This window comes from Salarias fasciatus, chromosome 4 (assembly GCF_902148845.1).
Source record: "Salarias fasciatus chromosome 4, fSalaFa1.1, whole genome shotgun sequence".
Taxonomy (NCBI): domain Eukaryota; kingdom Metazoa; phylum Chordata; class Actinopteri; order Blenniiformes; family Blenniidae; genus Salarias; species Salarias fasciatus.
The window spans coordinates 1-144,179 of NC_043748.1; the positions used below are offsets into that span (position 1 = coordinate 1).

General features: G+C 46.2%; 1 protein-coding gene and 2 pseudogenes across 1 annotated transcript; 1 reads left to right on the forward strand and 2 right to left on the reverse strand.

Moving 5' to 3' along the window:
• Positions 1 to 4,124: 4,124 nt before the first annotated feature.
• LOC115386633 (ornithine decarboxylase-like) lies at positions 4,125 to 11,661 on the reverse strand (annotated as a pseudogene).
• A 3,162-nt stretch (positions 11,662 to 14,823) lies between these two features.
• Positions 14,824 to 21,778, reverse strand: LOC115386634 (ornithine decarboxylase-like). Its single transcript, XM_030089034.1, has 8 exons — positions 21,695 to 21,778; positions 21,123 to 21,296; positions 20,865 to 21,037; positions 20,237 to 20,453; positions 20,008 to 20,088; positions 19,680 to 19,839; positions 19,232 to 19,353; positions 14,824 to 15,078 (listed from the first exon to the last, which is right to left on the reverse strand). The coding sequence occupies exons 1-8, from the start codon at positions 21,776 to 21,778 to the stop codon at positions 14,824 to 14,826; spliced, it is 1,266 nt and encodes a 421-aa protein (XP_029944894.1).
• A 6,301-nt stretch (positions 21,779 to 28,079) lies between these two features.
• LOC115387644 (protein TANC2-like) lies at positions 28,080 to 61,532 on the forward strand (annotated as a pseudogene).
• Positions 61,533 to 144,179: the final 82,647 nt, after the last annotated feature.

The following is a 144,179-nucleotide window of genomic DNA, read 5'->3' on the forward strand; positions in this document are numbered from 1 at the left end:
GTTGTTCCTGAAGCTTTGTGTGCAGACTTAAGATAACCTGGGAGGTGATGGGGCAGCTGGCACGGTGCTCCACCCAGGTCGTGGTCCTCAGACTGACATATCGAGGGAGATAGATCTATGTAAATCACTGGGAGGGAGAGGTTTGATTGCAAGTACATTATGTTGTTCTATTTATTTACAGTTCAGGTTCTGACTGAAAGGCTGTAAGACTTCACCAGGACATCGCCTGGTTTATTCTCATGTATTCCAAACTTTAGCAGAAAAAGTCTCTTCAACTGATTTTGAACATTTTTCCCTGCAGATCAGCTTCAGAAGTGTCTGTTCAAATGTGTAGTGCAGCCGTCTAACTTCAGGATGGATATTTCTCCTCCTAGCTCCCTCATCCATCGGAAAAAGGTTTTTATTCGTCAGATCTGAAGGTCTAAACACGTCATTTTGAACCTTTTACAAACAGAAGTTCACCCGTGAAAGACGACTGGATGTTCTCCCTTAAAGGTTCAGTGATTTTCTTGCTTCTCTGCACCGGACTTGTTACTTTCTTAAAAAAGTTCAATCATTTTGTTGAACTACTGGAAAAACTTCATTTGATCACAGGAGCCTGGAGCCTGGAGGCCATCGCCTGTAACTGGAGCTGAAACCGGTTGATAAGTGAGGAGTGATTGTGAGGTGCAGACCTGTCAATTCTTATTTTACAAAATTTGCAAAACTCCCAAACAGTTCACCCAGTAATGGTGACTAAATGACGTCTCATGAAGCACTTTCTTTATTTTCTGGCCCCACCAGAAGACACTGTTGGTTTTAAGAGAGAGGCTGAAGATCTGCTGATATAACATGCCTCAAAACACTGAACAGACTGCGTCATGGAGTGGCTTCAGAAAATAAAGACAGTGGTTCATGAGACTTTAAACTTCTCCTCACTGTCGCCTCGTGGTTAGCATATCTTAACGACGTTTTTAATACAAGTTGTGCAAATGAATCTTTTGGGGAAACAGCTGAGGTGGAAATCGTCATTTTTGTTAAATATTCGCCAATGTGTAAACATGGCCTTAGTGAACTGTTCACATTGTTGAAAATGTTCAACCATGGAAAAGAAATACAGCAATTTAAACAACAGAAGGCCATGCTGGGTCACCTGGGTATTTGACATATGGGGACAAACAGCAAACAGCGAAAAAAGTGAAGTTGAAAGGGCTAAACAGCAAGGAACCAGTCACAAACAGAGCTCAGATGTTGAGACGCTGTCTGGAAACACATGACTTCTCTCTAAATATCAGTGTTTTGATTTTCTTCTTGGCACATTTAGACTTTATCTTTTTCCCCAGATAGGGTTTTTTAAACTCCACAGTCTTGTACTGACCGGCTGTCTAATGGAGACTTCCAGCAGGAAAACACAGCTCAAACCACCTGGAGACAGTTTCTTTATCAGGACGATGTGGAGGAACAGGACATTCACATGGAATCTGTTTGTTATGAATCAAACATGAGAAACACTGGAGACGGTCGTCTTTCTGGACACTTCCTTCTTGCTCTGTCAGTTAAATCCAGCAGTAGTAGCATGTTTCTGTGCTGATGTATCAAGTGTTTGTTGTCAGACAGAGACATCTGGTGGTCACTGACAGCATGTACTGTATAGTTTCACCTGATAATGACATGAGCAACCCGAAAACTGCAGTAAAGACTGAGTGATAGTCTGAATATTTCAGACGATTTTTGTTTCTGAGTTTGAGAGAACACAGAAGACTCATCTCTCAGAGGGTTAATCATTAACAATGTTAATGATTGATTGACTGACAGACCAGAAAAAGTCTTGTTTGGTGAGTGAAGAATCTGTGTAAAATGTGACCTGGAGGTTATCTTGTGTTTCTTTATTAAAAATATGGTTATTGGTTGTAACTGGACCTGAATTTCCCTCTTTATCCATCCATCCACCCATTTTCTATACCGCCTGTACTTCTCATGGTTGTGGGTGGCTGGAGCCGATCCCAGCTGCTGTGGGCGAGGGCAAGGTTCGCCCTGGACAGGTCGCCAGTCTGTCGCAGGGCTGACACGTAGACACATACAATCATTCACACCTAGGGGCAATGTAAGCTGACCAATTAACCTGACATGCATGTGTAACCATAACCAGGCACTCTGGATGGTTCAGTCTCTACTCTGCGTTGGGTTTTTTTTAATCAATAAAGAGACAAATGGTCATGCTGGCTCCGGGTTTATTCTGGCAACAGAGAAGGAAAACACGCGATCAGCGGCGCAGGCGGCTTTCACATGGGACACTAACAGAGAACATAATACCTACATTACTCAACCTAAACAAAATGTCAATATAACAGTACAACTCAAAATAATATACATGTGTTAAGAAATAAACTGAAAGCGTACACAAATGTGATTTTGGCAGCCAGCGTGGTCTTGTGCGACCTACCTTGTGAGCGTCTCTCTGGAACTGACGACATGCAGCCAAAATGTTACCCCCCCCCCCCCCCCCCCCCCCCCCCCCCCCGGAGAGGGCGCCACTGAACCACACAAAAATAATTCCAATCATGGAAGTGGAATGCATTAAACCATATATTCCCTGTTACAAATGTTTTTGGACCGTGGGAGGAAGCCAGAGTACCCAGAGGGAACCCACACACACACACACACGGGTGAGAACATCAAACTCCACACAGAAAGGCCCAGAGTCCGGCCGGTACTTGAACCCAGGACCTCTTGTTGTGAAGCAAGAGCGCTAACCACTGCCCCTAATGGTGCGTTCACACCAGACGCGTTGCAAGCGTCTCGGGCGTCACTGACGCCTCAAAGTTGATGTGTGTAAAGTGTGGAATTCGACGCATGCTCAAATTACACACAACGCTTGCAACACTTGCGACGCCGCCGGCCAGCCATTGGCGGGAGTGGGAGGAGCTTCTGTGTCCTGTCTTCATGTTGACAATAGCGGATCCCATTGAGACACTAGCTTAGCTTTATTTAATAAAGAAAGCCAGAAACGGCGTCGTCAGGGACCTGTGCGACGTTTTTGGGTTCATCCCATCCTGCAGCGGCGTTCGCAATTTGTCGAATTTCAGCATTTGCTCCAGGAGCTGCGTGAGGATGAGGTTCGCATTCAGTGGTACTTCTGCCTCTCCCGGGCCCAGTTTGACGAGCTTCTCTGACAGCACTCTAGAGATGCGCGGATTGCGGTTGCACCCGCGGAGCCCGCAGATAACCGCGTATCGGGCGGGATGACGTGTCGAAAAATTAAAATTTTAATTACATTCAGGCGGGTTGTGGTTGAAGCACTCAAATAAAAAAAAAACTTCAACACACCTAAACACTATTCTGCGGATGCCGGGCGGGTTCAGTTTTGAAAATTGCTAAAAAAAAAAAAATCGTTAATATGGGCGGATGGAGATTTTAAGAAGCGGTTGCGGATGGAAAAATGAGCCATCCCTGCATCTCTACAGTGCTCAGAGTGCTCGTCTGTGACTGGATGACGCTCGGCGTTGACGCTTCCAAAGTTCAATTTTCCCAACCTCAGGCGTTGACGCCTGCAACACGCGACGCCAACGCTTGAAAGCGACGCTCAAAAAGCGCCTGACGCGCGTTAGGTCCGTTGAAGCTCGTCCACCATAGACTTTGAATGTGAAAGCAACGCCCGTGACGCTTGCAGCGCGTCTGGTGTGAACGCACCATTATTCAGATGGCAAAACAAAAACTGTTTGGGACATGAAGTGATGAAGGAACAAACTGACAATGTTTTATTGGTGATAGATCAGGCATACAGCTTAGAAAGTGATGAATCTTAAAAGAAATAATGGCAAAAGTTAAAATTCAACAGAAGGACACATCAAAATGAACCAAAATGTTGAGTCTCAAACAGGCAAAATAAGAATTCATTTGAAACAGACACAGTGTGAAACATTCACTACCTCAAAGCCAAGAAAATGTGGTACTTCAAAAGAATTCACACAATCTGAAGAGTTGATCATTATGACTCCCGCTGCAACAGCAGCATCTCTGCTCAAACCCGCTTACAATCACAGAGCCCAATATTTATATTATATTTTGCATTATTTTCATAATTTTTCACATTGTGTGCATAAAATCTCTCATTTGCTGGTTGATCCACACAAAGCTTCAGTGGATCAGGCCCTGTACTGGTTGTGTGAACGCATGAATCTGTTGTAAGTGTCAGCAGATGCTGAAATGTAAATGAGTGCTCTTTCAAGTTGTTGAAGTCGCTGCATATACTCAAAGTGTAAGCTCCAGCGTTGTCCATGAGAAGCCAGTCCCCCACACGGAGCTCAGGGATCCAGTAGTTCTCCAGGACTTTGTCAAGGCTGTCACAGGTCGGTCCCCAGATGACTGACTTGTACTTCAGCTCACTGCTCCCAACAGCCTGTAGGGAGAATAAATGAGGAAAATTCAATCCACATTTCCATCAAAAACCCTTTTTTCTGAAATGTGGGGCTAGCTAATTTTGGCTTCCCCTCTTGAGAACCCAATGAACCTTTCTTGGGCAGTTTTCCAAATGCAGAGAGAAAAGATTCTTCGATCTGTGAAAGACTGTTTTTGGTTGATCAGTCATTAATGGCCGAAGACAGAAAAGTAGAGGAAACGTTTGTTTTGTTTGGCATTTTGACATCAGTGAATTTATCATCCCTTATGGTGGACGGAGTTGCCATCCAGAGCACATGCTAGTAAGCCACCAAAGGCAGAGAGTTTTGGAGCGAAGGCCTTGACAAACATCTAACCTCACCAATGAAGACAGAACATAGAAGATGGTTGGCTCTGGGTACTCCAGATTCAGCAGGCAGGTATCTTCAGACTAAATGGACCATAGCTGTAGTGATGGTAGAAGCAAAATGTGTGACACGAGAGAAGTTCAGAGAGACCATGAAGAAGAACTTTTGGTCGTCTTATAATACGTTCTGGGGCACCATCCTGTGGCGAGTTCTCAAGGTATGCTCACAGAAAAGGAGACATTGTCTGACTGCAAATGAGGCAAATGACCTTCTGGAGGTAGAAGGAACACTTTGAGGATCTCCTGAACCTGGTTGACATACATTCTTTACAGAAGGCAGGATCAAGGCTTCTGGGATGGCATTGTCCATTTTCCTGGTGGAGGTCACCAGGGCAGTCAAAAAACACTCCCCAGGCATAGATGAGACATGGCTGTTGCTGCTCAAGAATCTGGATTTTGTGGAGCTCTCTTGATTGATATGCCTCTACAGCAACTCCAGGCCTTGTGGGCCAATGTCCTACATGTTTTAGCTCTTCCTCTGCTTCAATACACCTCATTTTAATGTTGACGTTGTGCTGCAACTGAGAGAGACCTAAAACGTGCAGGACGTCAGTCCACGAGGGCTGGGGTTGAGTAGTCCTGCTCTTGCAGTATCAACTGAATCCTGGGTACGGTACTTTAACACTGGCAGACCAGGGCGATGGTCCCCATTTCAAATTTCAGTTCACAAATTTTCTAATTAGTTCATAGTTCAAAAATTTGAACAAAGGTCACAGTTCCAAAAATAAACTACTTCCATCCATCCATCAATTTTCTACCGCTTATCCGGGACCGGGTTGCGGGGGCAGCAGTCTAATTAGGGATGCTCAGACTTCCCTGTCTTCAGACTTTTCCTCCATCTGCGATTGCCCTTTCAGTGATGATCCAAAGCTCACGACCATAGGTGAGGGTGAGGTCGTAGATTGACTGGTAAATTGAGAGCTTCGCCTTTTGGCTCAGCTCCCTCTTCACCATAATAGACCGATACTATGACTGCATCACTGCAGCCACCACACCACTCCGCCTGTCAATCTCTTGTTCCATCAGTATCCCATCTGTGAACAACACCCCAAGATAGTTAAACTCTTCCACTTGAGCAAGAGTCTCTCTGCCAACCTGGAGAGGGCAGACCACCTTATTTCGGTAGAGAACTATGACCTCGGATTTGGAGGTACTGATCTTCATCCCCATCATTTCACACTTAGCTGCAAACCGCTCCAGGGTATAGCTGTAGGTCCAGGTCTCATAAAGCCAACAGGACAACATCATCTGCAAAAAGCAGAGATGAAATCCAGTCGCTACCAAACCTAACCCCCTCTGGCTGTAGCTAGAAATTGTGTTCATAAAAATGATGAATATAAAAAGTGACAAAGGGCAGCCCAGCCAGAGTCCAACATGCACCGAGAACAGGTCCGACTACCTGCCGGCAATGCAGACCAATCTTCTGCTTTGGTTATACAGAGACCGGATGAGCCCCAGGCTCCGTACTTTCAAAGCAACCAACCCCCCCACCACACACAAGATGCCACAAGGGGCGCAGCCGAGTCCACCTCTGAGACCTCAGCCTCTGCTTCCTCCATGGAAGATGTGGATATGAGATTGAGGAGGTCCTAAAGGTATTCCTTCCACCGTCCAATGATATCCCCAGTTGAGGTCAGAAGCTCCCCACCTCCACTGGAAATAGTCTTGGTGGAGACCTGCTTTCCCCTCCTGAGGTGCCAGGCAGTTTGCCAGAATTTCTTCGAGGCTGACAGGTAGTCTTCCTCCATGGCCTTCCCGAACTCCTCCCAGACCCAAGTTTTTGCCTTCACAACCACTCCGGTTACAGTTCCCCAGCTGCTTCAGGAGTCCGATAAGCCAACAAGACTCGATAGGACTCCTTCTTCAGCTTGACAGCAGCCCTGAGTTTGGGTGTCCACCACCGGGTTTGAGGGTTACAACCAAAATAGGCACCACAGACCTTATGACCACAGCTCCGTTTGCCATGGTAGACCCTACCAGGGGCATAAAGCCCCCGACGACATAGCTCCTGGTATCATGTGGGCACTCAAACTCCACCGCCAGTAGGGTAAAGCTCACCTGTCTCATGACGGTCTAATGCCAGCTCACGTTTCCGATTAGTTTGTGAATAATCCAATGCTTGGTGAATTCTGCTTCACAATGATATGAAGAGCTGACACTCTCGACAAAAAATCATTGTCGCTATGAATGCTTGATCGCCACAAACTAGTTATCCCTGTAGTAACTTTTCTGACCCCACCTGCTTAAAACCCAAAAGTCAAAAGGATTGTGAAGGCCCACTTTCACAATCTATATTGTTATATATGTGTCGTATCTGGGTACCTTTTGTTTTTCTCAATTTATTTTTGTTAATTGAGATTTGAGTCTCAGGGTTCTGATTTTTTTTTTTCCTGAGAAATCTTTTGTTTGCTTTCCCCAGTTGTGAATGCATGCATCTCTCTTTACCCTGTGGAGGTATGGTTCAATCTTTACTTCAGGAAAATTGAGAACAGAACTGAGGGAGCCGAACACGCCATCGTTGATGTAGTACTCCATCGTTCTGTCCGGGCCACTTTCAGTGTTGTCTGCTAAAAACACAAGGGAAGAGTTAAAATTCATTAAATCAGTACAAACATGTTAAATTTAATTTTTCTTTAGTTCCTGAGACATGAGACCTGAGTGGTGATGGTCATTGTTTTAGACAGGACACTAACTTTGAACAAACCTGTTGGGATTCAGTTTGGAAAAAACTCCAGACCCGAGCTCATCAGGCAAATATTCATAATATTACAAGAGTTTTAAGAAAATACCGTATTGGCCCAAATATAAGACAATGTTTTTTTTCCAGAAATTGCATCCTCAAAAGTGGGGTCGTGTTATAATCGCGGACTTACGGTAGATGGTCAATACGCATCCGCGCCGCTAGATGGAGCCAAAGTATCACTGACCAGAGAGCGAGTGGAGTGATGAAATGAGATCAAATGATCTGATGAAAAATGGCGGATCATCTGGAACAAAGGGGCTGAACGCTGGACAACTGAGCAACAACAGAGGCGAAGTTATGATACCAACTTTAAACTGATGGTGATCAACGCAGCAGAGTCATCAAACAACTGCCAAGCCGCTTGGGGATATGGTGTAACAGAGTGCCTCGTTCGATATTGGAGAGCACAGAAAAAACGCCTCCAGAATGCTAACGCTATGAGAAAAGCTTTCTGTGGTCCCAAGAGCGCTTCAGAGAGATTGATAGAAGGGTGAGTGAATACGTCTCTGAAAAACGGAAAGACGGAATGCCCACCACCAGAGCCTGATTCAGCTGAAGGCACTGGGAAGTTATTTACATCATTTATGCAGTTTTGACCCCTTGAGGCTTCTTATTTGTTGCTTATTGTTTCTTATTTTGAGAAAGAGAATGTATTTTTTATTCAGTACTGTAGTAATATTTTTTCATTTCATATCTTGTGAAATGTTATCTCAGTTGTGAGTTTTTGAGTTTATAATTGCATAATAAAAAGTTGTTTTATGAGTGACTTTATTGTCTTCAGCTTTTTTTTTTTCACAAAATAATATTTGAAAAATAGGGGTCGTGTTATAATCGGAGTCGTCTTATATTCGGGCCAATACGGTAAATATGGATTTGAGAAACATCCATCTTCTGGGGGGATATTTACCACAGTCTTCTGTTTCATTCATCACAGTTCTTTTGGCAATGACGTTCACTGCCAGTGTGAACGCTGACTCCACAAAGTATCGACCTGGTTCTGCGATGATCCTCACCCCACTCTCAGACGGAAAGAATTCATCCAATGACTCATTAATAACTTCTGAAAACTAGCAAGAAGAAAAAGGAATGAGTAACATCATGTTTGAGTTTCTCTAGTATTCTATCCAGTCAATTTAACTGGAGCACTGTGACAGACGTTCCGAATAAGACGTCAGAGAGCTGCTACCTCGAGTCTTAGAAATGTTTTGACCCGCCTCTCATCGACACACTTTTACCTCATCAAAATTCACAAAGCAGTCTGTTCCACTGAACCCTCCGCCAATATCAAGGAGGCTCATCTTGAAGCCCAGCGATTTCTGAAACACATGTATGACAGAGATATTGATCAGAGGTGTGGGTGATTGCTAATTGATATATATTGTGCCTTTGTAGTAGGGGTGTCTTCAGATATTCAACGATTCGATGATCCGTTCGAAGGGGCCTGATTCGAAGGCCAATCATACAGTTGAAGCATTGCAAAATGTGGTTATTAAACGAGGACCATTCCATTACAGCTGTATGGGGGTGCTGAATGACTGATTTTACATAGGATTGCTTGTCTTTTCCAAATAAACATGATATAAAGCCTATCTGATATACATGTTAGGCTATCAAATACACTGTGGATAAATTTACTTGTACTTTTATTCAATATTCTATCTATTTAGTGTTTGTGAATGAACCACCATGGTGAGTGGCACAATCCGATTTTTCCCAGAGCTCCATCACCGAGCAGCATCTTGGTGGTGATTTAGTTTAAATCTAAAAGGCTCACAATGTCGAAAAAAAAAAAAACTTCAGAACAAATCAAAGATGATCCAACAAAAATCAAATGCAAGTTGTGTCAGCAGCTCCTTTCTTATCATTCCACAACAACTAACATGGCTTTCCACCTTAAACGGGTAAGTAGCCAGATAATTGGGCTAATAAAAGAAGTTTCTGTCACTCACTTCTCAATTTTAATGCTGACTTTTATTTTGTTTAATTGTAATACTTTAGGTTATTATATCATTTTTTTATTAATCTAAAAGGCTTATTTTATTTAATTTAGTGTTTGTTTTGCATGGATGTTGTGCTGCTAAACGGACCGACACAGCACAATTAAGCCTATTTCATTTAATTTGAGCAGATAATGTGAGAAATTGTTTAGCCAAAAAATGTGAGCTTATCTGCAGAGATTATAGATATAAATAAATTACATGCATTAGCCCGTTTGTTAGAAGTGGGTTTGGTTCTGGTCATTTGGACTACTTCATTTGTTTGGTGTTTAAAATTACGGACACTTTGTTCCAGTCTGTGTTTCAGCTGTGTGTAGGAGAAAAATAATGTTTTAGTTGCCTGTGCTGTTTTTTTTTTTTAATTACTGCAACATTCTGCTTTAGCCTATATTCAAATGATTCTCAAAGAAAACAAACAAAAAAAGGATGATAAATTCGACTACAATGTCGACGATCAGCAGGATCGGATGAATCAGATTCGACTATGTGAATTCTTAGTCGGGGACACCGCTACTTTGTAGACACAAATCCTTCCTGCCCTGTTTTCCCATCGACTTTCAGTTGACCGTTGTCTTTCTATGCTGATGACTCACCGCCATGTCGAAGACATGCCGAGAATCTGCTATGGCCCGTTTGAAGGTCAGACTGTCAGTGCACAGACACCCCACATGGAAGCTGACCCCGATGACCTGTAGACCCAGCTGAGCAGCTCGCTCCAGCAGTTTACCAGCTGACGACAGTGTGGCGCCGAACTTCAGATTGAGTTTCTTCAGTGACTTGGAGTGATCAACAGCAATGCGAAGAACTAATCTGGAAAGAAGCATTTCAAGTGTTAGTCTTTTTAAAAACTGCCCCAAATGTGGAATCAGAACCATACGGAGCTGCTTACTTACTTGGCTTGGGCGTGAAAAGAAGAAATTTTCAGCAGCTCTTCCTCGTTATCAAAAGTCATTGTATCCACTCCCTGAGAGGCGGCGTATTTGATGTGGTAAGATGGTTTGGTGGGATTTGCATAAATGATCTTATCTGGTGTCACTCCAAGAGACAAGGCCAGCTGGATCTCCCCCTGTGTGACAGTGAAGTGAGCTTCCAATGAGACATCTTCAAGGAAACTATGCTTGGTAAAATCTTGATAGTAATCCAATGAGTACCTTGCTGGCACAGTCAAAGCCTGTACCCAGAGCACTCAGCATTGAGACAACTGTCGGGGTATCGTTGCACTTGACTGCATAGAAAGGCTTGACCCGAGGTAAGTTTTTGGTCCACCTGAGGTGTGCCTTCAACACACAGTCAAGATTGGCCACAAAGAATGGCTGTTGATTCTCCTGAAGAGAAGAACACTTTATTTAGACAACTGCTACAATCTTTAGAATGAAAACTGGAGGATCAGAAAGAAAAGTGCTCAAGAAGAGCCTCTAAATATATCACAAATAAAGAATCTCTGTCAGTTAATGTGTCCATGATGAATGGCATGAATGTCTTCCTGATGTCAATGTTGGACAGTCCTTGTCCCACTGAAAACACTTTAAGACCTGTTCCACTGACTTCAAAGCCTGTTCTATGCACATGTATGGAAGCTGCTCTACGAACTACACAAACGGAGGATTTATTCTGAAAGACGCACTCTAAAAACGTAAGGTGCAATTAATAAAACAAAAAAACATGTATAACATGGCAATGACAAAGATAGGAGCATAGTCTCAAGCTGGGTTATAGGCCTAGGAATAAAAATGGGCTTTTATTATTAGTTTTGAAAGGAAAGGGGCTTGTCTGGTGTACAGTGATAACTCGCTCCATAACCGAGGAGCAACAGCAACAGAAAAGGCTCCGTCCCCTCTGAGCTTCTGTTTGGACCTCGGTACCTCCAGGAGCAGCTGACCAGCTGACCTGAGGCGCCGAGCAGGAGTGTCTCGGTGAAGCAGCTCAGACAAGTAAGGCTGGACAATTCAGAGACTTAAAAACAAAATAACTTCAAAAATAAATGTGTTGGTGAAAGAATTTTCCACCCTGACATTAACACCACGTCGAATACTCACCGCTGAATCCAGCTCCTTTATTTTACTGTCTATGACATCGCGGACGGTCTTCCCATTCTCTAAGATCTCAATATTTTGGTTTACAGGCAACGAGCCAGGCATCATGGGTGATTTTGGAGTCTCTGATAGTGTGAAGGACATCAGAGAATCAAATTATTGAATTGCTCAGTTTATATGGAGAACCAACAAAGAATAAAGTGATAATAGATATAGATAACCTCCCAAGGTCCGAAATTGAAAACGAGTAGAATAAAGGTGAAACAGACTCACCGTTATTCAGGTCCTCCTCCATATTCAAAGTCTCTGACGATGTTGAATAGTTTCAAACTGTGAGGCTAAACAGGAGATGATGAAGGCAGTTAAGAGTTTCATGTAAATATATACTGCTCACACTCTGTTTCACACTGTGGCCATTTTTGTATCGTTTGTGTGTTTCCTTCACTCCCCAGCAGGTGATGACAGCGGGAAAGTAACTCAGAAGGCAATTTGTGTATATTTCTGTTTGAAGTTAGAGAGAACCGCTGGTCATTCTTTAACATATTTACTTTAGTTTTTAGGTTTCCTGTTAAGAAAGAAACAGTGTCGTTCGTTGATAAGTTGTTCCTGAAGCTTTGTTGTGGAGAGTTTAGATAACCTGGGAGGTGATGGGGGCAGCTGGCACAGTGCTCCACTCAGCTGGTTCTCCTCAGACTGACATGTCGAGGGAGTTAGATCTATGTAAATCACTGGGAGGGAGAGGTTTGATTGTAAGTACATTATGTTGTTCTATTTATTTACAGTTCAGGTTCTGACTGAAAGGCTGTAAGACTTCACCAGGACATCGCCTGGTTTATTCTCATGTATTCCAAACTTTAGCAGAAAAAGTCTCTTCAACTGATTTTGAACATTTTTCCCAGCAGATCAGCTTCAGAAGTGTCTGTTCAAATGTGTAGTGCAGGCATCTAATTTCAGGATGGATATTTCTCCTCCTAGCTCCCTCATCCATCGGAAAAAGGTTTTTATTCGTCAGATCTGAAGGTCTAAACACGTCATTTTGAACCTTTTACAAACAGAAGTTCACCCGTGAAAAAGGACTGGATGTTCTCTCTTAAAGGTTCATTGATTTTCTTGCTTCTCTGCACCGGACTTGTTACTTTGTTCAAAAAGTTCAAACATTTTGTTGAACTACTGGAAAAACTTCATTGGAGTTTTGTACAGATCTGATTCATGAACCGGATCACAGGAGCCTGGAGGCCATCGCCTGTAACTGGAGCTGAAACCTGTTGATCAGTGAGGACTGTTTGTTTAGAGCAAACCAGTCAATTCTTCTTTTACAAAATTTGGCAAGCTCCCGTACAGTGTTGTCTGGCCCCACCAGAAGACACTGTTGGTTTTAAGAGAGAGGCTGAAGATCTGCTGATAAAACGTGCTTTAATACACAGAACAAACTGCGTCATCGAGTGGATTCAGAAAGTAAAGACAGTGGTTCGTGGGACTGCATGTCTGACTTTAAACTTCTCCTCACTGTCGCCTCGTGGTTAGCATATCTTAACGACGTTTTTAATACAAGTTGTACAAATGAATCTTTTGGGGAAACAGCTGAGGTGGAAATCGTCATTTTTGTTAAATATTCGCCAATGTGTAAACATGGCCTTAGTGAACTGTTCACATTGTTGAAAATGTTCAACCATGGAAAAGAAATACAGCAATTTAAACAACAGAAGGCCATGCTGGGTCACCTGGGTATTTGACATATGGGGACAAACAGCAAACAGCGAAAAAAGTGAAGTTGAAAGGGCTGAACAGCAAGGAACCATTCACTAACAGAGCTCAGATGTTTGAGACGCTGTCTGGAAAAACATGACTGCTCTCTAAATATCAGTGTTGTGATTTTCTTCTTGGCACAATTTAGACTTTCCTTTTTTTCCCCCAGAAGAGGGTTTTTTGAACTCCACAGTCTTGTTCTGACTTCTAATGGAGACTTCCAGCAGGAGAACACACCTCAAACCACCTCAAACCATCGTCTTTATCAGGACGATGTGGAGGAACAGGACATTCACATGGAATCTGTTGTTATGAACCAAACATGAGAAACACTGGAGACGGTCGTCTTTCTGGACACTTCCTTCTTGCTCTGTCAGTTAAATCCAGCAGTAGTAGCATGTTTCTGTGTTGCTGTATCAAGTGTTTGTTGTCAGACAGAGACAATTGGTGGTCACTGACAGCATGTACTGTATAGTTCCATATTATCGGCCCAAAAACTGCAGTAAAGAGTATTTTTGTTTGAGTGTGAGAAAACACAGAAGATTCATCTCTCAGAGGGTGTCATCCTGTTGATGTGTGACAATGTTAAAACGGACTGTTACTGGTTGACTGGCGGACCAGAGAAAGTCTTGTTTGGTGAGTGAACAATCTGTGTAAAATGTGACCTGGAGGTTATCTTGTGTAAAATCAGATCCATTTATGGTCGTAATTGGACCTGAATGTCCCTCTTTATTGGTTTGCAAATATTTACTTCCATCTGGTGAGCCAAACCTGAGAGTCCAGGTGGTTAACTTCAATATTGGAACATGTCTGTTTTGATGCATGGTTAAAATATTCTACCATTTAAAAAAGAAGTATTAAAACGTAATGGACTGACATTCTCCTGAAGTGTTTTCTTTGAGGTAATTTTCATTATTGTGATATTTCTTTGCGTCGTGTTCCTTTCTGTGATCATTTCATTTCCTTCAGTCTATTTCCTGTGGTTTCCCCTCTTTTAATGCTGAACTGATGTTATTAAATTCATGAGTACTGCAGAACTCTGGTTAAGGTCCTCATTCAGGTGTCAAAACGCAAACTGTTACAGTTTTGGGACATGAAGCAAGGAAGGTACAATCTAACAGTGTTTTATTGGTGATAGTTCAATCAGGCAGACAGTTTACAAAGTGAGACTCTCAAAAGAAAACATGATGAAAGTTAACATTTCAACAGAAAATACATCAAAATGAATCAAAAGGTTGAGTCTCGAAGAGAAAAAAAAATAATGAATCTGAAACAGACGCAGCGTGAAAAATCCATCCATCTTAAAGCCAAGAAAATGTAACATTTCAAAAGATTTCATTCAATCTGAAGAGCCGCTCATTATGACTCCTCACTGCAACAGCAGCATTTCTGCTCAAAGCTGAGCAGCTTAAATTGCATATTTAATATTTATCTTTATATTTTGCATTATTTTCATCATCTTTCACATTGTGTGCATAAAATCTCTCATTTGCTGGTTGATCCACACAAAGCTTCAGTGGATCAGGCCCTGTGCTGGTTGTGTGAACGCATGAATCTGTTGTAAGTGTCAGCAGACACTAAAGAGTAAATGAGTGGCCTTTCAAAGTTGTTGAAGTCGCTGCATATACTCAAAGTGTAAGCTCCAGCGTTGTCCATGAGAAGCCAGTCCCCCACACGGAGCTCAGGGATCCAGTAGTTCTCCAGGACTTTGTCAATGCTGTCACAGGTCGGTCCCCAGATGACTGACTTGTACTTCAGCTCACTGCTCCCAACAGCCTGTAGGGAGAATAAAATGAGGAAAATTCAATACACATTTCCATCAAAACCCTTTTTTACTTTATATTTGGGGCTAAATAATGCAGGTTTCCCCTCTTGAGAACACGATCTACATTTCTTGGGCAGTTTTTCAAATGCAGAGAAAAAAGATTCATTGATTTATTAAAAGACTCTTTTTGGATGATCAGTTGTTGATGGCCCAAGATAGAAAAGTACTGCAAAGGTTTTATCTATTTGCAATTTTGACTGAAATGATTTTTTCATCTCTCATGGTGAAAGGATTTACCATCCAGAGCACATGCTCCTGGTAGGTTACCAAAGGCAGACAGCTCTGGAGCGAAGGCCCAGACAAACAAGCCAAACCTCACCAATGAAGACACAACACAGAAGATCATAAACCTCGATGAGGGTCACTGAGACCCAGCCCTGGATCAGGAATCGATCCATTTTGTTGTAGTTTCGCCTGACCTGAGATGTTCTGAACACTCAGGGTGAAAAGATCAGTGCTTCAACTGATCAATGAATTGGATCAAGTAGTGGGGAAGACTGCAGGTCAGACCCAGCAGATCCCAAAACATAATGAAGGTTTGCTTGGAAAGACTAGCAGAAGACTCTATCCAAAATTATTTCAAGTTCTACCTCCATGGGAATTTCTCCTATGTACTGAAGGAGGATGGAGACATGGATGTTGAGTAGACCCTGTTCAAGACCTCCATTGTGAAACTGTAGCCAGAGGCTTGTTGGTGTCTGTCTTGGCTGCAAGTCAAGGACACACTGGTGGTGACCAGTGGTTTAGAAAGCTGACAAGTGGAAAGTGGAGGCTTTCAAAGCTTAGATGGCTCGGGGTACTCCAGATTCAGCAGGCAGGTATCTTAAGACTAGGTGGACCACAGCTGTAGTGATGGTAAAAGCAAAATGCGTGACATGAGAGGAGTTCAGAGAGACCATGAAGAAAGACTTTTGGTTGTCCTAAAAGAAGTTCTGGGGTGCCATCCCATGGCTCTTTCTCAAGCTATGCTCACAACAAAAGGAGACGTCCAGTGACTTCAAATGAGGATGTCCTCTGGAGGTAGAAGGAACACTTTGAGGATCTCCTGAACCTGGTGGACATGTCTTCCCTACAGAAGCCAGGGTCTGAGGCTTCTTGGATGTCATCGTCCAGTTTCCTGGTGGTCTACACACATAAACGTGTACACGGATAATAAATCATAACCATGTAGGAAAATTAATAACTGTGTACACGTCATTTTCCTCCTCCTCCTCTTTGATCTTTTTTTTTCACCTATAGGCTATATAATGTTTTTGGGGTCATGATGTTGCCTGAAATCTTCAGATAATAACATTAACTAAAAAAATGTTTCCATGTGGCGCAATGTTAACTAAATTTGAAAAATAAGTCAATGAAACCATAGCCACAGCCACTGTTGCGTTCAAGTTGACTCAGGGATGCGATGGCAGCTAACAACAAGCGGAGCGCGTTGTGGCAGCTTTTCGAACAAACTGGAAACACTGTTGGGTGTAGACCATGTCAGGCAACGCTGGTTTACAACAGCAGCACGGGATCCATGAGAGATCAGCTGCCATTGAAACACCCCAACAAGCTGGAGGAAGAGAACTGCTGCTAGCATCGGTGGTAACACTACAGAGGTAGCTACCACAAGCGGGCTAACTACCGCTAGCGGTTCAGAAGTTAGCATGAGGGATTTTATATACAACAAATCAAAGAAATGTAAAAAGAAAAAAATTAGTGAACATATCATTAACTTAACAGCTGAAATGGTGGCACTTTTGTCTAATAACTACTGGAATGGCTTTGATGTAATGGGATTACGAGGGACTGCATTTCAATCGAAACAGCTGGTGGTCATATAGTGCAGGCGCGAACACACAAATCTATGACATTACGTGTTATCGTTTATACGTCGGTTGGAAGTCCCGGTTACACGTGTAGAAAAATTGTAAACGTTGACACCCCTATTGCAAACCACTCCGCATGCTGTACAGCCAGTTTTGATGAAGGCAACAGGACAACATTGTCTGTAAAAAGCAGAGATGAAATCTTGTGGCTACCAAACTTGACCCCCTCCGGCCCCTGGCTGCACCTAGAAATTCTGTCCATAAAAATGACTGATAGAACTGGTGATAAAGGGCAGTCCTGCCAGAGTCCAACATGCACTCGAAAGGTCCGACTTACTGCCGGCAATGCGGACCAGGCTCCTGCTTCGGATATACAAAGACCGGATGGCTCTTAAAGGTTCCCCAGACTCCGTACTTCCAAAACACCCCCAAAACACATGTTGACTGGTTGGGCAAACTCCCGAAAGCCCTCAAGCACCCTATAGAGGGTATAGAGCTGGTCAAGTGTTCCATGACCAGGACAAAAACCACACTATTCCTCCTGGATCCACGGTTTGACTATCGGTCAAATCCTCCTCTCCAGTAACCTGGAATAGACTTTCCCGAGGAGGCCGAGGAATGTGATTCCCCCAATAGATGGAGGACACCCTCCGGTCTCCCTTTTTAAAAAGGGGAACACCACCCTGGTCTGCCTAATCAAGAGGCAATGTCCACGATTGCCATGCAATGTTGCAGAGATGCACATTCAGGGACTTAAGGCACTTAGGGCGAATCTCGTCGATCCCTGGTGCCTTGCCAGCTTACAAACCGCCTTGGTGACTTCAGCCAGGTGATGGGTGAGTCCACCTCCAAGACCTCGGCCTCTGCTTCCTCCACGGAAGATGTGGCAACAGGATTGAGGAGGTTCTCAATGTATTCCTTCTACCATCCAATAATATCCACAGTTGAGGTCAGCAGCTCCCCACCTCCAATGTAAACAGTGTTGGAGGTGGTGGAGACCTGTTATCCCCTCCTGAGGCCCTGGACAGTTTGCCAGAATTTCTTCGATGCTTACCAGTAGTCCTCCTCCATGGCGTCCCCGAACTCCTCCCAGACCCAAGGTTTTTTGCCTCCACAACCAATCAGACTGCAGTTCACTTGGCTGCCGATACCTGTCAGCTGCTTCAAGAGTCCCACGAGCCACAAAACTTGATAGGACTCTTTCTTCAACTTGACAGCAGCCCTTGCTTTGGGTGTCCACCACCGGCTTTGGGGGGTTGCCACCATGGCAGGCAAAGGAGATCTTACAACCACAGCTCCGTTTGCCATGGGAGACCCCCGACCATGAGCATAAAGCCCCTACCCCCTTACCAGGGGCGTCTGGCTGCAGCTTTCACCCTGACAGAACATTCTCAAAAAAATTTAAATAAAAAACTTCCCTATTAGTGGGTGAACAATCCAACTCTTGGTGAATTCTGCTTCACAATGATATGAAGAGCTGACATTGAAGGATCAAAAAGCGTTCACAATGAACACTTGGCTGCCACAAGCCAATTATCCCTGTGGTAACTTTTCTGACACTGCCTGCTTAAAACCCAGAAGTCAGAAGGATTGTGAGGGCCCACTTTCAGGGTCTATATTCTTACTGAAAATCAAGATAAAGCAAGCTTTTCCCCTTCTGCTCGAAGGGAGGTTTCTATCCTCCTTGAGCTCGCCGAAGCATACCTGTGTTCACATTTGACAGGTGTACCGCCCCAGTCAAACTCCCCACCTGCCACTGTCCCTGAAGCGGGCCACACATAGTTTGGGGCCATATATTGCTGGAGCAATTACTCTGAAAACACAAGCATTTCCCTATTGTTGCCACACATTCAGTTCACGTCAGTAGCTGGCTGCAGCTTTCACCCGAGCAGAACATTCTCAAAAATATGAAGAACAACTTGCTGTTGAATTTTTTTTTTCAAAGAGAAATAAATAAAACAAAACAGGATAAAAGTCCTTCAGGTGTAATTTTTCTTTCCATTTGAAGAAATTTCTACACCTGGAAACATACAATTTATACAAATATTCCTCTCTAAAACTCTTTCTCTTTACCCCTGATTGTTGTCAGCTGTGCCTTCTTTCTTTCTGTGTGTGATTTAGTTTGTGGTCTGTCAGTTCCTTCCTCATTGATCAATGTGTCTAATCTGGGTTCCTTTTGTTTTTCTCATTTTATTTTTTTTAACTGAGGTTTGAGTCTCGAAGATCTGATTTCTCTTTTTTCAGAGAAATCTTTTGTTTTCTTTCCCCAGTTGTGAATGCATGCATTGCTCTTTACCCTGTGGAGGTATGGTTCAATCGTTGCTTCAGGAAAATTGAGAACAGAACTTATGGAGCCGTACACGCCATCGTTGATGTAGTACTCCATCGTTCTGTCCGGGCCACTTTCAGCGTTGTCTGCTAAAAACACAAGGGAAGAGTTAAAATTCATTAAATCAGTAGGATAATGTTAAATTTAATTTTTCTTTGGTTCCTGAGACATGAGACCTGAGTGTTGATGGTCATTCTTTTAGACAGGACACTAACTTTGAACAAACGTGTTGGGATTCAGTTTCGAAAACAGCTCCAAACCCGAGCTCATACGGCAAATATTCAAGACATTAGAAGAGTATTAAGAAATTAAATACGTTCAGTAACAACAATTCAAATGACTAACTGCCCACACTCGATGGACAGAATTTATCTGGATTCGAGAAACATCCATCTTCTGGGGGGATATTTACCACAGTTTTCTTCTGTTTCATTCATGATGGTTCTTTTGGCAATGACGTTCACTGCCAGTGTGAACGCTGACTCCACAAAGTATCGACCTGGTTCTGCAATGATCCTCACCCCACTCTCAGAAGGAAAGAATTCATCCAGTGCTTCGTTAATAACTTCTGAAAACTAGCAAGAAGAAAAAAGAATGAGTAACATCATGTTTGAGTTTCTCTAGTGTTTTATCCAGTCAAGTTAGTCGGAGCACTATGACAGACGTTCAGAATAAGAAGTCAGAGAGCTGCTACCTCGAGTCTTAGAAATGTTTCGACCCGCCTCTCATCAACACACATTTACCTCATCAAAATTCACAAAGCGATCTGTTCCAGTGAACCCTCCGCCAATATCAAGGAGGCTCATCTTGAAACCCAGCGATTTCTGAAACACATGTATAACAGAGATACTGATCAGAGGTGTGGGTGATTGCTAACTGATATATATTCTGCTTTTGTAGACACAAATCCTTTCTGTCCTTTTTCCCCATCGACTTTCAGTTGACCGTTCTCTTTCTATGCCGATGACTCACCGCCATGTCGAAGACATGCCAAGAATCTGCTATGGCCCGTTTGAAGGTCAGACTGTCAGTGCACAGACACCCCACATGGAAGCTGACCCCGATGACCTGTAGACCCAGCTGAGCAGCTCGCTCCAGCAGTTTACCAGCTGACGACAGTGTGGCTCCGAACTTTGTACTGAGTTTTAATGTCGACTTAGAGTCATCAACAGCAATGCGAAGAACCAAACTGGAAAGAAGCATTTCAAGCGTTAGTCTTTTTAAAAACTGCCCCAAATAATAATGCATTGGTTTTATATAGCGCTTTTCAGGACACTGAAAGACGCTTTACATTATTCATTCACAACATACTGGGTGGTGGTAAGCTACTACTGTAGCCACAGCTGCCCTGGGGCAGACTGACGGAAGCAAGGCTGCCAATCTGCGCCATCGGCCCCTCCGACCACCACCAACCATTCACTCTCACAATTTTCATACCAGGCAACGTGGGTGAAGTGTCTTGCCCAAGGACACAACAACAGTTTTACGTCTGTGGGAGCGGGGATCGAACCGCCAACCTTCCGGTTATAAGACGATCTGCTCTACCAACTGAGCTACTGTCGCCCCAAACGTGGAATCAGAACCATACGCAGCTGCTTACTTGGCTTGGGCGTGAAAAGAAGAAATTTTCAGCAGCTCTTCCTCGTTATCAAAAGTCATTGTATCCACTCCCTGAGAGGCGGCGTATTTGATGTGGTAAGATGGTTTGGTGGGATTTGCATAAATGATCTTATCTGGTGTCACTCCAAGAGACAAGGCCAGCTGGATCTCCCCCTGTGTGACAGTGAAGTGAAATTCCAATGAGGCAACTTCAAGGAAACTATGCTTGGTAAAATCTTGATAGTAATCCAATGAGTACCTTGCTGGCACAGTCAAAGCCTGTACCCAGAGCACTCAGCATTGAGATAACTGTCGGGGTATAGTTGCACTTGACTGCATAGAAAGGCTTGACCCGAGGTAAGTTTTTGGTCCACCTGAGGTGTGCCTTCAACACACAGTCAAGATTGGCCACAAAGAATGGCTGTTGATTCTCCTGAAGAGAAGAACACTTTATTTAGACAACTGCTACAATCTTTAGAATGAAAACTGGAGAATCAGAAAGAAAAGTCCTCAAGAAGAGCCTCTAAATATATCACAAATAAAGAATCTCTGTCAGTTAATGTGTCCATGATGAATGGCATGAATGTCTTCCTGATGTCGATGTTGGACAGTCCTTGTCACACTGAAAACACTTTAACACCTGTTCTACTGACTTCAAAGCCTGTTCTATGCACATGTATGGAAGCTGATCTACGAACTGCACAGACTGAGGATTTATTTTGAAAGACACACTGGAAAACCCTGACAGGAATCAGGCTCCCTAGCAATGTGTCTCTGTGGAAGTCGAGGGAATTTACCCAACCGTACATTAACACCACATCTAATACTCACCACTGAATCCAGTTCCTTTATTTTACAGTCTATGAAGTCGCGTACGGTCTCCCCATTCTCTAAGATCTCAATGTCTTGGTCCATAGGGAACGAAACATGCATCAATGGTGATTTCGGAGTCACTGATGGTGTGATGGACATCAGAGAATCAAATTAATAAATCACTCAGATTACATGGAAGAATAAACTGATAATAAATGCAACAAAACCCCTCAAAGGTGCAGAATTCAAAAAACGTAGGATAAAGATAAAACAAACTCACCGTTAATCTGGCCCTTCTCCATTTTCAAGTCTCTGACGATGTTGAATCCTTTTAAAACTGTGAAGCTTAATAGGAGATGATGAACACAGTGAAGAATTTCAGGTGAATAATCCACTGTTTCCATCGGGACCTGCAGACTTTCTTTCCTGCACTCAAAGCAGGTCAAGACAGCGACGAGGCCAATCAGATGGTCGTTTGCGTGTATTTCTGGTTAAACTTAAAGAGAACAGCTTTTCTTGTTTAACTTATTCAAGTTAATGATTACGTTTCCTCTGGAGAAAGACACAGCGTCTTCAGCTGATGAGTGCCGCAGGAGACCCTGCTACTCCCTGAGTCTCCGGTTCTGGACTCCGTCTTCCTCTAGGGCCAGGCAGTTCCATTGTTCTACTCCCAAATCGGATTGAAATGGCTACATTTATTAATACTTTATGAGCATGAAAATCTAAAATTAAAACAAGGCTTTAAAACTCCAATCTATCCATGGAGACATATCTGAGCCCCAGATGTCAGAGGCTGCATGCTGCAGATGTTCAGAGATGATGTTATTCACCTGTTTGCATTTCAGAGGGCGGAGCATGTCAGAGAGTTTCAGATGGACTGGTTTCCCTGTTATCTGGTGACCAATTTACGCCAGCGTCTGCTGTTGCTGTCAGTAAATAATAACTGATTTAAATTGCCATTGCTTTGCCAAAATTGTACTTGAAGAAAAGTGATATGACCTGCTTCAAAAAGGTACAAATTACTCAAAAGAACTATGTAATGTTTTACTTTCCACCTCTGGTCACCAGTTAACAGAGAAAGCAGTTCATCCATTACACCGAAATGTCAAACCTGATGCCGATTTCTCTCCAGACTCTGACTACAGGATGAAAACACTTCAAAGTCACCCACCTGTGTTCACTGCATGCTGCACAAAGTCAGCTTTAGCTATTATTACCCTGGGTTGAGGGAGTGTAACTTTAAAAAAAAAAAAAAAAAATCTGTTTACCTTGTTGTGGAATTTTTGGTGAATCAGAGCCAAAGATGACGAGTCAAGGTGTTGACGCTGCACAAGGAGGATTTATTGAGGATTGCAGAGGAAGCACACACAAATCAGCTGATTGAGAGCGAGGCTGTCGCTCCGACGAGAAACCAACCCGACTCTGGCATGACTTCCGGCCACGCCATGTCATACAGCCAGATCTCACGAGACTAGCAGACGCTGTTTCCAAATGACTTCAGACAAAACAGAGCGGCCTTCACACTGTGTTCCTGAGAACTTGGAAACAAAGCATTATTCCATATCAATCCCTCCTGTTGTTAAATTTCAATTTACACAAAACCAGACACAAAATAAATTCGAATTTTAACAATAATCTAACTCACAATCGGAGAGAGTAAAGCCAAAATAAAACCACTTTTCATTTGCATCACACGTCAATATTAATGTTTTCCATAAACATCAATAAGATCAGTTCCTCCAAGTGCATCGTCATTTTTTATTTCATATGTCCTAAGTTACCTATATTTCAATGACCATTTCCAACTGATCCACTGTCACAAAAACACCAAGCAGCACTCAGTCATGGATGCACAATTTAAACAAATCAGCAACCCATAGGACAGTGACAGCTGGAAATACCTTCATGCCAAACAATCAATCCTGGTCCAGGCCGATCAACCAGGAAGGCAAAAGACAATCAGTGGCCGCGATGTGTCCAATCAAGCTAAACTAAGAAAAGAAAGAAAAACCATGAAAATCAGCAAAACATTGAACACAACAATAAAACACTGAACGTCTGGTCGTTCTCAAAGTCAGTCATCAATGTCAATGTTAGTTTGTTAGTAAGTTAGTTTGCCAGTCACACAGTCACATTCACCCATATTCAGTTGAGCAGATACGAGGGGGGGCCCAAAAGAAACCGGAATTTGGTCATAAAATACTAATAATAATGGGTTTTGGCTTTTGGCCGTCAGATGTGCTACAGGTAAGCCTCATGCATATCTGTGAAAAATCTGAGCTCCCAGAGTGACACTGACGTCTGTCACGCACTATTTATAGTAACAGAGTGCTGCGCCCCTCTGCGATTTCTCTACAATGGCGACATTGACTGGAAAGCTAGAGCAGCGCAAACATTAAATTTTGCTTTTTGCTGAGAAAAACAGCAGCAGAAACACTCACCTTGTTATAGCAAGCCTACAAGGATGATGCTCTGGGGAAGCCGCAGGTCTGTGAGTGGTCCGGGCAGTCCGGGCACAATTATGCACGAGTTTGCCGATGCATTTGTGAAGTGAGAAACATGGCTAGAGCGTTGTATTAATGCGAATGGAGATTATTTTGAAATGTAAGAAATAAAAAGTTGCAACCAAATTCCGGTTTCTTTTGGGTCCCCCCTCGTATTTCCAAGGTAAAAGTAAAACCACAGATTGATGGCTTCACACCCCGACCCCCTGCTGACAGGCACTCTGTGCTTTATTCAACAGCAGCAGAATGTGACACATGTACCACGCATCCGCCGTCCCAAACCAAAACCCGCTGCAGTGATAATCTCTGCTGGAGCATCAGCTGCTCACAGACTATTTAGGAGCCCAGGATCACAGTCAGGAGTCTGCAAGAGAAAAAAGCATCAGGGTGAAAACGTGATTCATGTGTCCAAACCAGAATACCTGTAGAGAACTGTCCTTTCTCTTGGAATAGAGCTGACAGGGCAGTCTGTAGCCAGGTAATCCCAGACCAGAGGCTGATGTTTGGTCTTCCTCCAGATGTTGACCCTCCTGTGACCTGGTCTCTGTTCACTCCAGTCCTGCAGAAACATCCTTGTGTGGTTGTTTCGAACACAGAGTCTCCAGCTGCAAACCAAACATCCAGTGACGACAGCATTCTGCCAGACCTAGAAAAGACAGCGTCTCTTCTTTTAGCCTGTAGTGGCTGATTAGACCACAGTTCAGGTCTTCCCGAAGACCAGGACCAGTTCGTCTCCTCCAGATCCTCTCCTCCAGAACGTGTCCAAGGAACGTCACTTTGAGCTGCAGCTGGGCTCAGGATGCTCGGCGGCCTCCCTCAGGAAGACGGTTCAGGAGTAGAACAGTGTCAGGCTCTTCAAGCTTCCTTCAACCCTACTCTGTTTCTCTCTCTGCCCTCTCTCTCTCTCTGTCTACCTGCTCTGTCTCTCTCTCTACCTCTCTGTCTGCCTGCGTCTCACTCTGTCTCTCTCTACCTGCTCTGTCTCTCTCTACCTCTCTCTCTCTCTCTCTCTCTCTGCCTCTCTCTCTGCCTGTCTCTCTCTCTCTTCAGCATTTCTATCCTCACACTTCTCTTCAACAACTGGTTTTGTGGCACCAGTGAGGAGCCACAATCAGTGTTTAACACAGAACCAGCAAATGCAAAACCACCATGCATTAAAGTGAACTTTAATTCTCTCGGAGTTCTCAGATCAGTCGGTTGTCTGCATAACCAGCCAGAAATCATCGCTCGGGCCGTAGATTGTGACTCTTCTAAACATTCCAATATCTTGGTCCTGCCGACCACCCCGACCGGTGTGAACTCATCAAATAGTTTCTGAAAACTTTCAACAGGATCAGCCCACGCTGCTCTGTTCTACTTCTTGCCTCTTCTTTTCCTGTTTAACACTTTGGTGTTCACCAAACGGATTAGCACAAACAATAACTGCACACAAGACAGCAACACAAACAGCAACACATGTCCTCTACAAACCTAAACAACCTCCCAGCATCATCACCTTCTTCTTTATTTACCCCTTTTTTTTTATCGTGAAAGAGAGAGTCAGAGTCGTGAGGTGACCTGCAGAATCACACTCACCCAGTTTTCAAAAAGTTTCACCAGTGGAAACTTCCACACGCGACGCCACCCACAGTTCAACAGTGCAGGTCAGCCCGTTAGGGAGATCATCAACCCTTCTGTTACATGCACCAGGCCCGCCCTGGTGAAGAGGCTATATTAAGATACCCCCCAAGATCTGCGGCGCGTCAATCTCGGATCCAATCCGAGTGAAAACAAAGTCGCTTCAGGGACTCAGCCCGGCAGCGCCGGTGGCCCCCAGGGCCGTCCAGACTCCAAGTCTAGAAAACTCTTCCTAAGCTCTCTCAGCCACAGTTCCAAGTTAGAATAAAATTTTTATTACAACCCAATTGTCACTAATCATTAGCAATTGATTGATAAGAATCAATCAAAAAATTTAGGGACATCTTTGGCTCTTTATATTTAGCAATTTGCTTTTACAATTCCAATCAACTATGAAATAGTTCTTTCATCTAGTCAAACATTCCCACAGGTAAGGCATTATTTCCTGAGTTAAATATTTAACAAAGGAAACATTTGCACTCACCTCGTTTATGTTGTATTTAGATCCCGGACGAGCCCCAAACTGTTGTGGAATTTTTGGTGAATCAGAGCCAAAGATGACGAGTCAAGGTCAAGATGTTGATGCTGCACAAGGAGGATTTATGGAGGATTGCAGAGGAAGCACACACAAATCAGCTGACTGAGAGCAAGGCTGTCGCTCCGGGGAGAATCCAGCCCGACTCTGGCAGGACTTCCGGCCATGCCATCTCATATAGCTAGATCTCACGAGACTAGCAGACGCTGTTTCCAAATGACTTCAGACAAAACAGAGCGGCCTTCACACTGTGTTCCTGAGAACTTGGAAACAAAGCATTATTCCATATCAATCCCTCCTGTTGTTAAATTTCAATTTTTGTTCCCCCCTCGTCAAACTCATCAAATACAGAATCCAACAACCCCAAAACACTTTGGTGGACACGTTATAATCGGCACATTCACTACGCTGTGGAACACCAACAAATAATATTGTAGCGTTACGACACTGAAGCAAATACTGGGAACTACTTTTTCTTTTGAGATCACTACGCCCAGACGCCATGTTTAGTAAGTAGTTTCGTCTTAGCAATCTTCGCATTAACAACTTGATCTCGTAATTTTGCATTAATATTTCACAGCGTAGTGAATGTGCGGATTATAACGTGTCCACCAAAGTGTTTTGGGGTTGTTGGATTCTGTATTTGATGAGTTTGACGAGGGGGAACAAAAATACCATTCACCTCCATTGTGTCCGTCCCGAAAACCTTCCCTGACTCACCTCTGAATAAACAACAGCTCGCCCTCACAAAAAAGTAAGTACGCTGTTCGAAATGACTAAGGAATTGCTCTAAATGGGCAAATTCACCAAAATGTTGAAGTATCGCTTTAATATGACTTAAATTATTGTTTTACTGGCTCTAAAGTGACCTAAATTGTTCAGTGTTTGTTTTGTTTGTTTGCTTTTTTTGTTTTTTTGCTGAAAATGAAGTACATATTTAGGATCTGATCCTACTTTTAACAGCTCGGTGCTACTGAGCAGAATCTTTTTACGAAACAGAAGAACGCATTCTAAGAAGTACACACACACACACACACACACACACACACACACACACACACACACACACACAGGGCCGGCTCTAGGCATAGGCGAACTAGACGGCCGCCTAGGGCGCCACGTCCGGAGGGGGGCGCCGCGGTCGTACAAGGGGCGCCACGACGCTCTGTGTTCCGTGTGGCCCGCTGTGCAGCGGTCCGACGCACTGCGCTCCTCGTCCTCGGCGCTGCCCGGCACTGATCGGTATTGTTCGGCATCGCTCCCCCCCCCCCCCCCCCCCCCCCCCCCCCCCCCCCCCCCCCCCCGCTCAACAAATGTCGGGACCGCTCGAAAAACACGCTCCCAAGGGGCGCTCGTCTCGGGCTCGCCTAGGGCGCCTCTGAAGCCCGGGCCGGCCCTGCACACACACACACACACACACACACACACACACACACACACACACACACACACACACACACACACACACACACACACACACACACACCCTGTCTGCCAGCTGCCTCTGTTTGCCTGATATTAAATTGAGCGGCTACATCCGGGTCAGCACGTGGCTTCTCTCCGCTGCTATGAGGGGACCGAGCCGCCAGATGTCGCTGTTCACGGCGGGACGGCTGGCCACGCCCCCTCTCATGAATAATTCATCAGCTCCCCGTCGACAGCGGCAGGCTCGTGCTCACCGGAGCTCACCGGACGTCAGCTCGTGCTCACCGGGAGGTGGCCGGGGAGGGACGGAGGATAATGACCGTCACATCAGCGCCCGTGTGCGGATAGAGGAGCCGGAGAGAGCCCGGGATGAATGGAGGAGTCACCGGGGAGGAGGGCTTGTACCGGGGCTTCACGGAGGAGGACGCACCGCGGGCTGGAGACTGACCCACCGACACAGACCCAGCACGGACCGACACAGAACCGGCACCGACCGACACGGACCCAGCAGCGACCGACACGGAACCAGCACGGACCGGCACGGACCCAGCACTGAGCCGCTCTCAGCACCGACACGGTAGGTGGGTTCACGGTGTCTTCTGTTTGTGTGTATGTGTATGTGTGTGTGTGTGTGTTTAGGTGTGTGAGGGACAGACATTGTAGTAAGGTGGCCCGCGCGCGCGCGCACATCCTGCTACTCCAGCCATATTATGGAGCAGATCAATAACTCGTGATCACACGCAGCCTGGCGCGGATGGAGCAGGATCACCGTCATCCTGAGAGCCGGATCCATGATGAATTCACCCCCACCCTCCCCACGATGCGCCCTGGTGACGAATTCACCCCTCATCATGATGAATTTACCCCCCCATCATCTGCCCTGCTGGTGAATTCACCCCCACATGATCCTGGAGTGTGTGTGTTTGTGTGTGTGTGTGTGTGTGTGTGTGTGTGTGTGTGTGTGTGTGTGTGTGTGTGTGTGTGTGTGTGTGTGTGTGTGTGTGTGTGTGTGTGTGTGTGTGTGTGTGTGTGTGTGTGTGGAATAGGTCCCTGAATGCCTCGCGAGCCCTTCACGGTCCTCCTGTCAGGGAACATCAACACTCCTCAGCAGGACTGACTTTTCCCACCCTCTTTTACTCCCACATTGGGGCAGATTCCACAGTCAGAGGCAGGTTGGGGGGGGGCAGATTCCACAGTCAGAGGCAGGTTGGGGGGGGGGGGGGGGCAGATTCTTCAGTCAGAAGCAGGTGGGGGCAGACTCCCATGTCAGAGGCAGATTTGTGTATCGGAGGCACTTGGAGGGGCAGATTCCAGAGTCAGAGGCTGTTGGGGGGCAGATTCGTGTGTCGGAGGCAGGGGGGGGGGGGGGGGGGGGGGATGGGGGGGGGTCACAGTTGTTTTGGCAGGACGGAGAAATCCTTTGTGTGTTGACATGACTGGATTATCTCTCACGCTGCGTTCATACTAATCTGCAGCACGTCCAGATTACCCTGACCCCCCCAGAATGTCCACAGATTACTCTGCCCCCCCCCCCCCCCACCTCCTCCTCAGTGCCCACAGACTTCTGCAGCCTCTTCCTAAAATCACATTTTCTGTTCGTAACGGGTTCGTCGGTCGGCGCTCCACAGGGATCGTTATCGGGTCTCAGTGTTTTTGGATGTTTTCACCTTATAGAGACAGAACTGGTGACGTGACTGGGTGTAAAATAAATAACAACAGATATATTATGTCTCAAATGTTGGAATCAGTTCCTTATTTTGTGGCACAGACGGAAGTCGATTTAAACGGCATCATGACAAAGGTCCTAAAGAAGGCCTGAAAATCGTTTGTGATGCGTTCAGGGTTCCGGGGAACAGCTCGGTCTTTATGAAACATTCTTTATGGAGCTCAGCGCCGGTGGCAGGAGCGACCGGGAGCCACGGCGTCAGTGTGGTGGAGATCCACACATCCTGGATGGGTCAGTTTTTACCCCTTCCTCCTGACTGTTGAGACCAAATATCCTTGAATCATGCTTTGAGGTTTCTGGGTCAGTAAATCGCACGCCTTCCTATAGTTTGTTATGTAACCATGGCGACGGTTTACACAGTCAGTTCGGGGCAAGAGACAGAGAACTGTTAACATTTGTGTTTAAGGAAATGATGTCGTTGTTGCTGCACTCAGCGATATCATAACTGATGTGCTGGGGCTGCAGTGGTGCAGTGGTTAGCTCCCTCATCTCACAGTGACGAGGGCGTGGACTCGAGCCTGGGCTGGTCCTTCCTGTGTGTACTGGCGTGCAGAAACATGTGGGGGTAACTGGTGGCTTTAAGCGGCGTGATGTACCCCGCCGTCGGCTGCTGTTGGCAGCCCATCAAACTGGCTCAGGTTCGCTCGCAGCGTCGACTCTGACTAAATGAAGGGTGAGGCGCCGTCCTCGGCCTTCGGCACACCAACCAGCCTGCAGGGGAAGCACGGCGGCGGCAGCATCAGGTCAGAAAGGCTGCTCCACCGCGGCTCGACCAACGATTTACCTTCCAGCGGGGCGACGACGGAACAAAGCCGCAGACCCCGGCAGAGTGCTTCCCTTCTGATCTGGAGAGAACTCGGCACGGTTAACGAGAACAGTAATCAATAAACCAGAGGGACTGGACGGAAACTGTCAGCGTTTTCAGTTCCCATGTTCCACGGCGGCGGCGTCTCCATCGAGCTTCACTGTGTCACATTTTGTCTCCTCCGAGCCTCTTTTCGGTCTTCCTAGACAGTGGCGGTGCAGATGGGTGTAATCCCATGTTAATCTGCCGAGCCCCGTACGGTAGTCTGGATTTAACGCTGCTCTGATTAAATCCCCCCCCAACCCCCCCCTCCCCCCCAACCCCCCGCCACGGCAGTCATTAGTTTAATTAGATCACTTCCTCAACATCTCCGACGCTAATTAAAGGAATACAGAAACACAAGTGCTGTCGTTTCACTCCGGGTTTCTCAGCTTCTGAATTCACCTGAGCTTTTTTATTGGTAGCGAGGAGCTCTGGTTGAAGAGGCGTCCTGGACCGGCTGATTGAACGCCGCCGGGTCGTTTTCCAGAGGGCAGGAGAGCGAGCGGCGGGCGCGCACCACCTGACCGCCGTCCTCGGTGATATTCCAGTGAGTAACGCCCGGACCGGCCGCGCCGTATTTCATATTCCGGTCTCGGGCCGGGTTTCCGTGAAGCGGAGCGTCGCTGCCGGTGATGGAGTGTCAGCGCGGCGGTTACCCCGCTGTGGAGGAAATGATGTTTTTCATAGCCCCGATCATTTATCTCCACCCTGTCAGGGCCCGTTCTACTGCCGAGCCTCGGCTGCCGGCCGGGAGCCGCTTCCTCACTTCTCCTCATGCTCATGTGGACAATCGGCGTTGGGCCGACAGCACAGCTACTTTTCTTTTTCAAAAACTAGGAAGGATTTCCTATTTCCTGTTAAAACAGGAAGCGGACTCGACCAGCCAACTGGAAACGACATTGTTTTGTTTTGGTTTTTCTTAACGTCTCAGAAAAGATTGAGGCGCTGACGTCTCGATAACGATCGCAGGATTTCAGAAGAGCTGCGTCGTTCAGTCCTTTGGAAGCGGTGTGGTCTGGAAGTCGATTTAGAAACGTGACGAATAAACTCCGTCGTTCATTCGTTCATTCCGCCGGCTCCACAGACCTGCTGTTAACCGACTTCACACTGAGTGTGTCAAACTTTGCAGCATGGAGTGAGGGCAAAAGGTAAACGCATCAGTCAGGCCTTTGTTTGTTTATCTGCAGGAAGCTGTTTTAAGAACGCACACACACACACACACACACACACACACACACACACACACACACACACACACACACACACACACACACACACACACACACACACTGTACCACGCTCTTATCTCTCTTCCCCAGAGAAGCCAGTCCTGACTTCCTGCAGGACTCCGTCACACTCTGCCCACATGCAGGAAGAGTGTGTGTGTGTGTGTGTGTGTGTGTGAGAGAGTGTTCAGCCATCTGCGCTCAGCTGCCGTTAACGATAAACACACCTACAGACGCGCAGCCGAGCCCGGACAAACAAACCTGTGTGTGTGTGTGTGTTGTGGATGAAGATGTGTTTGAAGGTGTGTTTCTGAGTTTCTTCAGCATCTGTGTGTGAACACGGGGGGAGATTTCCTCTGGCGGGGCGGCGGGCTCAAAGGGAAATCCTCCTGACGTAGCCTGTCGGGGAAGTGAGGCGGACAGGCGGGCCACATCACATGACACACACACACACACACACACACACACACACACACACCAGGAACAGGCAGGACAGGTGGAGGTATTTGAATAACATTAGCATGTCCTGTGGATTCAGCTCGTCGTCTGGAAGACCTGGAACATCCACGCTCATGGAGGGGGAGGGACTGAAACCGTCTGGTGTCAAGAGAAAGAGCACTGTTTTGAGAACAATAATGGAGTCCATGTGCTCATACTCATTAAACACACGGATTCTTCTGATTTGTCTATGTTCAAACTGTCCAGGCTTCCCTCACGTGTCTCCTGCGTGATTCTGAGTCCGAGCTGCCAGTGATCGACTGACGGCATCTCCGAGTTTCAGATTTCCGCAGCACGCTCCAGTCACCTGAACGCAGCATTTAACTAGCAGAGGAAGAGTGTCTGGACACGGGAGCAGAGCCGGGGTCTCGGACTAATTAGTCTCCCCATTATTAGTGACTGACTTTATTTCACTTCCGTTGTTGCCGGTAGACGTTAAAAACCAGACAGAGAGCCGAGTCGGAGCTTTAATGAGTCTGATTCAAACACTGACTGCTACAAGCAGCAGCAGCAGGAAATGCTAAAGGAAGTCGGTCACCAGTTAACAAGGAAACCAGTTTATTTGAAACACCGTATTGACCAGTTCATCAGAGATTTTAGCAACAGAAAACACACACTCACACACACCATAAAATGTGCCTTTTCAGGACACGGAGCAGCGTTTGGACGAACTTTTTCTGTGGACAACCTGCAAGGTAAAGCACAATGCAGTAGTTGTCAGTAAAATATCCTTTTCATATCTGAATCAACAAAAACCTGGAACACCACCACAGAATCGACTTTATTGATCTCATCACAGAGAGATTTACAGTTACAGAGGTTTGTACGACGCATGGGGGGGGGGGGGGGGGGGGGGTGCAAAAAAGTGATGACAGGTGCAAATAAACAATAAGAACAGTAGTGCAAATCTTAGTAGAACAATAGAAATCTAACAGAAGAGAAGATCTAACTTTATATACAACATAAGTCTTAAAAATACAACAGGAGCTATGATATATACAAATATGTACAAGTATGTTTTTAGTGCAGCAGAATGAGTGGTTTATAAAGTGTCCATGATTTCTTTTGGGGGTTATAAAGTGACAGTGATTGCAGGATATTGTCCAGGGTTATTGCACATGTTCTGTAGGGTAGAGTTGTACGGTCCGACAGCGGTGGGGATGAAGGACCTGGAAAACTCAGGACCCGACAGTGACGGTGTCAGATGTCGGAAAATAATGGACTCACTCCTGCACGAATGAGGTGACGTAACCGTGACGTCCGCATGACGTTCATCCAGGAGCCAGCCTTTTGAACGGCTGTTTCAGACGAGAGGCTCCTCATGAGGTGGCTCCCTTCACAGAGCCAGAAACCCTTTGAGAAGCTGCTCAAAGTGGCCGACAAGGGTCAAATAGACAGAAAATGTTCAAAACATCTACAGATGTCTGAAAATGTCTGTATTTAATATTTTGAAGGATAAATGGTAAATGGACTACACTTATATAGTGTTTTTACACTGCATTGACTGAGCCCAAAGCGCTTTACACTGCATTATCACATTCACCCATTCACACACACATTCACACACCAGTGGAGGCGGCTGCCATGCAAGGCGCTCAGTCCATCCACTGGATGATGAGATGTCTCCAGCGCTGCACCAGGTCGGGTCCCCATTGGGTCGGGCAGCTACGGGGTCGAGTCCGGTGCCCACCGGACCGCTACGGAAAATATAAATGTATTGATCCACTGGAAGTGGGCGGGCAGCGGATTAGAACACTGAAAACAGTGAATCATTAGACGCTGGAGAGGGGCTGGGTGGCAGGTCTGGCGTTCAGGTCGGGTTTCGTACTGAGCTTTACAGATGCGGGCTTGAAAAGCTGGACCAGTGCAGGACCGGTTCTGATGGTTTTAGTTCACAAAGAATCCCTGAAAACGCCGCCGTTTGCGTGTCGAGCTTCAGAAAAGTAGCATGAAGAGCGGCGTGTTTCAAAAACCTCCCCTCTGTCTTTTTCAGTGACTTGCGATGAGTTTTTTTTTTTTTTAGCAGCAAAAAAAACATGACTGTTTTTTGATCAGCAAGATATGATTGGATTCTAAATCCATGAGGGGACAAGGCTCCGCCCCCTCATGTCAGGATGAAGTCCAATAGGATGAATGAACGCCTGTGATGTCCGGACAGCTGTCGTCTCTTCAGCCAACGTGTCAGACGTTAAAATCAGGTCGTCCATCTGTGCTGCTTGGGAAGGAAACTCAACCTTTGTGTAAAATCTGCCAAACTGGCTCCAGCTTTTTTTATTTCTTTATTTATTTATTCCGGAGCGTTAAACAGGCAGCAGGAAGCTGAATAATGACGGGACTGACTGGACCGAGGCTCCCGCCGTGGAGCCCGAACGCTTTCTGTCCAATTAAACCCAGTTTATGTGGAAGACAGAAAAAGTTTTGGGAGGTCAGATGGAGCAGTAAGTGGTGACAGATGGTGTGTGTGTGTGTGTGTGTGTGTGTGTGTGTGTGTGTGTGTGTGTGTGTGTGTGTGTGTGTGTGTGTGTTTCACATGAATGAGCTGTTTTGCTGAGTCAGTGTTACCGGCTGCACACTGTCAGTGACTCATGTCACATTTCCCACACTGAGTCTGCTGCTCGGCGGTCTGGTTCCGGTTGCTGCTGGTCTGGTTCTGGTTCCGGTTGCTGCTGGTCCTGGTTCTGGTTCCGGTTGCTGCTGGTTCTGGTCCTGGTTCCGGTTGCTGCTGGTCTGGTTCTGGTTCCGGTTGCTGCTGGTCCTGGTCCTGGTTCCGGTTGCTGCTGGTCCTGGTCCTGGTTCCGGTTGCTGCTGGTCTGGTTCTGGTTCCGGTTGCTGCTGGTCCTGGTCCTGGTTCCGGTTGCTGCTGGTCCTGGTCCTGGTTCCGGTTGCTGCTGGTCTGGTCCTGGTTCCGGTTGCTGCTGGTCTGGTCCTGGTTCTGGTTGCTGCTGGTCCTGGTCCTGGTTCCGGTTGCTGCTGGTTCTGGTCCTGGTCCTGATTGCTCTGTTGATCTGATCCCAGTTGCTGGTCCAGTTGTCAGCTCTGTCCTCTGACAGGATGTGGGCAGAAACAAGTTTGGCTCCTTCTGGCGACTCATCAGCTGTGATTCGACCCTCCGTCTACAGATTACAGGACTTCTTCAGCATTTCTTTCTTTTCTGTGTGTTGAGCTGGACTGCTTCGTGGTACGGTTAGCATATTCGGCTAACACTGCAAAACATTTAAGAAATCTAAGTATATTTGTATTTTACTGAATTTAATTTAATTTTTAAAAGTATATTTTCATCTCCAAGTTTCCCACAGCTCAGTTTCATTTAATGATTTACGTTAGAAGTATGTAAACATGTATATTTTAAAATTTTATATCTTGTGAAATAGACAGAAGTCTGCCATATTTGTTTAGGACATATTTTCACTTTTGATAGCGACGTCCTGTTGATCAGGTATCGTCACCGTTCCGTGTTTGGACTGTTAGCTTGTATTTCATTGTTTTAGTATGTTGTCGCTTGTTCAGACACAAAAGACTCGCTCGTCTCTCCATTGTCTCATTCGTCTTTCTTTTCCCACACTGTCATGTTCATCTGTGTGCTGCTGTCCACTCATGCGTGTGTGTGTGTGCGTGTGTGTGTGTGTATGTGTGTGTGTATGTGTGTGTGTGTGCGTGTGTGTGTGTGTGTGTATGTGTGTGTGTGTGTGTGTGTGGGATTAGCACACTGACACACATTACACACTCCTGCGAGCCCGGGCTCATGGCAGAAGTGGTCTCTAAGATTCGTCGCGGCGGTTTCTCAGACGCGGATTATCTTCGGGTCCAGACCAGCCGGAGCAGATAGTCGAATTTACGTATAAACACTTACGCAGATGATGTTCATGTCTTTCTTTGAGATCCGGCTTTGAAGGCAGTCTGTTGACTTTCTTGGGGAGTTGTAGGAGGAGCAGTTTAACTGTCTCTTTGTGAAATGATGAATAGTTGGCTACGTATTGTAAGGCTAATATTTGTTTTGACCGTTTACAGAGCAGAAGTCTGACTGGACTGTGATCAGTTAGGTTTAAATTCACCATCCTACGCTGGCTCCGCAGATTCAACATGACAGGATTTTGATGGCCACAGGACGTAAATCAGATGCGAGATTTGTTAGACGTTCAAAAACGTGAGCATCATCTGCTGAAGTGTTTCTTTGGACGACTGTTGGGTTATAAAAAGTTAGCATCGCACCATTTTCCAATTCTATTTTTTTCCACTTCCTCTCAATTCTTTTGGAATTAAACATGTGCAATGTAGATAAAGCAACATGAACGTCACAGACGTGTTTATTGACCACAAATCAAATCTTTCTCACAGAACTCGACAACATCAATGCATCAGGCAGTGTTACTTTTAGAAAATTCACAATGTCTGTGCAGTGTGTCATTTACGTTTATCAGGTATGTGTTTGGTAGAATGATTAGTGGATCCATTCTCACGGCCCAGCTGACATGAAGCTGCCTCCCTTTGCTCTTTAGCTCTCTGGTTCTGTTGTATCTTCTGGAGCTGCTCAGCTGCTTCCTTTAGGAAACCGGCTTCTTTGAAGATGAAAACTCAGGACGTCACATGATGAGTGATGTGAAATGGAGCAGAATAAAGTGGGAACAGAAAACTGTTGCATTATGGGTGTCTGTTTACTTGACCATGGTGCTCAAAAACACTGAAAATGCAACTTTTTGAAAACACTCCAACTCTCTAGTTGGGTAAAGGAGGGAAACGAGACTTTTCCTGGTCCTCATAAAGACAAAAGCTGAACCTGAAGTCTTCTACAAACCTTATTGAACCGAGTCTGTTTTCATTTCTTTGGCGATGGGTTCACCTCATCCTGAGGTGCTTCTCTCGTCTGCAGGCTTGTGACTGTCCCGATAAAAAAAAAAAAACATGAAAAGATGGAAGGGATTGAAGTCTTTCTGAGGCAAATATATATAAAAAAAAAAACATTTGATTTCAGTGACTCCTTTTAAAATCACTCCTCAGTTCAGAGTAAAGTACAATAGAAATTGTTTTATTCTTTACAGCAGACAGTGATGATTTGTAGTAGTTCTGAAAATGATTAAATATTATTAATAAATTCACATATGGAGATGATAGAATACAATATTGAAACATAAATATCAGTCTTCACATTTGAAGGCCTTACAGTAAAGAAAATGCAATAGTTGATCTGTTCTTGAGTTCTGTTTCCAGCATGTGTCTTAAAGCTCCACCTTCAGTCTGAGATGTTTTTGTTCAAAGATTAATCCGAAGTCTTTGAACTGAAGGAAAAAGGATGAACGATACAAATGAACCAGTTCATATTGCTGTTGTTTGATGCTGGGAATTAAGTATTTTATTACCTTCAGACCATCAGCACATGTATTTCCGCACAAATTCATTTTAATTGTGACTTTTTATTATTTTAAGCACAGATATCAGATGTTGTTTTTTTTTTTTTTATTTTAAGTGTAAAATTCCATTTTGAAAAAATCATCACAAACAAAGACTAAGTCTGTGCGCTCAAATAATCAGTAACCAGGAAGACTCGGAGCCAAACAGTCAGGAGAGGCTCCGACACTGAAGGTGGAAAGAAAATCAACTTTGATTGGCAATAACAGAAAAACAAAGTCACCAGTGATGATTGAGCTTTCATGTCATGGGTTCCTGACGGCGTCCTGCTGCTGTGACCACTGCTGGTCAACAGGGGGCGACACAGGTAGAACCCTGCTGTTTCACAGAGCCGAGGGATGACAGCTTCCCCGTGTGTGTGTGTGTGTGTGTGTGTGTGTGTGTGTGTGTGTGTGTGTAGGGGGGAGAAGAAAATGATGACTATTTTAATCTGCCATCTGTTTTCCTCTTTGATCACTTTGTTCTCAGCACACACACACACACACACACACACACACACACACACACACACACACACACACACACACACACACACACAAACACACACACACACACAGGGTTTGTGTCACATCAGTTAGATGGAGGAAGATGCTCTATGATCTGGATGTCAGTGGTATCAGTGTTAGTATGTTTTTGCCATTCCACAAAATAACTGACATAACAAATAACTGAATAATAAATGTAAAGAGAAACTTTGATTTATATGAATAAATGTGTGATTAATATATAAAAAAAAATGAACAGAATGACAGAGAAATTGTTCATCTCTTGGTTATATATGAATGTGTGGAAATGTATGTACAGACATATCTTACACACACACACACACACACACACACACACACACACACACTGGTACAACAGTACCTGTGGTACCGCCCATTGACGGACTCCAACATCTCAGATTTGAAATGTGAGGACCACACGGAGGTAGAAAGACAAGAACACCCACACACACTCACACAGCCCTACATCTGACACGCATTCTCATTAACACGTCGCTTAGCAACGGAGGAGGGTTGCCTAGCAACAGTGTTACCAGCCAGCAGTTTGGGTGTGTTCAAAATTCACACTGTAGTAAAATAAGATGAGGAGGAGGGGTGTGTGTGTGTGTGCGTGTGTGCGTGTGTGCGTGTGTGCGTGTGTGCGTGCGTGCGTGCGTGCGTGCGTGCGTGCGTGCGTGCGTGCGTGCGTCTTTACTGAGACATATCGGACACTGATTTTATTTTCTGTGTTCAGATTGTGATGAGTTCAGGATCACTGACTAACTTTGTGTTTTGTGGGTCAGATCAGGTCACATCCTGGTTAGATCAGGTACTGGTTTAGGTACTGGTTAGATCAGGTACTGGGTCAGGTACTGGGTCAGGTACTGGTTAGATCAGGTACTGGGTTAGGTACTGGTTAGATCAGGTTCTGGTTAGATCAGGTACTGGGTTAGGTTCTGGGTCAGGTACTGGTTAGATCAGATACTGGTTTAGGTACTGCTTAGATCAGGTACTGGGTTAGGTGCTGGGTCAGGTGCTGGGTCAGGTACTGGGTCAGGTACTGGTTAGATCAGGTACTGGGTTAGGTTCTGGTTAGATCAGGTACTGGGTTAGGTTCTGGTTAGATCAGGTACTGGGTTAGTTCCTGGTTAGATCATGTACTGGTTCAGGTACTGGTTAGATCAGATACTGGTTTAGGTACTGGTACTGGGTTAGGTATGGGGTTAGATCAGGTACTGGGTTAGGTCTTGGTTAGATCATATTCTGTATCAGGTAGTGGTTTAGGTTCTGGTTAGATCAGGTACTGGGTTAGGTCCTGGTTGTTTGTATCAGGTACAGACAGATGCAGAGGGGTGTTGAGGCTGTTCCTGTGCTGAGCCGTGCTGAGCCGTGCCGTGTTACTTGCTGGTGGTCAGTCCCGGTCTCTGCTTCCTCCTCAGGGTGAGTCGACAGACGGACTCGTCTCTCCGCTGCGAGCCGTCATGTTCCGGAACAGTCTGAAGATGCTGCTGGGAGGCAAAAGTCGCAAGAACAACAGCAGCGGTCAGTTCTCTCCACGTGCGCTCTGAAGTGTAAATACAGTCACAGGAGCTGACCCTTCCCTTCTTTTCCACCAGGGGGCAGTAGCATCGAGTCAGACGGCTCGGACAACAGGATGATGGAGGGATTCACTCGTTCGCTGCCCTCGTCTCCCCTCCTCAACCTGCGCCTCACCAAGAGAGCTGGTAGGACTGGACTACGGTTTCCCCTCACATTAAACGCTCGCTCTCTGGAAATCCACATGATCTGAAGTCATCCAATCCCAAAGCTTCTTCCTCAAGCTAAAATTTACAGATGCCCCCTCAATGCCTCACGGACTGTTTGTACAACATGTTCCCTAAAAGATGCAGATTACTTTAAAAGTTCCCTCAAATGCTGCAGTGTCCAGTGGTTCCCAAACGCTACGTTCTGAAGGAGGTCCCTCAGCATAAACACTACAATTCAGATGTTCTGTGGAAGCGCTGAACAGGTCCCTGAATGCATCACATGCACTGAGATGCACAGATGTTCCCTCTTGTTCCCAGTGGTCCCTGAATGCATCACTTTCACTGTTATGCAGAAGTATTCTGTTGATGCTTGGTCGAGGTCCCTGAATGCAGCATGTGCACTGTGATGCACAGATATTCTATCATGGTTCCCATTGGTCCCTGAATGCATCACATTCACTGTGATGTACAGAGGTTCTCTCCTGTTCCCAGTTGTCCTTGAATGCATCACGTGCGCTGTGATGTACAGGTGTTAAATGGATGCTCTGAAGAGGTTCCTGAATGCATCACATGCATTGTATGCACTGTGATGCACAAATGGTCTCTCATTTTCCCAGTGGACTCTGAATGCATCGCATGCAGAAATGTTCTCATGTTCCCAGTGGTCCCTGAATGCATCACATGCAGTGTGATGTGCACATCTTCTCATTTTCCCAGTGGTCCCTGAATGCACCACATTCACTGTGATGTACAGAGGTTTTCTCCTGTTCCCAGTGGTCCCTGAATGCACCACATTCACTGTGATGTACAGAGGTTTTCTCCTGTTCCCAGTGGTCCCTGAATGCATCGCGTTCAGTCTGATGTGCAGATCTTCTCATGTTCCCATTGGTCCCTGAATGCATCACATGCACTGATGTCCAGATGTTCTCATATTCCAAGTGGTCCCTGAATGCATTGCGTGCAGTGTGATGTGCAGATCTTCTCCTGTTCCCAGTGGTCCCTGAATGCACCGCGTTCAGTGTGATGTGCAGATCTTCTCGTGTTCCCAGTGGTCCCTGAATGCACCACGTGCACTGTGATGTGCAGATGTTCTGTCTGCAGCCTGCAGGCTAATGGGAAGCAGCCGTGTTGTTGTGTTTACTCCTTCCTCCGCTCTGTGGGGTCTTTGCAGGGGAAATGTTCTGCAGTCGCTGGGTTTTATGGGAACAAAGAAAACCAGTGTGAGGAGGAGAGACGTTCACTTCAACGAGACAGAACAAAATGAAGCCAGTCTTCTCTCAGACGTCGGTCCCGGTTCTCATGATCCATGATCTGGTTTCACTCAGACCCGTCTGGATTTCCTCCTCATCTTTTGATCCATGTTGGAAACTCTTTGGTCCAACAGAATCAGAAGTGGGTCAAAGTGAGGAGCAGTCAGTTGTTCTTGAACAGTGCTCTTTCTCTTGTCGTCACTGGACGTTGTTCTTGTTTAGTTTACCACCAGCGGGATCTTAGAGACAGAGGAGCTTGTTGAATTAGCAGTTTCTTCACATTTTTCCTTTTTTTGTTGTGTTTTCAGACCGACACGTCGTGTCCTCTTCGCTCGTTAAGTGAAGAGACCCTAATGTTGAGTATTGTGACCTTGTTTGTCGTAAATCACAGTTTCTGTGGTCAGTAGATGATATTGATGGCTCTGCTCTGCTTCCTGCTTCACATGCCGTGTTTTTAATGCAAAAACAGCAACGGTTTGATCAATGAACTAATTAAATGCATTTGAATTGATTGGCGTTTCCTCGCTGGTGACCACTGGTCAGAAATGCAGCGATCCATGAATGACTTTTGGCATCAGGCGTCGTCGACCAGCTGATCGGCGGGCCGTCATTGATCCCACGCCGGTGTTCCTCGGCGGGCCGTCATTGATCCCACGCCGGTGTTCCTTAGTGGTGCTCCCAGAAGCCGCTGAAAAGCTTCCAGCTCGCTTCTTTTGTCTTCCGCCTCTCTGGCGCAGCTGTGACCTGTTACTCTGACAGCAGGAGGGGGGTTGACCTTTGAACCCTCATTTGATCGTCCCTGTGTGCATCGGACGGAGAGAGAAAGAGAAGCCGACTCCCCCTCCTGAAGCATGTAGGCTGCGTCAGCAAAGAAGTGACTTCTAATCCACTGGATTGATCTGGAACAACCACGCTGCTGTTGCTAGCCGCTAGCGAGCTGCTGTCTCTCCGCGCTAAGGCTAGTTTGACATCTTTTGATCTATCTTCTCTCCCGCTCCGAGATGTTGAAGACGATGTAAATGTTTGTTTTTTAGTTTAACCTGTTGATCGTTGATAGTAACCAACTCAGTCAGACTCACTGCACCACCTGGTGGTTGTAAGCGGTATTGCACGGCAGCAGCAGATCAGTCAGTTCAACAGACTCAAAGCTTCTTGGCTTCAGGCACCAAAACTAAACATGAGGAGGGTTTTCAGAGGGATGGTTGAACTCTGAGAGTCTGTTTGATTCTTCATTTACTGTCACATTTTTCACATTTTCTGGTCTGAAGTGGATTTCAAGCTTCCAGTTGCGCCGCGGTTTGCGGCCGGGCGCGCTCCTCTTCTGCTTAAAGGAGTTTCGCTTTAATTGCAGCATTTCTTCGCTCCGTCGACCCTCATTCATTCCTGCTGTCTTGCCGCTGCCTCCAGAAGCGAGCTGTGGTCGTAACGTGGAACAGATTCCGCTCTGGCTGCAGCTCCTCCTGCTCTCCTGCCCCTTCTCTCCTGGAGAGTGTTTTTTTCGGGTTGGAGGAGGGGAGAGCGCTGGATTTGTGGAGCGGCCGGAGACGAGGGAGGTCGTCTTTCAGTTGCAGATATGGAGGCTCCGCTGCTCGCTCACTTTCAGCTCTTCATTTCCCCGCTTCTGTTTTGGACCAGAGCGGGACTTTATTCACCGGGAGACGGGTTTTAGTGCTCTCCGCGCTTCACTGTTCTCTGGTTGCTTCTGCCAGTGGAGACTTTTATGTTGAAAGAGGACAAAAACCAGAGCAGGACGAGCTCCAGACGAGCTCCAGATGTGCGGCGGTCTGCCTGCAGAAGTTTGAGAAGTCGGATCGTTGTGCTTCTCGCGTCGGGGAGCGGCGACCTTCTCGCCCCGCTCCTCTCATCTCTCCATTCTTCATCGCTCTTTGTGTTCTCCGGAGGAGGTGGAGGAGGAGCTCCGAGAGAAGGAGACGGGTTTGGGATGTCACCAGCGTGGCGCACGACGGTCTGAGCCAATCGGAAGCCAGCTAGCTATGGACTGCACGGCGGCCGTTTTGAAAGCATGCGCCCGCTCCAGAGCCAAGTGGCGCCGCCGCCGCGGGCGGCCGTCCTCCGCCCGCTGCGTCTGCGGCGGCGTGGCGGCGGCGGCGCTCGTGGGCCCGGCGTCCTCTGTCCTGCAGCGTCTCCTGGCGTACGCCTGTTGCTGCCGGGCCCACGAGGACGGGCCGGAGCTCTGTCCAGGTCGGACCGATCATCAGGTTCAGAGAGCGGAGAGAGGTGAGAGAAGATCTACGAGTCAGAGCTTCTTCCTGCTCTCTAATGCGGCGACTCCGTCTTTATAGCTACGAATCAGAAGAATCACACATTTCCCAGCAGACGTCTGTCTGATTGGCCTCACCGGACGATTTCGGCCCAGTTTGTGACCTTCGGTCACCAAAGTTCATGACGCTGTTTTTACTAAAATGTTTCAGGAATTCACGTTTCAAGAGTTTTAACAAACTACAGTCTGTAGAATCCAGGTGGAGTCTGTAATCCGGGTCAGGTTTAAAGAGTCCAGGTCCAGCGTACAGAGTCTGGGTCTGTTTCTGTTTCCTCTCCGCTGCTAGCTGAACTGAAAGTCGATGAAAACTAGGAAGGTTTTCAGTTCATAGACCTACTATGAGACCAGATCTGGACCTTGATCACAGGTGCCCTCTGGCTGTGATCCAGGACTTGTTGGTGGTCCAGGACGGGTTCTGGACCCTTTTATAATGATGTGACTCACATGATAAGCACTCTAACAGCTAGCGAGCAGAGCTAACGGCCCATGTTCCTGCTCAGAGTCGTCTCAGCTCTTCATTCTTTGGAAGAAATCCAACTTCAATCAGCTTCATCGTCCAAAAGAGTTCTGCAGAGAGGAAACAGCAGCGAACACAGAGGTTTCCGGTCAGGGAGAAAGTCCAGAAAACCCTCTTTAGGTTTAGGAGGAGGAGAGAGGAGCACCTGGAAAGCTACTGAGCAGCGTTAGCAGCATTAGCATCTCACTTTCACTACAAAACCAAAATAACCAGCAGTGAAACGACAGTTTTCAGCGTTTCGGCCGTTCCTGTGTGAACGTGAAACTTCCCTGAAGGGAAAACGAGGCGTTTTCACTTCAAGTGCTGTCGTATAAACGTGGCCTGAAAGAGGCTTTTCTGTCTTTCGTGACGGGAAAGAATAAACAGAATGACAGAAACAGACGAGGAGACGACAGGAGGGAGCACACTGGGTCAAACAAAGGATGGAGGGATGATTAATGGACGTAGTGGAAGAGACAGACGGCGAGAAACACTAGGTACAAAAACAGAAGGATGGAATGAGTTCAACAGGAAGGAAGGAACGAGGAGAGGGAAGGAAAGTGGAAGATTAGAGAAAAAGAGGAAATGGAAGATAAGAAAGTGATGAATATTCAGAAAGAAATGTGAGAAACAGATGAATGAAGAAACAGGAAATCAAGAATCAACGCAGTGTGGAACAAATGAAAGAAAGACATTTTAAAGACAACATGGAGGGAGAGAGAGGAAGACGGATAAAGACCGAAACAAGTGATGATTAAATGAGAAAATGGAAAGAGAGATCAAAGCATAGAGTGGGAGAAAGTGAGATGAAAAGATGGAGACAATTAGAGGAAAGAAGGAAGAGAGAGAGGAGAGAGAGAGAGAGAGAGGAGAGAGAGAGAGAGAGAGAGAGAGAGAGAGAGAGAGGAGAGAGAGAGAGAGAGAGGAGAGAGAGAGAGAGGAGAGAGAGAGAGAGAGAGAGAGAGAGAGAGAGAGAGAGAGAGAGAGAGAGAGGAGAGAGAGAGAGAGAGAGGAGAGAGAGAGAGAGAGACCGGGATGGAGAGAAAGAAGTCTGATCTTTCCATTTTGTCTTTCTTCTAAAACGACATACACACCCTGTCATTGTCTGACCACACACACACACACACACACACGCATGCGTGTGTGTGTGTGTGTTTGCCGCTTCTCCAGCATTTTGTTCACTCGTCAGCAATTTCTGCCTGTAATTACAGACCTTCAGAGGGTTTGAGCTTCAGTGCTGTGGTTCACATTCTTCTGTGTGTGTGTGTGTGTGTGTGTGTGTGTGTGTGTGTGTGTATTTAGGTCACGATCTTGAATATATTAACAGATCAATCGCCGTCTGACGCGAGTCGCCGTCCCAGTCGTCTTCATGTGAACGGTTCCTTCAGTTTTCAGGACTTCTTCTGATCACTCGGCTCTATCGGTCGTTCATGCAGATTATTATGGGGTGCAGGAAGTTCAGGTCACCACGGCAACAGTGTCAAGGGGCGGATATTCAGAGGAACAGCTGCTTTTCTTCGTTCTGGGTCTCTGAACAGTACTGATGGTCATGTGATCTGTGTGTGCAGGTGAGGAGGAGGAGCTGGGCCCGCCCCCCTCGGTGGACGAGGCTGCGGACGCTCTGATGACCCGACTGGGCTTCCTGCTGGGGGACAAGGTCGTCGGCGGGGAGGCGGGGTCACCGTACCACGGCCAGGATGACGGACAGGTGATCGCTGTCGGAATCGTCCTTAGTGGTGCCGACGTCTGTCGATCAAGTCGGAGAAGATGATTTGTTTTTAATCGCATATTTAAACTGTGTTCATCTTGTTCAGTCACTTAAATATTCCAGTGTTCAACACTAGATGTCGCTCTCTTCAGAAATCGCTTCATGAAGATTCCATTTTGTAAAGAAAACCGATTTTTTAAAAATTTGTATGTGAAAATTCCAAATAATAGAATTAGATCTATAACAGTTTGCTGTGTATGACGTCGTCGATGCGCTGCAGAAGTGTTTTTTTGTGCCCACTGACTCGTGACACCACCTTGTGGTACGAAGTGGAACTGCAGCGCATCCTGAACTGAAGGTAGTTTTCACTGCAGAGCGTTGAGCTGTGCTGTGTCTCCCGCAGAGGATGTCCCCGTCCTCCAGCCTGGCCAGCAGCAACACGTCCCCCTGCTCCACGCTGCCCCCCGCTGGAGGGGAGGCCAACAACAACAACAACGGCAGCAAGCGCGCCTCCTCCAACCACGCCTCGGTGGCCTCGCCCACGTCCACGCTGGAGAGCAGGGACAGCGGGATCATAGGTGGGTCGTCTTCAGCAGACGTGAGATTAACGCGGGGAGGCTTCACACTGCTAACCCCCCCCTCCACCCCCCCTCCATCCCCCCCCACAGCCACTCTCACCAGCTACTCTGCCGACTCGGCGGCGGAGCGGGACGACGCCTCGAAGTACCCTGGGACTGTTACCACGGCAGCAGCCTCAACCTGTGGGCTCCTGGGGGCCGGCCCGTGGTGGCCTCCACCTCCTCGTCCTCCATGGTGGCCGCCGGCAGCGGGACCGACGCCTCCCTGTACGGCCCCGAGGACAACATGGCCGCCTCCACCTACAGCCTCAACAAGCTCCACCCAGACCGGGGCCCCGCCTCCGCACGCTCCTCGGGCTCCACCCACTCCATCCCGCTCTACCTCATGCCCCGGCCGAATTCAGTGGCTGGTAAGAGTGTGTGTGTCTGTATCGATGAGCCAACTGTTAGCTTTAGCATTAGCCACACCCGTCTCCGTAAATCTGATCAGCTCAGAGCTCAGGTCCCGCATTAGCATTAGCATGTAACTCATGTGATAGCAGTCGTAAGCGTTAGCTTCCCTCATGGTCTCCAGTGCTCTGCTGTTGACGGTTCACACTGTCGGCTCCAGAGGATCCGTGAGACGAGTCCCTGCGTCCACGTGTCGTCCTGCTTCCTCTCCTCCGCTCGCGGTGGCAGAGGAAGGAAGTGACATGTGGTTCCTCTCAGAGCGCAGCCGCTCGCCGTCCGGCGGAGCGACAGGGGGGGACGGACGCTCATGGCGGGACGGGACTCTCGCTAGGTTTCCGACTCGTTTGCTTGTTTGTGGAGGAACTCCAGAGAAAACGGCGTCGCTGTTCTTCAGTGAGGCGGCCGAGCAGGAAGACGGCGCCGCGTTCAGAGGCTTCCTGCTCGTTAACGGTGTGGAGATTCAACAAGATCCTGGAGACATTCCTCACAGATGTGGAACATCCCGTTGTCTCGGAGCAACAATGCTAATGCGGACGCAGCATCTCCGCCGTGTGACTGTCTGATCCGCTCTTTACAGCGAGGCGTTGTGGGACGGCTGTTCCTGAAACAGTGGTACTGTGACCCGTGTAGTTCAGTCTCCATTCACCTAAAATACTTCCTTTAAACTATATAACTTTTTATCCAGCTGATGTTTCTTTTTAAGGGGTTTTAATAGTTTTATCTGTTTTAGCTAATTTTGCTATTTTTACTTAATTCATCAAGATTCAGACTGGCAGAATGAAGAGAGTTGTTCTGAACGACAGTCCGCCGCGCAAACAGAATGAAAACACAGTAAAATCGGTGTTTCCATATCATTTAGTGGAAGCTCCATTTAGCCGCTGCAGACCGCTAAACGGACACATGAACTGACATGTTGAATAAAGTCAACACTGTGAAGTTCTCAATACGGATATTATCGTACGGGTTCAGACAACTTTTACATCGATTCCCTTTGTTTCCAGGATTCGTGTTGAGCTAATAGTCACTGCATGAAGCTTCACCTTTACCCAATCGGTAGAAAAGTGTACAGAACCTTTACTGGTGAGCAAGAACATTAACCAAACACTGTTAGCTTAGCATACAAGCTAATGTAGCTAAATAATAAAAAATAAAACAACTGAAGAGTTTGTTTCAATCGTTCCAGTGAGTCTGGAAACAGAGGAAACTCGATCCCCATCTGTTGGAGGAATAAAGTCTTTCACTGTGTTGTTCTCTCATGTTCTGATAAAACCACAGTTGCTCAAATCATTCCCGTCCGTCCAGATCGAAGCACATGTTGGTCTTTTGGATTTCCGTTTTCATGCCGTTTCTGGTTGAAGCAGACTCTCTGGCTCACCTGGTTCCTCCGTCCTCCTGCAGCCACCAGCTCCGCCCACCTGGAGGACCTGGCCTACCTGGACGAGCAGCAGCGTCACGTCCCGTCCAGGACGTCGCTCAGGATGCCCAGGCAGAACTCCGGAAGTCGCGGCCAAGCAGGAGCACAGAGGTGAATACGCGCCGCTAGAGGCCCCCGCACGACCCCCCCGACGGCCCCGCGGTGACCGCCGTCCCTTCTCCCGCAGTCCGCTTCACGCCGTCGCTCAACCTGAAGCCCCTCCTCTTCGAGATTCCCGGACTGTCGTCCGATTGGCTGTTCACCGGCAGGGAGTGGCTCTTCCAGGAGGTGGACGCCTGCCTGCGCGCCGACGACCCGGCGACCACGCGGGGCGTGGTCATCGTCGGCAACATGGGCTTCGGCAAGTCGGCCATCATCGCCCGTCTGGTGGCGCTCAGTTGTCATGGAAACCGCATGTGGCCAACCAACGCCAGCGTACCCAAACGTAAGCAAGAGAGCGGCTGGATAGAGGTGTTGAAGCGCTAAAAGCTAAAGCTAAAATCTAAAAGGTCTTTACGCTCCTTCGTTACTCGTTCCAGATGTAGAGCCCGTCACTTTCTCCCATGATTCCCTGGGAAGAGGAGGCGAGGAAGGCGGAGGAGGAGGAGGGAGCTGTCCTGGAACTCCGGAGATGAGGAGGAGACAGGAGGAGGCGCTGAGGAGGCTCGCGGGACAGGTAGCTAATAAAGACGCTAAGCTAAAACGCTAGCAATAAGTGAAATTATCCAGATCTTTTTGTAATGCTAAGCTAAGCAGCTAACTGAAATGTTTCAGGAGTCATTCAGTGCTAAGATAATTATGCCCAGGTTTTCTTGTGCAATGCTAAGCTAACCAGCTAGCAATTAGCTAAATGCTAACCCCTTCGACTTGGGTGTGGGGCTTGCAGGTGGTCTCCTATCACTTCTGTCAGGCCGATAACTGTCACACCTGCCTGGTTCCCGAGTTTGTGCACAACATGGCGGCGATGCTGAGCACCGCCCCCCAGCTGGCGGTCTACCGGGAGCTGCTGCATCGCTCCCCGCAGCTGCAGAGCGTGCTCAGCCTGCGCTCCTGCATCCAGGACCCGAGCGCCGCCCTGCACAGGGGGATCCTGGAACCGCTGGACATCCTCCACAGAGGTACCGCCCCGCCGCGCCGTTGGCGTCTCCCGTCACCGCCGGCCCGCCGTCATCCCGCTCGTCCTGTCTCGATCCAGAGAGGAAGCTGCATGTGGAGGGGGCGGGGCTTATTGTGCTGATCGACGGCTGAACGAGGCGGAGTTCCACCGGCCGGATTACGGAGACACCCTGACTTCGTTCCTGTCCAAAAACATCCAGAAGTTTCCGTCGTGGTTGAAGGTCATCACCACGGTCCGGACGGGTCAGCAGGTACGAGAGCCAGACCGACCAATCAGCACTGTCCTCAGTCCTGTACTTCTGGTCGAGATGATTCAAAACACAGAGTGTCGCCGGGACATCCGCCCTGAACTGGTTCTGTCATCCATCAGGAGATCACTCGCTCCCTGCCGTTCCACCGCATCTCTCTGGACAGGATGGAGGAGAACGGCGCCATCGACCAGGACCTGCAGGTAGACCTCGGCTCGCCCGACGCCGGCCGTTTGCTCCGCCACGTCTGAACTCCGCCCGGGTTTTCCTCAGGGCTACCTGATGCAGCGGATCCACAGCAGCGCCGAGATCCAGAGCAACGTGTCGCTCGGCAACGGTCGCCTGGACAACGCGGCGCTGGCCAAGCTGGTGGGCCACCTGAAGAGCCTGAGCCGCGGCTCGTACCTGTACCTGAAGCTGACCCTGGACCTGATCCAGGGAGGCTCTCTGGTGCTGAAGAGCTCCAGCTTCAAGGTGAGCGGCGGCGGCGGCGTCCCGACGCCTCGCAGGTGAGCGCAGCGGTCCGACTCTGAGCATTGTGGGTCCGCAGGTGGTTCCCGTCAGTCTGGCCGAGGTCTACCTGCTGCAGCTCAACATGCGCGTTCCCCACCCAGTCGTCCTTCCAGAGAGTCCTGCCCCTGCTGAACGTTAGCGTGGCGTCGCTGCAACCCGCTCACCGACCAGCAGGTAGCCGCCGCCGCCGCCCGTTAGTCTGCATGAATCCCGGAGGACGCCCCCGCTGACCCTGCCATTCCTCTGCCGCCGCAGCTGTTCGAGGCGGTGAACGCCGGCGCGCTGACCGGCGGGAGCGTGCAGTGGGGGGAGTTCGTGCAGCGGCTGGAACAGCTGTCCCCCTTCCTGCTGCGGCGCAGCGACGGCAGCAGGATGCTGAGCCACGCCTCCTTCAGGGAGTGGCTGGTCTGGAGGGAGGAGGGCCAGGACGACCGCTTCCTCTGCGACCCGCGGTACGGCCAGGGTGGAGGCGTGTAGTTAGCGTCTACAGTCTGTCTTAGTCTAAAGTCACCACGAATCAGAACCACAAAACAGAACGACCGCGATGAAGCAGTTAAACACTTAGAAACAAAATGTTTTTCTTCAAGTTACCAAACAGTCCACCGCAGTAAAGTTTGTAGCATGATGCTAGCTGCTAGCTGTGTGTGTCCACAGGAGCGGACACACCCTGCTGGCCTTCTGGCTGTGCCGGCAGGACGGGAAGCTGAACCGACAGCAGACGCTGGAGCTCGGACATCACATCCTCAAGGCTCACATCTACAAAGTCAGCACGCTTTAATCACTCACATCAAAAACACGTTTTTTAACGATTGTTGCTCAGCGACACGTTTCTCAGAAGCTAACCTGCTAGCAGATACAAACTCAAGTCTGTTATCTCAGCTAAAGCTGATGTAGTTTATGCCCTTTTAGCTACGTGCTAGCTAATGTGTCCTTTCTCCTCCTCCAGGGTCTGAGCAAGAAGCTCGGGTTTCCTCCTCAGTCCTGCAGGGCTGTGGCTGTCCTACAGCACAGAGGATCTGAGCCCCGTTCTGTCGTCGCTACGCAACCTTTACACTCCCAATATCAAGGTAACGCAACCTTTACGCATTATCAACAGGAATTTAGCAAACTTGCTTTTATTGACCTTAAAGTTTAGGACTTTTTTAAATTAGTTTTAATTTGTTTAAATGTTTAGCTCATTAACTCAGTTTGAGCTGTTTCTGGTAGTTTTAGGTAAACTTTCTGAATTTCTCAAAATAATTAAAGCTAGCTTTGTTCATGCTAGCTTACTTATAAGTTAACAAACACATGGCAAATTTTAATCTAGTTAGTACACACCACACACACACACACACACTGTACCTGTGCTGTGAACCTGTGCAGGTGAGCAGACTGCTGATCGTGGCCGGAGCGGACGTGGACCATTGCAGCGACGTGCTCAACAGCGCCCCCTTACTTGTGTTCACGCTCACCTGGGGCACGCCGACGCCGTGGCGCTGCTGCTGGACCACGGAGCTCAGGTCTCACACACACACACACACACACACACACACACACACACACTCTCTCTCGGTGGTGTACCTGGACCTGACCCCTGACCCCTGACCCCTCGGCTGTGTCCTCCAGGTGGACATACAGTCACGTGACGGTCTCACAGCGTTGGGATTCGCCGCCCGCCGCCGGACACCTGGACATCGTCAGCATGCTGAGTCGGCACGGAGCCAAGGTAAACAGTCCACACACACACACACACACACACACACACACACACTTTATCCTCACGCTGTCAGTCAGGTGTAATGCAGAACAGGAAAACCTTGGATTTCTGAGACAGAAATCAGAATTCAGAAAAAAAAAAAAAGTTAAAGTTCCTGTCCTGACAAAACATCGCAGCTCATCACAACAGCTTGATGCTAAATGCTAACGTCTTCCTTCGTCTCTCTGTGGTCCGTGCGCTCAGGCGGGTCACGTGGACGCCCAGGGCTGCTGCGTGCTCGTGCACGCCGCCCAGCGCGGCCACCTGGAGGTGCTGCGCTTCCTGCTGCGGCGCGCCGACTGGAGCTGCACTTCCTGCTGCGGCCAGCGGGGGGCGAGCAGGAGCCAGGCCGTGCAGCAGGCGCTGATCGCCGCGGCGAGCATGGGGCACACAGAGGTCCGACACACACACACACACACACCACACACACACCACACACCACACACACACACCACACACACACACACACACACACACACTAGCACATCTGCAGGTGGAGGTGTGTCTCATGGTGTGTGTGTGTGTGTGTGTGTGTGTGTGTGTGTGTGTGTGTGTGTGTGTGTGTGTGTGTGTGTGTGTGTGTGTGTGTAGATGGTGTCGTACTTGCTGGATCTGCCGGAGGAAGACGAGGATGACGAGGAGAGACCTGAGATCAACATATATGACAGCCTGTGGGGGGAAACAGGTACCACACACACACACACACACACACACACACACACACACACACGACTTCTACTAAATCCAAGCATCGTCTTGATTTCCTGAGACTTAAATCAAGCTTTACATTTAATTTAAATTTATAACTGAATGAATCATGAAACTGTTTCATTATTTTAATTGTTTTTGTCGTTTCATCAGTTTTATTTACAGTTTTAGTGATTTTAACTTTTAGCAGATTTAACAGATGTAAGTGTTTTGGCAGTTTTAGAAGGTTTGCTGTTTTGTCTGATTTTAACCTCCTTTGAGAACTTTACATTGTTTTAAACTTTTGCTAATTTTTTAAGAATTAAGTTATTTTATTATTTTAGTCATTATAAGGAGGGCTGTCATTATCACAGGTTGGTGAATTGACTCATGATGAATTCTATTTTTTTTAGTGCTGTCAATTTTAATCGCGATTAATCCATTGAGGTCTGCCAATTGGGTCAAAGAAAAGAACTAGAGGATAATAGTGTTTTTTCCTGACATCGGGACTGATTTATGAGGATTAGATTCTTCATTGCAATTAATCTCAACTTTAAAAAAGTTAATTGTTGACAGTTCTCCATGAATTATTTCACGATTAATTGCGATCAATGCGATTAAATTGCGATCAATGCGATTAAAACTGGCAGCACTAATTTTTTTTAAATTCTAATATAAATCCATTCCAGATAGAGACATGTTATCCTGAGAGGTTTTTCACTCAAACTTAGGGCTGGGCGATATGGCAAAAAAAATGATCACGATTTTTTCTTCATATCATTCGATCTCGATTAAAATCACAATATATTATATTGTTTTTTAAACCAGTTTTAAAGCATCTGCACTGAAAACTAGAACTATAGAATAGTTTAACATTTTATTAAGAAACCAAGCAAATAGCAATGCAATTAAATAATATAAACATAGAAAAATATAACAACAATCGCACTGAACAGTGCAGTAAATGGAAAAAAAAATCTAGCACCAAGATAATAAAATCCTGCGATGCACCGTTTTTACCGTAAAAGAGAAGAACTGACGATCGTTAGTTAAAGTGTGACAGTTTCCAGCCCTGAGGATTTTTGTTGCTATAAAAGATTAAAAAACTAAAGAAACCCTCTGGGGATAATGAAGGTGCTTTAGAATGTAAACATTATTTTCAAGTTCTGATGCTAAATATGCTGCTGCCATCATTAATGCTTGCACCAAATGTACAAAATTTAAATAATCTAGATTGGACAGATTAGACTTAAAATGTAACAGTACAAAACTACAATAATACAAAAAAAAATAGACAAAAGTAATTGTTTTTCTCCTCTTAGAATGTGCTCGTACGGTGCAGTGGCCTGAAAAGACGACACTGGAGTCAATATTCGACGTGCAGTCAATATTCGTGTTAAGATAATATTCTGGTTTCTGAAACATTTGGAGTAACCCCAGGAGATCCTCAGTCAGACCGCGGCCACAGGCGACGCCATGACTGCATTTGCACTTCCTGCCACTAGGTGTGCTGTTTGCATGTTCAAACCTTGTTTTACACAGACACCACAGAGGAAGAACGGCGCTGCAAGCCGCTGCAGCCTCTCTCTGCATGTTGATAGAAGAAGAGTTTTAGCGGCAAGAAGTGGTGATATGTTCAATGATGCGATGCACCGTCATTTTCAGTAAAGAGAAGAACTGAACGATCAGTTAGTTAAACTGTATCACCAGTAGTTCCTGGACTCAAAAGACCAGATTCCTTGCGGATCGGTGTGCTAGCAGCGGTGAGCTAGCAGCAGTGAGCTAGCAGTGGTTGCGGCGTGGAGCAGCCTTTCCTGTCAGCAGCATCACTTCAGAGGATAACGCTGAGGCATGGCTGACTTCCTCTGCTTCGCTGCCCTCGGCTCCACGTTCATCTCTGTTTACTTCTCATACAACTTACAGGCGGGAGTTGAGCAGGAAAAAGTCGACTGTGATTGGCTGTGTTATGCACATTTCTACCATGTCTGATCGAGTAAATGTGCTCTCAGCTGATCACCGTGATCGACTGGAAATTAATCGCGATCACCAATCACGATCATAATCGCCCAGGCCGACTCAAACTATTCAAAATGTAAACGTGCGTGGTCCAGCTGAGAGGGCAGTAGCTCGGGTGTCCCGGATGTGCCTGATTGTCAGTCCTGACCCGCCCTCTGGCTTCGCCTCAGCGCTGACGGCGGCGGCCGGGCGCGGCAGGATGTCGGTGTGCAGGCTGCTGCTGGACCAGGGCGCCGCAGTGCACCAGGGCAACAGGCAGGGGGCGGCGCCGCTCTTCAGCGCGGTCAAACGGGGCCACTGGCAGGTGGGAGGACTCTCTCTCTCACACACACACACACACACACACTCTGAGCCCTGCCACCTCCTTACACGCCGCCTCTCCTCCAGGTGGTGGAGCTGCTGCTGAATCACGGCGTGGAGGTGAACGGCGTGGACCAGCAGGGCCGCAGCGGCCTCATGATGGCGGCGTCGGAGGGCCACGGCAGCACGGCGCAGCTGCTGCTGGATCACGGTGACCGCCGCTCGTCCGCCTCTCCCGTGCTGTTAAAGGCGTTTTCTTGACGTGGCGTCGGCGTCGTTCCCCGCAGGAGCGTCTCTGGAGCAGACGGACCGGGAGGGGCTGACGGCGCTCAGCTGGGCTGCCTCAAGGGCCAGCTGCCGCTGGTCCGGCTGCTGGTGGAGCGGGGCGCCGACACCACGCACGCCGACCGCAGCGGGCGCACGCCGCTGGACCTGGCGGCTTTCTGCGGCGACCCGAAGTGGTGCGGGAAACTCAACCGGATCTCAATACCAGCGGTGACCACTAGGTGTCTCTGTTTGACCACACGTCATTGGATTTAATGTTCCGTCTGTCTCCGTCCTGCAGGTGCAGCACCTGGTGGAGCACGGCGCCTCGGTGGAGCACGTGGACTGCAGCGGCATGCGGCCGCTGGACCGAGCCGTGGGCTGCAGGAACACGTCGGCCGTCATCCCTGCTAAAGAAGGGGGCTCAGATCGGTACGCCGCCGGTGGGGTGTGTGTGTGTGTGTGTGTGTGTGTGTGTGTGTGTGTGTGTGTGTGTGTGGTGTGTGTGTGTGTGTGTGTGTGTGTGTGTGTGTGTGTGTGTGTGTGGTGTGTGTGTGTGTGTGAGGAGTGGGGTTGCAAAATTCTGGGAATTTTCCAAGTTGGAAACTTTCCATGGGAAGTAATGGGAATAAATTTAAAATTTACAAAATTGAAGGTTGGCCCTTAAAGGTCAACTCCGGTTTTTGACACCTGGACCTTATTTCTAGGTGTGTGCATGCTCTTACACTCACTCAGACAAACATGGTGCAGCTCGGAGTCCTTCAGAAGTTATTTAGATCCAACCGATTTAGCGGGGGCCACGGCAAGGGAGCTTCAGCGCGGGACATAATCGCTGCAAAATCACTCATTTCAGCTATTTCTTCATCCATCGCCAGTGTTATCATAAAGTCAGCTCGTCTACCGTCTTCAGGTGGGTCAGCTGACAGTTTTCGCTAACTTAGCCACAATTAGCTCGGATGGGAACGTTGCAGCTCCTCTCCCAGCAGAGAGGCACTCTGAGTCGGCCTGGCTGTCACGGCCCATCAGAGCAGAGCAGAGCAGAGCATAGCTTTGAGCATCCAACCCCCGCCTGGCACAGCGCCCAGCGCCGCCGCTGTTTCGGACAGTTCCCCCGACCCAGCGGCCTAGCTTTCAGGCCCGGCTCCGCAGCCAGGCGACCGGACACACGCGCGGCCGCCTCTGGCCGTCTGACCGTCTTCAGGTGGGTCAGCTGACCCACCTGAAGACAGTAGACGAGCTGACTTTATGCAGCCTCCCGGCGAGTCAGACGCCCGGGCGCCGTGACAGCCAGCCCGACTCAGAGTGCCTCTCTGCTGGAGAGAGGAGAGCTGCAACGTTCCCATCCGAGCTAATTGTGGCTAAGTTAGCGAAAACTGTCAGCTGACCCACCTGAAGACGGTAGGCGAGCTGACTTTATGATAACACTGGCGATGGATGAAGAAATATAGACGAAATGAGTGATTTTGCAGAGATGATGTCCCACGCTGAAGCTCCCCTGCCGTGGCCCCCACTAAATCGGTTGGATCTAAATAACTTCTGAAGGACTCCGAGCTGCACCATGTTTGTCTGAGTGAGTGTAAGAGCATGCACACACCTAGAAATAAGGTCCAGGTGTCAAAAAACCGGAGTTGACCTTTAACAGGGAACTTAAATGTAGATGGGGGGAAGATATTGTAACATAGTCTTGGGTAAAACAACCAGATTGAATGCAAGTACACTTCTCCATCACATCACAGCACACTGCTTATTGCAGGGCTATCGAGGCCACGCCCCCTACATGCACTGTGCATTCCTCCATCACTGCACAGCTGATTCTTGAAGCCTGGATTCCACACTTTTGAGCTCAAAGCGCAAGACTATTGAAGCCACAAATTTGAGCCCGTGCACTATCTACAGTCAAGGGGTAATACATTTAACAAACCCTGTTAACTCGCAAATATTAAATAAAAATGTATTAATACAGTTGCAGTTTTCATTTCATTGACCATTTAAGAGGCTAGCTGATTATGGTGGCAGCTACCTCAAATCTGATGCTGTTTCTTCTGCAGATTGGGTGGGGGGGGGGTGGGGGGGGGGGGAGTATTTACTCAACATTCCTGTTTTGGTTGTTTATTAAAATTCATACAAGAATAAAAACCAGTTCTACTGAAATGAATCTGTTGAAATGTCATGTTTCTGTATTATTTTGCATAGATGTCTGCTTATGCTTGGATATGATACAGTTTGTTTAAATTACCCACAATCCCCAGTTAATTCCAATAAATTCCCATAATTCCCATGTAAAGTTTCTAATTTGGAATATTTCCAGAATTCCCCGGCTTAACTTCAAATGGAAAGTTTCTGGAAATTTACCGGAAATTTTCCGCCCCTTTGCAACCCTAGTGAGGAGTGTTTCGCAGATGTGTGTGGTGTGTGTGTGTTCAGGACCGGCGACCTGGGCCATGGCCACCTCCAAGCCCGACATCCTCATGGTCCTGCTCAGCAAGCTGGTCCAGGAAGGAGACAAGCTGTACAAGGTTAGAGACCCGCCTCCCCGCAGACCCTGACCGCTGCCCCTCCCCCCGCCCACCCGTCGCTCTGTGCTCCTGCAGCAGGGGAAGGTGATGGAGGCGGCGCTGTCCTACCAGTCGGCGCTGCAGAAGTTCCCCGGAGACGAGCTGAAGACGTTCAAGCAGCTGCGCGTCTGCGTCCTGCTCAACCTGTCGCGCTGCCGCCGCAAGATGAACGTGAGTCCGGCAGCCGCCACCAGAGGGCGGCAGAGGCCACTCCCCCTCTCTCTCTCTCTCTCTCTCTCCACCTGCTACACCTCTCTCTGTCCTCTCAGGACTTCAGCCTGGCGGAGGAGTTCGCCACCAAAGCTCTGGAGCTGAAAGCCAAATCGTACGAAGCTTTTTACGCCCGAGCTCGAGCCAAACGCAGCCGCAGGTGAGGAGAGTCGTCCTCACACACTTTAGAGGCAGGCGCTCATGAGAAAGATTTAAACCTTCAGTTTGTAAGTTCTAATTTAAAGCAAAATGCATCTCAGTATGTGTCGGACCAGCTCGGTTGACGTGTTTCAGATTCCAGAGGAACGAGCAGCTCACTGCTTCTCACCGCAGGTCGGTTTCCACAGGAAGAAAACTGAAGTTCAAACGGCTTTACTTCTCCTGCCAGACGTTCACCTGCAGGTTTAGTTGATGGAGAAATGATGAAAAAACTGTTAAAAGAGCTCAGAGTAAGCAGAAACGGCGAAGAAGAAATTACAATGTGAAACGTTGACCTGCTGGAACGACTAAAATGGCGAAAATATAAATCAAACTAGTAAAAGAGACAAAGGTTTCAAATGAAAAACAAAGTGAACAAAATGTCTGAAGAGGAACAAAGAGCAAGAAAGAGTTTGTCGAACAGCTGAAATTAAAACGTAAAACACTAAAACTGTTAGAAAGTCAAGTCACTTCAGGTAAAACAGATCAAACTTGAAATAAAAGATCAAACTGCTAAATGTGTAAAATGCTAAAAGAAGCTAATTGGACTAAAACATGAAGTAAGAATGTTGAATTGAAGGATGTTTTTCAGCAGTTTATTTGGAAAATGGTTCAAACTGAAAGCGTGGGAGTCGTGGAGTAAAGAGGAGCGTCTGGCGGTTCAGGGGTTCGAGTCGCTGTGAATTCTGGGAGTCCGTCTGGTTTCAGGGGGACCGGGTCCCCTCCGGGGGTCTGGAGTCGTGACGTTGTGTCCGTCTCTGCGTTCAGGCAGTTCCACACCGCGCTGGAGGACCTGATGGAGGCCAGCCGCCTCTGCCCGTCCAACCGCGAGATCCAGCGCCTGCTGTCCCGGGTCCGGGAGGAGTGCCGGCAGCAGCAGGACGGCGCCCCCTGCAGGGACTCGGGTACCTGCCGGTGCCGGACCGCGAGGGGCTGACGGAGGAGGAGGAGGAGCAGGAGGCGGAGGAGGACTCCCTGCGCCCTCCTCCGCCACCCCGCTGCCGGTCTGGGGGTCCGTCGCCCGCCTCGCTGTCCCCGACCCACCTGTACCAGCAGCACCTCCCCGGCCCCGCCCACTCCGCCCCCCTGTCGCCGCCCCCGCCCCAGCACCGAGCCGGCTCCAGGTCTGAGGCCCCTCAGAGGCCCTTCCCGGTGCAGACCCAGTGGCTCCAGCCCGCCGTGGTCCAGGTGGTGCGGAGCGGCCAGCCCTCCGGCGTGGTTCTGGGAGGCTCCGCCTACTCCCCGTTCGCCCACCTGCCCCAGGAGCTGGCCGAGCTGGGGGAGGGCTTCTGCCCGGGCCGCCAGGTCCAGGCCGCGGCGCCGTACGAGCCGGAGGACCAGGACCAGGACTTGATCTGCCAGGTGAGACCTCCGCCTTCGTACGGCCGCGGGGCGGCGGCGGCGGGGGCGGAGCGCGGCGCCGTGAACCGCTTCGCGCCGACTCGTCAGTTCAGCCGGAACCAGTCCAAAGCGGCCCACTACCCCATGGAGGTCACCGAGGCGGCCCTGGGCCCGCCCGACCGGTTCCCGCCGTCACACGAGTACCAGTACCACCAGCAGGGCGGCCTGCGCCGGCCCGTCAGCGCCACCCGTCCTCCGCCGCCCCTCCCGAGGCCCCTCATCCACTCCCAGAGCGTCAGCGTTCGATTCCCCTCCGTGGCGGCGGCGGCCAGCCGGTGGCGCCCAGCTTCAGGAGCTCCGCCTCCGCCCAGCACATGGACCCGCCCTCCGAGCTGGGGGCCGTCCCCGGTTACCACGACGACCTCTTCCTCCTCTCCTCCCCGCCGTCGGACGCGTGCATGGCGGGGGGCGGGACTTACCCCGGGGAGGCGGCGCGCGCGCCAGGAACACGCCCTTCATGGGCGTGATGGACCGGACGGCGCGGCCGTACCAGCAGTACCCGGCTCCGCCCGGTCCGCCGTCCGGCCTCAGCCCCTCCCGGTCCTGGGCCGTGTCCTCGGTGGACACCGTCCTCACCTCGCCCAGCAAGAGCCCCTCGGCGCAGGGCGTCTTCGCCCCGTCCTCCATCGCCTACCACAACCGCAGCAACAACAACGCCCACAACGGCCACCATCTCCACGACAGCCGGCCGGACCCGTACGAGGCCGCGCCGGCCGCCGGCCCGCTGAAGGTCGCCGGTCAGAGTCCGTCCTACCTGGACGTCAAGGTGGCCCGGACGCTGCCGGTGACGCACAGCCGCTCCGAGCGCCCGGGGCCCGCCTCGCCCGTCAAGCCAAAACGGCCCTTCGTGGAGTCCAACGTGTAGAACCGGCGCGACTCACCCGAGGACGCCCGGTCCGACGTTCACCGACCGGCGCACTGAAACCGACTCTCAACCTGCAGAAGAAGAACTTCGAATCAAGACTCGGAACATGTTAGGTTCTGAGAATCGCCTCAGAAAGCTTTTGGAAAGTAGCACAAGAAGGATTCCGTTTCTCTCCGGTTGCGTTTGTCTGGCTTTGAGACGGACGTCACGGCCCGGAACGTGACCGGTCCGACCCTGTTCCCGACCCCAAGCCATAGTTTGAGAAACCAGCAGGATGAAACACTGACTCCTATGTGTACAAAACGATATTTATCTTTTTTAAGTTATGTCTGTATGAAACTGTTCCCGTCCTTTATTTTGGAAACATTCAAAGCTCAGTTTCTTTATTTTATTGTTTTTTGCTCTGTTAAAAAAAAAAGAAAAAACCTGAAAAGGGGCGTTGATCCCTTCTGGATGTCCTGTCGAGATGCCTTGTCAAAGTTGATTTTTTTTTTTTTTTTTTTTTTTCACTATTAAGTTTTTTTGTATTTCGCAGTCCAAATCTAGCTAATTTATGCAAACCGCCCTCAAAACCCCCACAACTCTTCTAACAGGGCTCTTCGCGGAATCTTTTAGCTCGCTGCTGGTTTGGATCCATCGTCGGTGTTTTAGTAAAAATGCTAATTGACTGTTAGCCAACCTCCTTCATTTAGCATCAACATCAGTCGTCACCTTCCAACAGTCGATGCATTTAAGCACGACACTTTCTCGTGGTTTGTTTTGAGCGGACAGACGTAGCGACACATTCTCCAAAAGCACAAGTTTTTAGAAACTTCCACCAGTTTGAAAAAAAAAAAAACATTGGCAGGAAATGATCCAGTTTGAAATGTAAGGCAGCGTTGGCGTTTGTCTGCTTGACTCAAGTCAACCAAGAAAACATTTTAGTGTAAGAATAAAATTTGCTGGAGTTCTGTTTTTAAGGAAGTACCACGTAGATCCATTATCCTGTGGTGCTGTCACATCCATTGATCGACATGTTTCCATCGTTAAGAGTTCCGAGTTCACGTTCTTTATCTGACATGATGCCAGCAGAGCGCAGTGATGCTAGCGGGGTTTTTTTCCACAGCGGACTAAACTTTGCTTTCTGAATTGTACTTTCTGCACACGGAGGCCTGTTTTTCTACGTTCCTTTTTCCCGGTGACTCGTTGGTCACTTTCAGTTTCTGCTGCTCAGGAGTTCCAGGCGAAGCCCGCAGGAGACGGAGAGTTGCATCTGTTTGGACATTGAACATTGATTTGAAGCGATAGGAAGCGTTGCATCATGGGAAGAGGTCGTCTCGGTGTATCTGTGTGTCTCCTGGATCCAGGTGAAAGACACGAAGCCTGCCAGTCCATTGTACTTTGAGTTGTTTTTGGGGATTCGGTCCCTCGGCGGGGTTTCGGGGTCGGTCGTCGGGCTTTTCCACTCTGTGTAACATAAGTTATTTAATTCCAGGAAGAAAGTCATTGTTGAACATTGAGAAGAAAGACGAATGTGTTCGGAAGCAGCTCAGAACGTTGGAAAGAGGAATAAAGCTGAATCAAAACGTCTTTTCTTCTCTGTGGTTCATTATTGATTTTTGGGATGACACCAAGTCCAGAATCTAGAAAACTAGATGATTCCATATTCAGAACTCTAGAAAACCAGGTGACAGCCAATCTGAAATCTAGCAAACCACACGACACCAAGACCGGAATCTAGAAAACCAGAAGACGTCCGGTCCAGAATCTGGAAAAAAAAAAACAGATTACACGAAATCCAGAACTCTAGAAAACCAGATGACACCCAATCCAGAATATAGAAAACCACGACACCAAATCCAGAACTCTAGAAAACCAGGTGACACCAAGTCTGCATCTCCAGAAAACCAGATTACAACAAATCCAGACTCTCGGAAACCAGATGACACCAAGTCCACATCTGTAGAGAACCAGATGACACCAAGTCTGGAATATAGAAAACCAGATGACGCCAATTTCAGAATTCTAGAAACCTGATTACACCCCATCCGGAATCTAGAAAAACCAGATTACACCAAGTCTGCATCTCCAGAAAACCAGATGACATCAAATCCAGAACTCTAGAAAACCGATGACACCAAGCCCAGAATCTGGAAAACCAGATTACACCAAATCCAGAACTCTAGAATACCAAATGACACCAAGTCCAGAATCTAGAAAAACCAGATGTCACCCCGTCTGGAATCTAGAAAACCGGATAATACCAGAACTCTAGGAAACCAGATGACACCAAGTCCACATCTGTAGAGGACCAGATGACACCAAGTCCAGAATGAGGCGACAGTAGCTCACATGGTAGAGCGGGTTGTCTCATAACTGGAAGGTTGGCGGTTCGATCCCCGCTCCTGCAGGTGTGAAATTGTCTTTTTGTCCTTGGGCAAGACACTTCACCTACCTTGCCTAAGTATGAAAGTAATGTGAGAGTGAATGGTTGGTGGTGGGAGGGGCCGATGGCGCAGACTGGCAGCCTCGCTTCCGTCAGTCTGCCCCAGGACAGCTGTGGCTACAGCAGTAGCTTACCACCACCCAGTATGGAGAGAATGAATAATGCAATGTAAAGCGTCTTTGAGTGTCCAACAAAGCGCTATACAAATCCAATGCATTATTAGGGGGCCAAGCCACGGATGGCCAGGGAGCGCGTATGCATCGCATACGCGTTCCCAGGCCAGCCAGGCTGGGAACCCTATTGTATTTGGTCTGGATTTTTATTATATTATTAGGGGGCCAAGCCATGGATGGCCAGGGAGCGCGTATGCATCGCATACGCGTTCCAGGTCCAGCATGGCTGGGAACCCTATTGTATTTGATCGGATTTTTATTAGGGGGCCAAGCCACGGATGGCCCGGGAGCGCGTATGCATCGCATACGCGTTCCCAGGCCAGCCAGGCTGGGAACCCTATTGTATTGATAGGATTTTATTTTTTTTTTTTTTTTTTTTTTTTTTTTTTTATTTTTCCGTATGTAAAAGTCCCGCTGCAGCCCAAACCGGTACATGGCAGGGCGGTGCAAGTTGGTGGCTTGGTCCCAAACCATGGTCCGACGGAGGACGCAAAAAATCAGACGAGTCCGCCACTAGGTGGCGCTATAGGCCACATAAACGTGTTTTGGTCTATAACTCCCACACCGTATGTCGCACGTTCAAAAACTTATATCCTCAGATTCCCTGGGAGGAACTGAATCACGTGGGCTAGGCCACGCCCATTTCCGCCTATGATTTTTTTTGCTAGATCGAAAAAATTAAAAAACATACTTTTACGAACTCCGTGTAGGGCTTTGTCCGATCCGCGTGAAAAGCAGCACCATAAAGTCTTCAGAAGGGTCTGACCTTAAGTTATCAAAAGAATTTTGCTACGTTAAAATATGCAGAAACTGTTCTTGACTAAACTTTAGTAGCTAGCTAGCTAAACATAAAGTTTTGCAGATCTTGGTCATAATAAATGCTAACGTGACCAAACTTGAGATCCTTGGTTGCCATGGACTGTGGGTGGATGAACCCAATAACGCGAGCACTGGCCACCTAGGTGGCGCTGTAAAGATGGGAAAATTATATCTCCTAAATGGCATGACAGATGCTACCGAAACTTGGTAGGTATGACCCTAATTCACTCCTGAGGTAATATCTTGAAGTTATTTGTGATGGGTCAAAGTGGCGTGGCCTATTAATTTTGTCCTGCTGCAGCCCCAACCGTACATGGTAGGAGGGTGCAATTGGGGTGGGATGGTCCAGAATGTTGATGTGAGGGACTACACAAAACATCAAATGAATCGGCCAGCAGGTGGCGCTATAAGCCACGCATATGCGTTTTTGGGCTATACTCCCACGCGTATGTCGCACATTCCAAAAACTTACATCCTCTAATTCCCTGAGTAGAACTGAATCATTTGGGCTAGGCCACGCCATTTATGTCTTTAGTTGTTTTCGCTAGATAGCAAAAACCAAAAACATACTTTCCGAACTCCGTCTGGGGGCTTTGTCCGATCTGCATGAAAAGCAGCAGATAAAGTCTTCAGTAGGGGCTGACATAAAGTTATCAAAAGAATTTTGCTACGTTAAAATTGCGCAAACTGTTCTTGACTAACGTTTGCCAGCTCGCTAGCTGAAGACACGGCTTCACAGATCTTGGTCATAATAAATGCTAACACCACCAGACTTGAGATGCTTGGTTGTCATGTGACTGTGGGTCTATCAGCCCATTTTGGTGAACATTGGCCACTAGGTGGCACTATAACTCATGAAAACGCATTTTGAGTAATTTTACATGTTAAATCACATCCTCTTAAACTTAATATCGACATGTTCCCTCAGCACAGTGGCATCATGGGACATAGGCCATGCCCACTTCTGCTACTAAATCACTAAAAAAAGGGGAATAAACAGACATAGTTCATGTTAGGGGTATAACCATAAGGTGTAGTAACCAACAGTCGCCACATGGTGGAGTTTATTGTTTGTGAGCAGTATCTGTGGTGAAAGCAGGCTTTGTCTGTGTGAACTGAGAGATTGCAAATGAACAACTTCATGAATCTTTGTGACAAAAAAAAGTATGTGATCCAATAGGCTCTTTTCACAAACTCAACCCATTCCTGAACTTCAGGAGGCTCCTGGTTTCCTGTCTTTCATGATAGGATGAGCTGATTGCTACAGGTGTGTCTGAAGTTGTTACAGAGGTCAGACACACCTGCATTAATCAGCTTGTCCTATCATGAAAGACAGGAAACAAGGAGCCTCCTGAAGTTCAGGAAGGGGTGAAGTTGTGCAGAGAGTCCATCACTCCATCAGAGGAAAATCAGAGTTGCAGAAATGACTGGAAAGTCAGGAGAGGCATGACATTATTATTCTTTACAAGGCATGTAACACTCTGCCCTTCAACTGTATTGTGTTACAATGTCATACTGTCTTTTTTCACTGACAATATTAAAACAACCTGTGTGTCTACTCAGTGACCTGACATGACTAAAAACCAAGCAGCAACTCATGGTTGGAACTTGGTGTCTGAAAGACGGACGGAAACGGCATGATCTCTGAGTAATTTACTCTTTTCAAAGCATGTATGGTTAAACATCAGAGTTCTCAACACTGAACTCAATTCACTTCTGTCTGATTCAGCCAGAGGCTGTGTGTTAACTTTGGTCAAAATTGGCGAAAGGGGGGCGCAGTAAACACAGACATCAAGTGACGTGAAAGTGATCAGAGTTGCACTGCGTATGGTGAGCGTGACGTGGGCCTTGCTGGTGGGGGGTGAGACGTCAGCTCGTGTCCCGACGCACGCCCGAGCCCGGGGTCCCTCGTGGCGAGATTCTGAGGGCTCCGCTGAGTCCGGGGTCCGAGTCGCGCCGGAGGCTTGGCCCCTATGAGCACTGCTTGCAGTTCTAGTTAGGGGGCCAAGCCACGGATGGCCCGGGAGCGCGTATGCATCGCATACGCGTTCCCAGGCCAGCCAGGCTGGGAACCCTATTGTATTTGGTCGGATTTTTATTATTATTATTATTATTATATTATTAGGGGGCCAAGCCACGGATAGGCCAGGGAGCGCGTATGCATCGCATACGCGTTCCCAGGCCAGCCAGGCTGGGAACCCGATTGTATTTGGTCGGATTTTTATTATTATTATTATTATTATTAGGGGGCCAAGCCGCGGATGGCCAGGGAGCGCGTATGCATCGCATACGCGTTCCCAGGCCAGCCAGGCTGGGAACCCTATTGTATTTGGCGGATTTTTATATTATTATTAGGGGGCCAAGCCACGGATGGCAGGGAGCGCGTATGCATCGCATACGCGTTCCCAGGCAGCCAGGCTGGGAACCCATTTGTAATGATAGGGTTTTTATTATTATTTTTATTTTTCCGTATGTAAAAGTCCCGCTGCAGCCCAAACCGTACATGGGAGGGCGGTGCAACTTGGTGGGTTGGTCCCAAACCATGGTCCGACGGAGGACGCAAAAAATCAAAATATCCACCACCAGGTGGCGCTATAGGCCACATAAATGGATTTTGGGCTATAACTCCCACACCGTATGTCGCACATTCAAAAAACTCATATCCTCAGATTCCCTGAGAAGAACTGAATCACCTGGGCTAGGCCACGCCCATTTCCGCCTATAATTTTTTTTCGCTAGATCGTTTAAAACTGAAAAACATACTTTTCCGAACTCTGTCTAGGGGCTTTGTCCGATCCACGTGAAAATCTGCACATAAAGTCTTCAGTATGGTCTGACACAAAGTTATCAAAAGAATTTTGCTACGTTGAAATATGCGCAACGTGGGCTTGACTAAACTTTGCCAGCGAGCTAGCTAACACAAAGTTTCACAGATCTTGGTCATAATAAATGCTAACACCACCAAACTTAAGATCCTTGGTTACAATGTGACTGTGGGTCTATCAGCCCATTTTGGTGAACATTGGCCACTAGGTGGCGCTATAACTCATGAAAACGCATTTTGACCCGTAATTTTTACATTTTAAATCACATCTTCTTAACTTGATATCGACATGTTCCCTGAGCACAGTGGCATCACGGGACATGCTACTAAATCACTAAAAAGAGGGGAATAACAGACATAGTTCATGTTAGGGGTAGTAACCAATAAAGGTGTAGTAACCAACAGATGCCACATGGTGGAGTTCACTGTTTGCAAGCAGTGTCTGTGGTGAAAGCAGGCTTTGTCTGTGTGAACTGAGAGATTGCAAATGAACAACTTCATGAATCTTTTTGTGACAAAGAAGTATCTGGTCCATAGACTCTATTCACAAATCAACCACTTCCTGAACTTCAGGAGGCTCCTTGTTTCCTGTCTTTCGTGACAGGATGAGCTGATTAATACAGGTGTGTCTGAAGTTGTTTACAGAGGTCAGACACACCAACATTAATCGGATTGTCCTATCATGAAAGAAAGGAAAGAAGGACAATCCTTAAGTTCAGGAAGGGGTGAAGTTGTGCATAGAGTACATCACTCTATCAGAGGAAAATCAGAGTGTAGAAATGACTGGAAAGTCAAGAGAGCCATGACATTATATTCTTTACAAGTGCATGTAACACTCTGACCTCAACTGTATTGTGTTTACAATGTCATACTGTCTTTTTTCACTGACAATATTAAAAACAACCTGTGTCTCTACTCAGTGACCTGACATGACTAAAACCAAGCAGCAACTCATGGTAGGCACTTTGGTCAAAATTGGCGAAAGGTGGGGGCAGTAAACAGAGGACAGCAAGTGACGTGAAGTTGATCAGAGTTTGCACTGCGTATGGTGAGCGTGACGTGGGCCTTGCTGGTGGGGGTGAGACGTCAGCTCGTTGTCCCGACGCCCCGCCCCGAGCCCGGGGTCCCTCGTGACGAGATTCTGAGGGCTCCGCTGAGGTCCGGGGTCCACGGAGGACGCAAAAAATCAAAATAATCCACCACCAGGTGGCGCTATAGGCCACATAAATGGATTTTGGGCTATAACTCCCACACCGTATGTCGCACATTCAAAAACTCTATCCTCAGATTCCCTGAGAAGAACTGGAATCACCTGGGCTAGGCCACGCCCATTTCCGCCTATAATTTTTTTTCGCTAGATCGTTTAAAACTGAAAAACATACTTTTCCGAACTCTGTCTAGGGGCTTTGTCCGATCCACGTGAAAATCTGCACATAAAGTCTTCAGTATGGTCTGACACAAAGTTATCAAAAGAATTTTGCTACGTTGAAATATGCGCAACGTGGGCTTGACTAAACTTTGCCAGCGAGCTAGCTAAACACAAAGTTTGACTTATCTTGGCATAATAAATGCTAACACCACCAAACTTAAGATCCTTGGTTACAATGTGACTGTGGGTCTATCAGCCCATTTTGGTGAAACATTGGCCACTAGGTGGCGCTATAACTCATGAAAACGCATTTTGACCGTAATTTTTACATTTTAAATCACATCTTCTTAAACTTGATATCGACATGTTCCCTGAGCACAGTGGCATCATGGGACATGCTACTAAATCACTAAAAAGAGGGGAATAAACAGACATAGTTCATGTTAGGGGTAGTAACCAATAAAGGTGTAGTACCCAACAGATGCCCCATGGTGGAGTTCACTGTTTGCGAGCAGTGTCTGTGGTGAAAGCAGGCTTTGTCTGTGGTGAACTGAGAGATTGCAAATGAACAACTTCATGAATCTTTTTGTGACAAAGAAGTATCTGGTCCAATAGACTCTATTCACAAATCAACCACTTCCTGAACTTCAGGAGGCTCCTTGTTTCCTGTCTTTCGTGACAGGATGAGCTGATTAATACCGGTGTGTCTGAAGTTGTTACAGAGGTCAGACACACCAACATTAATCGGATTGTCCTATCATGAAAGAAAGGAAAGAAGGAAAATCCTGAAGTTCAGGAAGGGGTGAAGTTGTGCATAGAGTCCATCACTCCATCAGAGGAAATCAGAGTTGTAGAAATGACTGGAAAGTCAAGAGAGCATGACATTATATTCTTTACAAGTGCATGTAACACTCTGACCTCAACTGTATTGTGTTTACAATGTCATACTGTCTTTTTTCACTGACAGTATTAAAAACAACCTGTGTGTCTACTCAGTGACCTGACATGACTAAAACCAAGCAGCAACTCATGGTAGGAACTTGGTGTCTGAAAGACGGACGGAAACGGCATGATCTCTGAGTAATTTACCTCTTTTCAAAGCAGTTTCTGTATGGTTTAAACATCAGAGTTCTCAACACTGAACTCAGCTTCACTTCTGTCTGATTCAGCCAGAGGCTGTGCGTTAACTTTGGTCAGAATTGGGGAAAAGGGGGCGCAGTAAACAGAGACATCAAGTGACGTGAAAGTTGATCAGAGTTGCACTGCGTATGGTGAGCGTGACGTGGGCCTTGTGGTGGGGGTTAGACGTCGGCTCCTGTCCGACGCACGCCCCGAGCCGGGGTCCCTCGTGGCGAGCTTCTGAGGGCTCCGCTGAGTCGGGGTCCGAGTAGCGACGGGAGGCTTGGCCCCCTATGAGCACTGCTTGCAGTTCTAGTTATTTTTTTTTTTATTTTTCCGTATGTAAAAGTCCCGCTGCAGCCCAAAACGTACATGGGAGGGCGGTGCAACTTCGGTGGCTTGGTCCCAAAGCATGGTCGACGGAATACGCAAACAAATCAAACTTAATCCACCAGTAGGTGGCGCTATAGGCCACATAAATGCGTTTGGGTCTATAACTCCCAAAATCGTGTGTCGCACATTCAAAAAACTGATATCCTCAGATTCCCTGGGAAGAACTGAATCACTTGGGCTAGGCCACGCCCATTTCCGCCTATAATTTTTTTTTCAGTAGATCGCAAAAACTGAAAACAATACTTTTGCGAACTCCGTCCGGGGCTTTGTCCGATCCGCGTGAAAATCAGCACATAATAAGTCTTCAGAAGGGTCTGACCTTAAGTTATCAAAAGAATTTTGCTATGTTAAATATGCGGAAACTGTTCTTGACTAAACTTAGTAGCTAGCTAGCTAAACACAAAGTTTCACAGATCTTGGTCATAATAAATGCAAACACCACCAAACTTGAGATCATTGATTGCCATTGGACTGTGGGTGGATATTAAACCCAATACCGCGAGTACAGGCCACTAGGTGGCGCTGTAAAGATGGAATTTATATCTCCTAAACGGCATGACCGATGCCTTACTAAACTTGGTAGGTATGATCCTAATTCACCTCTGAGGTAATATCTTGAAGTAATCTTGATTGGTCAAAGTGGGCGTGGCCTATTAATGTTGTCCTGCTGCAGCCCCAACCGTACATGGTAGGGCATTGCAATTGTGTGGGAAGGTTCAGAACCTTGACGCAACCCACTCCGCTAAAAATCAATTTAATCGTCCACTAGGTGGCGCTATAAGCCATGCAAACGCGTTTGGGCTATAACTCCCACGCCATATGTCGCACATTCCAAAAACTTACATGCTCTAATTCCCTGAGTAGAACTGAATCATTTGGGCTAGGCCACGCCCATTTATGTCTTTAGTGTTTTCGCTAGATAGCAAAAACCAAAAAACATACTTTTCCGAACTCCGTCTAGGGGCTTTGTCCAATCTGCATGAAAAGCAGCAGATAAAGTCTTCAGTAGGGTCTGACCTAAAGTTATCAAAAGAATTTTGCTACGTCGAAATATACGCAACGTGGGCTTGACTACACTTTGCCAGCTAGCTAGCTAAACACACGGCTTCACAGATCTGGTCATAATAAATGCGAACACACCAAACTTGAGCTGCTTGGTGCCATGTGACTGTGGGTCTATCATGCCCATTTTTGGTGAACATTGGCCACTAGGTGGCGCCTATAACCCATGGACAAAGCATTTTGATCCATTAATTTTTACATTTGATAATACATCTTCTAAGCTTAACATCGACATGTGACCCTTACCACAGTGGCATCAGGGGACATGCTACTAAATCACTAAAAAAGGGGAATAAACAGGCATAGTTCATGTTAGGGGAGTAGTAACCAAGAAAAGGTGTAGTAACCAACAGTCGCCACATGGTGGAGTTATGTTGTGAGCAGTGTCTGTGGTGAAAGCAGGCTTTGTCTGTGTGAATTGAGAGATTGCAAATGAACAACTTCATGAATCTTTTTGTGACAAAGACGTATGTGATCCCATAGGCTCTATTCATCAACTCACCACTTCCTGAATTCAGGAGGCTCCTGGTTTCTGTCTTTCGTGACAGGATGAGTTGATTAATACAGGTGTGTCTGAAGTTGTTACAGAGGTCAGACACACCTCCATTAATCAGCTTGTCCTATCATGAAAGAAAGGAAACAAGGAGCCTCCTGAAGTTCAGGAAGAGGTGAAGTTGTGCACAGAGTCCATCACTCTATCAGAGGAAAATCAGAGTTGTAGAAATGACTGGAAAGTCAAGAGAGCCATGACATTATATTCTTTACAAGTGCATGTAACACTCTGACCTCAACTGTATTGTGTTTACAATGTCATACTGTCTTTTTTCACTGACAATATTAAAAACAACCTGGTGTCTGCTCAGTGACCTGACATGCCTAAAACCAAGCAGCAACTCATGGTAGGAACTTGGTGTCTGAAAGACGGACGGAAACGGCATGATCTCTGAGTAATTTACTCTTTTCAAAGCAGTTTCTGTATGGTTAAAGCATCAGAGTTCTCAACACTGAACTCAATTCACTTCTGTCTGATTCAGCCAGAGGCTGTGCGTTAACTTTGGTCAAAATTGGTGAAAAGGGAGGCGCAGCAAACAGAGACATCAAGTGACGTGAAAGTTGATCAGAGTTGCACTGCGTATGGTGAGCGTGACGTGGGCCTTGTGGTGGGGGTTAGACGTCGGCTCGTGTCCCGACGCCCCCCCGAGCCGGGGTCCCTCGTGGCGAGATTCTGAGGGCTCCGCTGAGTCCAGGGTCCGAGTTGCACGGGAGGCTTGGCCCCCTATGAGCACTGCTTGCAGTTCTAGTTAGGGGGCCAAGCCACGGATGGCCAGGGAGCGCGTATGCATCGCATACGCGTTCCCAGGCCAGCCAGGCTGGGAACCCTATTGTATTGGTCGGATTTTTATTAATTATTATTTTTATTTTTCCGTATGTAAAAGTCCCGCTGCAGCCCAAACCGTACATGGGAGGGCGGTGCAACTTGGGGCTTGGTCCCAAACCATGGTCCGACGGAGGACGCAAAAAATCAAAATAATCCCACCAGGTGGCGCTATAGGCCACATAAATGGATTTGGGCTATAACTCCCACACCGTATGTCGCACATTCAAAAAACTCATATCCTCAGATTCCCTGAGAAGAACTGAATCACGTGGGCTAGGCCACGCCCATTTCCGCCTATAATTTTTTTTCGCTAGATCGCTAAAACTGAAAAACATACTTTTCCGAACTCGTCTAGGGGCTTTGTCCGATCCACGTGAAAATCTGCACATAAAGTCTTCAGTATGGTCTGACACAAAGTTATCAAAAGAATTTTGCTACGTTGAAATATGCGCAACGTGGGCTTGACTAAACTTTGCCAGCGAGCTAGCTAAACACAAAGTTTCACTTTCTTGGTCATAATAAATGCTAACACCACCAAACTTAAGATCCTTGGTTACAATGTGACTGTGGGTCTATCAGCCCATTTTGGTGAACATTGGCCACTAGGTGGCGCTATAACTCATGAAAACGCATTTTGACCCGTAATTTTTACATTTTAAATCACATCTTCTTAAACTTGATATCGACATGTTCCCTGAGCACAGTGGCCATCACGGGACTCTACTACTAAATCACTAAAAAGGAGGGGAATAAAAGACATAGTTCATGTTAGGGGCAGTAACCAATAAAGGTGTAGTAACCAACAGATGCCACATGGTGGAGTTTCACTGGTTTGCAAGCAGTGTCTGTGGTGAAAGCAGGCTATGTCTGTGTGAACTGAGAGATTGCAAATGAACAACTTCATGAATCTTTTTGTGACAAAGAAGTATCTGTTCCAATAGACTCTATTCACAAATCAACCACTTCCTGAACTCAGGAGGCTCCTTGTTTCTGTCTTCGTGACAGGATGAGTGATTAATACAGGTGTGTCTGAAGTGTTACAGAGGTCAGACACACCAACATTAATCGGATTGTCCTATCATGAAGAAAGGAAAGAAGGAACATCCTGAAGTTCAGGAAGGGGTGAAGTTGTGGCAGAGTACATCACTCTATCAGAGGAAAATCAGAGTTGTAGAAATGACTGGAATGTCAGGAGAGGCATGACATTATATTCTTTACAAGTGCATGTAACACTCTGACCTCAACTGTATTGTGTTTACAATGTCATACTGTCTTTTTTTCACTGAAAATATAAAAACAACCCTGTGTCTCTACTCAGTGACCTGACATGACTAAAACCAAGCAGCAACTCATGGTAGGAACTTGGTGTCTGAAAGACGGACGGAAACGGCATGATCTGAGTAATTTACTTCTTTTCAAAGCAGTTTCTGTATGGTTAAAACATCAGAGTTCTCAACACTGAACTCGCTTCACTTCCTGTCTGATTCAGCCAGAGGCTGCTGCGTTAACTTTGGTCAAAATTGGCGAAAAGGGGGCGCAGTAAACAGAGCGACAGCAAGTGACATGAAAGTTGATCAGAGTTGCACTACGTATGGTGAGCGTGACGTGGGCCTTGCTGGTGGGGGGTTAGACGTCGGCTCGTGTCCCGACGCCCGCCCCGAGCCCGGGGTCCCTCGTGGCGAGCTTCTGAGGGCTCCGCTGAGTCCGGGGTCCGAGTCGCGCCGGAGGCTTGGCCCCCTATGAGCACTGCTTGCAGTTCTAGTTATTATTCTTATTATATTTTTACTTTTTCCGTGTGTAAAAGTCCCGCTGCAGCCCAAACTTACATGGGAGGGCGGTGCAACTTGGTGGTTTGGGTCCCAAACCATGGTCCGACGAAGGACGCAAAAAATCAAACGAGTCCGCACTAGGTGGCGCTATAGGCCACATAAACGCGTTTTGGTCCATAACTCCCAAACCGTTTGTCGCACATTCAAAAACTTATGTCCTCAGATTCCCTGAGTAGAGCTGAATCACGTGGGCTAGGCCCCGCCCATTTCCGCCTAGAGTTTTTTTTCGCTAGATCGCAAAAACTGAAAAACATTACTTTTGCGAACTCCGTATAGGGGCGTTGTCCGATCCGCGTGAAAAGCAGCACATAAAGTCTTCAGTAGGGTCTGACCTAAAGTTATCAAAAGAATTTTGCTACGTCGAAATATACGCAACGTGGGCTTGACTACACTTTGCCAGCTAGCTAGCTAAACACACGGCTTCACAGATCTTGGTCTAATAAATGCGAACACCACCAAACTTGAGATGCTTGGTTGCACTGTGACTGTGGGTCTCTCAGCCCATTTTGGTGAACATTGGCCACTAGGTGGCCGCTAAACCCATGAAAACGCATTTTTGATCCCTAATTTTTACATTTATATCACATCTTCTTAAGCTTAACATCGACAGTGACCTTACCCACAGTGGCATCATGGGACATGCTACTAAATCACTAAAAAAAGGGGAATAAACAGGCATAGTTCATGTTAGGGGGGAGTAACCAAGAAAGGTGTAGTAACCAACAGTCGCCACTATGGTGGAGTTTATTGTTTGTGAGCAGTGTTCTGTGGTGAAAGCAGGCTTTGGCTGTGTGAATTGAGAGATTGCAAATGAACACCCTTCATGAATCTTTTTGTGACAAAGACGTCTTTGATCCAATAGGCTCTATTCATAACTCAACACTTCCTGAACTTCAGGAGGCTCCTGGTTTCCTGTCTTTCGTGACAGGATCAGTTGATTAATACAGGTGTGTCTGAAGTTGTTACAGAGGTCAGACACACCTGCATTAATCAGATTGTCCTATCATGACAGACAGGAAACAAGGAAAATCCTGAAGTTCAGGATTTGGTGAAGTTGTGTGTAAGTTCATCACTCTGTCAGAGGAAAATCAGAGTTGCAGAAATGACTGGAAAGTCAAGAGAGGCATGACATTATATTCTTTACAAGTGCATGTAACACCTCTGACCTCAACTGTATTGTGTTTACAATGTCATACTGTCTTTTTTCACTGACAGTATTAAAAACAGCCTGTGTGTCTGCTCAGTGACCTGACATGACTAAAACCAAGCAGCAACTCATGGTAGGCACTTTGTGTCTGAAAGACGGACGGAAACGGCATGATCTCTGAGTAATTTACTCTTTTCAAAGCAGTTTCTGTGTGGTTAAAACATCAGAGTTCTCAACACTGAACTCGATTCACTCTGTCTGATTCAGCCAGAGGCTGTGCGTTAACTTTGGTCAGAATTGGGGAAAAGGGGGGCGCAGTAAACAGAGACATCAAGTGACGTGAACGTTGATCAGAGTTGCACTGCGTATGGTGAGCGTGACGTGGGCCTTGCTGGCGGGGGTTAGACGTCGGCTCGTGTCCGACGCACGCCCCGAGCCGGGGTCCCTCGTGGCGAGCTTCTGAGGGCTTCCGCTGTGTCCGGGGTCCGAGTCGCGCCGGAGGCTTGGCCCCCTATGAGCACTGCTTGCAGTTCTAGTTATTTTTTATTTTTCCGTGTGTAAAAGTCCCGCTGCAGCCCAAACCGTACATGGGAGGGCGGTGCAACTTGGGGCTTGGTCCCAAACCATGGTCCGACGGAGGACGCAAAAAATCAAAATAATCCACACCAGGTGGCGCTATAGGCCTCATAATGCATTTTGGGCTATAACTCCCAAACCGTTATGTTGTATGTTCAAAAAAATTATATCCTCAGATTCTCTGAGTCAAACTGAATCACCTGGGATAGGCCCCGCCATTTCCGCCTAGAGTTTTTTTTCCGGTAGATCGCAAAAACTGAAAAACATACTTTTGCGAACTCGTACAGGGGCTTTGTCCGATCCACGTGAAACGCAGCACATAAAGTCTTCAGAAGGGTCTGACCTTACGTTATCAAACGAATTTTGCTACGTAAAATATGCGGAAACTGTTTTTGACCTAAACTTTAGTAGCCTAGCTAGGTAAACACAAAATTTCACAGATCTTGGTCATAATAAATGCTAATGCCACCAACTTGAGATCCTTGGTGGCACGTGACTGTGGGTGGATGACCTTAAAGGCGAAAACCTTGGCCACTAGGTGGCGCTGTAAAGATGGGAAATTTATATCTCCTAAACGGCATGACGATGCTTACGAACACTGGTAGGTATGATCCTAATTCACTCCTGAGGTAATATCTTGAAGTTAATCTTGATTGGTCAAACGTGGGCGTGGCCTATTAATATTGTCCAACTGCAGCCCCAACCGTACATGGGAGGGCATTGCAATTGAGTGGGAAGGTTCAGAACCTTGACGCAACCCACTACGCTAAAAATCAATTTCATCGTCAACAGGTGGCGCTATAAGCCATGCAAACGCGTTTTGGGCTATAACTCCCACGCCATATGTCGCACATTCCAAAAACTTACGTGCTCTAATTCCCTGAGTAGAACTGAATCATTGGGCTAGGCCACGCCCATTATGTCTTTAGTTGTTTTCGCTAGATAGCAAAACCAAAAACATAACTTTTCCGAACTCCGTCTAGGGGCTTTGTCGATCGCATGAAAAGCAGCAGATAAAGTCTTCAGTAGGGTCGACCTAAGTTATCAAAAGAATTTTGCTATGACTGAAATATGCGCAACGTGGGCTGGACTACACTTTGCAAGCTAGTAGCTAAACACCAGGCTTCACAGATCTTGGTCATAATAAATGCTAACACCACCAGACTTGAGATGCTGGTTGCCATGTGACTGTAGATCTATCAGCCCATTTTGGTGAACATTGGGCACTAGGTGGCGCCATAACTCATGAATATGCGTTTTGGGCTATACTCCCACGCCATATGTCGCACATGCCAAAAACTTTACATCTTCTAATTCCCTGAGTAGAACTGAATCATTTGGGCTAGGCCACGCCCATTTATGTCTTTAGTTGTTTTCGCGAGATAGCAAAAACCACAAAACATACTTTTCCGAACTCCGTCTGGGGGCTTTGTCCGATCTGCATGAAAGCAGCAGATAAAGTCTTCAGTAGGGTCTGGACCTTACGTTATCAAAGAATTTTGCTACGACAAAATATGCGTAATGTGGGCCTTGACTAAACTTTACCAGCTAGCTAGCTAAACACAAGGCTTCACAGATCTTGGTTCATAATAAATGCTAACACCACCAGACTTGAGATGCTTGGTTGTCATATGACTGTGGGTCTATCAGCCCATTTTGGTGAACATTGGCCACTAGGTGGCGCTATAACTCATGAAAACGCATTTTGACCCTTAATTTTTAATTTTCAAATCACATCTTCTTAAACTTGATGTTGACATGTTCATTAGCACAGTGGCCTCATGGGACATAGGCCATGCCCACTTCTGCTACTAATCACTAAAAAAGGGGAATAAACAGGCATAGTTCATTTAGGGGTATAACCAGTAAAGGTGTAGTAACCAACAGTTGCCACATGGTGGAGTTTACTGTTTGTGAGCAGTACCTGTGTGAAAGGAGGCTTTGTCTGTGTGAACTGAGAGATTGCAAATGAACAACTTCATGAATCTTTTTGTGACAAAGAAGTATTTGGTTCCAATAGGCTCTATTCACAACTCAACCACTTCATGAACTTCAGGAGGCTCCTTGTTTCCTGTCTTTCGTGACAGGATGAGCTGATTAATACAGGGTCAGAAGTTGTTACAGAGGTTCAGACACACCTGCAATAATCAGCTTTTCCTATCATGAAAGACAGGAAACAGGAAAATCCTTAAGTTCAGGAAGTGGTGAAGTTGTGTATAGAGTACATCACTCTATCAGAGCAAATCAGAGTTGTAGAAATGATGGAGAGTCAAGAGAGCCATGACATTATATTCTTTACAAGTGCATGTAACACTCTGACCTCAACTGTATTGTGTTTACAATTTCATACTGTCTTTTTTTCACTGACAGTATTAAAAACAGCCTGTGTGTCTGCTCAGTGACCTGACATGACTAAAACCAAGCAGCAACTCATGGTAGGCACTTTGTGTCTGAAAGACGGACGGAAACGCATGATCTTGAGTAATTTACTCTTTTCAAAGCAGTTTCTGTGTGGTTTAAAACATCAGAGTTCTCAACACTGAACTCAATTCACTTCTGTGTGATTCAGCCAGAGGCTGTGTGTTAACTTTGGTCAAAATTGGCGAAAAGTGGGGCGCAGGTAAACAGAGACATCAAGTGACGTGAAAGTTGATCAGAGTTGCACTGCGTATGGTGAGCGTGACGTGGGCCTGCTGGTGGGGGTTAGACGTCGGCTCGTGTCCCGACGCCCAGTCCCGAGCTCCCGGCGTCCCTCGTGGCGAACTTCTGAGGGCTCCGCTGAGTACGGGGTCCGAGTCGCGCCGGAGGCTTGGCCCCCTATGAGCACTGCTTGCAGTTCTAGTTAGGGGGCCCAAGCCATGGATGGCCAGGGAGCGCGTATGCATCGCATACGCGTTCCCAGGTCCAGCATGGCTGGGAACCCTATGTATTTGATCGGATTTTTATTCTTATTATTTTATTTTTTCCGTGTGTAAAAGTCCTGCTGGCAGCCCAAACCGTAATGGGAGGGCGGTGCAACTTGGGCTTGGTCCCAAAACCATGGTCCGACGGAGGACGCAAAAAATCAAAAAATCCACCACAGGTGGCGCTATAGGCCACATAATGCATTTTGGGCTATAACTCCCAAACCGTATGTCGCACATCAAAAAACCTTATATCCTCAGATTCCCTGAGTTGAACTGAATCACTTGGGCTAGGCCACGCCCATTTCCGCCTATGATTTTTTTTTGCTAGATCGAAAAAATTAAAAAACATACTTTTACGAACTCCGTCTAGGGGCTTTGTCCGATCCGCTGTGAAAAATAGCACATAAAGTCTTCAGAAGGGTCTGACCTTAAGTTATCAAAAGAATTTTGCAACGTCAAAATATGCGCAAAACTGTTCTGACCAAACTTTAGTAGCTAGCTAGCTAAACACAAAGTTTCACAGATCTTGGTCATAATAAATGCAAACACCACCAAACTTGAGATCCTTGGTTGCCATGTGACTGTGAGTGGATTAACCCAATACCGCGAGCACTGGCCACTAGGTGGCGCTGTAAAGATGGGACATTTATATCTCCTAAACGGCATGACCGATGCTTACTAAACTTGGTAGGTATGATCCTAATTCACTCCTGAGGTAATATCTTGAAGTTAATCTTGATTGGTCAAAGTGGGCGTGGCCTATTAATGGTGTCCAACTGCAGCCCCAACGTACATGGGAGGGCATTGCAATTGAGTGGGAGGTTCAGAACCTTGGCGCAACCCACTACGCTAAAAATCAATTTCATCATCCACTAGGTGGCGCTATAAGCCATGCAAACGCGTTTTGGGCTATAACTCCCACGCCATATGTCGCACATTCCAAAACTTACGTGCTCTAATTCCCTGAGTAGAACTGAATCATTTGGGCTAGGCCACGCCCATTTATGTCTTTAGTTGTTTTCGCTAGATAGCAAAAACCAAAAAACATACTTTTCCGAACTCCGTCTAGGGGCTTTGTCCGATCTGCATGAAAAGCAGCAGATAAAGTCTTCAGTAGGGTCTGACCTAAAGTTATCAAAAGAATTTTGCTATGACGAAATATGCGCAACGTGGGCTTGACTACACTTTGCAAGTTAGTTAGCTAAACACAAGGCTTCACAGATCTTGGTCATAATAAATGCTAACACCACCAGACTTGAGATGCTTGGTTGCCATGTGACTGTAGATCTATCAGCCCATTTTGGTGAACATTGGGCACTAGGTGGCGCCATAACTCATGAATATGCGTTTTGGGCTATAACTCCCACGCCATATGTCGCACATGCCAAAAACTTACATCTTCTAATTCCCTGAGTAGAACTGAATCATTTGGGCTAGGCCACGCCCATTTATGTCTTTAGTTGTTTTCGCGAGATAGCAAAAACCAAAAAAATACTTTTCCGAACTCCGTCTGGGGGCTTTGTCCGATCTGCATGAAAAGCAGCAGATAAAGTCTTCCAGTAGGGTCTGACCTTACGTTATCAAAAGAATTTTGCTACGACAAAATATGGTAATGTGGGCTTGACTAACTTTACCAGCTAGCTAGCTAAACACAAGGCTTCACAGATCTTGGTCATAATAAATGCTAACACCACCAGACTGAGATGCTTGGTTGTCATATGACTGTGGGTCTATCAGCCCATTTTTGGTGAACATTGGCCACTAGGTGGCGCTATAACTCATGAAAACGCATTTTTGACCTTAATTTTTAATTTTCAATCACATTTCTTAAACTTGATGTCGACATGTTCCATTAGCACAGTGGCATCATGGGACATAGGCCATGCCCACTTCTGCTACTAAATCACTAAAAAAGGGGAATAACAGGCATAGTTCATTTAGGGGTATAACCAGTAAAGGTGTAGTAACCAACAGTTGCCACATGGTGGAGTTTACTGTTTGTGAGCAGTACCTGTGGTGAAAGCAGCTTTCTCTGTGTGAACTGAGAGATTGCAAATGAACAACTTCATGAATCTTTTTGTGACAAAGAAGTATCTGGTCCAATAGGCTCTATTCACAACTCAAACACTTCCTGAACTTCAGCAGGCTCCTTGTTCCTGTCTTTCGTGATAGGATGAGCTGATTAATACAGGTGTGTCTGAAGTGTTACAGAGGTCAGACACACCTGCATTAATCAGCTTTTCCTATCATGAAAGACAGGAAACAAGGAAAATCCTTAAGTCAGGAAGGGGTGAAGTTGTGTATAGAGTACATCACTCTATCAGAGGAAAATCAGAGTTGTAGAAATGACTGGAAAGTCAAGAGAGCCATGACCATTATATTCTTTACAAGTGCATGTAACACTCTGACCTCAACTGTATTGTGTTTACAATGTCATGCTGTCTTTTTTCACTGACAAATATTAAAACCAACCTGTGTGTCTACTCAGTGACCTGACATGACTAAAACCAAGCAGCAACTCATGGTAGGCACTTGGTGTCTCAAAGACGGACGGAAACGGCATGATCTCTGAGTAATTTACTCTTTTCAAGCAGTTTCTGTATGGTTAAAGCATCAGAGTTCTCAACACTGAACTCGATTCACTTCTGTCTGATTCAGCCAGTGGCTGTGTGTTAACTTTGGTCAAAATTGGGGAAAAGGGGGGGCAGTAAACAGAGACATCAAGTGACGTGAAAGTTGATCAGAGTTGCACTGGTATGGTGAGCGTGACGTGGGCCTTGTGGTGGGGGTTAAGACGTCGGCTCCTGTCCAGACGCACGCCCCGAGCCCGGGGTCCCTCATGGCGAGCTTCTGAGGGCTCCGCTGAGTCCGGGGTCCGAGTTGCGCCGGAGGCTTGGCCCCATATGAGCACTGCTTGCAGTTCTAGTTATTATTTTTATTTTTCCGTATGTAAAAGTCCCGCTGCAGCCCAAACCGTACATGGGAGGGCGTGTGCAACTTGGTGGCTTGGTCCCAAACCATGGTCCGACGGAGGACGCAAAAAATCCAAAATAATCCCCACCAGGTGGCGCTATAGGCCACATAAATGGATTTTGGGCCTATAACTCCCACACCGTATGTCGCCACATTCAAAAAACTCATATCCTCAGATTCCTGAGAAGAACTGAATCACCTGGGCTAGGCCACGCCCATTTCCGCCTATATTTTTTTTTCGCTAGATCGTTAAAACTGAAAAACATACTTTCCGAACTCTGTCTAGGGGCTTTGTCCGATCACGTGAAAATCGCACATAAAGTCTTCAGAAGGGTCTGACCTTAAGTTATCAAAAGAATTTTGCTACGTTGAACTATGCGCAACGTGGGCTTGACTAACACTTTGCCAGCGAGCTAGCTAAACACAAAGTTTCACTTATCTTGGTCAATAAATGCTAACCCACCAGACTTGAGATGCTGGTTGCCATGTGACTGTGGGTCTCTAAGCCCATTTTGGTGAACATGGCACTAGGTTGGCCTATAACTCATGAAACGCATTTTGAGTAATTTTTACATGTTAAATCACATCCTCTTAAACTTAATATCGACATGTTCCCTCAGCACAGTGGCATCATGGGACATAGTGCACGCCCACTTCTGCCTACTAACTCACTAAAAAAAGGGGGAATAAACAGGCATAGTTCATGTTAGGGAGTAACCACTAAAGGTGTAGTAACCAACAGTCGCCACCATGGTGGAGTCATTTGTTTGTGAGCAGTGTCTGTGGTGAAAGCAGGCTTTCTCTGTGTGAACTGAGAGATTGCAAATGAACAACTTCATGAATCTTTTTGTGACAAAGAAGTGTGTGATCCAATAGGCTCTATTCACAACTCAAACCACTTCCTGAACTTCAGGAGGCTCCTTGTTTTCCTGTCTTTCGTGATAGGATGAGCTGATTAATACAGGTGTCTGAAGTTGTTACAGAGGTCAGACACACCTGTATTAATCAGCTCATCCTGTCACGAAAGACAGGAAACAAGGAAAATCCTGAAGTTCAGGATTTGGTGAAGTTGTGTGTAAAGTTCATCACTCTGTCAGAGGAAAATCAGAGTTGCAGAAATGACTGGAAAGTCAAGAGAGGCATGACATTATATTCTTTACAAGTGCATGTAACACTCTGACCTCAACTGTATTGTGTTTACAATGTCATACTGTCTTTTTTCACTGACAGTATTAAAACAGCCTGTGTGTCTACTCAGTGACCTGACATGACTAAAACCAAGCAGCAACTCATGGTAGGCACTTTGTGTCTGCAAAGACGGACGGAAACGGCATGATCTCTGAGTAATTTACTCTTTTCAAAGCAGTTTCTGTATGGTTTAAACAGAGTTCTCAACATGAACTCACTTCACTTCTGTCTGATTCAGCCAGAGGCTGTGTGTTAACTTTGGTCAGAATTGGGGAAAAGGGGGGCGCAGTAAACGGAGACATCAAGTGACGTGAAAGTTGATCAGAGTTGCACTGCGTCTGGTGAGCGTGACGTGGGCCTTGCTGGTGGGGGTTAGACGTCGGCTCCTGTCCCGACGCCCGCCCCGAGCCCGGGGTCCCTCGTGGCGAGTTCTGAGGGCTCCGCTGAGTCCGGGGTCCGAGTCGCGCCGGAGGCTTGGCCCCCTATGAGCATGCTTGCAGTTCTAGTTAGGGGCCAAGCGCGGATGGCCAGGGAGCGCGTATGCATCGCCAATACGCGTTCCCAGGCCAGCCAGGCTGGGAACCCTATTGTAATTGATAGGGTTTTTATTATTATTTTTATTTTTCCGTATGTAAAAGTCCCGCTGCAGCCCAAACCGTACATGGGAGGGCGGTGCAACTTGGTGGCTTGGTCCCAAACCATGGTCCGAGGACGGACGCAAAAAATCAAAATAATCCACCACCAGGTGGCGCTATAGGCCACATAAATGGATTTTGGGCTATAACTCCCACACCGTATGTCGCACATTCAAAAAACTCATATCCTCAGATTCCCTGAGAAGAACTGAATCACCGGGCTAGGCCACGCCCATTTCCGCCTATAATTTTTTTTCGCTAGATCGTTAAAACTGAAAAACATACTTTTCCGAACTCTGTCTAGGGGCTTTGTCCGATCCACGTGAAAATCTGCACATAAAGTCTCAGTATGGTCTGACACCAAGTTATCAAAAGAATTTTGCTACGTGAACTATGCGCAACGTTGGGCTTGACTAAACTTTGCCAGCGAGCTAGCTAAACACAAAGTTTCACTTATCTTGGTCATAATAACTGCTAACACCACCAAACTTAAGATCCTTTGGTTACAATGTGACTGTGGGTGTATCAGCCCATTTTGGTGAACATTGGCCACTAGGTGGCGCTATAAATCATGAAAATGCATTTTGACCCCGTAATTTTTACATTTTAAATCACATCTTCTTAAACTTGATATCGACATGTTCCCTGAGCACGTGGCATCACGGGACATGCTACTAAATCACTAAAAAGTGGGGAATAAACAGACATAGTTCATGTTAGGGGTAGTAACCAATAAAGGTGTAGTAACCCAACAGATGCCACATAGTGGAGTTCACTGTTTGCAAGCAGTGTCTGTGGTGAAAGCAGGCTTTGTCTGTGTGAACTGAGAGATTGCAAATGAACAACTTCATGAATCTTTTGTGACAAGAAGTATCTGGTCCAATAGACTCTATTCACAAATCAACCACTTCCTGAACTTCAGGAGGCTCCTTGTTTCCTGTCTTTCGTGACAGGATGAGCTGATTAATACAGGTGTGTCTGAAGTTGTTACAGAGGTCAGACACACCAACATTAATCGGATTGTCCTATCATGAAAGAAAGGAAAGAAGGAAAATCCTGAAGTTCAGGAAGGGGTGAAGTTGTGCACAGAGTACATCACCTATCAGAGGAAAATCAGAGTTGTAGAAATGACTGGAAAGTCAAGGAGCCATGACATTATATTCTTTACAAGTGCATGTAACACTCTGGCCTCAACTGTATTGTGTTTACAATGTCAGACTGTCTTTTTTCACTGACAATATTAAAAACAACCTGTGTCTCTACTCAGTGATCCTGACATGCCTAAAACCAAGCAGCAACTCATGGTAGGAACTTGGTGTCTGAAAGACGGACGGAAACGGCATGATTTCTGAGTAATTTATCTTTTCAAAGCAGTTTCTGTATGGTTTAAACATCAGAGTTCTCAACACTGAACTCACTTCACTTCTGTCTGATTCAGCCAGAGGCTGTGTGTTAACTTGGTCAAAATTGGCGAAAAGGGGGGTGCAGTAACAGAGACAGCAAGTGACGTGAAAGTTGATCAGCGTTGCACTGCGTATGGTGAGCGTGACGTGGGCCTTGCTGGTGGGGGTTAGACGTCGGCTCGTGTCCCGACGCCCGTTCCCGAGCCCGGCGTCCCTCGTGGCGAGCTTCTGAGGGCTCCGCTGAGGCCGGGGTCCGAGTCGCGCGGGAGGCTTGGCCCCCTATGAGCACTGCTTGCAGTTCTAGTTATTATTATTTTTATTTTTCCGTATGTAAAAGTCCCGCTGCAGCCCAAACCGTACATGGGAGGGCGGTTGCAACTTGGTGGCTTGGTCCCAAACCATGGTCCGACGGAGGACGCAAAAATCAAAATAATCCACCACCAGGTGGCGCTATAGGCCACATAAATGCATTTTGGGCTATAACTCCCAAACCGTATGTTGTATATTCAAAAACTTATATCCTCCGATTCCCTGAGTTGAACTGAATCACTTGGGCTAGGCCACGCCCATTTCCGCCTATGATTTTTTTTGCTAGATCGAAAAAATTAAAAACATACTTTTACGAACTCCGTCTAGGGGCTTTGTCGATCCGCGTGAAAACCAGCACATAAAGTCTTCAGAGGGTCTGACCTTAAGTTATCAAAGAATTTTGCTACGTCAAATATGCGCAAACTGTTCTTGACCAAACTTCAGTAGCTAGCTAGCTAAACACAAAGTTTCACCGATCTTGGTCATAATAAATGCAAACGCCACCAAACTTGAGATCCTCGGTTGGCCATGTGACTGTGAGTGGATTAACCCAATACCGCGAGCACTGGCCACTAGGTGGCCGCTGTAAAGATGGGAATTATATCTCCTAAACGGCATGACCGATGCTACTAAACTTGGTAGGTATGATCCTAATTCACTCCTGAGGTAATATCTTGAGTTAATCTTGATTGGTCAAAGTGGGCGTGGCCTATTAATGGTGTCCAACTGCAGCCTCAAACGTACATGGGAGGGCATTGCAATTGAGTGGGAAGGTTCAGAACCTTGGCGCAACCCACTACGCTAAAAATCAATTTCATCATCCACTAGGTGGCGCTATAAGCCATGCAAACGCGTTTTGGGCTATAACTTCCCACGCCATATGTCGCAATTCCAAAACTTACGTGCTCTAATTCCCTGAGTAGAACTGAATCATTTGGGCTAGGCCACACCCATTTATGTCTTTAGTTGTTTTCGCTAGATAGCAAAAAACCAAAAACATACTTTTCCGAACTCCGTCTAGGGGCTTTGTCCGATCTGCATGAAAAGCAGCAGATAAAGTCTTCAGTAGGGTCTGACCTAAAGTTATCAAAAGAATTTTGCTATGACGAAATATGCGCAACGTGGGCTGATTACACTTTGCCAGCTAGTTAGCTAAACACAAGGCTTCACAGATCTATGGTCATAATAAATGCTAACACCACCAGACTTGAGATGCTTGGTTGCCATGTGACTGTGAGTCTATAAGCCATTTTGGTGAACCTTGGGCACTAGGTGGCGCCATAACTCATGAATATGCGTTTTGGGCTATAACTCCCACGCCATATGTCGCACATTCCAAAAACTTACATCTTCTAATTCCCTGAGTAGAACTGAATCATTTGGGCTAGGCCACGCCCATTTATGTCTTTAGTTGTTTTCGCGAGATAGCAAAACCAAAAAACATACTTTTCCGAACTCCGTCTGGGGGCTTTGTCCGATCTGCATGAAAAGCAGCAGATAAAGTCTTCAGTAGGGTCTGACCTTACGTTATCAAAAGAATTTTGCTACGACAAAATATGCGTAATGTGGGCTTGACTAAACTTTACCAGCTAGCTAGCTAAACACAAGGCTTCACAGATCTTGGTCATAATAACTGCTAACACCACCAGACTTGAGATGCTTGGTTGTCATATGACTGTGGGTCTATCAGCCCATTTTGGTGAACATTGGCCACTAGGTGGCGCTATAACTCATGAAACGCATTTTGACCCGTAATTTTTACCTTTCAAATCACATCTTCTTAAACTTGATGTCGACATGTTCCATTAGCACAGTGGCATCATGGGACATAGGCCATGCCCACTTCTGCTACTAAATCACCTAAAAAAGGGGAATAAACAGGCATAGTTCATTTAGGGGTATAACCAGTAAAGGTGTAGTAACCAACCGTCGCCACCTGGTGGAGTTTATTGTTTGTGAGCAGTGTCTGTGGTGAAAGCAGGCTTTTCTCTGTGTGAAACTGAGAGATTGCAAATGAACAACTTCATGAATGTTTTTGTGACAAAGAAGTATTTGGTCCAATAGGCTCTATTCACAACTCAAACACTTCCTGAACTTCAGCAGGCTCCTTGTTTCCTGTCTTTCATGATAGGAAGAGCTGATTAATGCAGGTGTGTCTGACCTCTGTAACAACTTCAGACACACCTGCATTTAATCAGCTCTTCCTATCATGAAAGACAGGAAACAAGGAAAATCCTGAAGTTCAGGAAGGGGTGAAGTTGTGTATAGAGTACATCACTCTATCAGAGCAAAATCAGAGTTGTAGAAATGACTGGAAAGTCAAGAGAGCCATGACATTATATCTTTACAAGTGCATGTAACACTCTGACCTCAACTGTATTGTGTTTACAATGTCATGCTGTCTTTTTTTCACTGACAATATTAAAACCAACCTGTGTGTCTACTCAGTGACCTGACATGACTAAAACAAGCAGCAACTCATGGTAGGAACTTGGTGTCTGAAAGACGGACGTAAACGGCATGATCTCTGAGTAATTTACTCTTTTCAAAGCATGTATGGTTAAAACATCAGAGTTCTCAACACTGAACTCAATTCACTTCTGTGTGATTCAGCCAGTGGCTGTGTGTTAACTTTGGTCAAAATTGGTGAAAAGGGGGGCGCAGTCAACCGAGACATCAAGTGACGTGAAAGTTGATCAGAGTTGCACTGTGTATGGTGAGCGTGACGTGGGCCTTGCTGGCGGGGGTTAGACGTCAGCTCCTGTCCCGACGCACGCCCGAGCCCGGGGTCCCTCGTGGCGAGCTTCTGAGGGCTCCGCTGAGTCCGGGGTCCGAGTCGCGCCGGAGGCTTGGCCCCCTATGAGCACTGCTTGCAGTTCTAGTTATTAGGGGGCCAAGCCACGGATGGCAGGAGCGCGTATGCATCGCATACGCGTTCCCAGGCCAGCCAGGCTGGGAACCCTATTGTATTTGGTCGGATTTTTATTATTATTATTAGGGGGCCAAGCCACGGATGGCCAGGGAGCGCGTATGCATCGCATACGCGTTCCCAGGCCAGCCAGGCTGGGAAACCCTATTGTATTTGGTCGGATTTTTATTATTATAGGGGGCCAAGCCACGGATGGCCAGGGAGCGCGTATGCATCGCATACGCGTTCCCAGGCCAGCCAGGCTGGGAACCCTATTGTAATTGAAAGGATTTTTATTTTTTTTTTTTTTTTATTTTTCCGTATGTAAAAGTCACGCTGCAGCCCAAACCGTACATGGGAGGGCGGTGCAATTTGGTGGCTTGGTCCCAAACATGGTCCGACGGCATACGCAAAAAATCAATGAGTCCACCACTAGGTGGCGCTATAGGCCACATAAACGTGTTTTGGTCTGTAACTCCCACCCCGTGTGTCGCACATTCAAAAAACTTATATCCTCAGATTCCTGAGTAGAGCTGAATCACGTGGGCTAGGCCACGCCCATTTCCGCCTATAATTTTTTTCGCTAGATCGCAAAAACTGAAAAACATACTTTTGCGAACTCCGTCTCGGGGCTTTGTCCGATCCGCGTGAAAAGCAGCACATAAAATCTTCAGAAGGGTCTGACCTTAAGTTATCAAAAGAATTTTGCTACGTCAAAAGATGCGCAAGCTGGTCTGGACTAAACTTCAGTAGCTAGCTAGCTGAACATAAAGTTTAGCAGATCTTGGTCATAATAAATGCTAGTGCCACCAAACTTCAGATCCTTGGTTGCCATGTGACTGTGGGTGGTATGAACCAATAATGCGAGCACTGGCCACTAGGTGGCCGCTGTAAAGATGGGAAATTTATATCTCCGAAACAGCATGACCGATTTTTACGAAACGTGGTAGGTATAACCCGAATTCACTCCTAAGGCAATATCTTGAAGATCATCACGATTGGTCAAAGTGGGTGTGCTATTAATATTGTCATGCTGCAGTCCAAACCGTACATGGGAGGGGGATGCAATTGGGTGGGATGGTCCAGAAGCTTAATGCGATGGACTACACAAAAAATGGAATTAATCGGCCAGCAGGTGGCGCTATAAGCCATGCAAACACGTTTTGGGCTATAACTCCCACGCCATATATCGCACATTCCAAATACTTATATCCCCTGGTTCCCTGAGTAGAACTTAATGACTTGGGCTAAGCCATGCCCATTAACACCATGATTTTTTATCGCTAAATGGCAACAACTGAAAATATACTTTTTCGAACTCGTTCTTGGGGTTTTGTCCGATCCGCACAAAACTTGGCAGATACAGTCTTCAGCTTGTTCTGACCTAAAGTTATCAAAGAATTTTGCTCCGTGAAATATGCGCAAATGACGCTTGACCTTAAACTTTGGTAGGTGGTTTGCTGAACACAAACTTTTGCATATCTTGGTCATAATGAATGCTGGCACACCAAACTTGACGTCCTTGGTTGGTATGCAAGCCGGTGTCCCTCCTGGAGAGCTTCTGCAGGTTCTGCGAAATGTGGGGTCCGAGTTGCGCCGGAGGCTTGGCCCCCTATGAGCACTGCTTGCAGTTCTAGTTATATCTTATTTTATTTTCCGTATGTAAAAGTCCCGCTGCAGCCCAAACCGTACATGGGAGGGCGGTGCAACTTGGGGCTTGGTCCCAAACCATGGTCCGACGGAGGACGCAAAAAATCAAAATAATCCAACCACCAGGTGGCGCTATAGGCCCAATAAATGGATTTTGGGCTAAACTCCCACACCGTATGTCGCCCATTCAAAAACTCATATCCTCAGATTCCCTGAGAAGAACTGAATCACGTGGGCTAGGCCACGCCCATTTCCGCCTATAATTTTTTTTCGCTAGATCGCTAACACTGAAAAACATACATTTCCGAACTCCGTCTAGGGGCTTTGTCCGATCACGTGAAAATCTGCACATAAAGTCTTCAGTATGGTCTGACACAAAGTTATCAAAAGAATTTTGCTACGTTGAAATATGGCAACGTGGGCTTGACTAAACTTTGCCAGCGAGCTAGCTAAACACAAAGTTTCCACTTATCTTGGTCTATAATAAATGCTAACACCACCAAACTTAAGATCCTTGGTTACAATGTGACTGTGGGTCTCTCAGCCCATTTTGGTGAACATTGGCCACTAGGTGGGCGCTATAACTCATGAAAACGCATTTTGACCCGTAATTTTTACATTTTAAATACACATCTTCTTAACTTGATATCGACATGTTCCCTGAGCACAGTGGCATCACGGGACATGCTACTAAATCACTAAAAGAGGGGAATAAACAGACATAGTTCATGTTAGGGGCAGTAACCAATAAAGGTGTAGTAACCAACAGATGGCCACATGGTGGAGTTCACTGTTTGCAAGCAGTGTCTGTGGTGAAAGCAGGCTTTGTCTGTGTGAACTGAGAGATTGCAAATGAACAACTTCATGAATCTTTTTGTGACAAAGAAGTATCTGTCCCAATAGACTCTATTCACAAATCAACCACTTCCTGAACTTCAGGAGGCTCCTGTTTCCTGTCTTCGGGACAGGATGAGCTGATTAATACAGGTGTGTCTGAAGTTGTTACAGAGGTCAGACACACCAACATTAATCGGATTGTCCTATCATGAAGAAAGGAAAGAAGGAAAATCCTGAAGTTCAGGAAGGGGTGAAGTTGTGCAGAGTACTCACTCTATCAGAGGAAAATCAGAGTTGTAGAAATGACTGGAATGTCAAGAGAGCCATGACATTATATTCTTTACAAGTGCATGTAACACTCTGACCTCAACTGTATTGTGTTTACAATGTCATACTGTCTTTTTTCACTGACAATATTAAAACAACCTGTGTCTCTACTCAGTGACCTGACATGACTAAAACCAAGGAGCAACTCATGGTATGGAACTTGGTGTCTGAAAGACGGACGTAAACGGCATGATCTCTGAGTAATTTACTCTTTTCAAAGCAGTTTCTGTATGGTTTAAACATCAGAGTTCTCAACACTGAACTCGCTTCACTTCTGTCTGATTCAGCCAGAGGCTGTGGTTAACTTTGGTCAAATTGGCGAAAAGGGGGGCGCAGTAAACAGAGACAGCAAGTGACGTGAAAGTTGATCAGAGTTGCAATACGTATGGTGAGCATGACGTGGGCCTTGCTGGGGGGTTAGACGTCGGCTCGTGTCCCGACGCCCGCCCCGAGCCCGGGGTCCCTCGTGGCGAGATTCTGAGGGCCTCCCCTGAGTCCGGGGTCCGAGTCGCGCCGGAGGGCTTGGCCCCCTATGAGCACTGCTTGCAGTTCTAGTTATTAGGGGGCCAAGCCACGGATGGCCAGGGAGCGCGTATGCATCGCATACGCGTTCCAGCCAGCCAGGCTGGAACCCTATTGTATTTGGTCGGATTTTTATTATTATTATTATTATTATTTTTATTTTCCGTATGTAAAAGTCCTGCTGCAGCCCAAATCGTACATGGGAGGGCGGTGTGCAACTTGGTGGCTTGGTCCCAAACCTGGTCCGCGGAGGACGCAAAAAATCAAAATATCCACCACAAGGTGCGCTATAGGCCACATACATGCATTTGGGCTATAACTCCCAAACCGTATGTTGTATGTTCAAAAACTTATATCCTCAGATTCTCTGAGTCAAACTGAATCACTTGGGCTAGGCCACGACCATTTCCGCCTAGAGTTTTTTCCGTAGATCGCAAAACTGAAAAACATACTTTGCAACTCCGTCTAGGGGCTTTGTCCGATTTCCGCGTGAAAATCTGCACATAAAGTCTTCAGTTATGGTCTGACCTTACGTTATCAAAAGAATTTGCTACGTCACACTATGCGCAACGTCGGCTGACCAAACTTTGCCAGCTAGCTAGCTAAACACAAAATTTCACAGATCTTGGTCATAGTAAATGCTAATGCCACCAAACTTGAGATCCTGGTTGGCACGTGACTGTGGCGTGGATGAGCTTCAAGGCGAAAACCTTGGCCACTAGATGGCGCTGTATAGCCTGGAATTTTGTATCTCCTAAACGGCTGACGATTTTACGAAACGTGGTAGGTCTTACCCTAATTCACTCCTAAGGCAATATCTTGAGATCATCGCGATTGGTCAAAGTGGGTGTGGCTTATTAATATTGTCATGCGCAGTCCCCAAACCGTACATGGGAGGGGGATGCAATTGGGTGGGATGGTTCCAGAAGCTCAATGCGATGGACTACACAAAAAATGGAATAATCGGCCAGCAGGTGGCGCTATAAGCCATGCAAACACGTTTTGGGCTATAACTCCCACGCGTATATCGCACATTCCAAATACTTATATCCCCTGGTTCCCTGAGTAGAAACTGAATGACTTGGGCTAAGCCACGCCCATTTCCACTATGATTTTTTTATCGCTAAATGGCAAAAACTGAAAAATATACTTTTCGAACTTCTTCTTGGGGTTTTTGTCCAATCTGCACAAAACTTGGCAGATACAGTCTTCAGCTTGTTCTGACCTAAAGTTATCAAAAGAATTTTGCTCCATCAAAATACGTGTAAATGACACTTGACCAAAATTTTTACAAGCCAGTTTGCTGAACACAAACTTTTGCATATCTTGGTCATAATGAATGCCAGTACCACCAAACTTGAGGTCCTTGGTTGGCATGCAAGCCCAGAGTCTAACAAGGTGAGCTTCTGCGGGCTCTGTGAAATCTGGGGTCCGAGTTGCGCCGGAGGCTTGGCCCCCTATGAGCACTGCTTGCAGTTCTAGTTAGGGGGCCAAGCCACGGATGGCCAGGGAGCGCGTATGCATCGCATACGCGTTCCCAGGCCAGCCAGGCTGGGAACCCTATTGTATTTGGTTCGGATTTTTATTATTATTATTATTTTTATTTTTCCCGTGTGTAAAGTCCCGCTGCAGCCCAAACCGTACATGGGAGGGCGGTGCAACTTGGTGGCTTGGTCCCAAACCATGGTCCGACGGAGGACGCAAAAAAATCAAATAATCCACCACCAGGTGGCGCTATATGGCCACATAAATGCATTTTGGGCTATAACTCCCAACCGGATGTTGTATGTTCAAAAAACTTATATCCTCAAGATTCTCTGAGTCAAACTGAATCACACGGTGGGCTAGGCCACGCCCATTTCCGCCTAGAGTTTTTTCCGCTAGATCGCAAAACTGAAAAACATACTTTTGCGAACTCCGTCTAGGGGCTTTGTTCCGATCTGCGTGTGAAACATCTGCACATAAAGTCTTCAGGATGGTCTGACCTTAAGTTATCAAAAGAATTTTGCTACGTCAAAATATGCGCAACGTCGGCTTGACCAAACTTTGCCAGCCTAGCTAGCTAAACACAAAATTTCACAGATCTTGGCTCATAGAAATGCTAATGCCACACAAACTTGAGATCCTGGTTGGCACGTGACTGTGGTGGATGAGCTTAAAGGCGAAAACCTTGGCCACTAGATGGCGCGTTATAGCCTGGAATTTATATATCCCTAAACGGCATGACCAATTTTTACGAAACGTGGTAGGTGTTACCCTAATTCCCTCCTAAGGCAATATCTTGAAGATCATCCGCGATTGGTCAAAGTGGGTGTGGCTTATTAATATTGTCATGCTGCAGTCCAAACGTATATGGGAGGGGGATGCAATTGGGTGGGATGGCCCAGAAGCGAATGCGATGGACTACACAAAAACTGGAATTACTCGGCCAGCAGGTGGCGCTAAAGCCATGCAAAACACGTTTTGGGCTATAACTCCCACGCGTATATCGCACATTCGAAATTACTTATATCCCTGGTTCCCTGAGTAGAACTGAGGACTTGGGCTAAGCCACGCCCATTTCCACTATGATTTTTTTTTATCGCTAAATGGCAACAACTGAAAATATACTTTTTTCGAACTTCTTCTTGGGGTTTTGTCCAATCTGCACAAACGTGCAGAGTACAGTCTTCAGCTGTTCTGACCTAAAGTTATCAAAAGAATTTTGCTCCATCAAAATACGTGGTAAATGACGCTTGATTAAACTTTACTAGCCAGTTTGCTGAACACAAACTATTGCATATCTTGGTCATAATGAATGCTAGTACCACCAAACTTGAGGTCCTTGGTTGGCATGCAAGCCCAGAGTCTAACAAGGTGAGCTTCTGCGGGCTCTGTGAAATCTGGGGTTCCGAGTTGCGCCGGAGGCTTGGCCCCTATGAGCACTGCTTGCAGTTCTAGTTAGGGGCCAAGCCACGGATGGCCCGGGAGCGAGTATGCATCGCATACGCGTTCCAGGCCAGCCAGGCTGGGAACCCTATTGTATTTGGTCGGATTTTTATTATGTATTATTATATTGGGGGCCAAGCCGCGGATGGCCAGGGAGCGCGTATGCATCGCATACGCGTTTCCCAGGCCAGCCAGGCTGGGAACCCTATTGTATTTGGTCGGATTTTCTTATATTATTATTATTATTATTTTTTATTTTTCCGTGTGTAAAAGTCCCGCTGCAGCCCAAACCGTACATGGGAGGGCGGTGGCAACTTGGTGGCTTGGTCCCAAACCATGGTCCGACGGAGGACGCAAAAAATCAAACGAGTCCGCCACTAGGTGGCGCTATAGGCCACATAAACGCGTTTGGTCCATAACTCCCAAACCGTTTGTCGCACATTCAAAAACCTATGTCCTCAGATTCCCTGAGTAGAGCTGAATCACGTGGACTAGGCCCCGCCATTTCCGCCTAGAGTTTTTTTTCACTAGATCGCAAAAACTGAAAACATACTTTTGCGAACTCCGTCTAGGGCGCTGTCCGATCCACCGTGAAAAGCAGCACATAAGTCTTCGAAGGGTCTGACCCTTACGTTATCAAAAGAATTTGCTACGTCCAAAATATGCGCAACGTGGCTTGACTAAACTTTAGTAGCTAGCTAGCTAAACATAAAGTTCACAGATCTTGGTCATAATACATGCAAATGCCACCAAACTTGCGATCCTTGGTTGCCATGTGACTGTGAGTCTATCGGCCCATTTTGTGAACATTGGCCACTAGGTGGCGCTGTAAAGATGGGAAATTTATATCTCCTAAACGGCATGACCGATGCTTACGAAAACTTGGTAGGTATGATCCTAATTCACTCCTGAGGTAACATCTTGAAGTAATTGTGATTGGTCAAAAGTGGGCGTGGTCTATTAATTTTGTCATGCTGCAGCCCCCAACCGTAAATGGGAGGGCATTGCAATTGGGTGGGATGGTCCAGAACCTTGACGCAACCCACTGCGCAAAACTCTAATCAATTCTCCACCAGGTGGCGCTATAAGCCACACAAAGCCGTTTTGGGCTATAACTCCCACGCTGTATGTCGGACATTGCAAAACTTACATCCTCTCATTCACTGAGGAGAACTGAATCATTTGGGCAAGGCCACGCCCATTTATGTCTTTAGTTGTTTTCGCTAGATAGCAACAACCAAAAAACATACTTTTCCGAACTCCGTCGAGGGACTTTGTCCGATCCACGTGAAAAGCAGCACATAAAGTCCTCAGTACGGTCTGACATAAAGTTATCAAAAGAATTTTGCTACGTTGAAATATGCGCAACGTGGGCTTGACTACACTTTGCCAGCTAATTAGCTAAACACAAGGCTTCACAGATCTTGGTCATAATAAACGCTAACACCACCAGACTTGAGATGCTTGGTTGCCATGTGACTGTAGATCTATCAGCCCATTTTGGTGTACATTGGCCACTAGGTGGCGCTATAACCCATGAAAACGCATTTTGATCCATAATTTTTACATTTTATATCACATCTTCTTAAGCTTAACATCGACATGTGACCTTACCACAGTGGCATCATGGGACATGCTACTAAATCACTAAAAAAGGGGAATAAACAGGCATAGTTCATGTTAGGGGGGAGTAACCAAGAAAGGTGTAGTAACCAACAGTCGCCACATGGTGGAGTTTATTGTTTGTGAGCAGTGTCTGTGGTGAAAGCAGGCTTTGTCTGTGTGAATTGAGAGACTGCAAATGAACAACTTCATGAATCTTTTTGTGACAAAGAAGTATGTGATCCAATAGGCTCTATTCATAACTCAACCACTTCCTGAACTTCAGGAGGCTCCTGGTTTCCTGTCTTTCGTGACAGGATCAGTTGATTAATACAGGTGTGTCTGAAGTTGTTACAGAGGTCAGACACACCTGCATTAATCAGATTGTCCTATCATGACAGACAGGAAACAAGGAAAATCCTGAAGTTCAGGATTTGGTGAAGTTGTGTGTAAAGTTCATCACTCTGTCAGAGGAAAATCAGAGTTGCAGAAATGACTGGAAAGTCAAGAGAGGCATGACATTATATTCTTTACAAGTGCATGTAACACTCTGACCTCAACTGTATTGTGTTTACAATGTCATACTGTCTTTTTCACTGACAGTATTAAAACAGCCTGTGTGTCTACTCAGTGACCTGACATGACTAAAACCAAGCAGCAACTCATGGTAGGCACTTTGTGTCTGAAAGACGGACGGAAACGGCATGATCTCTGAGTAATTTACTCTTTTCAAAGCAGTTTCTGTGTGGTTAAAGCATCAGAGTTCTCAACACTGAACTCGATTCACTTCTGTCTGATTCAGCCAGAGGCTGTGCGTTAACTTTGGTCAGAATTGGGGAAAAGGGGGGCGCAGTAAACAGAGACATCAAGTGACGTGAAAGTTGATCAGAGTTGCACTGCGTACGGTGAGCGTGACGTGGGCCTTGCTGGTGGGGGTTAGACGTCGGCTCGTGTCCCGACGCACGCCCCGAGCCCGGGGTCCCTCGTGGCGAGCTTCTGAAGGCTCCGCTGTGTCCGGGGTCCGAGTCGCGCCGGAGGCTTGGCCCCCTATGAGCACTGCTTGCAGTTCTAGTTATTATTATTATATATTATTTTATTTTTCCGTGTGTAAAAGTCCCGCTGCAGCCCAAACCGTACATGGGAGGGCGGTGCAACTTGGTGGCTTGGTCCCAAACCATGGTCCGACGGAGGACGCAAAAAATCAAACGAGTCCGCCACTAGGTGGCGCTATAGGCCACATAAACGCGTTTTGGTCCATAACTCCCAAACCGTTTGTCGCACATTCAAAAAACTTATGTCCTCAGATTCCCTGAGTAGAGCTGAATCACGTGGGCTAGGCCCCGCCCATTTCCGCCTAGAGTTTTTTTCGCTAGATCGCAAAAACTGAAAAACATACTTTTGCGAACTCCGTATAGGGGCGTTGTCCGATCCGCGTGAAAAGCAGCACATAAAGTCTTCAGTAGGGTCTGACCTAAAGTTATCAAAAGCATTTTGCTACGTCGAATATACGCAACGTGGGCTTGACTACACTTTGCCAGCTAGCTAGCTAAACACACGGCTTCACAGATCTTGGTCATAATAAATGCGAACACCACCAAACTTGAGATGCTTGGTTGCCATGTGACTGTGGGTCTATCAGCCCATTTTGGTGAACATTGGCCACTAGGTGGCGCTATACCCATGAAAACGCATTTTGATCCATATTTTTACTATATATCTCTTAAGCTTAACATCGACATGTGACCTTACCACAGTGGCATCATGGGACATGCTACTAAATCACTAAAAAAGGGGAATAAACAGGCATAGTTCATGTTAGGGGGAGTAACCAAGAAAGGTGTAGTAACCAACAGTCGCCACATGGTGGAGTTTATTGTTTGTGAGCAGTGTCTGTGGTGAAAGCAGGCTTTGTCTGTGTGAATTGAGAGATTGCAAATGAACAACTTCATGAATCTTTTTGTGACAAAGAAGTATGTGATCCAATAGGCTCTATTCATAACTCAACCACTTCCTGAACTTCAGGAGGCTCCTGGTTTCCTGTTTCGTGACAGGATCAGTTGATTAATACAGGTGTGTCTGAAGTTGTTACAGAGGTCAGACACACCTGCATTAATCAGCTTGTCCTATCATGACAGACAGGAAACAAGGAAAATCCTGAAGTTCAGGATTTGGTGAAGTTGTGTGTAAAGTTCATCACTCTGTCAGAGGAAAATCAGAGTTGCAGAAATGACTGGAAAGTCAAGAGAGGCATGACATTATATTCTTTACAAGTGCATGTAACACTCTGACCTCAACTGTATTGTGTTTACAATGTCATACTGTCTTTTTTCACTGACAGTATTAAAAACAGCCTGTGTGTCTACTCAGTGACCTGACATGACTAAAACCAAGCAGCAACTCATGGTAGGCACTTTGTGTCTGAAAGACGGACGGAAACGGCATGATCTCTGAGTAATTTACTCTTTTCAAAGCAGTTTCTGTATGGTTTAAACATCAGAGTTCTCAACACTGAACTCACTTCACTTCTGTCTGATTCAGCCAGAGGCTGTGTGTTAACTTTGGTCAAAATTGGCGAAAAGGGGGGCGCAGTAAACAGAGACATCAAGTGACGTGAAAGTTGATCAGAGTTGCACTGCGTATGGTGAGCGTGACGTGGGCCTTGCTGGTGGGGGTTAGACGTCGGCTCCTGTCCCGACGCCCGTCCGAGCCGGCGTCCCTCGTGGCGAGCTTCTGAGGGCTCCGCTGAGTCCGGGGTCCGAGTCGCGCGGGAGGCTTGGCCCCCTATGAGCACTGCTTGCAGTTCTAGTTAGGGGGCCAAGCCACGGATGGCCAGGGAGCGCGTATGCATCGCATACGCGTTCCCAGGCCAGCCAGGCTGGGAACCCTATTGTAATTGAAAGGATTTTTATTTTTTTTTTTTTTTATTTCCGTATGTAAAAGTCCCGCTGCAGCCCAAACCGTACATGGGAGGGTGGTGCAATTTGGTGGCTTGGTCCCAAACCATGGTCCGACGGAATACGCAAAAATAAAATGAGTCCGCCAGGTGGCGCTATAGGCCACATAAACGCGTTTTGGTCTGTAACTCCCAGCCCGTGTGTCGCACATTCAAAAAACTTATATCCTCAGATTCTCTGAGTCAAACTAAATCACCTGGGATAGGCCACGCCCATTTCCGCCTAGAGTTTTTTTTCGGTAGATCGCAAAAACTGAAAAACATACTTTTGCGAACTCCGTACGGGGCTTTGTCCGATCCGCGTGAAAAGCAGCACATAAAGTCTTCAGAAGGGTCTGACCTTAAGTTATCAAAAGAATTTTGCTACGTTAAAATATGCGGAAACTGTTTTTGACTAAACTTTAGTAGCTAGCTAGCTAAACACAAAGTTTCACAGATCTTGGTCATAATAAATGCAAACGCCACCAAACTTGAGATCCTTGGTTGCCATGTGACTGTGGGTGGATTAACCCAATACCGCGAGCACTGGCCACTAGTGGCGCTGTAAAGATGGGAAATTTATATCTCCTAAACGGCATGACCGATGCTTACTAAACTTGGTAGGTATGATCCTAATTCACTCCTGAGGTAATATCTTGAAGTTAATCTTGATTGGTCAAAGTGGGCGTGGCCTATTAATGGGGTCCAACTGCAGCCCCAACCGTACATGGGAGGGCATTGCAATTGAGTGGGAAGGTTCAGAACCTTGACGCAACCCACTCCGCTAAAAATCAATTTAATCGTCCACTAGGTGGCGCTATAAGCCATGCAAACGCGTTTTGGGCTATAACTCCCACGCCATATGTCGCACATTCCAAAAACTTACGTGCTCTAATTCCCTGAGTAGAACTGAATCATTTGGGCTAGGCCACGCCCATTTATGTCTTTAGTTGTTTTCGCTAGATAGCAAAAACCAAAAAACATACTTTTCCGAACTCCGTCTAGGGGCTTTGTCCGATCTGCATGAAAAGCAGCAGATAAAGTCTTCAGTAGGGTCTGACCTTAAGTTATCAAAAGAATTTTGCTACGACAAAATATGCGTAACTTGGACATGACTACACTTTGCCAGCGAGCCAGCTAAACACAAGGCTTCACAGATCTTGGTCATAATAAATGCTAACACCACCAGACTTGAGATGCTTGGTTGCCATGTTACTGTAGATCTATCAGCCCATTTTGGTGAACATTGGGCACTAGGTGGCGCCATAACTCATGAATATGCGTTTTGGACTATAACTCCCACGCCATATGTCGCACATGCCAAAAACTTACATCTTCTAATTCCCTGAGTAGAACTGAATCATTTGGGCTAGGCCACGCCCATTTATGTCTTTAGTTGTTTTCGCGAGATAGCAAAAACCAAAAAACATACTTTTCCGAACTCCGTCTGGGGCTTTGTCCGATCTGCATGAAAAGCAGCAGATAAAGTCTTCAGTAGGGTCTGACCTTACGTTATCAAAAGAATTTTGCTACGACAAAATATGCGTAATGTGGGCTTGACTAAACTTTACCAGCTAGCTAGCTAAACACAAGGCTTCACAGATCTTGGTCATAATAAAGGCTAACACCACCAGACTTGAGATGCTTGGTTGTCATATGACTGTGGGTGTATCAGCCCATTTTGGTGAACATTGGCCACTAGGTGGCGCTATAACTCATGAAAACGCATTTTGACCCTTAATTTTTAATTTTCAAATCACATCTTCTTAAACTTGATGTTGACATGTTCCATTAGCACAGTGGCATCATGGGACATAGGCCATGCCCACTTCTGCTACTAAATCACTAAAAAAAGGGGAATAAACAGGCATAGTTCATTTAGGGGTATAACCAGTAAAGGTGTAGTAACCAACAGTCACCACATGGTGGAGTTTACTGTTTGTGAGCAGTACCTGTGGTGAAAGGAGGCTTTGTCTGTGTGAACTGAGAGATTGCAAATGAACAACTTCATGAATCTTTTTGTGACAAAGAAGTATTTGGTCCAATAGGCTCTATTCACAACTCAACCACTTCATGAACTTCAGGAGGCTCCTTGTTTCCTGTCTTTCGTGACAGGATGAGCTGATTAATACAGGTGTCAGAAGTTGTTACAGAGGTCAGACACACCTGCATTAATCAGCTTTTCCTGTCATGAAAGACAGGAAACAAGGAAATCCTTAAGTTCAGGAAGTGGTGAAGTTGTGTATAGAGTACATCACTCTATCAGAGCAAAATCAGAGTTGTAGAAATGACTGGAAAGTCAAGAGAGCCATGACATATATTCTTTACAAGTGCATGTAACACTCTGACCTCAACTGTATTGTGTTTACAATGTCATACTGTCTTTTTCACTGACAATATTAAAAACAACCTGTGTGTCTGCTCAGTGACCTGACATGCCTAAAACCAAGCAGCAACTCATGGTGGGAACTTGGTGTCTGAAAGACGGACGGAAACGGCATGATCTCTGAGTAATTTACTCTTTTCAAAGCAGTTTCTGTATGGTTAAAGCATCAGAGTTCTCAACACTGAACTCAATTCACTTCTGTGTGATTCAGCCAGAGGCTGTGCGTTAACTTTGGTCAAAATTGGCGAAAAGGGGGGCGCAGCAAACAGAGACATCAAGTGACGTGAAAGTTGATCAGAGTTGCACTGCGTATGGTGAGCGTGACGTGGGCCTTGCTGGTGGGGGTTAGACGTCGGCTCGTGTCCCGACGCCCGCCCCTAGCCCGGGGTCCCTCGTGGCGAGATTCTGAGGGCTCCGCTGAGTCCGGGGTCCGAGTTGCACGGGAGGCTTGGCCCCCTATGAGCACTGCTTGCAGTTCTAGTTATTTTTATTTTTCCGTGTGTAAAAGTCCCGCTGCAGCCCAAACCGTACATGGGAGGGCGGTGCAACTTGGTGGCTTGGTCCCAAACCATGGTCCGACGAAGGACGCAAAAAATCAAACGAGTCCGCCACTAGGTGGCGCTATAGGCCACATAAACGCGTTTTGGTCCATAACTCCCAAACCGTTTGTCGCACATTCAAAAAACTTATGTCCTCAGATTCCCTGAGTAGAGCTGAATCACGTGGGCTAGGCCCCGCCCATTTCCGCCTAGAGTTTTTTTTCGCTAGATCGCAAAAACTGAAAAACATACTTTTGCGAACTCCGTATAGGGGCGTTGTCCGATCCGCGTGAAAAGCAGCACATAAAGTCTTCAGTAGGGTCTGACCTAAAGTTATCAAAAGAATTTTGCTACGTCGAAATATACGCAACGTGGCTTGACTACACTTTGCCAGCTAGCTAGCTAAACACACGGCTTCACAGATCTTGGTCATAATAAATGCGAACACCACCAAACTTGAGATGCTTGGTTGCCATGTGACTGTGGGTCTATCAGCCCATTTTGGTGAACATTGGCCACTAGGTGGCGCTATAACCCATGAAAACGCATTTTGATCCATAATTTTACATTTTATATCACATCTTCTTAAGCTTAACATCGACATGTGACCTTACCACAGTGGCATCATGGGACATGCTACTAAATCACTAAAAAAAGGGGAATAAACAGGCATAGTTCATGTTAGGGGAGTAACCAAGAAAGGTGTAGTAACCAACAGTCGCCACATGGTGGAGTTTATTGTTTGTGCAGTGTCTGTGGTGAAAGCAGGCTTTGTCTGTGTGAATTGAGAGATTGCAAATGAACAACTTCATGAATCTTTTGTGACAAAGAAGTATGTGATCCAATAGGCTCTATTCATAACTCAACCACTTCCTGAACTTCAGGAGGCTCCTGGTTTCCTGTCTTTCGTGACAGGATCAGTTGATTAATACAGGTGTGTCTGAAGTTGTTACAGAGGTCAGACACACCTGCATTAATCAGATTGTCCTATCATGACAGACAGGAAACAAGGAAAATCCTGAAGTTCAGGATTTGGTGAAGTTGTGTGTAAAGTTCATCACTCTGTCAGAGGAAAATCAGAGTTGCAGAAATGACTGGAAAGTCAAGAGAGGCATGACTATATTCTTTACAAGTGCATGTAACACTCTGACCTCAACTGTATTGTGTTTACAATGTCATACTGTCTTTTTCACTGACAGTATTAAAAACAGCCTGTGTGTCTACTCAGTGACCTGACATGACTAAAACCAAGCAGCAACTCATGGTAGGCACTTTGTGTCTGAAAGACGGACGGAAACGGCATGATCTCTGAGTAATTTACTCTTTTCAAAGCAGTTTCTGTGTGGTTAAAACATCAGAGTTCTCAACACTGAACTCGATTCACTTCTGTCTGATTCAGCCAGAGGCTGTGTGTTAACTTTGGTCAGAATTGGGGAAAAGGGGGGCGCAGTAAACAGAGACATCAAGTGACGTGAAAGTTGATCAGAGTTGCACTGCGTATGGTGAGCAAGACGTGGGCCTTGCTGGTGGGGGTTAGACGTCGGCTCGTGTCCCGACGCACGCCCCGAGCCCGGGTCCTCGTGGCGAGATTCTGAGGGCTCCGCTGAGTCCGGGGTCCGAGTTGCACGGGAGGCTTGGCCCCCTATGAGCACTGCTTGCAGTTCTAGTTAGGGGGCCAAGCCACGGATGGCCAGGGAGCGCGTATGCATCGCATACGCGTTCCCAGGCCAGCCAGGCTGGGAACCCTATTGTATTTGGTCGGATTTATTTATTATTATTATTATTATTTTTATTTTTCCGTGTGTAAAAGTCCCGCTGCAGCCCAAACCGTACATGGGAGGGCGGTGCAACTTGGTGGCTTGGTCCCAAACCATGGTCCGACGGAGGACGCAAAAAATCAAACGAGTCCGCCACTAGGTGGCGCTATAGGCCACATAAACGCGTTTTGGTCCATAACTCCCAAACCGTTTGTCGCACATTCAAAAAACTTATGTCCTCAGATTCCCTGAGTAGAGCTGAATCACGTGGGCTAGGCCCCGCCCATTTCCGCCTAGAGTTTTTTTTCGCTAGATCGCAAAAACTGAAAAACATACTTTTGCGAACTCCGTACAGGGGCTTTGTCCGATCCGCGTGAAAACCAGCACATAAAGTCTTCAGAAGGGTCTGACCTTAGGTTATCAAAAGAATTTTGCTACGTTAAAATATGCGGAAACTGTTTTTGACTAAACTTTAGTAGCTAGCTAGCTAAACACAAAGTTTCACAGATCTTGGTCATAATAAATGCAAACGCCACCAAACTTGAGATCCTTGGTTGCCATGTGACTGTGGGTGGATTAACCCAATACCGCGAGCACTGGCCACTAGGTGGCGCTGTAAAGATGGGAAATTTATATCTCCTAAACGGCATGACCGATGCTTACTAAACTTGGTAGGTATGATCCTAATTCACTCCTGAGGTAATATCTTGAAGTTAATCTTGATTGGTCAAAGTGGGCGTGGCCTATTAATGGTGTCCAACTGCAGCCCCAACCGTACATGGGAGGGCATTGCAATTGAGTGGGAAGGTTCAGAACCTTGACGCAACCCACTCCGCTAAAAATCAATTTCATCGTCCACTAGGTGGCGCTATAAGCCATGCAAACGCGTTTTGGGTTATAAGTCCCACGCCATATGTCGCACATTCCAAAAACTTACGTGCTCTAATTCCCTGAGTAGAACTGAATCATTTGGGCTAGGCCACGCCCATTTATGTCTTTAGTTGTTTTCGCTAGATAGCAAAAACCAAAAAACATACTTTTCCGAACTCCGTCTAGGGGCTTTGTCCGATCTGCATGAAAAGCAGCAGATAAAGTCTTCAGTAGGGTCTGACCTAAAGTTATCAAAAGAATTTTGCTATGACGAAATATGCGCAACGTGGGCTTGACTACACTTTGCCAGCTAGTTAGCTAAACATAAGGCTTCACAGATCTTGGTCATAATAAATGCTAACACCACCAGACTTGAGATGCTTGGTTGCCATGTGACTGTAGATCTATCAGCCCATTTGGTGAACATTGGGCACTAGGTGGCGCCATAACTCATGAATATGCGTTTTGGGCTATAACTCCCACGCCATATGTCGCACATGCCAAAAACTTACATCTTCTAATTCCCTGAGTAGAACTGAATCATTTGGGCTAGGCCACGCCCATTTATGTCTTTAGTTGTTTTCGCTAGATAGCAAAAACCAAAAAACATACTTTTCCGAACTCCGTCTGGGGGCTTTGTCCGATCTGCATGAAAAGCAGCAGATAAAGTCTTCAGTAGGGGCTGACATAAAGTTATCAAAAGAATTTTGCTACGTTAAAATTTGCGCAAACTGTTCTTGACTAATGTTTGCCAGCTAGCTAGCTAAAGACATGGCTTCACAGATCTTGGTCATAATAAATGCTAACACCACCAGACTTGAGATGCTTGGTTGCCATGTTACTGTAGATCTATCAGCCCATTTTGGTGAACATTGGCCACTAGGTGGCACTATAACTCATGAAAACGCATTTTGACCCGTAATTTTTACCTTTCAAATCACATCTTCTTAAACTTGATGTCGACATGTTCCATTCGCACAGTGGCATCATGAGACATAGGCCATGCCCACTTCTGCTACTAAATCACTAAAAAAAGGGGAATAAACAGGCATAGTTCATTTAGGGGTATAACCAGTAAAGGTGTAGTAACCAACAGTCGCCACATGGTGGAGTTCATTGTTTGTGAGCAGTGTCTGTGGTGAAAGCAGGCTTTCTCTGTGTGAACTGAGAGATTGCAAATGAACAACTTCATGAATCTTTTTGTGACAAAGAAGTATTTGGTCCAATAGGCTCTATTCACAACTCAACCACTTCCTGAACTTCAGGAGGCTCCTTGTTTCCTGTCTTTCGTGATAGGATGAGCTGATTAATACAGGTGTGTCTGAAGTTGTTACAGAGGTCAGACACACCTGCATTAATCAGCTTTTCCTATCATGAAAGACAGCAAACAAGGAAAATCCTGAAGTTCAGGAAGGGGTGAAGTTGTGTATAGAGTACATCACTCTATCAGAGCAAAATCAGAGTTGTAGAAATGACTGGAAAGTCAAGAGAGCCATGACATTATATTCTTTACAAGTGCATGTAACACTCTGACCTCAACTGTATTGTGTTTACAATGTCAGACTGTCTGAAAGACGAACGGAAACGGCATGATCTCTGAGTAATTTACTCTTTTCAAAGCATGTATGGTTAAAACATCAGAGTTCTCAACACTGAACTCAATTCACTTCTGTCTTATTCAGCCAGAGGCTGTGCGTTAACTTTGGTCAGAATTGGGGAAAAGGGGGGCGCAGCAAACAGAGACATCAAGTGACGTGAAAGTTGATCAGAGTTGCACTGCGTATGGTGAGCGTGACGTGGGCCTTGCTGGCGGGGTTTAGACGTCGTCTCGTGTCCCGACGCCCGCCCCGAGCCGGGGTCCCTCAGGGGCTTCTGAGGGCTCCGCTGTGTCCAGGGTCCGAGTCGCCGGAGGCTTGGCCCCTATGAGCACTGCTTGCAGTTCTAGTTAGGGGGCCAAGCCACGGATGGCCAGGGAGCGCGTATGCATCGCATACGCGTTCCCAGGCCAGCCAGGCTGGGAACCCTATTGTAATTGAAAGGATTTTTATTTTTTTTTTTTTTTATTTTTCCGTATGTAAAAGTCCCGCTGCAGCCCAAACCGTACATGGGAGGGTGGTGCAATTTGGTGGCTTGGTCCCAAACCATGGTCCGACGGAATACGCAAAATAAAATGAGTCCGCCAGCAGGTGGCGCTATAGGCCACATAAACGCGTTTTGGTCATAACCCCAGCCCGTGTGTCGCACATTCAAAAAACTTATATCCTCAGATTCTCTGAGTCAAACTAAATCACCTGGGATAGGCCACGCCCATTTCCGCCTAGAGTTTTTTTTCGGTAGATCGCAAAAACTGAAAAACATACTTTTGCAAACTCCGTCTAGGGGCTTTGTCCGATCCGCGTGAAAAACAGCACATAAAGTCTTCAGAAGGGTCTGACCTTAAGTTATCAAAAGAATTTTGCTACGTTAAAATATGCGGAAACTGTTTTTGACTAAACTTTAGTAGCTAGCTAGCTAAACACAAAGTTTCACAGATCTTGGTCATAATAAATGCAATCGCCACCAAACTTGAGATCCTTGGTTGCCATGTGACTGTGAGTGGATTAACCCAATACCGCGAGCACTGGCCACTAGGTGGCGCTGTAAAGATGGGAAATTTATATCTCCTAAACGGCATGACCGATGCTTACTAAACTTGGTAGGTATGATCCTAATTCACTCCTGAGGTAATATCTTGAAGTTAATCTTGATTGGTCAAAGTGGGCGTGGCCTATTAATGGTGTCCAACTGCAGCCCCAACCGTACATGGGAGGGCATTGCAATTGGGTGGGAAGGTTCAGAACCTTGACGCAACCCACTCCGCTAAAAATCAATTTAATCGTCCACTAGGTGGCGCTATAAGCCATGCAAACGCGTTTTGGGCTATAACTCCCACGCCATATGTCGCACATTCCAAAAACTTACATGCTCTAATTCCCTGAGTAGAACTGAATCATTTGGGCTAGGCCACGCCCATTTATGTCTTAGTTGTTTTCGCGAGATAGCAAAAACCAAAAAACATACTTTTCTGAACTCCATCTGGGGCTTTGTCCGATCTGCATGAAAAGCAGCAGATAAAGTCTTCAGTAGGGTCTGACCTAAAGTTATCAAAAGAATTTTGCTACGTCGAAATATACGCAACGTGGGCTTGACTACACTTTGCCAGCTAGCTAAACACACGGCTTCACAGATCTTGGTCATAATAAATGCGAACACCACCAAACTTGAGATGCTTGGTTGCCATGTGACTGTGGGTCTATCAGCCCATTTTGGTGAACATTGGCCACTAGGTGGCGCTATAACCCATGAAAATGCATTTTGATCCATAATTTTTACATTTTATATCACATCTTCTTAAGCTTAACATCGACATGTGACCTTACCACAGTGGCATCATGGGACATGCTACTAAATCACTAAAAAAAGGGGAATAAACAGGCATAGTCATGTTAGGGGGAGTAACCAAGAAAGGTGTAGTAACCAACAGTCGCCACATGGTGGAGTTTATTGTTTGTGAGCAGTGTCTCTGGTGAAAGCAGGCTTTGTCTGTGTGAATTGAGAGATTGCAAATGAACAACTTCATGAATCTTTTGTGACAAAGAAGTATGTGATCCAATAGGCTCTATTCATAACTCAACCACTTCCTGAACTTCAGGAGGCTCCTGGTTTCCTGTCTTTCGTGACAGGATGAGTTGATTAATACAGGTGTGTCTGAAGTTGTTACAGAGGTCAGACACACCTGCATTAATCAGCTTGTCCTATCATGAAAGAAAGGAACAAGGAGCCTCCTGAAGTTCAGGAAGAGGTGAAGTTGTGCACAGGAGTCCATCACTCTATCAGAGGAAAATCAGAGTTGTAGAAATGACTGGAAAGTCAAGAGAGCCATGACATTATATTCTTTACAAGTGCATGTAACACTCTGACATCAACTGTATTGTGTTTACAATGTCATACTGTCTTTTTTCACTGACAATATTAAAAACAACCTGTGTGTCTGCTCTATATTCTTTACAAGTGCATGTAACACTCTGACATCAACTGTATTGTGTTTACAATGTCATACTGTCTTTTTTCACTGACAGTATTAAAAACAGCCTGTGTGTTCTACTCAGTGACCTGACATGACTAAAACCAAGCAGCAACTCATGGTAGGAACTTGGTGTCTGAAAGACGGACGTAAACGGCATGATCTCTGAATAATTTACTCTTTTCAAAGCAGTTTCTGTATGGTTAAAACATCAGAGTTCTCAACACTGAACTCACTTCACTTCTGTCTGATTCAGCCAGAGGCTGTGCGTTAACTTTGGTCAAAATTGCTGAAAAGGGGGGCGCAGTAAACAGAGACATCAAGTGACGTGAAAGTTGATCAGAGTTGCACTGCGTATGGTGAGCGTGACGTGGGCCTTGCTGGCGGGGGTTAGACGTCGGCTCGTGTCCCGACGCCCGTCCCGAGCCCGGGGTCCCTCGTGGCGAGCTTCTGCGGGCTCCGCTGAGTCCGGGGTCCGAGTTGCGCGGGAGGCTTGGCCCCCTATGAGCACTGCTTGGCAGTTCTAGTTATTATTATTTTTTATTTTTCCGTGTGTAAAAGTCCCGCTGCAGCCCAAACCGTACATGGGAGGGCGGTGCAACTTGGTGGCTTGGTCCCAAACCATGGTCCGACGGAGGACGCAAAAAATCACAATAATCACCACCAGGTGGCGCTATAGGCCACATAAATGCATTTTGGGCTATAACTCCCAAACCGTATGTTGTATATTCAAAAAACTTATATCGTCAGATTCCCTGAGTTGAACTGAATCACTTGGGCTAGGCCACGCCCATTTCCGCCTATGATTTTTTTTTTGCTAGATCGAAAAAATTAAAAACATACTTTTACGAACTCCGTCTAGGGGCTTTGTCCGATCCGCGTGAAAAACAGCACATAAGTCTTCAGAAGGGTCTGACCTTAAGTTATCAAAAGAATTTTGCTACGTCAAAATATGCGCAAACTGTTCTTGACCAAACTTTAGTAGCTAGCTAGCTAAACACAAAGTTTCACAGATCTTGGTCATAATAAATGCAAACGCCACCAAACTTGAGATCCTTGGTTGCCATGTGACTGTGAGTGGATTAACCCAATACCGCGAGCACTGGCCACTAGGTGGCGCTGTAAAGATGGGAAATTTATATCTCCTAAACGGCATGGACCGATGCTTACTAAACTTGGTAGGTATGATCCTAATTCACTCCTGAGGTAATATCTTGAAGTTAATCTTGATTGGTCAAAGTGGGCGTGGGCTATTAATGGTGTCCAACTGCAGCCCCAACCGTACATGGGAGGGCATTGCAATTGAGTGGGAAGGTTCAGAACCTTGGCGCAACCCACTACGCTAAAAATCAATTTCATCATCCACTAGGTGGCGCTATAAGCCCATGCAAACGCGTTTTGGGCTATAACTCCCACGCCATATGTCGCACATTCCAAAAACTTACGTGCTCTAATTCCCTGAGTAGAACTGAATCATTTGGGCTAGGCCACGGCCCATTTATGTCTTTAGTGTTTTCGCTAGATAGCAAAAACCAAAAACACTACTTTTCCGAACTCCGTCTAGGGGCTTGTCCGATCTGCATGAAAAGGCAGATAAAGTCTTTCAGTAGAGGTCTGACCTAAAGTTATCAAAAGAATTTTGCTATGACGAAATATGCGCAAGTGGGCTTGACTACACTTTGCCAGCTAGTTAGCTAAACACAAGGCTTCACAGATCTTGGTCATAATAAATGCTAACACCACCAGACTTGAGATGCTTGGTTGCCATGTGACTGTAGATCTATCAGCCCATTTTGGTGAACATTGGGCACTAGGTGGCGCCATAACTCATGAATATGCGTTTTGGGCTATAACTCCCACGCCATATGTCGCACATGCCAAAAACTTACATCTTCTAATTCCCTGAGTAGAACTGAATCATTTGGGCTAGGCCACGCCCATTTATGTCTTTAGTTGTTTTCGCGAGATAGCAAAAACCAACAAAACATACTTTTCCGAACTCCGTCTGGGGGCTTTGTCCGATCTGCATGAAAAGCAGCAGATAAAGTCTTCAGTAGGTCTGACCTTACATTATCAAAGAATTTTGCTACGACCAAAATATGCGTAATGTGGGCTTGACTAAACTTTACCAGCTAGATAGCTAACACAAGGCTTCACAGATCTTGGTCATAATAAATGCTAACACCACCAGACTTGAGATGCTTGGTTGTCATATGACTGTGGGTCTATCAGCCCATTTTGGTGAACATTGGCCACTAGGTGGCGCTATAACTCATGAAAACGCATTTTGACCCTTAATTTTTAATTTTCAAATCACATCTTCTTAAACTTGATGTCGACATGTTCCATTAGCACAGTGGCATCATGGGACATAGGCCATGCCCACTTCTGCTACTAAATCACTAAAAAAAGGGAATAAACAGGCATAGTTCATTTAGGGGTATAACCAGTAAAGGTGTAGTAACCAACAGTTGCCACATGGTGGAGTTTACTGTTTGTGAGCAGTACCTGTGTTGAAAGGAGGCTTTGTCTGTGCGAAATGAGAGATTGCAAATGAACAACTTCATGAATCTTTTTGTGACAAAGAAGTATTTGGTCCAATAGGCTCTATTCACAACTCAACCACTTCATGAACTTCAGGAGGCTCCTTGTTTCCTGTCTTTCGTGACAGGATGAGCTGATTAATACAGGTGTCAGAAGTTGTTACAGAGGTCAGACACACCTGCAATAATCAGCTTTTCCTATCATGAAAGACAGGAAACAAGGAAAATCCTTAAGTTCAGGAAGTGGTGAAGTTGTGTATAGAGTACATCACTCTATCAGAGCAAAATCAGAGTTGTAGAAATGACTGGAAAGTCAAGAGAGCCATGACATTATATTCTTTACAAGTGCATGTAACACTCTGACATCAACTGTATTGTGTTCACAATCTCATACTGTCTTTTTCACTGACAATATTAAAAACAACCTGTGTGTCTGCTCAGTGACCTGACATGCCTAAAACCAAGCAGCAACTCATGGTGGGAACTTGGTGTCTGAAAGACGGACGTAAACGGCATGATCTCTGAGTAATTTACTCTTTTCAAAGCAGTTTCTGTATGGTTAAAGCATCAGAGTTCTCAACACTGAACTCAATTCACTTCTGTGTGATTCAGCCAGAGGCTGTGTGTTAACTTTGGTCAAAATTGGCGAAAAGTGAGGCGCAGTAAACAGAGACATCAAGTGACATGAAAGTTGATCAGAGTTGCACTACGTATGGTGAGCGTGACGTGGGCCTTGCTGGTGGGGGTTAGACGTCGGCTCGTGTCCCGACGCCCGCCCCGAGCCCGGGGTCCCTCGTGGCGAGATTCTGAGGGCTCCGCTGAGTCCAGGGTCCGAGTTGCACGGGAGGCTTGGCCCCCTATGAGCACTGCTTGCAGTTCTAGTTAGGGGGCCAAGCCACGGATGGCCCGGGAGCGCGTATGCATCGCATACGCGTTCCCAGGCCAGCCAGGCTGGGAACCCTATTGTATTTGGTCGGATTTTTTATTATATTATTATTATTATTATTATTTTATTTTTCCGTGTGTAAAAGTCCCGCTGCAGCCCAAACCGTACATGGGAGGGCGGTGCAACTTGGTGGCTTGGTCCCAAACCATGGTCCGACGGAGGACGCAAAAAAATCAAACGAGTCCGCCACTAGGTGGCGCTATAGGCCACATAAACGCGTTTTGGTCCATAACTCCCAAACCGTTTGTCGCACATTCAAAAAACTTATGTCCTCAGATTCCCTGAGTAGAGCTGAATCACGTGGGCTAGGCCCCGCCCATTTCCGCCTAGAGTTTTTTTTCGCTAGATCGCAAAAACTGAAAAACATACTTTTGCGAACTCCGTATAGGGGCGTTGTCCGATCCGCGTGAAAAGCAGCACATAAAGTCTTCAGTAGGGTCTGACCTAAAGTTATCAAAAGAATTTTGCTACGTCGAAATATACGCAATGTGGGCTTGACTACACTTTGCCAGCTAGCTAGCTAAACACACGGCTTCACAGATCTTGGTCATAATAAATGCGAACACCACCAAACTTGAGATGCTTGGTTGCCATGTGACTGTGGGTCTATCAGCCCATTTTGGTGAACATTGGCCACTAGGTGGCGCTATAACCCATGAAAACGCATTTTGATCCATAATTTTTACATTTATATCACATCTTCTTAAGCTTAACATCGACATGTGACCTTACCACAGTGACATCATGGGACATGCTACTAAATCACTAAAAAAAGGGGAATAAACAGGCATAGTTCATGTTAGGGGGAGTAACCAAGAAAGGTGTAGTAACCAACAGTCGCCACATGGTGGAGTTTATTGTTTGTGAGCAGTGTCTGTGGTGAAAGCAGGCTTTGTCTGTGTGAATGAGAGATTGCAAATGAACAACTTCATGAATCTTTTTGTGACAAAGAAGTATGTGATCCAATAGGCTCTATTCATAACTCAACCACTTCCTGAACTTCAGGAGGCTCCTGGTTTCCTGTCTTTCGTGACAGGATCAGTTGATTAATACAGGTGTGTCTGAAGTTGTTACAGAGGTCAGACACACCTGCATTAATCAGATTGTCCTATCATGACAGACAGGAAACAAGGAAAATCCTGAAGTTCAGGATTTGGTGAAGTTGTGTGTAAAGTTCATCACTCTGTCAGAGGAAAATCAGAGTTGCAGAAATGACTGGAAAGTCAAGAGAGCCATGACATTATTCTTTACAAGTGCATGTAACACTCTGACATCAACTGTATTGTGTTTACAATGTCATACTGTCTTTTTTCACTGACAATATTAAAAACAACCTGTCTGTCTGCTCTATATTCTTTACAAGTGCATGTAACACTCTGACATCAACTGTATTGTGTTTACAATGTCATACTGTCTTTTTTCACTGACAATATTAAAAACAACCTGTGTGTCTGCTCAGTGACCTGACATGCCTAAAACCAAGCAGCAACTCATGGTGGGAACTTGGTGTCTGAAAGACGGACGGAAACGGCATGATCTCTGAGTAATTTACTCTTTTCAAAGCAGTTTCTGTATGGTTAAAGCATCAGAATTCTCAACACTGAACTCAATTCACTTCTGTCTGATTCAGCCAGAGGCTGTGTGTTAACTTTGGTCAAAATTGGCGAAAAGGGGGGCGCAGTAAACAGAGACATCAAGTGACGTGAAAGTTGATCAGAGTTGCACTACGTATGGTGAGCGTGACGTGGGCCTTGCTGGCGGGGGTTAGACGTCGGCTCGTGTCCCGACGCCCGTCCCGAGCCCGGCGTCCCTCGTGGCGAGCTTCTGAGGGCTCCGCTGAGTCCGGGGTCCGAGTCGCGCGGGAGGCTTGGCCCCCTATGAGCACTGCTTGCAGTTCTAGTTATTAGGGGGCCAAGCCACGGATGGCCAGGGAGCGCGTATGCATCGCATACGCGTTCCCAGCCAGCTGTGCTGGGAACCCTATTGTATTTGATAGGATTTTATTTTTTTTTTTTTTTTTTTTTTTTATTTTTCCGTATGTAAAAGTCCCGCTGCAGCCCAAACCGTACATGGGAGGGCGGTGCAATTTGGTGGCTTGGTCCCAAACCATGGTCCGACGGCATACGCAAAAAATCAAATGAGTCCACCACTAGGTGGCGCTATAGGCCACATAAACGTGTTTTGGTCTGTAACTCCCACCCCGTGTGTCGCACACTCAAAAAACTTATATCCGCAGATTCTCTGAGTCAAACTGAATCACGTGGGCTAGGCCACGCCCATTTCCGCCTATAATTTTTTTTCGCTAGATCGCAAAAACTGAAAAACATACTTTTGCGAACTCCGTACAGGGGCTTTGTCCGATCCGCGTGAAAAGCAGCACATAAAGTCTTCAGAAGGGTCTGACCTTAAGTTATCAAAAGAATTTTGCTACGTTAAAATATGCGGAAACTGTTTTTGACTAAACTTTAGTAGCTAGCTGGCTAAACACAAAGTTTCACAGATCTTGGTCATAATAAATGCAAACGCCACCAAACTTGAGATCCTTGGTTGCCATGTGACTGTGGGTGGATTAACCCAATACCGCGAGCACTGGCCACTAGGTGGCGCTGTAAAGATGGGAAATGTATATCTCCTAAACGGCATGACCGATGCTTACTAAACTTGGTAGGTATGATCCTAATTCACTCCTGAGGTAATATCTTGAAGTTAATCTTGATTGGTCAAAGTGGGCGTGGCCTATTAATGGTGTCCAACTGCAGCCCCAACCGTACATGGGAGGGCATTGCAATTGAGTGGGAAGGTTCAGAACCTTGACGCAACCCACTACGCTAAAAATCAATTTCATCGTCCACTAGGTGGCGCTATAAGCCATGCAAACGCGTTTTGGGCTATAACTCCCACGCCATATGTCGCACATTCCAAAAACTTACGTGCTCTAATTCCCTGAGTAGAACTGAATCATTTGGGCTAGGCCACGCCCATTTATGTCTTTAGTTGTTTTCGCTAGATAGCAAAAACCAAAAAACATACTTTTCCGAACTCCGTCTAGGGGCTTTGTCCGATCTGCATGAAAAGCAGCAGATAAAGTCTTCAGTAGGGTCTGACCTAAAGTTATCAAAAGAATTTTGCTATGACGAAATATGCGCAACGTGGCTTGACTACACTTTGCCAGCTAGTTAGCTAAACACAAGGCTTCACAGATCTTGGTCATAATAAATGCTACCACCACCAGACTTGAGAGCTTGGTTGCCATGTGACTGTAGATCTATCAGCCCATTTTGGTGAACATTGGGCACTAGGTGGCGCCATAACTCATGAATATGCGTTTTGGGCTATAACTCCCACGCCATATGTCGCACATGCCAAAAACTTACATCTTCTAATTCCCTGAGTAGAACTGAATCATTTGGGCTAGGCCACGCCCATTTATGTCTTTAGTTGTTTTCGCGAGATAGCAAAAACCAAAAAACATACTTTTCCGAACTCCGTCTGGGGGCTTTGTCCGATCTGCATGAAAAGCAGCAGATAAAGTCTTCAGTAGGGTCTGACCTTACGTTATCAAAAGAATTTTGCTACGACAAAATATGCGTAATGTGGGCTTGACTAAACTTTACCAGCTAGCTAGCTAAACACAAGGCTTCACAGATCTTGGTCATAATAAATGCTAACACCACCAGACTTGAGATCCTTGGTTGTCATATGACTGTGGGTCTATCAGCCCATTTTGGTGAACATTGGCCACTAGGTGGCGCTATAACTCATGAAAACGCATTTTGACCCTTAATTTTTAATTTTCAAATCACATCTTCTTAAACTTGATGTCGACATGTTCCATTAGCACAGTGGCATCGTGGGACATAGGCCATGCCCACTTCTGCTACTAAATCACTAAAAAAAGGGGAATTAACAGGCATAGTTCATTTAGGGGTATAACCAGTAAAGGTGTAGTAACCAACAGTCGCCACATGGTGGAGTTTACTGTTTGTGAGCAGTACCTGTGGTGAAAGGAGGCTTTCTCTGTGTGAACTGAGAGATTGCAAATGAACAACTTCATGAATCTTTTTGTGACAAAGAAGTATTTGGTCCAATAGGCTCTATTCACAACTCAACCACTTCATGAACTTCAGGAGGCTCCTTGTTTCCTGTCTTTCGTGACAGGATGAGCTGATTAATACAGGTGTCAGAAGTTGTTACAGAGGTCAGACACACCTGCATTAATCAGCTTGTCCTATCATGAAAGAAAGGAAACAAGGAGCCTCCTGAAGTTCAGGAAGGGGTGAAGTTGTGCACAGAGTCCATCACTCTATCAGAGGAAAATCAGAGTTGTAGAAATGACTGGAAAGTCAAGAGAGCCATGACATTATATTCTTTACAAGTGCATGTAACACTCTGACATCAACTGTATTGTGTTTACAATGTCATACTGTCTTTTTTCACTGACAATATTAAAAACAAGCTGTGTGTCTGCTCAGTGACCTCACATGACTAAAAACCAAGCAGCAACTCATGGTATGAACTTGGTGTCTGAAAGACAAACGGAAACGGCATGATCTCTGAGTAATTCACTCTTTTCAAAGCAGTTTCTGTATGGTTAAAACATCAGAGTTCTCAACACTGAATTCAATTCACTTCTGTCTGATTCAGCCAGAGGCTGTGCGTTAACTTTGGTCAAAATTGGCAAAAAGGGGGGTGCAGTAAACAGAGACATCAAGTGACGTGAAAGTTGATCAGAGTTGCACTGCGTATGGTGAGCGTGACGTGGGCCTTGCTGGCGAGGTTTAGACGTCGGCTCGTGTCCCGACGCCCGCCCCGAGCCCGGGGTCCCTCGTGGAGAGCTTCTGAGGGCTCCGCTGAGTCCGGGGTCCGAGTTGCGCCGGAGGCTTGGCCCCCTATGAGCACTGCTTGCAGTTCTAGTTATTAGGGGGCCAAGCCACGGATGGCCAGGGAGCGCGTATGCATCGCATACGCGTTCCCAGGCCAGCCAGGCTGGGAACCCTATTGTATTTGGTCGGATTTTTATTATTATTAGGGGGCCAAGCCACGGATGGCCAGGGAGCGCGTATGCATCGCATACGCGTTCCCAGGCCAGCCAGGCTGGGAACCCTATTGTAATTGAAAGGATTTTTATTTTTTTTTTTTTTTTTATTTTTCCGTATGTAAAAGTCCCGCTGCAGCCCAAACCGTACATGGGAGGGTGGTGCAATTTGGTGGCTTGGTCCCAAACCATGGTCCGACGGAATACGCAAAAAATAAAATGAGTCCGCCAGCAGGTGGCGCTATAGGCCACATAAACGCATTTTGGTCTGTAACTCCGAGCCCGTGTGTCGCACATTCAAAAAACTTATATCCTCAGATTCTCTGAGTCAAACTAAATCACCTGGGATAGGCCACGCCCATTTTTGCCTAGAGTTTTTTTTCGGTAGATCGCAAAAACTGAAAAACATACTTTTGCGAACTCCGTCTAGGGGCTTTGTCCGATCCGCGTGAAAAACAGCACATAAAGTCTTCAGAAGGGTCTGACCTTAAGTTATCAAAAGAATTTTGCTACGTTAAAATATGCGGAAACTGTTTTTGACTAAACTTTAGTAGCTAGCTAGCTAAACACAAAGTTTCACAGATCTTGGTCATAATAAATGCAAACGCCACCAAACTTGAGATCCTTGGTTGCCATGTGACTGTGAGTGGATTAACCCAATACCGCGAGCCCTGGCCACTAGGTGGCGCTGTAAAGATGGGAAATTTATATCTCCTAAACGGCATGACCGATGCTTACTAAACTTGGTAGGTATGATCCTAATTCACTCCTGAGGTAATATCTTGAAGTTAATCTTGATTGGTCAAAGTGGGCGTGGCCTATTAATGGTGTCCAACTGCAGCCCCAACCGTACATGGGAGGGCATTGCAATTGGGTGGGAAGGTTCAGAACCTTGACGCAACCCACTCCGCTAAAAATCAATTTAATCGTCCACTAGGTGGCGCTATAAGCCATGCAAACGCGTTTTGGTCTATAACTCCCACGCCATATGTCGCACATTCCAAAAACTTACATGCTCTAATTCCCTGAGTAGAACTGAATCATTTGGGCTAGGCCACGCCCATTTATGTCTTTAGTTGTTTTCGCGAGATAGCAAAAACCAAAAAACATACTTTTCCGAACTCCGTCTAGGGGCTTTGTCCGATTTGCATGAAAAGCAGCAGATAAAGTCTTCAGTAGGGTCTGACCTAAAGTTATCAAAAGAATTTTGCTACGTCGAAATATACGCAACGTGGGCTTGACTACACTTTGCCAGCTAGCTAGCTAAACACACGGCTTCACAGATCTTGGTCATAATAAATGCGAACACCACCAAACTTGAGATGCTTGGTTGCCATGTGACTGTGGGTCTATCAGCCCATTTTGGTGAACATTGGCCACTAGGTGGCGCTATAACCCATGAAAACGCATTTTGATCCATAATTTTTACATTTTATATCACATCTTCTTAAGCTTAACATCGACATGTGACCTTACCACAGTGGCATCATGGGACATGCTACTAAATCACTAAAAAAAGGGGAATAAACAGGCATAGTTCATGTTAGGGGGAGTAACCAAGAAAGGTGTAGTAACCAACAGTCGCCACATGGTGGAGTTTATTGTTTGTGAGCAGTGTCTGTGGTGAAAGCAGGCTTGTCTGTGTGAATTGAGAGATTGCAAATGAACAACTTCATGAATCTTTTTGTGACAAAGAAGTATGTGATCCAATAGGCTCTATTCATAACTCAACCACTTCCTGAACTTCAGGAGGCTCCTGGTTTCCTGTCTTTCGTGACAGGATGAGTTGATTAATACAGGTGTGTCTGAAGTTGTTACAGAGGTCAGACACACCTGCATTAATCAGCTTGTCCTATCATGAAAGAAAGGAAACAAGGAGCCTCCTGAAGTTCAGGAAGAGGTGAAGTTGTGCACAGAGTCCATCACTCTATCAGAGGAAAATCAGAGTTGTAGAAATGACTGGAAAGTCAAGAGAGCCATGACATTATATTCTTTACAAGTGCATGTAACACTCTGACATCAACTGTATTGTGTTTACAATGTCATACTGTCTTTTTTCACTGACAATATTAAAAACAACCTGTGTGTCTGCTCTATATTCTTTACAAGTGCATGTAACACTCTGACATCAACTGTATTGTGTTTACAATGTCATACTGTCTTTTTTCACTGACAGTATTAAAAACAGCCTGTGTGTCTACTCAGTGACCTGACATGACTAAAACCAAGCAGCAACTCATGGTAGGAACTTGGTGTCTGAAAGACGGACGTAAACGGCATGATCTCTGAATAATTTACTCTTTTCAAAGCAGTTTCTGTATGGTTAAAACATCAGAGTTCTCAACACTGAACTCACTTCACTTCTGTCTGATTCAGCCAGAGGCTGTGCGTTAACTTTGGTCAAAATTGCTGAAAAGGGGGGCGCAGTAAACAGAGACATCAAGTGAGGTGAAAGTTGATCAGAGTTGCACTACGTATGGTGAGCGTGACGTGGGCCTTGCTGGCGGGGGTTAGACGTCGGCTCGTGTCCCGACGCACGCCCCGAGCCCGAGGTCCCTCGTGGCGAGCTTCTGCGGGCTCCGCTGAGTCCGGGGTCCGAGTCGCGCGGGAGGCTTGGCCCCCTATGAGCACTGCTTGCAGTTCTAGTTAGGGGGCCAAGCCACGGATGGCCAGGGAGCGCGTATGCATCGCATACGCGTTCCCAGCCAGCTGTGCTGGGAACCCTATTGTAATTGATCGGGTTTTTATTATTATTTTTATTTTTCCGTGTGTAAAAGTCCCGCTGCAGCCCAAACCGTACATGGGAGGGCGGTGCAACTTGGTGGCTTGGTCCCAAACCATGGTCCGACGGAGGACGCAAAAAATCAAAATAATCCACCACCAGGTGGCGCTATAGGCCACATAAATGCGTTTTGGTCTATAACTCCCACACCGTGTGTCGCACATTCAAAAAACTTATATCCTCAGATTCCCTGAGAAGAACTGAATCACCTGGGCTAGGCCACGCCCATTTCCGCCTATAATTTTTTTTCGCTAGATCGTTAAAACTGAAAAACATACTTTTCCGAACTCTGTCTAGGGGCTTTGTCCGATCCACGTGAAAATCTGCACATAAAGTCTTCAGTATGGTCTGACACAAAGTTATCAAAGAATTTTGCTACGTTGAAATATGCGCAACGTGGGCTTGACTAAACTTTGCCAGCGAGCTAGCTAAACACAAAGTTTCACTTATCTTGGTCATAATAAATGCTAACACCACCAAACTTAAGATCCTTGGTTACAATGTGACTGTGGGTCTATCAGCCCATTTTGGTGAACATTGGCCACTAGGTGGCGCTATAACTCATGAAAATGCATTTTGACCCGTAATTTTTACATTTTAAATCACATCTTCTTAAACTTGATATCGACATGTTCCCTGAGCACAGTGGCATCACGGGACATGCTACTAAATCACTAAAAAGAGGGGAATAAACAGACATAGTTCATGTTAGGGGTAGTAACCAATAAAGGTGTAGTAACCAACAGATGCCACATAGTGGAGCTCACTGTTTGCAAGCAGTGTCTGTGGTGAAAGCAGGCTTTGTCTGTGTGAACTGAGAGATTGCAAATGAACAACTTCATGAATCTTTTTGTGACAAAGAAGTATCTGGTCCAATAGACTCTATTCACAAATCAACCACTTCCTGAACTTCAGGAGGCTCCTTGTTTCCTGTCTTTCGTGACAGGATGAGCTGATTAATACAGGTGTGTCTGAAGTTGTTACAGAGGTCAGACACACCAACATTAATCGGATTGTCCTATCATGAAAGAAAGGAAAGAAGGAAAATCCTGAAGTTCAGGAAGGGGTGAAGTTGTGCATAGAGTACATCACTCTATCAGAGGAAAATCAGAGTTGTAGAAATGACTGGAAAGTCAAGAGAGCCATGACATTATATTCTTTACAAGTGCATGTAACACTCTGACCTCAACTGTATTGTGTTTACAATGTCATACTGTCTTTTTTCACTGACAATATTAAAAACAACCTGTGTCTCTACTCATTGACCTGACATGCCTAAAACCAAGCAGCAACTCATGGTAGGAACTTGGTGTCTGTAAGACGGACGGAAACGGCATGATCTCTGAGTAATTTACTCTTTTCAAAGCAGTTTCTGTATGGTTTAAACATCAGAGTTCTCAACACTGAACTCACTTCACTTCTGTCTGATTCAGCCAGAGGCTGTGCGTTAACTTTGGTCAAAATTGGCGAAAAGGGGGGCGCAGTAAACAGAGACAGCAAGTGACGTGAAAGTTGATCAGAGTTGCACTGCGTATGGTGAGCGTGACGTGGGCCTTGCTGGTGGGGGTTAGACGTCGGCTCGTGTCCCGACACCCGTCCCGAGCCCGGCGTCCCTCGTGGCGAGCTTCTGAGGGCTCCGCTGAGTCCGGGGTCCGAGTCGCGCGGGAGGCTTGGCCCCCTATGAGCACTGCTTGCAGTTCTAGTTATTTTTATTTTTCCGTGTGTAAAAGTCCCGCTGCAGCCCAAACCGTACATGGGAGGGCGGTGCAACTTGGTGGCTTGGTCCCAAACCATGGTCCGACGGAGGACGCAAAAAATCAAACGAGTCCGCCACTAGGTGGCGCTATAGGCCACATAAACGCGTTTTGGTCCATAACTCCCAAACCGTTTGTCGCACATTCAAAAAACTTATGTCCTCAGATTCCCTGAGTTGAGCTGAATCACGTGGGCTAGGCCCCGCCCATTTCCGCCTAGAGTTTTTTTTCGCTAGATCGCAAAAACTGAAAAACATACTTTTGCGAACTCCGTATAGGGGCGTTGTCCGATCCGCGTGAAAAGCAGCACATAAAGTCTTCAGTAGGGTCTGACCTAAAGTTATCAAAAGAATTTAGCTACGTCGAAATATGCGCAACGTGGGCTTGACTACACTTTGCCAGCTAGCTAGCTAAACACACGGCTTCACAGATCTTGGTCATAATAAATGCGAACACCACCAAACTTGAGATGCTTGGTTGCCATGTGACTGTGGGTCTATCAGCCCATTTTGGTGAACATTGGCCACTAGGTGGCGCTATAACCCATGAAAATGCATTTTGATCCATAATTTTTACATTTTATATCACATCTTCTTAAGCTTAACATCGACATGTGACCTTACCACAGTGGCATCATGGGACATGCTACTAAATCACTAAAAAAGGGGAATAAACAGGCATAGTTCATGTTAGGGGGAGTAACCAAGAAAGGTGTAGTAACCAACAGTCGCCACATGGTGGAGTTTATTGTTTGTGAGCAGTGTCTGTGGTGAAAGCAGGCTTTGTCTGTGTGAATTGAGAGATTGCAAATGAACAACTTCATGAATCTTTTTGTGACAAAGAAGTATGTGATCCAATAGGCTCTATTCATAACTCAACCACTTCCTGAACTTCAGGAGGCTCCTGGTTTCCTGTCTTTCGTGACAGGATCAGTTGATTAATACAGGTGTGTCTGAAGTTGTTACAGAGGTCAGACACACCTGCATTAATCAGATTGTCCTATCATGACAGACAGGAAACAAGGAAAATCCTGAAGTTCAGGATTTGGTGAAGTTGTGTGTAAAGTTCATCACTCTGTCAGAGGAAAATCAGAGTTGCAGAAATGACTGGAAAGTCAAGAGAGGCATGACATTATATTCTTTACAAGTGCATGTAACACTCTGACCTCAACTGTATTGTGTTTACAATGTCATACTGTCTTTTTTCACTGACAGTATTAAAAACAGCCTGTGTGTCTACTCAGTGACCTGACATGACTAAAACCAAGCAGCAACTCATGGTAGGAACTTGGTGTCTGAAAGACGGACGGAAACAGCATGATCTCTGAGTAATTTACTCTTTTCAAAGCAGTTTCTGTGTGGTTAAAACAGAGTTCTCAACACTGAACTCGATTCACTTCTGTCTGATTCAGCCAGAGGCTGTGCGTTAACTTTGGTCAGAATTGGGGAAAAGGGGGGCGCAGTAAACAGAGACATCAAGTGACGTGAAAGTTGATCAGAGTTGCACTGCGTATGGTGAGCGTGACGTGGGCCTTGCTGGTGGGGGTTAGACGTCGGCTCGTGTCCCGACGCACGCCCCGAGCCCGGGGTCCCTCGTGGCGAGATTCTGAGGGCTCCGCTGAGTCCGGGGTCCGAGTCGCGCGGGAGGCTTGGCCCCCTATGAGCACTGCTTGCAGTTCTAGTTAGGGGGCCAAGCCACGGATGGCCCGGGAGCGCGTATGCATCGCATACGCGTTCCCAGGCCAGCCAGGCTGGGAACCCTATTGTATTTGGTCGGATTTTTATTATTATTATTATTATTATTATTATTATTATTTTTATTTTTCCGTGTGTAAAAGTCCCGCTGCAGCCCAAACCGTACATGGGAGGGCGGTGCAACTTGGTGGCTTGGTCCCAAACCATGGTCCGACGGAGGACGCAAAAAATCAAACGAGTCTGCCACTAGGTGGCGCTATAGGCCACATAAACGCGTTTTGGTCCATGACTCCCAAACCGTTTGTCGCACATTCAAAAAACTTATGTCCTCAGATTCCCTGAGTAGAGCTGAATCACGTGGGCTAGGCCCCGCCCATTTCCGCCTAGAGTTTTTTTTCGCTAGATCGTTAAAACTGAAAAACATACTTTTCCGAACTCTGTCTAGGGGCTTTGTCCGATCCACGTGAAAAGCAGCACATAAAGTCTTCAGTAGGGTCTGACCTAAAGTTATCAAAAGAATTTTGCTACGTCGAAATATACGCAACGTGGGCTTGACTACACTTTGCCAGCTAGCTAGCTAAACACACGGCTTCACAGATCTTGGTCATAATAAATGCGAACACCACCAAACTTGAGATGCTTGGTTGCCATGTGACTGTGGGTCTATCAGCCCATTTGGTGAACATTGGCCACTAGGTGGCGCTATAACCCATGAAAACGCATTTTGATCCATAATTTTTACATTTTATATCACATCTTCTTAAGCTTAACATCGACATGTGACCTTACCACAGTGGCATCATGGGACATGCTACTAAATCACTAAAAAAAGGGGAATAAACAGGCATAGTTCATGTTAGGGGGAGTAACCAAGAAAGGTGTAGTAACCAACAGTCGCCACATGGTGGAGTTTATTGTTTGTGAGCAGTGTCTGTGGTGAAAGCAGGCTTTGTCTGTGTGAATTGAGAGATTGCAAATGAACAACTTCATGAATCTTTTTGTGACAAAGAAGTATGTGATCCAATAGGCTCTATTCATAACTCAACCACTTCCTGAACTTCAGGAGGCTCCTGGTTTCCTGTCTTTCGTGACAGGATGAGTTGATTAATACAGGTGTGTCTGAAGTTGTTACAGAGGTCAGACACCCCTGCATTAATCAGATTGTCCTATCATGACAGACAGGAAACAAGGAAAATCCTGAAGTTCAGGATTTGGTGAAGTTGTGTGTAAAGTTCATCACTCTGTCAGAGGAAAATCAGAGTTGCAGAAATGACTGGAAAGTCAAGAGGGGCATGACATTATATTCTTTACAAGTGCATGTAACACTCTGACCTCAACTGTATTGTGTTTACAATGTCATACTGTCTTTTTTCACTGACAGTATTAAAAACAGCCTGTGTGTCTACTCAGTGACCTGACATGACTAAAACCAAGCAGCAACTCATGGTAGGCACTTTGTGTCTGAAAGACGGACGGAAACGGCATGATCTCTGAGTAATTTACTCTTTTCAAAGCAGTTTCTGTGTGGTTAAAACATCAGAGTTCTCAACACTGAACTCGATTCACTTCTGTCTGATTCAGCCAGAGGCTGTGCGTTAACTTTGGTCAGAATTGGGGAAAAGGGGGGCGCAGTAAACAGAGACATCAAGTGACGTGAAAGTTGATCAGAGTTGCACTACGTATGGTGAGCGTGACGTGGGCCTTGCTGGTGGGGGTTAGACGTCGGCTCGTGTCCCGACGCCCGCCCCGAGCCCGGGGTCCCTCGTGGCGAGATTCTGAGGGCTCCGCTGAGTCCGGGGTCCGAGTTGCACGGGAGGCTTGGCCCCCTATGAGCACTGCTTGCAGTTCTAGTTAGGGGGCCAAGCCACGGATGGCCCGGGAGCGCGTATGCATCGCATACGCGTTCCCAGGCCAGCCAGGCTGGGAACCCTATTGTATTTGGTCGGATTTTTATTATTATTATTATTATTATTATTTTTATTTTTCCGTGTGTAAAAGTCCCGCTGCAGCCCAAACCGTACATGGGAGGGCGGTGCAACTTGGTGGCTTGGTCCCAAACCATGGTCCGACGGAGGACGCAAAAAATCAAACGAGTCCGCCACTAGGTGGCGCTATAGGCCACATAAACGCGTTTTGGTCCATAACTCCCAAACCGTTTGTCGCACATTCAAAAAACTTATGTCATCAGATTCCCTGAGTAGAGCTGAATCACGTGGGCTAGGCCCCGCCCATTTCCGCCTAGAGTTTTTTTTCGCTAGATCGCAAAAACTGAAAAACATACTTTTGCGAACTCCGTATAGGGGCGTTGTCCGATCCGCGTGAAAAGCAGCACATAAAGTCTTCAGAAGGGTCTGACCTTACGTTATCAAAAGAACTTTGCTACGTCAAAATATGCGCAACGTGGGCTTGACTAAACTTTAGTAGCTAGCTAGCTAAACACAAAGTTTCACAGATCTTGGTCATAATAAATGCAAACGCCACCAAACTTGAGATCCTTGGTTGCCATGTGACTGTGAGTGGATTAACCCAATACCGCGAGCACTGGCCACTAGGTGGCGCTGTAAAGATGGGAAATTTATATCTCCTAAACGGCATGACCGATGCTTACGAAACTTGGTAGGTATGATCCTAATTCACTCCTGAGGTAACATCTTGAAGTTAATTGTGATTGGTCAAAGTGGGCGTGGTCTATTAATTTTGTCCTGCTGCAGCCCCAACCGTACATGGGAGGGCATTGCAATTGGGTGGGATGGTCCAGAACCTTGACGCAACCCACTGCGCAAAAACTCTAATCAATTCTCCACCAGGTGGCGCTATAAGCCACACAAACGCGTTTTGGGCTATAACTTCCACGCTGTATGTCGGACATTGCAATAACTTACATCCTCTCATTCACTGAGGAGAACTGAATCATTTGGGCAAGGCCACGCCCATTTATGTCTTTAGTTGTTTTCGCTAGATAGCAACAACCAAAAAACATACTTTTCCGAACTCCGTCGAGGGACTTTGTCCGATCCACGTGAAAAGCAGCACATAAAGTCCTCAGTACGGTCTGACATAAAGTTATCAAAAGAATTTTGCTACGACGAAATATGCACAACGTGGGCTTGACTACACTTTGCCAGCTAGCTAGCTAAACACAAGGCTTCACAGATCTTGGTCATAATAAATGCTAACACCACCAGACTTGAGATGCTTGGTTGCCATGTGACTGTAGATCTATCAGCCCATTTTGGTGAATATTGGCCACTAGGTGGCCCTATAACTCATGAAAACGCATTTTGAGTAATTTTTACATGTTAAATCACATCCTCTTAAACTTAATATCGACATGTTCCCTCAGCACAGTGGCATCATGGGACATAGTGCACGCCCACTTCTGCTACTAAATCACTAAAAAAAAGGGGAATAAACAGGCATAGTTCATGTTAGGGGAGTAACCAATAAAGGTGTAGTAACCAACAGTCGCCACATGGTGGAGTTCATTGTTTGTGAGCAGTGTCTGTGGTGAAAGCAGGCTTTCTCTGTGTGGACTGAGAGATTGCAAATGAACAACTTCATGAATCTTTTTGTGACAAAGAAGTGTGTGATCCAATAGGCTCTATTCACAACTCAACCACTTCCTGAACTTCAGGAGGCTCCTGGTTTCCTGTCTTTCGTGACAGGATGAGCTGATTAATACAGGTGTCTGAAGTTGTTACAGAGGTCAGACACACCTGCATTAATCAGATTGTCCTATCATGACAGACAGGAAACAAGGAAAATCCTGAAGTTCAGGATTTGGTGAAGCTGTGTGTGAAGTTCATCACTCTGTCAGAGGAAAATCAGAGTTGCAGAAATGACTGGAAAGTCAAGAGAGGCATGACATTATATTCTTTACAAGTGCATGTAACACTCTGACCTCAACTGTATTGTGTTGACAATGTCATACTGTCTTTTTTCACTGACAGTATTAAAAACAACCTGTGTGTCTACTCAGTGACCTGACATGACTAAAACCAAGCAGCAACTCATGGTAGGCACTTTGTGTCTGAAAGACGGACGGAAACGGCATGATCTCTGAGTAATTTACTCTTTTCAAAGCAGTTTCTGTGTGGTTAAAACATCAGAGTTCTCAACACTGAACTCGATTCACTTCTGTCTGATTCAGCCAGAGGCTGTGCATTAACTTTGGTCAGAATTGGCGAAAAGGGGGGCGCAGCAAACAGAGACAGCAAGTGACGTGAAAGTTGATCAGAGTTGCACTGCGTATGGTGAGCGTGACGTGGGCCTTGCTGGCGGGGGTTAGACGTCGGCTCGTGTCCCGACGCCCGTCCCGAGCCCGGCGTCCCTCGTGGCGAGCTTCTGAGGGCTCCGCTGAGTCCGGGGTCCGAGTCGCGCGGGAGGCTTGGCCCCCTATGAGCACTGCTTGCAGTTCTAGTTAGGGGGCCAAGCCATGGATGGCCAGGGAGCGCGTATGCATCGCATACGCGTTCCCAGGTCCAGCATGGCTGGGAACCCTATTGTATTTGGTCGGATTTTTATTATTATTATTAGGGGGCCAAGCCACGGATGGCCAGGGAGCGCGTATGCATCGCATACGCGTTCCCAGGCCAGCCAGGCTGGGAACCCTATTGTATTTGGTCGGATTTTTATTATTATTATTATTTTTATTTTTCCGTATGTAAAAGTCCCGCTGCAGCCCAAACCGTACATGGGAGGGCGGTGCAACTTGGTGGCTTGGTCCCAAACCATGGTCCGACGGAGGACGCAAAAAATCAAAATAATCCACCACCAGGTGGCGCTATAGGCCACATAAATGCATTTTGGGCTATAACTCCCAAACCGTATGTTGTATGTTCAAAAAACTTATATCCTCAGATTCTCTGAGTCAAACTGAATCACCTGGTCTAGGCCACGCCCATTTCCGCCTAGAGTTTTTTTCCGCTAGATCGCAAAAACTGAAAAACATACTTTTCCGAACTCCGTCTAGGGGCTTTGTCCGATCCGCGTGAAAATCTGCACATAAAGTCTTCAGTATGGTCTGACCTTAAGTTGTCAAAAGAATTTTGCTACGTCAAAATATGCGCAACGTCGGCTTGACCAAACTTTGCCAGCTAGCTAGCTAAACACAAAATTTCACAGATCTTGGTCATAGTAAATGCTATTGCCACCAAACTTGAGATCCTTGGTTGGCACGTGACTGTGGGTGGATGAGCTTAAAGGCGAAAACCTTGGCCACTAGATGGCGCTGTATAGCCTGGAATTTTATATCTCCTAAATGGCATGACCGATTTTTACGAAACGTGGTAGGTATTACCCTAATTCACTCCTAAGGCAATATCTTGAAGATCATCACGATTGGTCAAAGTGGGTGTGGCTTATTAATATTGTCATGCTGCAGTCCAAACCGTACATGGGAGGGGGATGCAATTGGGTGGGATGGTCCAGAAGCTGAATGCGATGGACTACACAAAAAATGGAATTAATCGGCCAGCAGGTGGCGCTATAAGCCATGCAAACACGTTTTGGGCTATAACTCCCACGCCGTATATCGCACATTCCAAATACTTATATCCCCTGGTTCCCTGAGTAGAACTGAATGACTTGGGCTAAGCCACGCCCATTTCCACTATGATTTTTTTATCGCTAAATGGCAACAACTGAAAAATATACTTTTTCGAACTTCTTCTTGGGGTTTTGTCCAATCTGCACAAAACTTGGCAGATACAGTCTTCAGCTTGTTCTGACCTAAAGTTATCAAAAGAATTTTGCTCCATCAAAATACGTGTAAATGACGCTTGATTAAACTTTACTAGCCAGTTTGCTGAACACAAACTTTTGCATATCTTGGTCATAATGAATGCTAGTACCACCAAACTTGAGGTCCTTGGTTGGCATGCAAGCCCAGAGTCTATCAAGGTGAGCTTCTGCGGGCTCTGTGAAATCTGGGGTCCGAGTTGCGCCGGAGGCTTGGCCCCCTATGAGCACTGCTTGCAGTTCTAGTTATTAGGGGGCCAAGCCACGGATGGCCAGGGAGCGCGTATGCATCGCATACGCGTTCCCAGGCCAGCCAGGCTGGGAACCCTATTGTATTTGGTCGGATTTTTATTATTATTATTATTTTTATTTTTCCGTGTGTAAAAGTCCCGCTGCAGCCCAAACCGTACATGGGAGGGCGGTGCAACTTGGTGGCTTGGTCCCAAACCATGGTCCGACGGAGGACGCAAAAAATCAAAATAATCCACCACCAGGTGGCGCTATAGGCCACATAAATGCATTTTGGGCTATAACTCCCAAACCGTATGTTGTATGTTCAAAAAACTTATATCCTCAGATTCTCTGAGTCAAACTGAATCACCTGGGCTAGGCCACGCCCATTTCCGCCTAGAGTTTTTTTCCGCTAGATCGCAAAAACTGAAAAACATACTTTTGCGAACTCCGTCTAGGGGCTTTGTCCGATCCGCGTGAAAATCTGCACATAAAGTCTTCAGTATGGTCTGACCTTAAGTTATCAAAAGAATTTTGCTACGTCAAAATATGCGCAATGTCGGCTTGACCAAACTTTGCCAGCTAGCTAGCTAAACACAAAATTTCACAGATCTTGGTCATAGTAAATGTTAATGCCACCAAACTTGAGATCCTTGGTTGGCACGTGACTGTGGGTGGATGAGCTTAAAGGCGAAAACCTTGGCCACTAGATGGCGCTGTATTGCCTGGAATTTTATATCTCCTAAACGGCATGACCGATTTTTACGAAACGTGGTAGGTATTACCCTAATTCACTCCTAAGGCAATATCTTGAAGATCATCGCGATTGATCAAAGTGGGTGTGGCTTATTAATATTGTCATGCTGCAGTCCAAACCGTACATGGGAGGGGGATGCAATTGGGTGGGATGGTCCAGAAGCTGAATGCGATGGACTACACAAAAAATGGAATTAATCAGCCAGCAGGTGGCGCTATAAGCCATGCAAACACGTTTTGGGCTATAACTCTCACGCCGTATATCGCACATTCCAAATACTTATATCCCCTGGTTCCCTGAGTAGAACTGAATGACTTGGGCTAAGCCACGCCCATTTCCACTATGATTTTTTTATCGCTAAATGGCAACAACTGAAAAATATACTTTTTCGAACTTCTTCTTGGGGTTTTGTCCAATCTGCACAAAACTTGGCAGATACAGTCTTCAGCTTGTTCTGACCTAAAGTTATCAAAAGAATTTTGCTCCATCAAAATACGTGTAAATGACACTTGACTAAATTTTACTAACCAGTTTGCTGAACACAAACTTTTGCATATCTTGGTCATAATGAATGCTAGTACCACCAAACTTGAGGTCCTTGGTTGGCATGCAAGCCCAGAGTCTATCGAGGTGAGCTTCTGCGGGCTCTGTGAAATCTGGGGTCCGAGTTGCGCCGGAGGCTTGGCCCCCTATGAGCACTGCTTGCAGTTCTAGTTATTATTAGGGGGCCAAGCCACGGATGGCCAGGGAGCGCGTATGCATCGCATACGCGTTCCCAGGTCCAGCAGGGCTGGGAACCCTATTGTATTTGGTCGGATTTTTAGGGGGCCAAGCCACGGATGGCCCGGGAGCGCGTATGCATCGCATACGCGTTCCCAGGCCAGCCAGGCTGGGAACCCTATTGTATTTGGTCGGATTTTATTATTATTATTATTATTATTATTATTATTATTATTATTTTTATTTTTCCGTGTGTAAAAGTCCCGCTGCAGCCCAAACCGTACATGGGAGGGCGGTGCAACTTGGTGGCTTGGTCCCAAACCATGGTCCGACGGAGGACGCAAAAAATCAAACGAGTCCGCCACTAGGTGGCGCTATAGGCGACATAAACGCGTTTTGGTCCATAACTCCCAAACCGTTTGTCGCACATTCAAAAAACTTATGTCCTCAGATTCCCTGAGTAGAGCTGAATCACGTGGGCTAGGCCCCGCCCATTTCCGCCTAGAGTTTTTTTTCGCTAGATCGCAAAAACTGAAAAACATACTTTTGCGAACTCCGTATAGGGGCGTTGTCCGATCCGCGTGAAAAGCAGCACATAAAGTCTTCAGTAGGGTCTGACCTAAAGTTATCAAAAGAATTTTGCTACGTCGAAATATACGCAACGTGGGCTTGACTACACTTTGCCAGCTAGCTAGCTAAACACACGGCTTCACAGATCTTGGTCATAATAAATGCGAACACCACCAAACTTGAGATGCTTGGTTGCCATGTGACTGTGGGTCTATCAGCCCATTTTGGTGAACATTGGCCACTAGGTGGCGCTATAACCCATGAAAACGCATTTTGATCCATAATTTTTACATTTTATATCACATCTTCTTAAGCTTAACATCGACATGTGACCTTACCACAGTGGCATCATGGGACATGCTACTAAATCACTAAAAAAAGGGGAATAAACAGGCATAGTTCATGTTAGGGGGAGTAACCAAGAAAGGTGTAGTAACCAACAGTCGCCACATGGTGGAGTTTATTGTTTGTGAGCAGTGTCTGTGGTGAAAGCAGGCTTTGTCTGTGTGAATTGAGAGATTGCAAATGAACAACTTCATGAATCTTTTTGTGACAAAGAAGTATGTGATCCAATAGGCTCTATTCATAACTCAACCACTTCCTGAACTTCAGGAGGCTCCTGGTTTCCTGTCTTTCGTGACAGGATCAGTTGATTAATACAGGTGTGTCTGAAGTTGTTACAGAGGTCAGACACACCTGCATTAATCACATTGTCCTATCATGACAGACAGGAAACAAGGAAAATCCTGAAGTTCAGGATTTGGTGAAGTTGTGTGTAAAGTTCATCACTCTGTCAGAGGAAAATCACAGTTGCAGAAATGACTGGAAAGTCAAGAGAGACATGACATTATATTCTTTACAAGTGCATGTAACACTCTGACATCAACTGTATTGTGTTTACAATGTCATACTGTCTTTTTTCACTGACAATATTAAAAACAACCTGTGTGTCTGCTCAGTGACCTGACATGCCTAAAACCAAGCAGCAACTCATGGTAGGAACTTGGTGTCTGAAAGACGGACGGAAACGGCATGATCTCTGAGTAATTTACTCTTTTCAAAGCAGTTTCTGTATGGTTAAAGCATCAGAGTTCTCAACACTGAACTCAATTCACTTCTGTCTGATTCAACAGAGGCTGTGTGTTAACTTTGGTCAAAATTGGCGAAAAGGGGGGCGCAGTAAACAGAGACATCAAGTGACGTGAAAGTTGATCAGAGTTGCACTACGTACGGTGAGCGTGACGTGGGCCTTGCTGGTGGGGGTTAGACGTCGGCTCCTGTCCCTAAGCACGCCCCGAGCCCGGGGTCCCTCGTGGCGAGCTTCTGAGGGCTCCGCTGAGTCCAGGGTCCGAGTTGCGCCGGAGGCTTGGCCCCCTATGAGCACTGCTTGCAGTTCTAGTTAGGGGGCCAAGCCACGGATGGCCCGGGAGCGCGTATGCATCGCATACGCGTTCCCAGGCCAGCCAGGCTGGGAACCCTATTGTATTTGGTCGGATTTTTATTATTATTATTATTATTATTATTATTATTATTTTTATTTTTCCGTGTGTAAAAGTCCCGCTGCAGCCCAAACCGTACATGGGAGGGCGGTGCAACTTGGTGGCTTGGTCCCAAACCATGGTCCGACGGAGGACGCAAAAAATCAAAATAATCCACCACCAGGTGGCGCTATAGGCCTCATAAATGCATTTTGGGCTATAACTCCCAAACCGTATGTTGTATGTTCAAAAAACTTATATCCTCAGATTCTCTGAGTCAAACTGAATCACCTGGGATAGGCCCCGCCCATTTCCGCCTAGAGTTTTTTTTCGCTAGATCGCAAAAACTGAAAAACATACTTTTGCGAACTCCGTCTAGGGGCGCTGTCCGATCCACGTGAAAAGCAGCACATAAAGTCTTCAGAAGGGTCTGACCTTACGTTATCAAAAGAATTTTGCTACGTCAAAATATGCGCAACGTGGGCTTGACTAAACTTTAGTAGCTAGCTAGCTAAACATAAAGTTTCACAGATCTTGGTCATAATAAATGCAAATGCCACCAAACTTCAGATCCTTGGTTGCCATGTGACTGTGAGTCTATCCGCCCATTTTGGTGAACATTGGCCACTAGGTGGCGCTGTAAAGATGGGAAATTTATATCTCCTAAACGGCATGACCGATGCTTACGAAACTTGGTAGGTATGATCCTAATTCACTCCTGAGGTAACATCTTGAAGTTAATCATGATTGGTCAAAGTGGGCGTGGTCTATTAATTTTGTCCTGCTGCAGCCCCAACCGTACATGGGAGGGCATTGCAATTGGGTGGGATGGTCCAGAACCTTGACGCAACCCACTGCGCAAAAACTCTAATCAATTCTCCACCAGGTGGCGCTATAAGCCACACAAACGCGTTTTGGGCTATAACTCCCACGCTGTATGTCGGACATTGCAAAAACTTACATCCTCTCATTCACTGAGGAGAACTGAATCATTTGGGCAAGGCCACGCCCATTTATGTCTTTAGTTGTTTTCGCTAGATAGCAACAACCAAAAAACATACTTTTCCGAACTCCGTCGAGGGACTTTGTCCGATCCACGTGAAAAGCAGCACATAAAGTCCTCAGTACGGTCTGACATAAAGTTATCAAAAGAATTTTGCTACGACGAAATATGCACAACGTGGGCTTGACTACACTTTGCCAGCTAATTAGCTAAACACAAGGCTTCACAGATCTTGGTCATAATAAATGCTAACACCACCAGACTTGAGATGCTTGGTTGCCATGTGACTGTAGATCTATCAGCCCAGTTTGGTGAATATTGGCCACAAGGTGGCACTATAACTCATGAAAACGCATTTTGACCTGTAATTTTTACCTTTCAAATCACATCTTCTTAAACTTGATGTCGACATGTTCCCTGAGCACAGTGGCATCACGGGACATGCTACTAAATCACTAAAAAGAGGGGAATAAACAGGCATAGTTCATTTAGGGGTATAACCAGTAAAGGTGTAGTAACCAACAGTCGCCACATGGTGGAGTTTATTGTTTGTGAGCAGTGTCTGTGGTGAAAGCAGGCTTTGTCTGTGTGAATTGAGAGATTGCAAATGAACAACTTCATGAATCTTTTTGTGACAAAGAAGTATTTGGTCCAATAGGCTCTATTCACAACTCAAACACTTCCTGAAGTTCAGGAGGCTCCTTGTTTCCTGTCTTTCGTGATAGGATGAGCTGATTAATACAGGTGTGTCTGAAGTTGTTACAGAGGTCAGATACACCTGCATTAATCAGCTTTTCCTATCATGAAAGACAGGAAACAAGGAAAATCCTTAAGTTCAGGAAGGGGTGAAGTTGTGTATAGAGTACATCACTCTATCAGAGCAAAATCAGAGTTGTAGAAATGACTGGAAAGTCAAGAGAGCCATGGCATTATATTCTTTACAAGTGCATGTAACACTCTGACCTCAACTGTATTGTGTTTACAATGTCAGACTGTCTGAAAGACGAACGGAAACGGCATGATATCTGAGTAATTTACTCTTTTCAAAGCATGTATGGTTAAAACATCAGAGTTCTCAACACTGAACTCAATTCACTTCTGTCTGATTCAGCCAGAGGCTGTGTGTTAACTTTGGTCAAAATTGGCGAAAAGGGGGGTGCAGTAAACAGAGACATCAAGTCACGTGAAAGTTGATCAGAGTTGCACTGCGTATGGTGAGCAAGACGTGGGCCTTGCTGGTGGGGGTTAGACGTCAGCTCCTGTCCCGACGCACGCCCCGAGCCCGGGGTCCCTCATGGCGAGCTTCTGAGGGCTCTGCTGAGTCCGGAGTCCGAGTCGCGCCGGAGGCTTGGCCCCCTATGAGCACTGCTTGCAGTTCTAGTTAGGGGGCCAAGCCGCGGATGGCCAGGGAGCGCGTATGCATCGCATACGCGTTCCCAGGCCAGCCAGGCTGGGAACCCTATTGTATTTGGTCGGATTTTTATTATTATTATTATTATTATTATTATTATTATTATTATTATTTTTATTTTTCCGTGTGTAAAAGTCCCGCTGCAGCCCAAACCGTACATGGGAGGGCGGTGCAACTTGGTGGCTTGGTCCCAAACCATGGTCCGACGAAGGACGCAAAAAATCAAACGAGTCCGCCACTAGGTGGCGCTATAGGCCACATAAACGCGTTTTGGTCCATAACTCCCAAACCGTTTGTCGCACATTCAAAAAACTTATGTCCTCAGATTCCCTGAGTAGAGCTGAATCACGTGGGCTAGGCCCCGCCCATTTCCGCCTAGAGTTTTTTTTCGCTAGATCGCAAAAACTGAAAAACATACTTTTGCGAACTCCGTATAGGGGCGTTGTCCGATCCGCGTGAAAAGCAGCACATAAAGTCTTCAGTAGGGTCTGACCTAAAGTTATCAAAAGAATTTTGCTACGTCGAAATATACGCAACGTGGGCTTGACTACACTTTGCCAGCTAGCTAGCTAAACACACGGCTTCACAGATCTTGGTCATAATAAATGCGAACACCACCAAACTTGAGATGCTTGGTTGCCATGTGACTGTGGGTCTATCAGCCCATTTTGGTGAACATTGGCCACTAGGTGGCGCTATAACCCATGAAAACGCATTTTGATCCATAATTTTTACATTTTATATCACATCTTCTTAAGCTTAACATCGACATGTGACCTTACCACAGTGGCATCATGGGACATGCTACTAAATCACTAAAAAAAGGGGAATAAACAGGCATAGTTCATGTTAGGGGGGAGTAACCAAGAAAGGTGTAGTAACCAACAGTCGCCACATGGTGGAGTTTATTGTTTGTGAGCAGTGTCTGTGGTGAAAGCAGGCTTTGTCTGTGTGAATTGAGAGATTGCAAATGAACAACTTCATGAATCTTTTTGTGACAAAGAAGTATGTGATCCAATAGGCTCTATTCATAACTCAACCACTTCCTGAACTTCAGGAGGCTCCTGGTTTCCTGTCTTTCGTGACAGGATCAGTTGATTAATACAGGTGTGTCTGAAGTTGTTACAGAGGTCAGACACACCTGCATTAATCAGATTGTCCTATCATGACAGACAGGAAACAAGGAAAATCCTGAAGTTCAGGATTTGGTGAAGTTGTGTGTAAAGTTCATCACTCTGTCAGAGGAAAATCAGAGTTGCAGAAATGACTGGAAAGTCAAGAGAGGCATGACATTATATTCTTTACAAGTGCATGTAACACTCTGACCTCAACTGTATTGTGTTTACAATGTCATACTGTCTTTTTTCACTGACAGTATTAAAAACAGCCTGTGTGTCTACTCAGTGACCTGACATGACTAAAACCAAGCAGCAACTCATGGTAGGCACTTTGTGTCTGAAAGACGGACGGAAACGGCATGATCTCTGAGTAATTTACTCTTTTCAAAGCAGTTTCTGTATGGTTAAAACATCAGAGTTCTCAACACTGAACTCGATTCACTTCTGTCTGATTCAGCCAGAGGCTGTGTGTTAACTTTGGTCAGAATTGGGGAAAAGGGAGGCGCAGCAAACAGAGACATCAAGTGATGTGAAAGTTGATCAGAGTTGCACTGCGTATGGTGAGCGTGACGTGGGCCTTGCTTGCGGGGGTTAGACGTCGGCTCGTGTCCCGACGCACGCCCCGAGCCCGGGGTCCCTCGTGGCGAGCTTCTGAGGGCTCCGCTGTGTCCGGGGTCCGAGTTGCGCCGGAGGCTTGGCCCCCTATGAGCACTGCTTGCAGTTCTAGTTATTATTATTTTTATTTTTCCGTATGTAAAAGTCCCGCTGCAGCCCAAACCGTACATGGGAGGGCGGTGCAACTTGGTGGCTTGGTCCCAAACCATGGTCCGACGGAGGACGCAAAAAATCAAAATGATCCACCACCAGGTGGCGCTATAGGCCACATAAATGGATTTTGGGCTATAACTCCCACACCGTATGTCGCACATTCAAAAAACTCATATCCTCAGATTCCCTGAGAAGAACTGAATCACCTGGGCTAGGCCACGCCCATTTCCGCCTATAATTTTTTTTCGCTAGATCGTTAAAACTGAAAAACATACTTTTCCGAACTCTGTCTAGGGGCTTTGTCCGATCCACGTGAAAATCTGCACATAAAGTCTTCAGTATGGTCTGACACAAAGTTATCAAAAGAATTTTGCTACGTTGAAATATGCGCAACGTGGGCTTGACTAAACTTTGCCAGCGAGCTAGCTAAACACAAAGTTTCACTTATCTTGGTCATAATAAATGCTAACACCACCAAACTTAAGATCCTTGGTTACAATGTGACTGTGGGTCTATCAGCCCATTTTGGTGAACATTGGCCACTAGGTGGCGCTATAACTCATGAAAACGCATTTTGACCCGTAATTTTTACATTTTAAATCACATCTTCTTAAACTTGATGTCGACATGTTCCCTGAGCACAGTGGCATCACGGGACTTACTACTAAATCACTAAAAAGAGGGGAATAAACAGACATAGTTCATGTTAGGGGTAGTAACCAATAAAGGTGTAGTAACCAACAGATGCCACATGGTGGAGTTCACTGTTTGCAAGCAGTGTCTGTGGTGAAAGCAGGCTTTGTCTGTGTGAACTGAGAGATTGCAAATGAACAACTTCATGAATCTTTTTGTGACAAAGAAGTATCTGGTCCAATAGACTCTATTCACAAATCAACCACTTCCTGAACTTCAGGAGGCTCCTTGTTTCCTGTCTTTCGTGACAGGATGAGCTGATTAATACAGGTGTGTCTGAAGTTGTTACAGAGGTCAGACACACCAACATTAATCGGATTGTCCTATCATGAAAGAAAGGAAAGAAGGAAAATCCTGAAGTTCAGGAAGGGGTGAAGTTGTGCACAGAGTCCATCACTCTGTCAGAGGAAAATCAGAGTTGTAGAAATGACTGGAAAGTCAAGAGAGCCATGACATTATATTCTTTACAAGTGCATGTAACACTCTGACCTCAGCTGTATTGTGTTTACAATGTCATACTGTCTTTTTTCACTGACAATATTAAAACCAAGCTGTGTGTCTACTCAGTGACCTGACATGACTAAAAACCAAGCAGCAACTCATGGTAGGAACTTGGTGTCTGAAAGACGGACGGAAACGGCATGATCTCTGAGTAATTTACTCTTTTCAAAGCAGTTTCTGTATGGTTTAAACATCAGAGTTCTCAACACTGAACTCACTTCACTTCTGTCTGATTCAGTCAGAGGCTGTGCGTTAACTTTGATCAAAATTGGCGAAAAGGGGGGCGCAGTAAACAGAGACAGCAAGTGACGTGAAAGTTGATCAGAGTTGCACTGCGTCTGGTGAGCGTGACGTGGGCCTTGCTGGTGGGGGTTAGACGTCGGCTCGTGTCCCGACGCCCGTCCCGAGCCCGGCGTCCCTCGTGGCGAGCTTCTGAGGGCTCCGCTGAGTCCGGGGTCCGAGTCGCGCGGGAGGCTTGGCCCCCTATGAGCACTGCTTGCAGTTCTAGTTATTATTATTTTTATTTTTCCGTGTGTAAAAGTCCCGCTGCAGCCCAAACCGTACATGGGAGGGCGGTGCAACTTGGTGGCTTGGTCCCAAACCATGGTCCGACGGAGGACGCAAAAAATCAAACGAGTCCGCCACTAGGTGGCGCTATAGGCCACATAAACGCGTTTTGGTCCATAACTCCCAAACCGTTTGTCGCACATTCAAAAAACTTATGTCCTCAGATTCTCTGAGTCAAACTGAATCACCTGGGCTAGGCCACGCCCATTTCCGCCTGGAGTTTTTTTCCGCTAGATCGCAAAAACTGAAAAACATACTTTTGCGAACTCCGTCTAGGGGCTTTGTCCGATCCGCGTGAAAATCTGCACATGAAGTCTTCAGTATGGTCTGACCTTACGTTATCAAAAGAATTTTGCTACGTCAAAATATGCGCAACGTCGGCTTGACCAAACTTTGCCAGCTAGCTAGCTAAACACAAAATTTCACAGATCTTGGTCATAGTAAATGCTAATGCCACCAAACTTGAGATCCTTGGTTGGCACGTGACTGTGGGTGGATGAGCTTAAAGGCGAAAACCTTGGCCACTAGATGGCGCTGTATAGCCTGGAATTTTATATCTCCTAAACGGCATGACCGATTTTTACGAAACGTGGTAGGTATTACCCTAATTCACTCCTAAGGCAATATCTTGAAGATCATCGCGATTGGTCAAAGTGGGTGTGGCTTATTAATATTGTCATGCTGCAGTCCAAACCGTACACGGGAGGGGGATGCAATTGGGTGGGATGGTCCAGAAGCTTAATGCGATGGACTACACAAAAAATGGAATTAATCGGCAAGCAGGTGGCGCTATAAGCCATGCAAACACGTTTTGGGCTATAACTCCCACGCCGTATATCGCACATTCCAAATACTTATATCCCCTGGTTCCCTGAGTAGAACTGAATGACTTGGGCTAAGCCACGCCCATTTCCACTATGATTTTTTTATCGCTAAATGGCAACAACTGAAAAATATACTTTTTCGAACTTCTTCTTGGGGTTTTGTCCAATCTGCACAAAACTTGGCAGATACAGTCTTCAGCTTGTTCTGACCTAAAGTTATCAAAAGAATTTTGCTCCATCAAAATACGTGTAAATGACACTTGACTAAATTTTACTAGCCAGTTTGCTGAACACAAACTTTTGCATATCTTGGTCATAATGAATGCTAGTACCACCAAACTTGAGGTCCTTGGTTGGCATGCAAGCCCAGAGTCTAACAAGGTGAGCTTCTGCGGGCTCTGTGAAATCTGGGGTCCGAGTTGCGCCGGAGGCTTGGCCCCCTATGAGCACTGCTTGCAGTTCTAGTTAGGGGGCCAAGCCACGGATGGCCCGGGAGCGCGTATGCATCGCATACGCGTTCCCAGGCCAGCCAGGCTGGGAACCCTATTGTATTTGGTCGGATTTTTATTATTAGGGGGCCAAGCCACGGATGGCCAGGGAGCGCGTATGCATCGCATACGCGTTCCCAGGCCAGCCAGGCTGGGAACCCTATTGTATTTGGTCGGATTTTTATTATTATTATTATTATTATTATTTTTATTTTTCCGTGTGTAAAAGTCCCGCTGCAGCCCAAACCGTACATGGGAGGGCGGTGCAACTTGGTGGCTTGGTCCCAAACCATGGTCCGACGGAGGATGCAAAAAATCAAACGAGTCCGCCACTAGGTGGCGCTATAGGCCACATAAACGCGTTTTGGTCCATAACTCCCAAACCGTTTGTCGCACATTCAAAAAACTTATGTCCTCAGATTCCCTGAGTAGAGCTGAATCACGTGGACTAGGCCACGCCCATTTCCGCCTAGAGTTTTTTTTCGCTAGATCGCAAAAACTGAAAAACATACTTTTGCGAACTCCGTCTAGGGGCGTTGTCCGATCCACGTGAAAAGCAGCACATAAAGTCTTCAGAAGGGTCTGACCTTACGTTATCAAAAGAATTTTGCTACGTCCAAACATGCGCAAGTTGGTCTGGACTAAACTTTGCCAGCTAGCTAGGTAAACACAAAATTTCACAGATCTTGGTCATAATAAATGCTAATGCCACCAAACTTGAGATCCTTGGTTGGCACGTGACTGTGGGTGGATGACCTTAAAGGCGAAAACCTTGGCCACTAGGTGGCGCTGTAAAGATGGGAAATTTATATCTCCTAAACGGCATGACCGATGCTTACGAAACTTGGTAGGTATGATCCTAATTCACTCCTGAGGTAATATCTTGAAGTTAATCTTGATTGGTCAAAGTGGGCGTGGCCTATTAATATTGTCCAACTGCAGCCCCAACCGTACATGGGAGGGCATTGCAATTGAGTGGGAAGGTTCAGAACCTTGACGCAACCCACTACGCTAAAAATCAATTTCATCGTCCACTAGGTGGCGCTATAAGCCATGCAAACGCGTTTTGGGCTATAACTCCCACGCCATATGTCGCACATTCCAAAAACTTACGTGCTCTAATTCCCTGAGTAGAACTGAATCATTTGGGCTAGGCCACGCCCATTTATGTCTTTAGTTGTTTTCGCTAGATAGCAAAAACCAAAAAACATACTTTTCCGAACTCCGTCTAGGGGCTTTGTCCGATCTGCATGAAAAGCAGCAGATAAAGTCTTCAGTAGGGTCTGACCTAAAGTTATCAAAAGAATTTTGCTATGACGAAATATGCGCAACGTGGGCTTGACTACACTTTGCCAGCTAGTTAGCTAAACACAAGGCTTCACAGATCTTGGTCATAATAAATGCTAACACCACCAGACTTGAGATGCTTGGTTGACATGTGACTGTGGGTCTATAACTCCATTCTGGTGAACATTGGCCACTAGGTGGCGCTATAATTCATGAATACGTGTTTTGGGCTATAACTCCCACGCCATATGTCGCACATGCCAAAAACTTACATCTTCTAATTCCCTGAGTAGAACTGAATCATTTGGGCTAGGCCACGCCCATTTATGTCTTTAGTTGTTTTCGCGAGATAGCAAAAACCAAAAAACATACTTTTCCGAACTCCGTCTGGGGGCTTTGTCCGATCTGCATGAAAAGCAGCAGATAAAGTCTTCAGTAGGGTCTGACCTTACGTTATCAAAAGAATTTTGCTACGACAAAATATGCGTAATGTGGGCTTGACTAAACTTTACCAGCTAGATAGCTAAACACAAGGCTTCACAGATCTTGGTCATAATAAATGCTAACACCACCAGACTTGAGATGCTTGGTTGTCATATGACTGTGGGTCTATCAGCCCATTTTGGTGAACATTGGCCACTAGGTGGCGCTATAACTCATGAAAACGCATTTTGACCCTTAATTTTTAATTTTCAAATCACATCTTCTTAAACTTGATGTCGACATGTTCCATTAGCACAGTGGCATCATGGGACATAGGCCATGCCCACTTCTGCTACTAAATCACTAAAAAAAGGGGAATCAACAGGCATAGTTCATTTAGGAGTATAACCAGTAAAGGTGTAGTAACCAACAGTCGCCACATGGTGGAGTTTACTGTTTGTGAGCAGTACCTGTGGTGAAAGGAGGCTTTGTCTGTGTGAACTGAGAGATTGCAAATGAACAACTTCATGAATCTTTTTGTGACAAAGAAGTATTTGGTCCAATAGGCTCTATTCACAACTCAACCACTTCCTGAACTTCAGGAGGCTCCTTGTTTCCTGTCTTTCGTGACAGGATGAGCTGATTAATACAGGTGTGTCTGAAGTTGTTACAGAGGTCAGACACACCTGCATTAATCAGCTTTTCCTATCATGAAAGACAGGAAACAAGGAAAATCCTTAAGTTCAGGAAGTGGTGAAGTTGTGTATAGAGTACATCACTCTATCAGAGCAAAATCAGAGTTGTAGAAATGACTGGAAAGTCAAGAGAGCCATGACATTATATTCTTTACAAGTGCATGTAACACTCTGACATCAACTGTATTGTGTTTACAATGTCATACTGTCTTTTTTCACTGACAATATTAAAAACAACCTGTGTGTCTGCTCAGTGACCTGACATGCCTAAAACCAAGCAGCAACTCATGGTAGGAACTTGGTGTCTGAAAGACGGACGGAAACGGCATGATCTCTGAGTAATTTACTCTTTTCAAAGCAGTTTCTGTATGGTTAAAGCATCAGAGTTCTCAACACTGAACTCAATTCACTTCTGTGTGATTCAGCCAGAGGCTGTGTGTTAACTTTGGTCAAAATTGGCGAAAAGGGAGGCGCAGCAAACAGAGACATCAAGTGACATGAAAGTTGATCAGAGTTGCACTGCGTATGGTGAGCGTGACGTGGGCCTTGCTGGTGGGGGTTAGACGTCGGCTCGTGTCCCGACGCCCGCCCCGAGCCCGGGGTCCCTCGTGGCGAGATTCTGAGGGCTCCGCTGAGTCCGGGGTCCGAGTTGCACGGGAGGCTTGGCCCCCTATGAGCACTGCTTGCAGTTCTAGTTATTATTAGGGGGCCAAGCCACGGATGGCCCGGGAGCGCGTATGCATCGCATACGCGTTCCCAGGCCAGCCAGGCTGGGAACCCTATTGTATTTGGTCGGATTTTTATTATTATTATTATTAGGGGGCCAAGCCACGGATGGCCAGGGAGCGCGTATGCATCGCATACGCGTTCCCAGGCCAGCCAGGCTGGGAACCCTATTGTAATTGAAAGGATTTTTATTTTTTTTTTTTTTTTTATTTTTCCGTATGTAAAAGTCCCGCTGCACCCCAAACCGTACATGGGAGGGTGGTGCAATTTGGTGGCTTGGTCCCAAACCATGGTCCGACGGAGGACGCAAAAAATCAAAATAATCCACCACCAGGTGGCGCTATAGGCCACATAAATGCATTTTGGGCTATAACTCCCAAACCGTATGTTGTATGTTCAAAAAACTTATATCCTCAGATTCTCTGAGTCAAACTGAATCACTTGGGCTAGGCCACGCCCATTTCCGCCTGGAGTTTTTTTTCGGTAGATCGCAAAAACTGAAAAACATACTTTTGCGAACTCCGTCTAGGGGCTTTGTCCGATCCGCGTGAAAAACAGCACATAAAGTCTTCAGAAGGGTCTGACCTTAAGTTATCAAAAGAATTTTGCTACGTTAAAATATGCGGAAACTGTTTTTGACTAAACTTTAGTAGCTAGCTAGCTAAACACAAAGTTTCACAGATCTTGGTCATAATAAATGCAAACGCCACCAAACTTGAGATCCTTGGTTGCCATGTGACTGTGAGTGGATTAACCCAATACCGCGAGCACTGGCCACTAGGTGGCGCTGTAAAGATGGGAAATTTATATCTCCTAAACGGCATGACCGATGCTTACTAAACTTGGTAGGTATGATCCTAATTCACTCCTGAGGTAATATCTTGAAGTTAATCTTGATTGGTCAAAGTGGGCGTGGCCTATTAATGGTGTCCAACTGCAGCCCCAACCGTACATGGGAGGGCATTGCAATTGGGTGGGAAGGTTCAGAACCTTGACGCAACCCACTCCGCTAAAAATCAATTTAATCGTCCACTAGGTGGCGCTATAAGCCATGCAAACGCGTTTTGGGCTATAACTCCCACGCCATATGTCGCACATTCCAAAAACTTACATGCTCTAATTCCCTGAGTAGAACTGAATCATTTGGGCTAGGCCACGCCCATTTATGTCTTTAGTTGTTTTCGCGAGATAGCAAAAACCAAAAAACATACTTTTCCGAACTCCGTCTAGGGGCTTTGTCCGGTTTGCATGAAAAGCAGCAGATAAAGTCTTCAGTAGGGTCTGACCTAAAGTTATCAAAAGAATTTTGCTACGTCGAAATATACGCAACGTGGGCTTGACTACACTTTGCCAGCTAGCTAGCTAAACACACGGCTTCACAGATCTTGGTCATAATAAATGCGAACACCACCAAACTTGAGATGCTTGGTTGCCATGTGACTGTGTGTCTATCAGCCCATTTTGGTGAACATTGGCCACTAGGTGGCGCTATAACCCATGAAAACGCATTTTGATCCATAATTTTTACATTTTATATCACATCTTCTTAAGCTTAACATCGACATGTGACCTTACCACAGTGGCATCATGGGACATGCTACTAAA

Excerpts from the sequence above, each read along its gene's own strand:
- LOC115386634 (XM_030089034.1), bottom strand. The coding sequence starts at position 21,778 with ATGGACCAAGACATTGAGATCTTAGAGAATGGGGAGACCGTACGCGAC. Across the intron at positions 21,038-21,122 it reads GCTTTGACTGTGCCAGCAAG|GGGGAGATCCAGCTGGCCTT; the intron begins GTACTCATTGGA and ends ACTGTCACACAG. Across the intron at positions 15,079-19,231 it reads TTGAACCATACCTCCACAGG|GCTGTTGGGAGCAGTGAGCT; the intron begins GTAAAGAGCAAT and ends TTCTCCCTACAG.